Source organism: Pygocentrus nattereri, chromosome 10 (genome assembly GCF_015220715.1).
Source record: "Pygocentrus nattereri isolate fPygNat1 chromosome 10, fPygNat1.pri, whole genome shotgun sequence".
NCBI classification, from domain to species: Eukaryota; Metazoa; Chordata; class Actinopteri; order Characiformes; family Serrasalmidae; genus Pygocentrus; species Pygocentrus nattereri.
Genome location: NC_051220.1, coordinates 22,764,058 through 22,890,427, shown reverse-complemented (window position 1 = coordinate 22,890,427; position 126,370 = coordinate 22,764,058). Strand labels below are relative to the sequence as shown.

The 126,370-nt window shown below is 41.3% G+C and overlaps 6 protein-coding genes across 9 annotated transcripts; 3 read left to right on the top strand and 3 right to left on the bottom strand.

Annotated features, from left to right (window-relative positions):
* The first annotated feature begins 20,556 nt into the window (after positions 1 to 20,556).
* On the top strand, positions 20,557 to 25,876 carry crip1 (cysteine-rich protein 1). Its single transcript, XM_017694498.2, has 5 exons — positions 20,557 to 20,709; positions 24,356 to 24,450; positions 24,651 to 24,708; positions 25,257 to 25,309; positions 25,514 to 25,876. Exons 1-4 carry the CDS (start codon positions 20,670 to 20,672, stop codon positions 25,295 to 25,297), a joined length of 234 nt encoding a protein of 77 aa, XP_017549987.1. The 5' UTR covers positions 20,557 to 20,669; the 3' UTR covers positions 25,298 to 25,309; positions 25,514 to 25,876.
* Positions 25,877 to 41,645: 15,769 nt separating this feature from the next.
* On the bottom strand, positions 41,646 to 71,600 carry mideasb (mitotic deacetylase associated SANT domain protein b). Of its 4 annotated transcripts, none has more exons than XM_017694491.1 (13): positions 71,521 to 71,600; positions 61,241 to 63,202; positions 54,857 to 55,135; positions 53,227 to 53,578; positions 52,678 to 52,744; positions 51,712 to 51,854; positions 49,970 to 50,073; positions 48,286 to 48,361; positions 47,722 to 47,810; positions 46,129 to 46,272; positions 45,893 to 46,030; positions 45,310 to 45,494; positions 41,646 to 42,102 (listed from the first exon to the last, which is right to left on the bottom strand). In XM_017694491.1, the coding sequence occupies exons 2-13, from the start codon at positions 62,837 to 62,839 to the stop codon at positions 41,874 to 41,876; spliced, it is 3,405 nt and encodes a 1,134-aa protein (XP_017549980.1). In that variant the 5' UTR covers positions 62,840 to 63,202; positions 71,521 to 71,600; the 3' UTR covers positions 41,646 to 41,873. The 4 variants fall into 4 exon arrangements, with proteins under 4 accessions (XP_017549980.1, XP_017549979.1, XP_017549984.1 ...); XM_017694490.2 differs by lacking the exon at positions 71,521 to 71,600 and adding an exon at positions 66,246 to 66,642; XM_017694495.2 differs by lacking the exon at positions 71,521 to 71,600 and adding an exon at positions 66,246 to 66,642 and having other exon boundaries at positions 45,893 to 46,027.
* Positions 71,601 to 72,316: 716 nt separating this feature from the next.
* On the top strand, positions 72,317 to 76,436 carry ptgr2 (prostaglandin reductase 2). Its single transcript, XM_017694368.2, has 9 exons — positions 72,317 to 72,480; positions 72,611 to 72,729; positions 73,541 to 73,732; positions 73,818 to 73,988; positions 74,745 to 74,954; positions 75,127 to 75,248; positions 75,481 to 75,568; positions 75,666 to 75,705; positions 75,801 to 76,436. The coding sequence occupies exons 1-9, from the start codon at positions 72,441 to 72,443 to the stop codon at positions 75,863 to 75,865; spliced, it is 1,047 nt and encodes a 348-aa protein (XP_017549857.1). The 5' UTR covers positions 72,317 to 72,440; the 3' UTR covers positions 75,866 to 76,436.
* Positions 76,437 to 77,534: 1,098 nt separating this feature from the next.
* tmem62 (transmembrane protein 62) lies at positions 77,535 to 101,662 on the bottom strand. Its single transcript, XM_017694367.2, has 14 exons — positions 101,468 to 101,662; positions 86,915 to 87,029; positions 84,495 to 84,632; positions 83,514 to 83,559; positions 83,029 to 83,170; positions 82,806 to 82,930; positions 81,300 to 81,422; positions 81,031 to 81,186; positions 80,665 to 80,824; positions 80,283 to 80,396; positions 80,090 to 80,195; positions 79,904 to 79,999; positions 79,434 to 79,552; positions 77,535 to 79,067 (listed from the first exon to the last, which is right to left on the bottom strand). Exons 1-14 carry the CDS (start codon positions 101,660 to 101,662, stop codon positions 78,750 to 78,752), a joined length of 1,953 nt encoding a protein of 650 aa, XP_017549856.1. The 3' UTR covers positions 77,535 to 78,749.
* A 1,403-nt stretch (positions 101,663 to 103,065) lies between these two features.
* Positions 103,066 to 108,834, top strand: LOC108425651 (ras-related protein Rab-10-like). Its single transcript, XM_017694489.2, has 6 exons — positions 103,066 to 103,589; positions 104,287 to 104,347; positions 104,494 to 104,632; positions 105,031 to 105,120; positions 105,278 to 105,379; positions 107,003 to 108,834. The coding sequence occupies exons 1-6, from the start codon at positions 103,463 to 103,465 to the stop codon at positions 107,084 to 107,086; spliced, it is 603 nt and encodes a 200-aa protein (XP_017549978.1). The 5' UTR covers positions 103,066 to 103,462; the 3' UTR covers positions 107,087 to 108,834.
* Positions 108,835 to 112,861: 4,027 nt separating this feature from the next.
* Positions 112,862 to 123,049, bottom strand: hadhab (hydroxyacyl-CoA dehydrogenase trifunctional multienzyme complex subunit alpha b). Its single transcript, XM_017694487.2, has 20 exons — positions 122,944 to 123,049; positions 121,790 to 121,831; positions 121,566 to 121,636; positions 121,344 to 121,477; positions 121,028 to 121,166; positions 118,894 to 119,013; positions 118,604 to 118,706; positions 118,389 to 118,511; positions 118,176 to 118,294; positions 117,919 to 117,975; positions 117,700 to 117,809; positions 117,420 to 117,554; positions 117,156 to 117,327; positions 116,455 to 116,541; positions 116,206 to 116,346; positions 115,979 to 116,047; positions 115,665 to 115,860; positions 115,459 to 115,573; positions 114,474 to 114,619; positions 112,862 to 113,508 (listed from the first exon to the last, which is right to left on the bottom strand). The coding sequence occupies exons 1-20, from the start codon at positions 123,011 to 123,013 to the stop codon at positions 113,363 to 113,365; spliced, it is 2,295 nt and encodes a 764-aa protein (XP_017549976.1). The 5' UTR covers positions 123,014 to 123,049; the 3' UTR covers positions 112,862 to 113,362.
* Between the last annotated feature and the right edge of the window lie 3,321 nt (positions 123,050 to 126,370).

Below are 126,370 nucleotides of genomic sequence, written 5' to 3'. Positions count from 1 at the left end.
TCCCTTCACTTTTTTGCTGTCATGAGGCCATGTTCCAACTTTTGGCCTCTACTTCTTTTCTCTTCTGATCTTGTTTCCCTCTTTCCTCTTTCGTAACGATCTGCAGATGGTAATCCAAAGCCACAGATGTTCCTCAGCCTGAAAACTCTTTGCATTTCTTATTTATTTGTCCGATCCATCTTCCCTCCTATCTATCGTGAGTCCTACAAGTTCAGACGCACTGCCAGATGTTACTCAGATTCAAAAGTTTGACAGCACATAGGCAAGCCCCTCTTTTCAACTCTCCTTGCTCCTGCCTAGGGTCATTATGTAACACAGGCCCAATTTCCATAATGTCCCAATGATGAGAGCCTGCAAAAGGAGACATAAAAGCTCCATATTTCCCAAGGATCTAGGCAGCATTAGCTGAATGCCACCCGCATTCATGCCCAAAATAACCTCATGTGATCCCAACAACTCTGGTTTTCTCCAAAATCACACCACAGGTGGGCTGTTACATTTCAAATTGATTAGTGTCGCATATCTCAGAAGATGGTGTCCAGCCATTTGCAGAACTTGAGACTATGAGCTCTTTCCTGTAAGCTTTAAAGCAGTAGTCCAAGCTTACAGTTTTCTTCTTAGCCCTAAATGTAGTAGATCATCCTAAACAACGTAGTGTCAGAAGTTTGCTATTTATCTTTTGTACGGCAACTACAAGAGTATTGCACCTAGTAACTGCAACTTGTAGCTACCATATTAATACTGTGCAAACTGCTTAAATTATCAAACTAAATCATCATAAATTTGCCTAAATCCCTGTTGAAAAATTTCAAATAGACTTGCTTAAGTGGTTCGACATACTGTTATCAATAACACTGAACAAGAGTCAGGCATCAAGATGGCTGCTGCTACTGGTTTTAGGTATGGTATGTACTTCAGTCCATTTTTAAAGATACCGCAGTGTCAGAACTCACATAGGTAAGTCTGTTTGAGATTACTTAACAATTTGATGTGATTTAATGCAAGTATGTGATTCATTTGGCAAACAGTACCCTGGTGGTTTTAGGCATCCATTATTTTTAGCTACATTAACCTCGTAGCAATAATTCAAAACTAAAGCAAACTCTGTACACTGAATAAATGTTGGCAGATTGTCTACATTTGGGGAAAGGGAAGAAAAGATTGTGTAGATCTGCTTTTTGGCTGAACCACAGCTTTAATCATTAATTTGATTCAGCAAGTCCCTGCTTCTTCTCTTCCCTCCTGGGCTCAGCTTCCATTAAACTCCTCTCACCATCACGCATGCCTCAAGAACCTAGATATAGAAAACAGACAAGGGGCTCTCCACGATGACTGTATCTAACAGGAACCAGGTGTTTCATCATCTTATCATCTGGCATCTGTGTGTCAGTGACTGGACTGGATCAACTAGGCTGGGATAGGTAAACAAAGATAAACACAGACCTGGGCTCTGCTTCCTTCAGTCCAGGGACTCGCATCATAGATCAGACAAGTCTGAGATGTGCCTGCAACACGGCTCCACTGAATGCCCCTGCCAAGCCAAACAGGAGAGCTATTCATCTGCTGTTCTGTTCTTCTGATTATCTGTCTGCTTGGGATTCTAATGTAGTTAATACTCATGATCTGGGGAAATGAAACAGTTTCCACTGTTCACGTTGGCTGGGGTGATGGAGGGGTGTGTTGGATAGCTCCCCTCAACCCACCAGCAAGACAGTAAGTGATTAGAAATGCAATGTCTGGAGTGTATACACCATAGTAACTCCAGTGAGGAAGTAATGAATAGTTGAATCAGCACTTAACAACATTGGGTTATTGGTTCTAAAGTCTCTGGTTATTTCCAGTTTTACATTTTACTAGGCCATTACGATTTGCAACAAAGCCTGCTTATGTGACATTACCAGCTCTTCCTCATGTCTCTGTGGTCTTTTCCTTACTTTTTTCACTGCACTTCCTGCGTGCATGTGTATATTTCCAGCCACCCCATTGTGGCATTTAATCTGGGCTGCCTTCCCATAATTAATCTAACCCAGACCCCATTTTCCTCTGTATTTTCCCCTCTTCATCTGTTCCATTCCTCAGGGACCACAGTCATTTTGTTTTTAGAGCACATGTGTTAAGCATACACTGGATTAAGATATATGACAGAGTGAATATGCGGTTTGTTTTAATGGCTTCTGTATTTGTTGCTGTGCTCTTAACTTAGATGAATATTCGGTGTTCACCAGAAGGACCAAACTAGCAGAAATGCAGAAGCCAAAGAGGCAACACCCAGTGACGTCAGCATCTCTCCATGCTTCACCCACTGGTCCATTCAAGAGAGACAGAGATGAGGACAAAAAAGATGAATGCAGAGAAAATGTTGTCTGAGGAGCAGTAATACCTGAAGCAACAGTAAATTAGAACCAAGACAAATAAATATAGCAAAATATAAACAATGAAGACCATGATTTTCCACTGTTGCTTTACACTAGTGTCTTTAAATATCCATGCCTTATCTGTCCTGGCTACCACTGTCCTGCATATAAAGGTGTTTTTCTTGATCATGAGGAAACAGTGGAAATGACCATGAGGGCTAGCACTTGTCACATTTCATTCTAGGTGCCATTCTAGGAAAGCATTTGAGCTAGCGTACTCGTTTGATAATTACAGCATGTGCAGTGCATCACCCTATTTCCAAGGAAACTGGGAAACTGCAAAATGCAAATAAAAACATCATTTAAATCTTATATTTAACTGAAAATAGTACAAAGGCAGCACATCAAATGTAACTGAGAAATGTTATCGCTTTTAGAAAAAGACATGCCCATTTTAAATTTGATGCCAGCAACGTTGGGACAGGGGCAACAAAAGACTGTTGAAGTAGTGTAATGCTAAAAAAACAAACACCTGGATGAACATCTCAGAACTAATTAGGTTAATTGACAACAGGTCAGTAACATGATTGAGAGAGTCTTTCCGATGCAAAGGTGGGGAGTAGTTCACCACTCTGTGAAAGAATGCAGACAAAAAGTCAAATAGCAAAGTTTTCACCGTTTATGGTACAAAGTATGACAAAGTTTCAGAGGATCCTGAGAAATCTATGTATGCAATGGACAAGGCCAAAGGCCAATATTTTCTGGCTGTGATCTTTGGGCCCTTCAGTGGCACTACATTAAAACAGACATGATTCTGTAGAGGAAATCACTGCGTGGGCTCAGGAACACCATCGCCTGTGAACACAGTTTGTTGCTATGGCCACAAATGCAAATAAAGTTCTAAAGTTCTACCACACCAAGCTGAAACCATCTATACAAATAGGATTCAGAAATGCTGCCACCTTCTCTGGGCCTGAGCTCATTGATATGTTGTCTTTGTACTTTTTAAATTAAATATAGGGTTTAAATGATTTGCATCATTACATTCTGGTTTTATTTACATTTTGTATAGTGTGTCAACTTTTTTGGGTTGTAAAGTGTATACATACAACAGCGTGTGTTTCCCATTAAAGAATTTATTCAGGTCATCCATTTACAAAAAGCTGGCAGACTTACTGCATGTTAGAATTCACCTGTGTTTTTCATTCTATGGCTTCTATCCTGGTAAAGACAGCATGGGTCAATATGACGTATAAACAGTAAATCCTTTGCAAAGCAGTGAACAAAAAACAAGGGTTAATTCACATCTTTCACATCCACACTTTTGTTCATGTCTTCCATTTAGGACATTTGAACTTTGGTTTAGAATAAAAATTTTGCTTCTGTCTCCAAACTCTTGGGATTCTAGTTGTCTGATTTATGAGATCCTCACACAAAGCAGCGACATGAACACTTGCCAGGCCCAGGCATGCCTGGTCAATCAGTAGGTGGAGGGGGCCCTCAGGTGCCTGAACTAGAAAGTTTGCTTTGGTGTACTAGGCCAGGTGCCCGACCCATGAGCACCGATGACAGCCACAAGAGGTGGTGGAAAACTGGTGCCCAGGGGTCAGGTACATGTATAATTTAAAATTTTCTAATCAGCCCAACAAAGGCTGTATTTATAGAGGGCACAGAAAATACTGTAGCACTCCTGATTTCAACAGGCTAAAAAAAATTAAAACATGCAAGGAAAGGTTGCTCTAGGACCAGGGAACCCCTGCTTTATCTTAGTACTCTGTGCAAGTGAAAGAGGAACATCAGAGAAAAAAAATACATAAAATAGGTGATGACTAAATGGGCTTTGTGTGCAATATCCTCAAGTTCCTACAGCTGCAGATCCGCTACTATTTCACAGAGCTACATTCTTCAGTGGTCTGAAAGCGTTCCCATATAAACCTACCACAGGAGCCCTCCGATCCAACTCTGTCGCTTGGGAAAATTTTCCCTGAGCTTTCCTTTTCTTGTCTGGAGAGCAAATCAACGTTTATTTGTTTTTGAGAGAGATGGTTTCCATGGAGACGAGTGAATTCTCAGACGTCCAGCATACCAGAGTATTTTAATACCTTCAGTATCATTTCATATCATACTGCAGGCATTTTAAATCTCTAATTTCCTGTTCATAATGGCCAAAATGCAGAAGAATGACCACTTCAATACAGAGACATTACAAATGGTGGTAAATGTGGTCTCCCTTAAAAATTGAAAGGCTGGATACTGTGAACTCCTGCTAGGCTGAAATGTGATTAGCACCTCCTTACTGAATCCTGAAGACGCAACTGAAACACATGATAAATGCTAGATTGCACTAAAACTGTGGACAGCAAACTGCTTCAGATCTACTCATTAGAAAATGTCTATCCCTGTCTTGTATCGTTCCTCGTGTATCCTCAAATTTGTGAATCTTGTTTATAATTAAAAAGTCTATTCATTGTAACCACTGCAAAGACATTGGTTACTTGAAAAATGTCAAGATTACAAGTCTTAAAAATAGGTAAATTGGCTTTAAATTGGTTAAAATGGCTTCAAAACCGTGGAAAACTAACAGCATTTTTGTATTTGCAGGAAGCCTGATGTCTAAGAAGCATATTGAATGTTACACATAACAACTTTTGTAATAAACACCAAAAGAAGTTTGGGCCCTTTTCTCCATCAATTTAGCCCAAAACCTCCTGCTATACTCCAGAGTTTTAGCAGGTCCACTGCTTTGTCTGTGTCCAAGTTCTTTTGAGCCTAAAAACTCATGACCACTGCACAACCTCCATCTTCAGCCAAGGCCACATCAAACAGATGCATTAAAAAAAAACTCTTGAAATAAAATGATTTCCATGTGCAAAGGAAACCAAAGTACCAGAAATATGGTTACGTACAGCACTACCGCAGAGGAAAATGAACACATACAACTGAACGTGAACCCAAGTGGTCTGTGGAGTGTCAACTTGAAGGCTTAATAAGAACTGCCAAGGAGCTTTAATGACACATACAGAAAATAGATCTTGAGATCAGCTGCTCTGATTTGAGAGACCATAGTGAATTCTAATTACTGTACCATAAATACATTCAGCACTCCACTGCACCATGGGCAAAAATGCCATGGGCAGTTTTATAGGAACAACAGCATTAACAACAGACCACTAGCATTATATTTGATGACTGGCTGATGAAGACTGATTATGTAACATGCACATGTTATGCTTAGCATTAGTCAATATCAGTCTGAACTTCAACAATGTGCTTAAATAGTCTTAAACATGGGCTTTAATTTCTCCTTGCTATTTGATAGCTTGCTTTCCCAGGCTGAGCTTGCAAGCGCAGTGAATTTATTCATATATCAAATTTCAACACATACTGCTGCTGTCATAATTGCTGCTTTTTTATTTTCAAAACATTATATGAGAAAAAATGTACATTGTAAACTCCAAATTATCCAGACTCCTCTGCTGTTTTGACAATTTAGCTATTTCAATTAGCTAACAGTGGAGGCCACTGTGCTCTTTGGAACTTTCAGTGCAGCAGATTTTTTTGTAACCTTCTCAAGATCTGTGCTTCCACACAATCCTGTCTCTGAGCTCTACAGGCCGTACTTTCCTCCTCATGGCTTGGTTTTTACTCTGATATGCAAATGCAGCTGTAACACCTTGTACAGAAAGGTGTGTCTTTCCAAATCATGTCCAATCAACTGAATTTACCACATGCGGACTGCAGTCAAATATGTATTTATTTGTTTGTTTATAAGGATATGTTAATTTGATGGAAGTGAATTGTTAAAATGCTAAAAATCTACACCTGAAAAATTTGCCTGTGCTTAGAACTGTGCTGGCAGGATCTGTTGATGCTGCACAATGCTAGACCTGGGCCAAAGAGAAGAGAATGATTGCTTCTCCAGCCTTCGTCTAGAAACACTGATACGCAGCCTCCTTTCCTGCTGTCTCACATATTTCCCTAACAGCATATTTTCCACATAAAAGAAGCTTGGTAAAGCATACAAATCAGGCAAAGTAGAACGAAAAAGGGTTACAGGGCCTGGGATTAAGCTATTTGGAGCACAGCAAGTGCTCTCACTCTTATATACAAGGCTCCACTATAATTCACAACATTTAACCCTAAATCTTACACTGTAAGGATCTTGTACAACAATAATCGGGGTACACCATAGTCAGTGTAATGCAATATAATGGGCTCCCATCTGTTGCAGTCTTTTCCTGTCCATTCTGCTCCTGACCAGCTTGTTCCTCCATTGTGACATAACTCAGCGTCAGAGCCCTTTCACTGCAGCGATGGACCTACTTCAGACTGCCTCTAATTCACTTAAATACTGTCTCTCCATTCAAATGCAGCCACATTGGAAGCTCAATTTAAGCACAGTGCAAAAAAAAAGCCAAACCAAAGTCCAAATCCCTATAATACACCAGAAAACCTACATTTATGTTGATTACGTGTTGATCTATACCATGTGTGGGTTATGAATGAGCTAAAGAGAACTACGCATATGTGTAATATCTTATGGTGTGCACTAATCCTGAGTCTGATTTGTAATGCTGCTGGTTTATGGTGGTTTAGCAAGAGTGGATGATTGCAGTACTTAAGCGGCTTAAGTGCAATATTAAACAAGACAAGGCTTATTAAAATTTCAGAGCAAGTCTGCTAAATATAATATTAAAGATTCAAAGATTGCAGTCACTCCATGACCTCTGTTCCTGCAGAAAAAAATGCCAGGCTACACACTCAATGCCTGGATGCCCTGTTGAAGTTATTTTTATATATGTTAGAATAACCTTGAGCTATAATGTAGGAGTAAACCAACTCCCATCTGAATCACAGCATGTGAACTGAAGTGGAGGCAGTGAGACTGGTAGAGAAGGGCTGGAAAGTTGGCACTGAAAAATAGTTGGAAAATTGAGTATGTCCAGTAGGCAAGAAATCAGTGCCTCCACATATTTAAGAACAAAGAGCAAAAGGCCCTATCCAAGCTTACATCACATTAAGTCTGATCTCATCTTTTACCACCCTTTAGTGGCCGCAGCCCTTTTGACCAATTTCCACCCTGAGGCTCAACATATGGCGTCATTCCATCAAAATACAGAAATTCAGCACTGTAGAATCGGCCCAGGACAACAGCCTGAGGCTTCACCATTAACCTTTTGTTAATCATGATAAATACACTGTATAAAATGTATTTGTTGTTATAAAGTAAGCATTATGCTTGTCTTAAGTTGATTTAAACTCAAATAGAAAGTTTGTATTAACAAAAAATGCAGGATCAATTCTATGTGGACTGGATTTCACAAGATGTTGTAAACTATGTGATTCTGGTCCAGGTTGACAAGATTGCATCATGCAATTCATGCAGACTTTTCAGGCACTCTTTAATGCTGTGAATCTCCCATTCTATCACTTCCCAAAGGTCTCCAGGATTCACCTCTGATGACTGTGAAGGCCCCTGAAGAACACTGAACTAATTGCCATATTCATGAAACCAGTTTGAGATGACTTTTGCTTTGTGACAGGGCATTATCATGTTGGTAGTAGCCTTTAGAAGATAGGTAAATTATGGCCATGAAGGAATGCACATGGTCAACAATACACAAATTTGGTAAACATTACAATTTGTTAAAATCAATAAAGTCAATGTTGGCAAAAAATGTAAGTATAGTATGTACAGAGGAGTCCAAAAATCTGAGAGCACTAGTAAAAATTCTCCTATTTTGTAGACCTCTCTACTTTAATGAATTTTTTTTCATTGCAAATTATGTTATCATCCATACAATTTAAATGAAAAGCAGAATCTTTTAAATATGTATAAGAATTTCATTATTTCTTCTTCTTAGTATTTGGTTTGTCACCCTTGAGCAGTGCATGCAGAAAAAAAGAACTTTTTGTACAAAGGCGTTATAAAGGTTAATATCACAAATGTAAATAATGACATAGAAACAGTGAAAAATCTACAACTTTATGTTGTTTAATTTTAGCTTTGATTTTAAAAATTGTGGATTTTCAATGTGGTCACAGACTTTTGCTCCCAACTGTATATACAGACCATTCTTTTGAATTAGTTCAAACTGCAATCCCACGGGGTAAGACTTTTTTTAAACTTCCATCCATCCATCCATCCATTTTATAAGCCGCTTCTCCATCAGGGTTTCCTTAACAGATTAGGAAACTCTTTATGTTTACAACCAAAATAGAAGTATGTCTTGTGTTGATGTTTTTCTCCCTAACAAATCATTAAATAGTAAACACTGTAGCCCCACGACCCCTCTCCAAACATTAAGAGCATTAAGAAACACACTCTCTGCAATCAAGTAATCAATCGGTTTTAGTTCAATGTAAAGAGATTTCATCCCAAGTGACTTTGGACCATTTCTATTGGTCTGTTCAGTGTTCACACAACATAAAGGGCAGCTTTAGATGGAAATATGATGCTTGTCCAAACAGCAATGATCCATGAAACATGAACCTGTCTTTTATTACCTTACACACCAACATTAGGAAAAGATTAACACAGTTAATGTAATGGATACATTACATGTTTTGATGATTATGTCTTATTGTGGTAGAAAACATCCTTCAGTATTCACAGCTAAACCTGTGACAGTGTGTTGTGTGTTTTGGAGTTAGTGAATGAAAGGATGAAAATATGTGAGCGATTTGTACTGTCAGCACTGAAAGAATTACTTTTTGTTCACAGACAGCAATGATGTCATTGTGGTTGAGTAAAGCTGACAAAAGGTGACCGCTCCTTAAACTGTTCTTAAAGGAAGCTCCACCACTTATCTCTCTGGTTATGCAACCTCACTAGCACCAGAATAAATCTAGCATTACATCAGGAATTATAAATGGGTGGTGCCTTTATACCACTGAACCTTACAGCTAACAGAGCACTCTCCCTGTATGGAGTCCATCCAGGAGCTGCCATCACTATGTCATTTCTGTGGGGTGTTTCTTCAGACTCAGATGACATGTTCTTTCAACATGTGGAATTTTCATGTAGGAGGATGAGCCTGGCTGCAGCTGAAACTATACTGAAATGACAATCAAGGAGCCAGGTGAAATATGTGCGAAACTAGCCACAAATTATAAGTGTCTCTTTCCAGTGTAGTATGATTTATTCAGGAAAAATACGAAGATACCGCATCGGGGCAGGAGCTAATAGTACTGAGGTACTCTCTGTTTGCAACTGAAACTAAATAATAAATTATTTTATTCCTTAAAATGTTTTATGTTTTAACATTCAATCTTAAAACTGTTCAACCTTCAGAAGGTTCAGTGAGCACCGTTTCCATGCAAAGTCTGCAATTAAGTGTACTTTAGTTAAATACAGTGCTATTCTGCCAATTAGGCCCATCACTCCAGGAAATGTCCTTAGATACATTTAATATGTATATGACTATATAATGATAAGTAACTTTAAATGTAAATATAAGATTCAAGCATACTCCTACAACATCTACATGATTAGCACACTTATTTTTTTTGTTGGTGGTATAAATCAATTTCCTTTGGTGTCTGTCTTTCTGTCGTTCTTTATTTCTATCTATGCAAACGTTCGGGCACCCTGCCCAGATTACATTTTGTTGATTTTCCCAGTGAAAATGAGTTAACACAGCCTCACACACAGTTTTTTTTACCTTTACCTTCACTCTTTAGAATTAGGAGTTTTAGGACTTTTCTAGCTACCCCCAATTATCCTGTCAGCAATTGTGCCAAAGTTTATTGAAATCAATCAATCAATCAATCTCTGTCCATCCATCCATCCATCAAAAGGTTAAAAGGTTGAATTGGTTATACTAAGGTGTAAAGTGATAGCACAAATTGTTAAAGCAAATACATACCCACACACACACACACACACACTTACTTTCTGAAACCGCTTATCCTTCTGGGGCACAGGAGTGTGACGGAGCCAATCCCGGCTGTCAGTTAGCTGTTCTATACGTCTGGATAATCAGTGAAGACATTTCATTGCTACTCTAAGCAGTTATTTACAGCAATACTGTGAAGAAAGTCTCACTAAATACTTAAATTCCACTATTTATTCTGATTTCTTCAAACCTTTTGTAGCGCATCAACCAAGTATGCTTTATGACACAACATAAACTTGCTCATGTGTAAAAACTACCACTAGAGCTTGTGAGGATATTTATGAAACTGAAACTGTCTTAAGCTGGCTTTCTTGCACAGCAAGTACCGGAAAATACACATAAAATCATGACAGCTTTTCACTTCCTGTTTTCTTTTATTTTTTTAATGTTCACTTCTTGTTACCATGGCACAGGAAGCAACCCCAAACAAATAATTATGGGTTGCTAAGGAAACGTTCTTACTAATCTGCGTTTGCTTGTTTTATTTTTGGGGAGAATAGTTGTTTGCCAGTCAGTAGAGTGCTCACAAGAAACCATCCTTAATGATGATCGTTTGCATATGGTGGAGACAGATTATTATGTTTTGAAAGTCTTTTCTGAACTGATTTCATAAACTGATATAAATGATCCTGTATGAAACATGCCTGCGCAAGTTCCTTCCCACAATTTCCTAAAATACACAGATTACCCTTATTTAGAGGAAAGAATGAAAATAAACATGCTCTACTAAAGTGTAACAGAACACATCAGAGAAGCATACGTTACAGTGTTTCAGACCACTTATTTACTTACACAAGACATAAAAGAATTTTGAATTCCTATTGCTGTGGGACATTTCCACTGACAGCTGTATTACTGTAGTTAAATGACATTACATCTTAGCCTTTTTTATCATAATAGTAATAATAATAATAATAATAATAATATAATCAAATTAATAATAAAACAAAACTAAAAGTTTGCCCTTTTCAAAAAACATTAAAAAATAAACTATTTTCATGGAGATCCACTAAATGTCCCTACAATGTCATAAAATGTGCTGACTCCAACATGGAGACAATTTGGTCCCCACAAAGCACTAAATACATGTTCACACTCAGATGTACACATAAATGGGTATAAAATCACTTCAAACAAATCTGAAATCATGTGAACTGTGTTCTCACATTGAGAACAATCACAAGTCAAATAACATGCACCAGGGTGTGATAGGGGAGCCATTTCCTAATAACAGGGTGTTAAGCAATATCTCAGACTTGTAATGACTTGTAGTTTAGAGTAATTGCAGTGAGCACAACTGGTCCAGTGACAGTGACAGCTAAAGTAAATCCTTCTTAAAGCCTGGCTTCTAGAACTGCTGGAGAATAATCTGCATCTTAACACATTTTCACCTGTGTGTAAATGGAAGCAAAGCATACTGAAATACTAGCGGTTGCTAGAGGCCCAGGTAGGAGTAAAGGCAGTAGGTAACAGGACCAAAAATACTATGGCAATAATACAGTACATAATGAACCTTACACGTTATCTCTTCTTAAAAAGGCTCCTAATGGGTTGCTACAAACAAAAATGAGTATCATTAACACTAACTTTTGTAGTCGTTTCTAAACAGGCTAATAATATAACATCTCTGCTCTCCTGTGAATTTCAGCAATGACCATGGTTGTGTTCTCTGTCACTTGTCATAGCTTAATCTAACAGTAAATTCTCGGTCCAATCTTTAAAGACCTCCAGTCGGTCCACATGTTTGTTACCAGTACTTTTCCGGCTCAATTGTGTTCAGACCTGGAACATATCAGAATTCGGATATTGCTTTGGGGCCTCATGGACAGATCGGAAGACTTTCTGTAGTAACCAAGTATTGGAACTTTTCCATGCAGAATGTGTTGTTTCTTTTGACAGTCCTACAGTCAACACACCAGTGATGCATCAACAGCAGAGAGGCAAAAATGGAAATGTGAAGGAACACTGCAATGTCACCACATGCAAAAATGAACATGTGCATGCAAAAAGCAAAACAAGTACACATACATAAACACACATGCATGCAAACGTGTGTAAATGCAGGCACACCCACACACAAATCTACCTTTATGTTATAAAAAAAAAAAGAATACTTTAAGTAATGGCAACCGTTTTGCCAGGAAATCACTGTAAATATACAGCATTATACTGTCAGATGTTTACTCTAAATTACAACATTAAAGTAATTATTGTAAACACACTGTTATGCTTCTGTATCTGATCTAATACATCTAATACGTGTGTTTTTGCAGCTAAAGATTACAGATGACACACTAGTAGTAGGTGGTATGGCCAAAAATGTACATCACAGTACAGTTTGTGTGTATCATGGTAAATTGGATTCATACATGTATATTTTTTTCAAATAAAACTGTGTTAGATGCTTAAGAAAGCCTATGTTTAAAGGTTGATAGTGCCTTATTTTAATGGGCTGTCCCTTCACTATTAGAAAAGGGACATGGCAGACAGTCCAGTGCACATGCAAAGCTAAGGGCTAAGCCCAAGGCAAAGTTTGTTCCTTCCATATTACTGTCTTATGTACTCTGCCTTGCAAACAAAGTGGACTGCAAATGCCTTCTCATCAGGAGATGACGAACCACTGCATTTTCATTTTCAATGAAACAATCCTGACTCAGCCATTCAGCTAAAAGAGAAAATGTTGGTATGTTTTCCAATGTATGTACGCTTCATTATCTCCACTTTTTTGTGGCATACCAGTATAAAGGTTATAGCAAAGCGCACATCTTAGGAAGAATTTAAATTGATATAAGCTGGAATAGAGCCCACTTCTCATCCAAGCTACAGTACAACATGTAAATAGTACAGCATATAAACTAGCACACTAAGTCATATACTACATAGTACAATATATCAATAGATGTCATTAAAATGATAATAAATTATAGAAATTACTTTTTACAGGTTTCAAGTACTTAAAAAATTACCAATGCTTTTACAGTACAGGTTCCCCAACCCAGAGAGCCCAAGCATCATTAGACTGACTTGTGAAGGCATTGATGATCACACTCTACAGATAACTACAGCACTACCCAGTCGTCCACCTCATATATTTGGGCCAACAAATCTACTTCATGGTCAGTTATTTTTCTATCATGGCTTATGCATTTAAACTTTACATAACCATTAAATCTTCTGTTCATGAAACTGTGTTTGTGTGTTAATACAGTAAACTGTTCAAAACTGACAGACTTTAAGGCAAAATACAATAATGTACTGTAAGTTGTTACTGTGAATATTTGCTGTGCGATTACAGCAGTTGCTCACGGTATATGGAATACTTATTTTATTCACATGGCAAAAGTAGGAAACTATTTTAGAAATACACATGCAATAGTCTCCCTTTTAATGGTTTCACTGTACCTCGCCGGTGCTGCAGTGCTCTGACATAGTAATCCAAAACAAACATCTACACCATGGCGTGTTACCCTGAAGCCTCGTCCTTAAGCAGACTTAACATTTGCGTCCAAGACATGTAGTCTGTATCATTGCCAATAATAACAGAGTCTGAGAGGAAAAGCCCCATTATCCTGTCTAACACATATAGCCCCTTTACATGCTTTTGGCTCTGTTGTTATGGTCACACCATGCAGCAACTCTGAACAGACTAGGGCAGAGAACAGGAGGGAGCCGGAGCAGCATAATCTCCCCATTTCTCAATTACTAACCCACTGCCAACATCAGCAATAAGCATACATATTGTCTGTGTGTCACCAAAGGACAGAAGAAACAGACAAGAACTACTCCTTTGTAAGAGATACTAGCAAATATGGTTGAACTTATGAAGGAAGTCGTAATGCTAGCAAGATGTAATTGAAGGCTCTGACTGACAGCCCAGGTCTTAAAGAATGTAACTTTTAACACCAGAAATGCCACAGCTGTAACATCATACTACACTCTGTCCTTTTCATATGATGTAACAGCACTGCTGTCTTTGTGATAAAATAGCTGGAAGCACTGAAGCACCGAAGATATCTCCCTGTCGTTGTGTGGCTGTATGTGCAAGACCTTCCTCATCTTTAACTCAATGGCTTGTCATTCTCTAACATCTGTTTTTGTAACATCCAGTCCACAAGACCTGGCTCCATTCAGCTCACCTGAGCCACCCTTATTCCCAGCAAATCCACCCCACAGCTAACCACACAGAAGTGATGACTTCAGCTCTCTCACTGTCTGTTGTTCCAGATTACCTAATCAAAGGCATCTGTGTTTGTTTACATTGTTCTCTTCATTCTACACCCATATCCATCATCCACACCCACAAATATCCTGCTCATAAAAAAACATCCAATAAGTCTGCCTTCATGTGATCACTGGATGGTCCTACTTCCACTTTTATAGTGGTAATAACAGTCTCTGTGAATTCCTGAAGTCATGAATTTACTCACTTTACCACAAGGAAACTGTACTTGAATGGCTAACAAAGTCCCTTGTTACTTAAATGAAGTCCCAAAGACAGAAATTTCTGACTTTACCACTAGGAAACTATACTCGAATGGCTTACAAAGCAATAAATACAAGTCCCTTGTTACTCAAGTTTATGATTTAAAATGTCTCACAAGCTTCCAAATGAACACTGCAAAACAACGAAAAAGTGCACTGTACTCAAAAACATGGCTAGCTACTTAAGTAACCTCATCTACGTTAGTAACATTCAGGCTAGATAACCTTTTCTCCCTAATGTAAAAATGTTCATAACGCAACCAACAGTTTGAGGTATAAGCAAATGTTTAAGACTAAAAGTAAGTTTTTAAAAAAAGGGCCTATTATTGACCACTAAAATGTTTCTTCAGCCATGATAAAACAAAAAAGGGTCTGTAAAAAGTTGGAAACTCTGGAATCAAAAAGGTTTCCTACTTGTTCTTATGTCAAGGGATTTTCATGCACATCTTTCAGACTGTAAACTTGCGTTTATTTGTGATATTTGCAATAGCGTGTGGCAGCTTAAGATTCTGAACATTAAGGCAGATAAATTGCAGTAAATGACATTTAAAAGCACATATGTTTTGTTGATTGAAAATATGTAAATATGAAAAATAAATACAAATGCACAAACATAAATACATACAGCATTTTCTGCTAATTTGACAACACCATTTTTATTTAGCTGCTGAGTTTAACATAAAATTATAACATAATAAAATATAAATGTGCCATATCTTTTGTACGGGTCACATGTTTTGTTTGTGCTTGTGCATTAAAATGTCCAGAAGTATATACATTTTTTGTCTGTGTATAAATATTTTGACTAAAAGCCCCCAAACATTTGTGTACAACTATAGATGAATATAATACTGTAAAAAGAATGGGTCCCTTATAGTCGCCCTGCTCAGAGTTTGACTGTACTAAGGATTTAGATATCAGTACTGTATGGCACTACATATCTATCCTGCAATTTTGGCTTGCCCTGGCTATATCTTGTCTCACTTTGTCTTGTCTTGTCCACAAAATACAATTACCCGACACCATTCACACCTGCACCATGTCTGCAGTAGCAGGAGGTTGGCACCTAATCAAAAATGAGAAGGGCCTGCGGGTGCTGAGATCAGATAATCCTGCTGGTGTTAAGGGGGCTATGCAGCCATGATAACAGTGAAGGAGGAGACAGGGAGGCAAAGAAAAACATTATGAAGCCAGATGGTCTCCTGGACCTGCCGTCAACAGCAGGAGGAAATGAAGCTTAGTGGAGAATCTTTGATGGTAAACCTCACAGCGTCTAAAGCATGGAGGTGCACACAGGATCCAGTAACGTAATTAGAAGGTACAAAAGGTGACCTATGCTTGAGGTGGAGATGAAACAAAGGCTGTGTGTTTTATGGAGACACACCCATGAGGATGAGATGGAGATGGAAATCAGGCGCATGACAGAGATGCTGTGGGAAACATGATTTAGACTGATCCATCTCACCTGCACTCAAATGTGCCAGTGTTAAAGCCACACACAGACATCTGAAACTAATTTTTGTAGTGGATATAAGTTTTAGTGCCAATGACTCATTTAGATAATTAAACTATAAACAAAGAACATGACCTAGCCCAGGGGTTCTCAAGCTTTTGCAACTCACAGCCCAAATGAATGGCCACAAAAATGTCCGTTGCCCACAAGAAGATTTAACTGATCTGGTCATTTGTTCGGTCTCTAATGACCTAATGAGAGCTGACTTGTTTAGTAGCTACTGAGGGCAGGATATCAGGCTGAAGAGAGGAAAGCTGCAAACAGAGTTCAGGCTCAATTGAGTTGGATACATAGTCACTGTGTTTAGTTTCCATGTGACGATGTAAACTGTTGGGTTTCAAAGCTTCACTTGAGAAGATCTCTGAGGAAACAACACAGAGCAGTTAAGTGTCATGTATGTGAAGCACAGCACACACAGTACTCACTGCTGTGGTATCTTCACTCCAGTTTATGCTTCGTTTTCACAGGGTTCTCAATATAAGAGTACCATTCATCCATGATGGAGGAGTTCCACATGACTGAAAAAAAACGTTTTACACGTTGCACTTGCACTAAAAATATTAACATAACTAGCTAGCATTTTGCCAGCACAATCAACAAGCACAATATACAAATTATGTTATTTTTGCAAATAATAAACAACTTGACTGATATTTGGTATTACATTTGGTTAAATGTCTTATTTTACAATGTCATGACGACTTTAAATCAAAACAAAACAAAAAAACTGGTCAAGGCCTCCTAGAACAGTTTTTAACACAGTTTTGCTGTGTTATGTAAGACATTAGGCCTCATTCACCAATATCATTCTAAGCTCTCTCTTCAATTTGTTCTTGAGAAAGTACCTAAGAAAGAGTCAGAATCATGACATGTTCTTAAACCGCAGAATTGTTTGGACCTTTGTGCTCTTGTGTGTGCATAGATTCTGTTCTTACATAAGAATAAGTTCCAAATAAGAAAACACTGGTGAACATCAGAGTCTTCTCAAAAACGATGTAAGTGGGTTTAAAGAATTTCTTCTTAAGAACATTTGGCGATTGAGGCCCATTGTTCTTTTCCAACGTTGGCTTGATTATACTATAAAGAAAAAGCCAAGGTCTGTGTGCCTGTGTCTGGGGTGACATTACTATGATTATTGAGTGTTATTAGACATAAGGTTTAAAAAAATAGATCAATACATTATTTATTATGAATTAATATTATAACAAACAAACAAACAAACAATCTCTTATTAAAAAGAACTCTTACAATTAACAGCCAATTTGGAGAATTACTGCAACACACTATAAAATACTACAAAAGTACTATAAATTGCTATAACTCAGTACTAGAACAACATAACATAATTTGTTATATAAGTTGTACTTATAGACTATTACAAAATCTACTACTACTTCTATTACGAAAACTACTACTACAGTTATTTTCTATAATGAATGCTTCCATCAAGCAGTCTAATTTGTTACGGGTAGGCTAAGGTTATCAAGCAGTTTAATGATCAAAGATTATTCAGCAGAACTTTCCCACACAGCACATAGAACAGAAGGTCAAAAAAGTGAGAAAGAAATGAATTTCCAAAACTCAAAAAAGCTCAAAAAACACTAAAGGTACAGAGAAAAAGGGGCTTCTGAAAATGGGCTCAACACTATGATTCTGAAAGATGTGTAGCTGTCAAAAAGCTCTTACTGAGCAGCAAAGGACATTTGCGAATCAAACGAAGTTGCCAGACTTCAAAATCACTTGGACTGTGGGAAGACGAAAATTCAGACTGTGAGAAGATGAAAATGCAACCATTCGGAAAAAAAAAAAAAAAAAAAAACGGGTCTTCCAAAAATAATGGAAGCTGTAATAAAGGAAAAAAATTGGATACATGAGATGTAATTTTCTATTAAACACTAACAATGAAGAAGTTCAAGCCAATTTTGACTGGAAATGATGAAGGGTCATCTTTGACTTCCGCACAGCGCTGTATGGAGCTGAACTGAATTGATATAGATGTCATGTGTGTGAGTATATCAAGTGTGTTACAACTGTTTCAGCCAAACGCGTTTTAGAAGTGGAACTATCAATTTCATAACAATGCTTTTACCAGACCAGGGCGAAAGAAATTGCACATCAGCTGGACTACATTAAGCAGCAGCATAAGCAAAGAATATGCATAATACAATTAAATAAACACAAAAGAACAAGCAAGACCAGACCAGCAACATGCCACAACAGTTACATCAGGGTGTGCTGTCACTTATAAAGTGAGTTCATTATTCATCACAGTCTGTGTGTTATTTGTGTATGTACTTTGCTATGCATGAAAAACAAGTGGTTGCCATGGTGTGTTTGATTAACACAGGTTGGTCTGAAGCTCTGGTATCTTTTCTGGGATGAGTCAACATTGAAGAGACCAATGGAACTTCACAGCAATATTTGCTTAATGCAAAGTGAGCACATGCACACAAAACAGGACATCCGTATACACAAAATCAAGATTTTTTCATAGAAGTGCCACACAGAAAAGTCAGGAACACGGGAACACAATTGTTCTTTTTGCGCACCAAAATATCACTTAAACATTACAGACTGTGTCAGGTATTACACTTGCTTACTACTGTTATGACTCCTTTATATCATGTTCTCTAGGATCTAATGAATATCATGCCTTATGAGTCATCCCTTCTTCCAGTGACTTACAATGGGCACAGAGTTCACTCATCTCTAACAAAACACTATTCTATCCGTGAACAAAGTTGAATCTCTGTACACTCAATGAGTGAATAAAGTCCTCATCGTTAATCAATTCTCTCTTTCACCTCTTCTAAGCAAGTGTGCTGCAGAGCACAGATGTGCTATCAAAAGAGAAGTAGTGGGCCTTTGAACAAGCTGAATGATTCAGTTCTCCAAGGTAAGCTTAGACAAGCACTCTTGTGGTAATTTGGGCCTGCATTTAAGACCTGAATATCTGTTTTTGAACACAGTGTTTTCTACAATTTTTGCGGTCGTTTTAAAATGTTTTTATCATAGCAAAAACTGAAGGAGCAGGTTGCAACAATCTGAGAATGGGTGTTATATTTTGTTATGTGTTTATATTTTAAGCTCAAGGACCCCTGCTGTTTACAACAAGCATCACTGGACAAAACAGGCTTAAAAGGATCGAAAAGTTATAATGACAAAAAAGGTAAGGTAGAGTTGCCTCATATAAACACAATAGGAAAGCAGTTAATGCTGGGCATGAGTCAACAGGCTGTAAATGCCCACAAATAAATTCCAAAACAAACAGATTACAGGCTACAAGATGCTTAATTATCCTCTGGTGAAGTTCGCGTAAGCAATATTTACCTTTTTGGAGTCTTTCATTGCAACACCTGCAACATCAACAAGCTCAATGATAATAAAATGAACTTAGGCTGTGGTAAAACTGGAATGAGTTGGCTATAATTATCATTGTAAACTTTTATGTCTCCTCTCAGCTCAGATACTGAAGCAGCTCCTAATGAGCAGCTCCTACCATCCTTTACCCACTGTGATGGTAAACAGTCCAAATTTACAGCCTCATATTCAAGAGGCTTTTTGAAGTCAAGCAGTAAGTTATAACTGGTTGTACAGAACATTACAAAAGGTTTAGAAAATATAAAGCACAACTGCATACTTAGAGAAGACTCTAACACATGCATAAGTTTGAATTCCTGTTCTTATATTTCTCCTTTTAAAGATTATATTAGGAATCAAGTGAGGTACTGATTATTTTGATGAATATAGCAGCACCATAAAAGATTTATTTTGTGTTTATCTGTAAGTCAGAAGAAAAGGACTTGGGAGTTTTAAAGCAAAGTATGATCTATAATGAATTTACTTCCAATATCTTTTATTAATAAATCAATGAGGGAAGCAAATCAGTGAGGGAAGCCAACCGGACGATTTAAAACTGTCCTACAAAAATTAATTAAATTCATTCAATTCATTGTGAGGGTCTATTTTATTATAATTGAATCAAGCAATCAAGTTTAATAAAGTAATTGAGTTTAACTGAGCAATCATGAGAGCCCTAGTCCTTTCCCCTGTCTTCTGAATGATTGTATTTAAATGCTGCTGTACTGCATCTATCCCAACTCTAACCTTAATATCAGGGGCCAAAGGAACTTTTCTGGCTCTTTTGAAAAAATAAAGGATCCAAATGTCGCCACAACATCTACACTTTCATGGTCTGCCATCATTAGAATTTGAACATGTGTCCCCACAAGGAGCTAAATACATGTCTGTCCATACACACATGAATGCGCATGCACACACAGTGCACACCCAGCCTGTGCCTCCTCCTCTTCCTCGGCGGTATAAAACAGGTGGCCAGTGGAGTTCCTACTGCTCTCTGCTCCTCTGTGTGTCGACCACAGGATTTCCATTGACCAGGAACTTTACTGCAGCTCTGCCACCATGCCCAAGTGCCCCAAGTGCAGCAAGGAAGTGTACTTTGGTAAGAAACCATGCTTTAAATTAAACATTTTAGTGAAAAGAATTTATGAAGAAAATAAAGAGTAAATTCAGAGTGAGTGGTGACTGTGATGCCACATAGAAGTGTAAACTGCCTCAAAATAACGGTTAAAGTGATCAAGTGCCTTCCAGCAGTCTTTGCACTGCACTACAAGGGAGTGTCAAGGAAGTATGCAGAGATGAGACATGTGCACTATGCATTTGAACTCATTTCCTGCTTTCAGTGAACGCAAACCTGGAACTGAAAGAAATGACTTCATCGCCAACCTTTTCTTTAAAAAATGATCACACTGTAATTTTAGAAAAGAAAGATACTGTAGTGTAATTCAGTGAGTTAAACCAAAAGCCATTGTGCCGGAAAGTTAAAGGTGGCTGGAGGGCGCTTCTGAAGAAACGTTTTGAGCTTGCCCATGTGCATGTTACACTGAAAGCACAGTGCTTAGAAACAATTCAAATGTGTACACTGTTTTCATATGAATAAAACACAATTAGAGGCAATTTGCATACTCTTGGTAAAAACAGTGCTGGGACATTTTATTATTGTGGCAACCGTGTGCATAGAGGATAAGTGGAAAAAGTAATCCCAGCAGTAAGTAAATGAAAGGTAATCGTGCATATGTCATATTTTATGTGCAAATGTACATGTTAATCAAATAAATGGATTAAGCAAACTCTATAAGGTTAACAGCATGAGAAAACTGTAAACAATATGAAAACATAAAATTGCATGTGAGGGTGCTTTGTAACATGTTTAGATGTTCTCCACCAAGAACTAGAGGATAGGAAGTTTTATGAATAAACAAATAGACATTTTATACAGAGGAAATTCAGTTTCTAGGACTGAATGCTCATTGCAATTACAAACGCTTGTCAAAAAGAAGGATCAAATAAAGACAAAAATAAAAGATTACAGAAAAAAAAAATATGTCTGGAAACTCCCTCGAGTCCCAGTAGAGCATGCAGACCTTTGCCAAACCCAGCCTGAATGGATCAGAAGAACATCAGCTAGTAGGTGACCTGTTCAATTTGATCTTAGTCAGCCTTGAGCAGTTTCTTACTTTAGTTATAGAGCAGGGGGTATTCCTTAGAGGCGTAAACCTCCAGAGAGGCCAGAGTACAAAGCCCTCCCTCTCCCCCTCTGTCTGTCTGTCTCTCTCTCTGTCTGTCTCTCTCTGTCTGTCTGTCTCTCTCTCTCTCTCTCTCTCTCTGTCTGTCTCTCTCTGTCTGTCTCTGTATATCTGGGCTCCATATCACTGTTCTGTCAGCAGGATGAATTGATCCTCTTTTCTCTCTTTTGCTTTTCTCTCCCTGCAGATTTACTGTGCAGCTTCTGCCAAAGTAAACACTCTTGGTTGTTTCATTACTGATTCCCTGTTAACATATAAAAGAATGGGTCTTTCTTTTTAGTATAAAAGTAGAATTTTTCCTGTCTTATCATTTGTGTCAGCTTTTTCTCCACATTTTATAGCTCATATCCGTCATTTGTGCAGGTTTGAATGAATTAAAGTTCTTCTGCTTCCCTCTGTCTGGGAGGTCACAAAAAAACACACCTGTATTCCTAATGGTGCTATTATACTCTCATCAGTTCTTGAAGCCAAAATAGCTCCAAAGCCAGCTCAGGAACAATAAAGTACTGGAAGCCTGTACGGGTTGTACAAACATTATTCTACATTCATTTTTAATCCACTACTTTCTGTGCATGAATAACCCCCTTTTTTATTGGTTAAACACGGTGCTAATATCTGCTCTTTTCGCACTCACTAAGGCTCTAATGTTCAGATGGAAGCAATTACGCTACCACTGGTTTCCTGATGGAAGCTGAGCATTATGTCCTTCCAGTGGGAGAAAAACAATAAAAATCCACCCTTAGAGGAATTCAACATCCCTCCCACAGCTAAAGCAAAAAGGGTGGTCCGAGGGAAAGGAAAGTAATCTCAATCCACAGCAAAATCCAAACTGATGATTACAATGTTCCTTTAGATCCAGCTGGATTTAACTGAACACCGCAGGTGTTCATTCCAAATGTTGGGTATTAATTCAGTAGCACAGGTGTTAATTCAACACAGTGGCCGTGTAGCATCAGAGTAACCGAATGAACGGTTGAATAGGCAGCTCCTCAACGCCCATTTTTGATGGAGGTTTTTCATCACAAAAAAGTAAACATAAGAATACCAAGGGAGAAAGCCAGAGCATTTGGGTATAATCAAAGCACAATCAAGGAACTGTATATTGTTTACCTCAATGCTTGCAGATTCAACACGTGAAACTGCTCTCCAACTGAGCACAAAAAAAATGAGAAATGAAACTTTAGAGAAAGTCAGAAACCATTTCAGGGAAATGTTTACCCTCCAACTCGGGTCACCAATTCACCTCATGGAAATCTACCTTAATAGAAAGTTTAGTTCCAAATCTAATCAGCCAACTAATCAGGAACTGGATGGTATGGTTTTATTGGATTTTGGAGTTTTTATTTGAAGCTGAACTTGGCAGGAAGGTCTGCAGGAGAAAGGCTGGTGACCACTGCACCAAATTATTCTATTTTCAGGAAAGGAGATGTAAGAACAATTTCCATCCAGTGCTGTCATTTTCCTTTGTGTGTGTCTCTTTCTCAACAGAGAGTTTTTCCATGGTATTGTGTATGTGTGCTTTGGACAAGTTCTTCTGCTCCTTGATTTGCGTCACTGGCAGTAAATGGGACACTCATGCTCAGGACAACATCTATACAAGCCATCACACCCATCATACTGATGAGGAAATTTTCCCAAACACCAATAAAACACACACACACACACACACACACACACACACACACACACACACACACACACACACACACACACATATATATACAAACCATAACTTGGCAAGACTACATTGCAGACAGCAGACACTCTTGTCACAGGTTGTGGCTTTAACTTTGATGTGAATGTGACCTAATTTCTCACAAAAAATGTACAGATGGTGAGAGTATTTCAGCTCAGTGCACATGCTACACTTATGGCAAAGCCTTTAACAAGCTTTAGTTATCTCAAATGTAAAGCTTTGACATCTATTCTTTTTTACTGGAGCTATAACTCTCTAGTATCTTCTCAGCATGGTCCCAATCACAGACAGCACTTGGCATCCAGCTGATGCAGACTGCCCAAAAAACTCCCTTGAAACATCTCTGCTGGAGAAAAGAACGATGTATGAGCATCTATAATAATAAAAATGGCCTCATGACGCAAAGCGTTCAGTCCTCTGTTGGTTGTTTATGAGAATCCCTTAGAATCTGTCATGCGTGGCCCTGCAGATAAAGACTTTCTTTTAGCTGTGTTTACGAGAAGGGGGCGAGGTTGAAAATTCCTGAGGGAATGTCTCTGGCTGTACAAACACGCCCACCTAATGTTCTCCTGACCGTGACTTATCCAAGGGAGGAAAGAAAACATTGCACTGATCTGCACTGATTTGACTTGACTTTCATGCCACGAATACAAATATAGGCAGTCTCACTGCTATAACTGTAGGGAGACAGTCTCACAAACTTCTTCTTTAGTTGATGTCAATCTAGAGGATGTTTTAAGGAGTTTTAAGGACTCTTTATATTGTACATCTGTGGACAATAACAGTGTTCTCTTTCTTTGTTTCAGCGGAGAGAGTGACATCTCTAGGTAAGGACTGGCACAGACCCTGCCTGAAGTGTGAGAAATGCAACAAGACACTGTCCGCTGGCTCCCACGCAGAGGTAAAACTATACCACTATTTAATGATTACATGAAAGAAGTAACTTGATACTTGGACTCAAAGACTGATGTTGACTTTTGGCATTAAGGCCGCAGTCAAGACAATGTCTGTAGTAGCAGTATGTTTCTTTTTGGGACAGACATATTGGCCCCACTCCATTATTAATTTATGCTCTATAAATGGAATGATGTGTTTTCACAGCACGATGGAAAGCCATACTGTAACAACCCCTGCTACTCTGCACTCTTTGGACCCAAAGGTGAGGCAACCTTTACCATTCCTGCATCATAGTTTTGCAGTACAGCACTGTGTCATTCAGTCAAAGTTGTTTATAAACTATAAACAAAGAGCTGTTTAGAAGTTATGGCCTAATTAACCCCTTAAACCCACTTTGAATGCTGTGAAACACTTTCCACCCAATACCACTAAATCTTTACCATATGCATTTTATTGCACACAGATAGAGATAATCTTGATTTACAAAGTCTATTATCAAATTTTATCTTATGATACCTTTTGCCACTCTCCAAACACGCTGCTCCTTACATAATGGTAACCAGTTATGGTTGTCCTGCCACACTTTGAAAGGTCTATCGCAACAAGAATCATAGGAATTTCATTCATGTCAGCTGACAGAGGTTGTCAAAGCAACGTTAATGTTCCTACCAAATGGTCTCTGTTTCAAACTTCCGTAGTCAGAAAATGGAACACCAGAGTTTCCACTGTTGTGGGTCAGCCACCACTGAGCTGAAAACTATTTGTTAACATAGTGTGACTTCATTATCTCCCTTTCTTTCTCTTCTTTAGGGTTTGGACGTGGAGGCACTGAAAGCCACACATTCAAGTAGTTCCTGACATAGGTGAGGCCATTTCACATAGTTTTCCCTAGTTTTTGCTTGTTCTGTGCTAAAAGACTTGCAATGGAGAACTTCTACTGATGATGTACTTCAAGACTAACATCCAGAAAAAACTGGCCTTAGTGTTTATCAGTTTTTCTAACCAGTGCAAACCCTGTCAATCCCTATGGATAATGTGCTGTCTATGTTGGCTGTGCTTTCTTACAGATTCGTTCCATGTAGAAACCAGTGTTTGTCGGGGAGCGTAAGCTGTAGGACACAGTTCAACTGCATTTTTATCTATATATTGCTAAAACAAAGGACACATTAAACCATGGCCTTTGAGTTTTGATCATACCAGTTTGTATTATGACCACTGAGGGCTGGTTTCCTAGAACCAGATTAAGCCTAAGCTTAGTCTCAAAATGAGTCTAGGACTAGCCTTGATCCATGCCCAGGAAGCCAGCCTTGTAGGTTTTATTTGGAAGAATGTACTGTAGTTTGCTAAAGCACCAAGGAATGATGGTCTGACCAGTAATTTTTAAGCACTATTCATTTTTTTGTAATTAAACATTCTGTTGTACGTTTGAAGCATTGTGTCACTTTCTGTTTCTCAAACTGTTTTACAATTTTATGCTCACACATACACACACCCTTCTATTCTCCACCAGTCTCGTTCAATGAGCATCTTGTTCTCTTAAACAGATACAAGTACTGGAACATATCAGGCAAATTGGGTCCTACAAATTGCATTATAGTCAACAAGTTTTAGCAAAGCACATGCTCCCATGTGCCTAGAGCAGGCGGTGTTAATTCAGAATAAATGTCACATTTCTGTCATTCCAAAGACTTAAGTCAATAATTCTTTCTGTACTGAGTAATTCAGTTGCACCAAATGGATCCAAATGACTCAATGGCTTTTAAGCTTTTAATACAATTAAGAGTCAAAATTACTCCAAGAACTTATAAAGACTCTTAAAAAATAGATAAGGACAATACATTCTGTGTTACCATTAACTTAAGCAGTGAGCGATTTTTATTATATGTATTTATCTATTTTATATATACACACAAGCAGTGTGTTCAGTTTTTAAACACAAATATCTGTTTTAATTACACAGTTTGTGCTGGGGATGCTGTGGCCTTGTGCACGGACATAAAATGTGTTAAAATAATGACAAAAATGATATTGTTAATGACCACGTGTATCCTTACATGGTAGCATTCTTTCACATAGGCTACATATGGAACATTCAAATCAAGAATGTTCCCATGTTCATTTTGAGAAAACTGACTCAACAGTGGAGATTTGGAGGCAACTCAGTAGTTACTGCATTCTCCGGTGTGGCTCTTGAACTACTGGGCCACGCCCCTCCGCTATCAGCTTCCCTTCCCACCACAGACATACTGGCAACGGCTTCCTCCTGCTGTCACAGGACAGTTATCGCCATGGTAACAGACATAAATAAGGCCTAACAGAGTACAAGCCAACATTCACCCGTCCTCGCTCTCTCTCACCTTTGCCCTCTGAACAAAGACTCTTTATCTCTCCCTAATCTGTCCAGAGAGACAGATAGGGAAAGAGAGAATGATATATTTCCTTGCAAATGTCTATGTAAAGCTTAGTGATATTTCTATTTTTTCATAATGCTGGTGAATTAGATGTTGACCATTTGGATGATGCAGAAATCAGTAATAAACCAAGGTCATGCAGCTGTTAATGTTCCCCACCCTCGCGGTCTTATCAGGGTCACACAGGAAGGACATACTTGCCACATTTCTTGCCTCAGTGATGAAACCTCTCCTTTTCACCAATGTACCGGATGTGAAAATACCACAGTCGTTTTTAGAGTAACTCAGTGCTTGTCCTTGCACAGAACAGCAGAGAGATGAACACAGCAGAACAGTGCGGCACTCCCTAAGTTTCTAACATTGGCACCGAGCAGTGATGCTCAGTCCTCTCCAAACCGCAACATGGAAAAACATGGCCTTTCAGACAGTCTCTGAGATAAGTTCTATTTAAATTATTGTCACACTTCTTTAGCCAGTGAATTGTCTCAGGGTCAGTTATGCGGCATATAAAACCGCCTGAGCTGTTAAACTCTTGCACTTTTCACTCAGCAGGGTTATAACAGCAGGATGCTTTCCCTTCACTGGTTTTATTGCAGGATATTTCACAAGCTACATTTGCTAAAAGGCATTAAATGGGCAAGAGCACGATTCAAAACTGGAACGAAAAGGGGGTTTATTACATTCCCCTAAAAATAACACTAAATAGTTTTATGGGTTTATCAGTTTCTCAGTCACTGAGTCATGGAATTATTATAAAAATATCTGCCAACTACGTAACAATCTGCACATTTTAGCTCATTACTGTATTTTCCAAATGCCATTTTTACTTGTCAGCTACTTGATACCACCCTGACACGTGTCATGGAAATGTTAAAAGCTTTTCACTGATTTATGCAGTAATACAAGTGCTATGTGCTCTCAGAGACTCAATGACCACTGATCATACACGCCAAAGGCGTTTTTAAAAGCTGTAAACTTTGAATCCCCACCACAAAATATATACTCAGGAAACATAAATTTCATCTTTCAGCAGGTATTTGGTTTTATGAGGTTGCATTTTTTCTGAGTTGTGTAACAATGTCACTTTGTACACTCAGACATAGATGCACTACATGTCCAAAGATATTCAGACACCCTTTCTAATTAGGAGCACAGATGTTCAGTTGCACACACAACTTGGCACTGGCAATAGAAGGAGACGCTCTGGAGCAGCTGCACATAAACTTAAGGTTATCATGCCAAGCATCAGGCAGAGGAGTGCAAAGATTTTTTAATCACAACTTGGTACTGTTGACTAAATCATGAGGTGCCTATGTGTAGAGATTCCTAGCCCAACTAATTATGTCTAACAACTATCTAGTGTTTATTGTTAGATGATGGTGCAGTACTACAACCCCAATTCCAATGAAGTTGGGACGTTGTGTAAAACATAAATAAAAACAGAATACGATGATCTGCAAATCCTTTTCAACCTATATTCAACTGAATACACTACAAAAATAAGTTATTTACTGTTCAAATGGATAAACTTTGTTTTTTGCAAATATTCACTCATTTTGAATTTGATGCCTGCAACACGTTCCAAAGAAGTTGGGACAGGGGCATGTTTACCACTGTGTTACATCACCTTTCCTTTTAACAACACTCAATAAGCGTTTGGGAACTGAGGACACTAATTGTTGAAGCTTTGTAGGTGGAATTCTTTCCCATTCTTGCTTGATGTACAACTTCAGTTGTTCAACAGTCCGGGGTCTCCGTTGTCGTATTTTGTGCTTCATAATGCGTCACACATTTTCAATGGGAGACAGGTCTGGACTGCAGGCAGGCCAGTCTAGTACCCACACTCTTTTCCTATGAAGCCACGCTGTTGTAACACGTGCAGAATGTGGCTTGGCATTGTCTTGCTGAAATAAGCAGGGACATCCCTGAAAAAGACGTTGCTTGGATTGCAGCATATGTTGCTCCAAAACCTGTATGTACCTTTCAGCATTAATGGTGCCTTCACAGATGTGCAAGTTACCCATGCCATGGGCACTAACACACCCCCACACCATCAGAGATGCTGGCTTTTGAACGGATGCTGAGGAGCATAGTGCACAGAGGTTGCCAACTTTCTTTTCAATCACTACAGACCTCCAAACTTCATGTGGCCTTCAGATTAGCTCAAGAACAGTGAGTAGAACACAGCAGTTTCCATGGCCAAGCAGCTGCATACAAACCTTACATCAACAAGCGCAATGCAAAGCGTCAAATGCAGTGGTGTTAAGCTGCCGCCACTGGACTGTAGAGCAGTGGGGAGACATGTTCTCTAGAGTGATGAATCACACTTCTCCATCTGGCAATCCAACAAACAAGTCTGGGTTTGGTGGTTGCCAGGAGAACGGCACTTGTCTGACTGCATTGTGCCAAGTGTAAAGTTTGGTGGAGGGGGCATTATGGTGTACGGTTGTTTTTCAGCAGTTGGGCTCGACCCCTTAATTCCAATGAAAGGAACTCAATGCTTCAGCAGACCAAGAGATTTTAGACAATTTCATGCTCCCAACTTTGTGGGAACAGTTTGGGGATGGGCCCTTCCTGTTCCAACAGGACTGCGCACCAGTGCACAAAGCAAGGTCCATAAAGACCTGGATGAGCCAACCTGAGAGAATACTTTTGGGATGAATTAGAGTGGAGACTGTGAGCCAGGCCTTCTCATCTAAAATCAGTGTCTGACCTCACAAATGTGCTTCTGGCAGAATGGTCAAAATTCCCATAAACACACTCCTCAGCCTTGTGGAAAGCCTTCCCAGAAGAGTTGAAGCTGTTACAACTGCAAAGGGTGGGCCGACATCATATTAAACCACATGGATTAAGAATGGGATGACACTCAAGTTCATATGCGTGTGAAGGCAGACGATCGAATACCTTTGGAAATATAGTGCATCATGGACTTGTGTATGTGAAAATCAATAAAACTGAACTAAATTATAATACCTATCACACATATTCTATATAACCCCCCCAAGAAAAATAACCATGTGACTGTAAGGAACACAAAACTGCAACAGCTAACCTTGTGAGGTGGCCAATTTTTAAAAGTAGATGGGACTAGACAAACAGTCAATGTTTGTTATTTTTGACCTCAGAAAAAATCCATCTATGTTTATTATCGTTTTTTTTTATTTATTGCTGAAGAATTTAACTGTTAAGATGTCGTGAGTTGACAAAGTCATGAGGTTGTGTTGGTGTGAAATGGTGCATTGTGGAGAAACCCACCAACTCTGATTTCTTTAGAGTGAAATCTGAGTTGGTCTTCATTTCTGTAATTGACTGATAGGAACCATGGTAACAATGTCTACAGAGCAAATATAGTCAGTTCATTTACTATCCCAAACCACCAGTGAACCTACACATATCTTCTGATTGAAATATGTAATGGTGATATTGCTTTCACAGAAAACCAACTGAACTTAGAAACTCTTCAAACTCTAATCTCTCTAATTTTCATCCAAACCTACAGGTCTAGGTTCACAGTATGATCTGTGAAATCTAGTAACATGCTCAGCAGGATGTTGTGCACTGAAAACCAGGGGAATAGCTGTACCGTGAAACACTGTCCACTCTCCAAATAAATCATCTGAATGTGTTAATTCAACAGAGCAACTGAGACAGAGTTCTATTCATAGTGGAAAAGCGGGGCAGTTACTGCTGAATCTGGTCTTCGTTTCCTTAATTGACTGGATATGGAACTCAGACATATTCCCAACTCAACTTTCTCTCTCTCCCACTTTCCGTCTTCCTCTCCTCTGCTCTGCAAGAATGAAAGAAGGGAACTGGAAGGGATTATGCTTGTTGGAAGTATCTGGCTCCAGTGCAGCACGTCTCTCCAGATGTGCTGTAATGAGCAAGCTAATGTTTGCTAATGAGGGCCGAGAGCGGAGAGGGAAAGGCCTGATTTTCATTTGAAGTACAACTACACAAAATGGCATCCTTCAAAACAGAGTTTTGTGGTCTAATACTAAATTTAGCTGTTAGTCATGAATGGGCTCTCGCTAACGGATTTACATATGAAATGAAATAGAAACACTCCTGACCTGAACAGTGGTCAGCTCTCTCACTCCTCCTAGCTCTCCTGCTGATGTGTCTCCTCACTTCTGCTCCCTGCTCATTCTCCATTGCTCTCTCCTTGTTGTCACGAGGAAAAGCTGTCTTTATTGTCTCAGTCATTTCACACAAATACATATGAAGTTCATGTCAGACAAAATACTGTACAACAAATGTGGTTTTGTTTTTGCATCAGTTCATGCTAGTTAGCAAGCTAACCTGGCTAAAAACAAAAATAGCAGTTCTGAAACGTACAGCGACCCAAATAAAACACAAATGTGAATTAAAACAAATAGCGAGCATATCTTGATAAGGTACACACTGTTTGCCACTGCTGGTCCACCCTCGGTCCACCCAGATTACTCTCCTGCATACAAGTCTAACTAAGCTATAGTTTTTAATCTCTTTTAAACAGATCTTAAATGCATATAGCTTTTATTTCAGAAACTAAAACAAATATTACAATCAACTGAGAGAAAATAAACTAATATAAAAACGATTTTATAGAAAATGTTGCTGCTGACACTGTGCTAATGCTAGATTATTTTCATTAATTCACAAAGGATAACTAAAGAAAGGAAAGAATGGAAAGTGAATAAATCAGACTGCGAGTGGAAAAGGTGATGATGCGTGGCATTTTTTCTAATACTGTTTAACCACTGGTGGGTCGCCCAGAAAACACTGAGCAAAACGCCAGAGGACCAACAGCTTTGCCAACAGTGGCCCATTATCCCCTTGCTATCAGGGATCTTACAGGACTTATCAGTTGCTGTCTTATCAGTTGTTTGTTAATGTAAAGGGCGAATCATCTGTCCTTGCAAAAGTAATGTATGGTGTTCCAGTGTTCCACAAGGCTCTGTTTTAGGGCCTATATTATTCACAATATATATGCTACCATTAGGCACCATTATCAGTAAACGCGGCATAAATTTCCACTGCTATGCCGATGACACTCAGTTATATATATCAAGCAAACCGGATGATAAAATTAAACTTAGCAAGATTGAGGAATGTGTCAAAGACATAAAAGATTGGATGTCAAGTAATTTTCTGCTACTTAACTCAGATAAAACAGAGGTCCTGCTTCTTGGTCCAAAATCAGCTAGAAACAAACTGTCTAACTTAACACTTAACAATTTCTCAGTTGCATCAAGCTTATCTGTTAAAAATCTTGGTGTCGTGATAGACGCTGATCTGTCCTTCGATGCACATATAACTAATACCACTAGAACAGCCTTCCTGCATCTCCGCAATATCGCTAAATTCAGAAATGCATTATCTCTACAAGACGCAGAAAACTTAGTTCATGCATTCATCACTTCAAGGCTAGATTACTGTAATGCCCTGCTGTCTGGATGTCCCAGCATTAGCCTCAACAAGCTTCAGCTAGTCCAGAACGCTGCAGCCGGAGATCTCACAAGAACCAGAAAGTTCGACCATATTAGTCCAGTTTTATCAGCCCTGCACTGGTTACCAGTTAAATTTCGCATTGATTATAAAATCCTATTACTGACCTATAAAGCTCTAAACGGACTCGTCCCTCAGTACCTGAGTGACCTTCTCTCCTACTATGAACCATCACACCTACTTAGATCACAAGGCGCTGGCTTACCACTGGTACCTAGAATTAATAAAGTTATGTCGGGGGGAGAGCTTTCTCATACAAAGCCCCCCAGCTCTGGAATAATCTTCCTGTTAATGTTCGGGAATCAGACACAGCCTCAGTTTTTAAGTCTAGGCTAAAAACTTACTTGTACAGTCAAGCCTTTGGTGATTAGTCTTCCCTGTCAGGTCTAGACCTGCTGGACTCTCTGCTGCTCTGTTTTACTGTAATCTGTGGTCAGCCACTCTTTACAGAACTGACTGTGTTTTTCTTTCCTTTCTCTGCCGAGCTGATCAGCCTCTTCTGCCTTAATTGGTGCCACTGCTTACCAGCCTCCTGGACCGGTTTGACCACCACTGAGCTTCTTGCTTTACCACGCTGTGCAGTCCTCACCCTCAGATCTTTTCTTTGTTCTAAAATACTTCATACTAATAATGTTTGCTGTCCGGTGTCGACCATAGGAGGATGGGTTCCCCTTCTGAGTCTTGGTTCCTCTCAAGGTTTCTTCCTCTTTTAGGGAGCTTTTCCTTGCCATCGTCACCGCTGGCTTGCTCATGGGGGCTCTGTAATACTGATTGTTCTGTAAAGCTGCTTTGTGACAACACCTGTTGTAAAAAGCGCTATATAAATAAATCTTGCTTGCTTGCTGTTTTAAGTGATAGATGTGAGGGGTGGGGATAATACGCGCTTTGGGTGGTGCGATTGTTAACGCTCGCTTATAGGTGCATTAACCAATGTTTCCGTTAGCGTTACCTGTATCTTGGAGGGACGCTGCTGCACGTTGGGAAATACAGTGTCTTTGCGATAGTGAATCCACATGGCCCTAGTTTGTGTACAGCAGCCCAACGAATGTGACTGAAAAAAGTCTTAATTTTTCACTATGGCGGCCGGCTCGATGTTTTCCCACGACAACATGAGCTATAGCGACATTTTACTAGAGCACGTGACCCTGTCGTTCGTTGTGGGTGTGCTCGTCCCGGATTCTCGTCCGAAAATCGGGGCTGAAGTAGCTTGTTAGCGCAGCTAACAATGGACAACAATGGATATGTTTTAGTTTGCTCTGTAACTTACAGAGCGCTAAACACCCAGCAGTAGAATAAATACATTATATTAAAAAAAAGAAAAGAAGTTTATGAAATACAGTCCCTTGCCAGCCACATGAGGACAACACTGCTTGCTGGACAGTTGGGATGATGGCATGAGCTCCAGTTCTCCAGGCCATCTCCTGCAGTCCATAATTTAGGTCCCCTATGGAGAGAGAGGTAAATTATAAATGTAAACATAAGACATCAGACAGCCTTGTTCTACAATTACTGTAACAACAACCGGTGCTGTAGATTTAAGTGGGAGCTGTGTGGGGGCTCATCTCTGCTCCAGCTGATCCAGATGTTGTTCATTGTCTAGTTCCCATCAAATGTAACAGGCATACAAACACAATTGTCTGCTGTGTTGTAAAATCAGTATGTGTGGTCTTCTAATCTTTACCACCAAGGTCTATAAGCTTTTTTACTGATGTTTAGACATCATCACTGTCCAGTGAAAAACAGTTCAGTTGTCCACAAAGCTTGCATAATCTCCATGTAAAAGCACTGGCAGTAGAATAGGACGCTCATGTTTTGGCTAAAGGGGTATCAAGCTTCTCCAGTGCTGGGCTGTGAAGCAAGAGTGGTGGAGCTCCAACCAGTACATTTGGTATCAGTTGGAGTAGAATGCCATACATATCAGTACCTGACTACTAATGCTGAAACTACTAAACACATTAATTCATTAATATTCAGTAGAAACTGTGGTGCATTGAACAAAGTTTGATGTCCAGCAAGTGTGTATGTATTCACATGGCACTCATTTATCTTCGCCTGACTGCCAGTTACTTATTCTAGACCCTGTTTGAGCCTGAAGACGTTGACGACCCAGACGGATCTGTATACTACACCGCAGCAACGTTCTCCACACCCTCCCCACATTCCATATGGCTTCTTCAGGACACAGTATTGCTGGAAGACTGAGAGATAGCAGCAAGACCCTAAGAGGCTTACAAGGCTAACAACTGCTTTATTTTTAAAAAGGCCAGAACACATTGCTTCTTATTTGACTGTGCAGCAAAGTGCTCATCAGTTGAGAAACAGGTAAAATGAAGAGCCAGCCGACTTCTTCTGGCTACTCAAACAAAGTTGTGTGACTTTAGAGTATCACTTGAACTGAATACTATTTCAGTGAAACCTTTTTTGATTTAATCTGTAGTGATCCAAATTCTTGTTCTAAGACAGGCATGTTAAGCTCGGGACCTTCAAAATCAAAGATTATCATTTATCCTCATCTAACACTCCCAGTTAATGAAGGCCTTGCTAATAAGCTGATGACATGATCAGGTGTGTTTAATGGGGCAGAATGCTAAAGGCTGCAGTGTTATGGCCCACGAGGACTGGGTCCTGACACGTGCTCTAAGAGATAGGACAAACTCAAGCAAGCACTTCAACACCACACCACTGCATACCACACTTAGTTTGCAGCAGCCAACTGGCTCCATCTAGTGGTTACTAAAGACAACATGAGAACATTAAAGTAAGCTTCTTACACTGCTTCAACATCACCCTAGCCTCCTCAGTGCAAAAATGTCTTTGTAATACACTGCTCAAAAAAATAAAGGGAACACTTAAACAACACAATATAACTCCAAGTAAATCAAACTTCTGTGAAATCAAACTGTCCACTTAGGAAGCAACACTGACTGACAATCAATTTCACAGCTGTTGTGCAAATGGAATAGACAACAGGTGGAAATTATTGGCAATTAGCAAGACACACTCAATAAAGGAGTGGTTCTGCAGGTGGGGACCACAGACCACTTCTCAGTACCTTTCTGCTTTCTGGCTGATGTTTTGGTCACTTTTGAATGTTGGTGGTGCTTTTACACTTGGGGTAGCATGAGATGGACTCTACAACCCACACAAGTGGCTCAGGTAGTGCAGCTCATCCAGGATGGCACATCAATGCGAGCTGTGGCAAGAAGGTTTGCTCTGTCTGTCAGCGTAGTGTCCAGAGGCTGGAGGCGCTATCAGGAGACAGGCCAGGACACCAGGAGACGTTGAGGAGGCCGTAGAAGGGCTACCTCCGCCTTTGTGCAAGGAGGAACAGGAGGAGCACTGCCAGAGCCCTGCAAAATGACCTCCAGCAGGCCACAAATTAGCATGTCTGCACAAAGGGTTAGAAACTCCATGAGGATGATATGAGGGCCCGACGTCCACAGATGGGGGTTGTGCTCACGGCCCAACACTGTGCAGGACGCTTAGCATTTGCCAGAGAACACCAGGATTGGCAAATTCGCCACTGGCGCCCTGTGCTCTTCACAGATGAAAGCAGGTTCACCCTGAGCACATGTTACAGACGTGAAAGAGTCTGGAGACGTCATGGAGAGCGATCTGCTGCCTGCAACATCCTTCAGCATGACCGGTTTGCAGTGGGTCAGTAATGGTGTGGGGTGGCCCTCCATGTGCTCGCCAGAGGTAGCCTGACTGCCATTAGGTACCGAGATGAGATCCTCAGACCCCTTGTGAGACCATATGCTGGTGCGGTTGGCCCTGGGTTCCTCCTAATGCAGGACAATGCTAGACCTCATGTGGCTGGAGTGTCAGCAGTTCCTGTAAGATGAAAGCATTGGAGCTATGGACCGGCCCGCCCGTTCCCCAGACCTGAATCCGATTGAGCACATCTGGGACATCATGTCTCGCTCCATCCACTAACGCCACGTTGCACCACAGACTGTCCAGGAGTTGGCGGATGCTTTAGTCCAGGTCTCGGAGGAGATCCCTCAGGAGACCATCCACCACCTCATCAGGAGCATGCCTAGGCGTTGTAGGGAGGTCATACAGGCACGTGGAGGCCACACACAATACTGAGCCTCATTTTGACTTTATTTAGGGCATTACATCAAAGTTGGATCAATCTGTAGTGTTTTTCCACTTTAATTTTGTGTGTGACTCCAAATCCAGGCCTCCATTGGTTAATAAATTTGACTTCCATTGATGATTTTTGTGTGATCTAGGATGTTATTTGAGTGTTCCCTTTATTTATTTGAGCAGTGTATTTTACATAGCTTGTTTCATTTGGCCTTTAAATAATGTATCCTTTATAAACAGATATAGTAGCTAGTTACATTTACATATACTAAAGGACCAATTTGATGATTTCATACTCCTCTGAGTATGTTCAAATCATAATACATTTACTACCATTTAGATGGAATAAGTTAATATAATAATATAAGTTAATAAGGAATAAGGTTTTTTTTTTTTTGTGAGAAAAGTAATCTTTTTCCTCAGTCACTAACATTGTTACTAATTTCTATTATGTGTTTAATTTCATTAAGTTATGGTGGTGACCGCATCTGTATTCCTTTGCATTGGTCAAACCTCTGCATTTTGAGGTTTTAGACAGAGAGCATCAAAAAATCTCCAGTCTCCCACCCTGATATGTTCTAAGACGTTAACTCTGTACTTTCACAAATTTTGACCTGACACTTTTGCTGTTACTTGTATCATTGTTTCACCAATTTAGCTGACTAGGGGTTGGCTTTGAAATTGTGAAGTTGTGAGAAAAAGAAATCTGATAGCAGTACTCTCTTGCAAATAACTGTTTTTGGCGGTCTTGGTGACCTCAAAAAAAAAGTTCCTACTGAAACCAGTTGCAGTCATACTGAAACCCCTTACTGATATCAGTAAAACCTCTGACCCCTTAAACTGATGTGACCGAGGAAGCAGAGATGAATTTCACACAAAAGTGTGTTTTAATAATTGCTTCGGACAAGACTAATAGGAATAATAGAAATAGAAATTATGAGAAATAATAGTAGCTACAGCAGTGTACTGCTGCATTTTGGCTGTATGGAAAACTACAGTATTTGCATCTTGCATACTAGTTTGAATTGAGTAAGGTGAGAGACTAGGACTTGAAAAAAATTTGCAAAAAAAAAAAATCAGGATATGAGTGCTGGTCTGGCCCTACCATGTCATGGCCATCACTTAACTGTCAAAACAGTATAATCTTGCCTTACATGGCAACACCTGTTTCTACAACTTTGTAAGATGTAGCTATGCTATGGGCTCTTTAAGAAACAGATTCAAATTATACATACTTTGGGCCATATAATACACACACATATTATATGGCCCAAAGTATGTGAACATATATGCCCAATAACTGAACTCTTGTGCCTGTGCTTCAGACAAACATTGGGAGTAAGATGGATTGTGCTGAAGAGCTCAGTGACTTTAAACATGGCACTGGCAAAAGAATGCCACCTTTGCCACAAGTCCGTGAAACTGCTAGATCTGCCCCAGTCAACTGTAAGTGCTATAATTGTGAAATGGTAGCATCTCAGAAAAACAGCTCAGCCACAAAGCAGTAGACCACTTAATCTCATAAAGGTGGGCTGCTATGTGCTTAAGCACACAGTGCCTGTTCTCTGTTGCCTCACTCACTACAGGGTCCAAACTGTCTCTGGGAGCAACATCAGCACAAGAACTGTGGCAGGAGCTTCATGAAATGGGTTTCCATGGCCAGGCAGATGCACGCATGCCTAAGATCACCATGTTTTTTGCCAAGTGTGGCTGGAGTGTTGTTAACCCAGTTTGGGCCATTTCCTGTTTCAACATGGCTGAACATCTTTGGAACTAATAAGAATGTCGACTGTGAGTCCGTCCTTCTCCTGCCTGACCTCACAAATGCTTTTGACTCATTGAGGACAAACTTTCAGAGACACTGTGCAAAATCTTATAGAAAGTCTTTCCAGAAGAGTGGAAGCTATTATGGCTGTGGGGTAGGCAACTCCATATCACACTACCCATAGTTTTGTAATGGGATGTCTACCAAGCTCATCTAGGTGTATTTTCTCCTTATTTAGTATGTAATGTAAATATACAGCCACTGTATCCAAATATGACATTATAGAGATTTTTTATATCATATTTATTATTCCAAAACAACAAGTGATAATCAAATGTAACACAAATAAGTTATACTGTAGTAAAAAGCACTTGAGATTTCTGTCCATGGTCACCATTAGTGTACGAGCCCCTATGAAAATAGCATAGAAAGTATACAATTTGTTTTTTTACCTTTTGTCATATATATATATATATATATATATAATTTTTTTTCAATATCTATACAAGCATTTCCCTTGGCTGAATGAAAGCAAGAAAAGTGGCTCCGTGCCAACAAATCCTGCAATTAATTCATTTAACTTCTCTGATGTTTAAAAAGCAAAATCTTGGCTAGACAATTAACACAATATCCCCTGCCCTTATGAAAGAACAAGTCAGTTTCTTCACAATTTTAACAAATACAGAATTAAAAAACACAAAAAACAAACAAAAAAAAAATTCTAAATGGATCAGAAAGCTTCTTTTTCTCACTTGGCTCTGAGTTTGATTATTGGTGCAACACCTAAACGTATCCACACATACAAGCGCATGTACACATATGTGTACAAACTCACATACACAACCACAGTGTAACACATGCACACACACATACACTCCAATAAGCACACAAACACGGAGTGCATAGCTAACTCACGTGTGATAAGCAGTAATTGGAGTCATTATTCTAGGCTGAGAGCTCCCCATCGTGGCCATTCTTAACCGGGGGGTGGGGGGGCTCAGCAGCCTCTTTGTTGCCATGGATATACAGCCAAGTGCTAGACCAGCGGACAGTTGGAGAGAGGCAGTGCAGAGGCAGGCTCTTCACCACCGTCTAGAAGTTCAAACACCCTCTGCTTACAGCCACGGACACAGATTTGTTCAGAATTTATTCAGCTACAGTATTAAAGTAGATGTTTTCAAATGCTCTTGTTCAAGTCAGGCTATATTAGGGCTTAGGTTCAAGTTCAAGTTAGGCTGGAATTGTGGAGGAAAGGGAGGACATTTGCATGAAGTTTTTAAATTGTTCTATTGCACTTTCACCTTCAGTTCACATCTTTTCTTGACTGACTCCTCCTCAAAGAAGCTCTACACACAGCACGCACAGGTAGCGAATATTTTAAATAAACTAATAGTCAAATGAGAAAAAGAAATTCACCTCAAAATGTTACCCCAAAAAAGAAAAACAATATAATAAACGATAAAACAGTACAATAACAGTAATAAGGATAATAATTATAACAACAACAACAACAATAATAATAATTAATGAATACATCAATAACAATGAGATTTTGCTGAATATAAAAAGGAACCTTTGTAAAATTGATTGTCATGTAAAGATAAAAAGTGTCAAAAACATCCAAGGCATCAGCAAGGTGGCCATAAGAAAAAGTAATGTAAAAAAAAAAAAAAAAAAGCAACAAACAAACAAAAAAACTAAAACAAAGTCCAAAACTAAACAAAAACAAAGCCCAAAGTTACGGCACTACAAAATCAGTGAGTTATCAGGAGTACGGCTGTGCAAGCTTTTGGCAGTCAACTGGAGGAGGGAAAAAAAAGAAAAAACAGTAAATACCGACTTTCATCTAGAAAATAAAGAAAGAAGGACGTAACCGAAAAGCACGGGTGACTGGGTCCTTCTTAATTTCCTTCTCTTTTTGCTAGGCTGTGTGTCCTGCAGTGTCCACAGCAGCGACTGAGCTATTGCTGCATGTTAGTCATGGTCGAGAATAAAGGGAAGAAGCGAGCCTGTAATTGGTGGAGGAGCAGGATGGACTTCTTGAGCTGTACACCCAGGTAAGTATGTGCTGCGAGAGGACTCAAAGTGCTGAGGGACAGTGCTCCGTACCACTAGTCTTTCTATTCACACACACACACACACACACACACACAGGCTTGTACTCCCTGTAGCCCTATGCCTGGGAAATAAACCCTGAATGCCTTGAGGATGTGCACACACACACACACACACCCACCCACACGCACACGTACGTACACACACACACGAAGGGAGTAAGCCAGTCCCTGAAGGTGTATGTCTACTGCATGTCCTGAGAGTAGGGCTGCACAATACATCAGTTTGCTCATCATTATTGTGATATTGATATTGGCCTTTGCGATATTTAAATAAGCCTTTTAACTAATAACAGTGGCTGTGATCCAAAATGGATCTCTATTTGCACTTCAAGGTACTACTGAACACCGTGGTCCGAGTGTCCTGATCGTAAAACGGAATACTAAAGTGATTTTGATTTTGTGGCCTGTGCAAGTTATAGCAGACTTGATATGTTTTGTTGAATGATATATATGCACACACACACACACACACACACACACACACACGAACGATGGCTCACATTGGGTGTTTTGAGGAGGCTTCTGATGTCAATTAAGTGTGCAAGCTGCCACCGCTGCATGTAACAATAGTAGTATTTTGACTCCTTAAACACCTCATAATTCATTTTAGTTTACCACAGGGCATGATGGCAATAATTTCTTCGAAAATGACATTCATTTTTCCCCATAGAGAGAACAGCGTAGACTTACAGTTCCTTATACGTGTATGATGCTGACTACAAAATGTAGATCTATTCTGAGTCTCTTGGTGCTAAGCAATAGACAGAGAAATCTTTGCTAACAGTAATGACTGCCAAGCCATTGAAAATTTGATTTATCAGACTATCTTAACTCTATGTATAATTAAAAACGACAATCAAAATGCTATTCATTGTACAGCAAAACTACTGACTGGTAAACTGCATGTTTCTGCACTCACAGACCAAGAATTTTTTTTTTTACTTTGTCCTCGCCCCCCTGCACTTTTTAAAAGTGTTATGCTCATGTGTACTAATATAAATAAAAAGCCAACTTCAGCCTTGTAATCAATTCATGTTGGTTTGTTTTTAGTGACCGCTGAGAAGTGATTCAAGCTGATCAGGAGAAAAGGACCAAATTAATTCTTTTGTGTTATTACTGCTATTTAGTAAACTAAATAGTTCCCACCTATATAGCACAATACTAAAGAGAGGCTAGAGATTCATTTCAGTCACAGCCAGTGATGTACATGCATGAGCACAGTCTCCAATGTTCCAGATGAGTTTCTGTGTCTGTTTTGATAAATAAAGGCATTCAAACAACCAAAAAAATAAAAATTTTGGGCAAAATAATACAGGCCAACTTATAACTGTGTCATGTAAACCATCAATGTTTTAATGCATTGCAAGTGCAATATGTAGCAATAAATTCAAAATACGCTATTTCGTCCACATCATACGTATTGTGCAGCCCTACCTGAGAGGGCAGCAAAAGAGCGTGAACCTTCCAACTGTACAGCGCTTTACACATTCTGGTGTATCAGCTCAGACTGTAAAAGTGCCTGCTGATTCTCCACGGTGAAGGTAAATGTTCGTTAGTGCCAGTCTTCATCGTCTGCATCCTCATCTTCGTCTGAAGAGTCCTCACTACTGGCCCGCCGCAGTCCCACTTGCTCCCCTCGTGCTCCGTTCTGCTGGCTGGCTGCCAAGGCTGCCGCTGCTGCCTTCTCCTCAGCCTCCCTCTGCCTCAGAGCTGCTGCCTTCTTTTCCTGCTCCGCGTGGCTCTTCATGTGAGCGCTGCGGCTCTTCACCTTATAGAATATCCTGCAGGGAGCATAAGAAACACAGGTTACTCAAGGACAGCCTCCCAGCTCTAACCGCACTGCGTACACTACTCAAAATATTGCTTGAAATTTGTGCGCACCTTATTTAAAAGCTTCAAATCAAGGAGAGTCAAATTTTTAGTAGTATGTAAACAATATTAAAAGTGTCAACATTCCAAAACATACCATTTAATCCCCAATCCATAGAGTCTGTATATAGAAACTAAGCTGTAAAAACAGCCTGTTTTAAAATTACAGTTTTTGGTCACGAAATCCAATATAAATTAGCCTATTCAGTTGTGAGTGTTTCAGCCTGGGCTACTTTTTAAATGAGTAACCAGACATGCTGTTTAATACTAAGGGACAGAAATTGGAAAATGGTCATGCAAAAGTGAAACTGTTTTGGTACATCAAACCACACAAAAGTGAACCAAAAATGCACAGCCAAAACAATACAATCCAATTTTCTTTATGTCCTTGAATCGAGATTACTCAATTAACTGTCAAAATAATGAGCAGACAAACATTAATATTTTTAAGAATTAATGGGTAGTAATACGTTTGACTAAATGTTTGCAGCTATAGTTTATATTCTGATGAGCAACAGAACATTATTGCTGGTTTAATCAGATCCAACTGATTCTGACATTCAGATGCTCTTGTTTAACTAAATCAGGTGTGTTGCATTAGAAGTTTATTAATTGTTTAAAAACTGCTCAGTAGGGATGAGTATCAGCAAAGACAGTGAAGGTTTTTCTCCAGAAAATATGCTAGAGCAAAAGCACATCACCGCAAACCATAAGAAAATCATGGAAAATCTTCAATAAACTAGTCAGTTATTATTGTGTTGCCTTGGTTGTCAGCTAACTGTCCAAAACAGACTAACACTTCAAAAACTGTGTCAGTAATGGAAGACCTACCATCCTGCACAAATCAAACATCTTAAACAGAATGCACGTCATCAAGAACATCAGAATACTACAGCAAATAATAACAGATGCTGGAGCAAAAACTCTGCAGGAGCAGCAATGGAGATGCATGTCAGTACATCTGCTGATATGCATACATTTTGAGGATGAGGTTTTATTTTGATATCACAGATAATGAGATTCAGACGCCACAGTCATACCATTTTAACACATTTGCAGATTATGACCACAGAGTACGATGGCCGAAAAGAATGAGTGATAGATTCATTTTTTGACAAGAAGAGAGCAGATGCACTAGCAAAACACAGATGGGCAGCAGTGGCCAATGGTGAGTGGGCAGAAGGACAGCATGTACGAGGTGTTTTCATATTCTAAGTGCACAGATGCACACAGACACAGTAGCACATACATAAACGCACAGTCACTGGGCAGACATGCGTAGACCAGAGTGCACGGCATTCAACATCGCATAAGACTTTCAGTTGCTAAGAGACTGTTGATAATAACAAAGCCAGTCGTTGCCATGGCTGAGATGAAATCTCCTATTGGAATCAGATGCTGCCGTTTCATTGCTTCCTATTCTGACAATTTCAGATGCGGATTACCCAGAGGAAGTGCCAGGCTTTATCGATTTCCTCATAAAACGGCTCATAGCTCCTGTGCTTGCTCTACTTAGTGCAATCTGAGCCAGTTAGTACATACAGCTAGCACTTCCACCACTGAAAATGTCTGCTATGGCAAGGTGCATTCTATTCGCTTAGCAAACAAATAGCAGCTCGGCTAAGACAGACAAGAAGATAAAAAAAAAAACAAAAACAAATATCAAACATATACAGTATGATAGAACTGTTGTTTCAGTTAAACCTGTATGTATGGGTTATATAGAGAGATTCACTCGAAAGAGGCTCTGAATATTCTGTTGTAACTCCAATTAGGATGAAGCAATCTAAACCAAAAAAAAATAAAAATACGCTACACACCTTGACGTATGTGATTGCACTGCATGCAATGCTGGAAGTGATCTCCGTTTTCTGCCACACAAATGAAGGGGTACTGGGGTATGCACTCGAAAGTTGCAAACTGAGGTTAACGTTGCAACGGATGTCCGGCGCCTACCTCATTACTCTGATGCCGGGGCATCCCAGCTTGTTCAAAGCTCCATATATGGAGGAGCACATTGCATGCTGCTGCGTTCAGATTGCTTCGCCCTAGCAAGAGTTACAGAATATTCGAGGCCTCTTTCAAGTGAATCTCCCTGTATATATACACAAGTTGCAATATATACTAATGTAAGATATATACTATTGCTGTAACATACACATTGAGTTGTAATGCCTAGGTGAATTAGGCAAATATTGAAGTGTTAAATGTGAAATGTCAGTCACAATAACTGCCACATGACTGTCAAATGTGTCAACTAATCACAACCTCTCTTACTGATCTTCTGTTAAAAGCATTGCTGCTTTTATTGAGTGTTTTTTAAGTGGCCAAAGTTTGCTTCTTGAGTTTTAGACTGGTACTCACTACTACACTAATGCTAACAAACAGACTAATAACTGTTTTCATCCATTAGCATTAGGGATGCATTGCTCATGTGTTTTTATGGCTGATTAAAATTTCTTTAGAGCTAAATTGACCATATTTATTAACCCTTATTTTTTTTACTTGAAGCTCACACTGTGTGGGCTAAGTGAACATATGATGACACCAGTACATTGCTAGTATACAAAGTACTTTCTATTAGCCAAAGTTACATCATAAATAACATTATTTGCTTTTTAAATGGCTTGCCATTTCAAATTCTTACATGAAAAATCAGTAAATAAGACAAATCAAATAAAGCACTATATTGAAAGAAAGTAGCAAGTGAGTATTTAGTGTGATGGATCACAGATAATTATGCTACAAGTATAGCAGAATGAGTGCATCTACCTGGCTCATACCTGGCTGGAAAATAATATGCCAATTGAGAATTTGGAGCAAATATCTGCCAATTCTGATCCCCAGTTACCATCATACAATTGCTTACATTTGCCTCAAAGTGCACAGAATTCTTAAATAATCTCAAACAAACTTGCTTATGAAGTTTCAGACACTGTATAACATTTTTCTGTCATCTATAATAAAATCACGCTTTAGTCTACTGCTCCTTTTTTCAGCTATTTGATGAACGCTGAGTGACTATCTAGCGTATGGGGAAAAAATATTCCTTAAGCATCAACACTGATTTCTTTACTCTGTCTGGGCCTTCCAATAATGAACTTTAGCTTATCTTTTACCTGCCACACTTCTTGCAGGGGAACTCTCCCTCCTGTCCCACGGTGCTTTTGGCTCCACCCCCGCTTTTCCGTGCTGTGCTCTCTGGGCGAGGTTTAGGAGGTGCAGCCATGGTGTGGCTGACCCCGAACACAGGCTGATCCCTCCTGCCATCCTCCTGATTCCTCAAGACCAGGACCGCACCAGTCTGTAGAGGGGGATTATAGTCAGTCATTCACAGTCTTCAGCATTGCACAGCTGAGCACTCAATCTATAGGCCTGCAGACTGCGACTAAAGAAGTATGCTGTTACTCATGCTGTTCTTGTAGGAGGCCACAAGTGGGCACTGTGTACAACTTGCAATTCAGCCAGATATAGCCTCCTTCCAATGCAAGCAGTTGTTGCAAGTCATACTAAAAATCAGTGAACCTTTCAAGATGCAAGGACTTATGCAATCTTATTATTCATTAATAATCTTAAAACTTAAGATTTTTTTGAACTTATTGTTCAATTATGTAATTTCTGTTAAAATACTTTGTTTAAATTATTGACCAATAAGCATCTAACTCTTAAAATTCAGTGTTCCAAATCTATCCATGCCTTCACCTTGTAATTCACATTTTCAGTGGCCTGTACAGATTCCGTCAAACGGCCAGGGCTGCTCCCTTTCTTCTTGTCACCTGACCCGTCCCACTTCCTGACTTCTTCCTCCTCCTTTCGCAATTCAAATCTCTGTGAACTCTGCTGATTGGAAGAAGTGAGGTTATAAACACTACCTGTTGCACTCGTCCCTGTGAGATTAAGACACCCACGCAAACCCACAGACCCAAAGAATAGCTTACTTTATAGTCCACCTCCTCCTCTGTGGGCCGCATTTCAGGAAGCTGTGCTTCACCGTACATGAGCGTGCCGTTCTTGCCGATTTTCACTTGCTTCTTATAGGTGTAGTAGAACTCCACACACTGAGCCACTGTTTTGGAGCTCACCTTTAAGTCAAACAATCATGATTTGGCAATTGAACACAATCAGACAGACATGTGACACATTGTATTGTATTGTTTTGCTTTGGAAGCTGCAATGTGTAGAAACTAAAATTTAGGTAAAAAAAATCTGGGATGTATTTGGGGTTTACTGGTTTCTTTTCAAATAAATTCTCATATTCATGAAGTGAATTCTACTGTTAGATTAAAAAATACATTGCAAACTCTCAAACATACAACATGTTTATTCTTCTGAATTCCAACATATGAATATGGGATTCCCCTTTGGTGCAGTAATAGTCTCTACTCTTCTAAGAGGGCTTTACACTAGATGCTGTGAACACTGCTGTGAGAATTTGATTGCACTCAGCCATGAGAGCATTAGTGGATCAAGTTCTCATGTTACATGCTTAGTTATGCATTCCCACTGCTCCAGTCAAACGCTCGGCGGGGCTTTAGACCCATCTTTAGGGGTTGCAGAATTGAATGTCTGTGTCAACATAGAGTGCTGAATTCACATATTTGGACATTTTTGGACACAATGCAGGATGACGTGTTTTCTACTTTTAGTTTAGACTTGAATTGAAGAATATAGAGAAAAATCAGTCACAGTCAAACAAAACAAATAAAATACCAAAAACTCAATTTGTTCCTTACCCCTTCCACCCCATCCACAGACAAATAAGGCTACATGCCATTTACTTTACAGTGTGTAAACAAAATAGTCAGGAATAAAAAGGGGAGGGGAATGAAAACAGAAGATGTTTAAGAATGTATTACAATTATCTTTCATTGAATATTTAATCTTTTTCAAGTTAAGAAGAGGCACTGTGTCCTTAAGCCACTGAAAGACACCTGGTGATCTGGTATATTTCCAATTAAGTAAAAGACAGCTTCTGGCTAGGGTTTGCTGCTTGTGACAGAAAGCTGTGTTTAGTGGAGGAAGAAAGTGAGCTGTGCAAAAGCCTTAACAGAACAAAACCGGGAATGCTAAAAAGTTCAGTGTATTCAGCTGATAAGCATCATCTCATTTCACCAGATACCACCGTCAGATTTGCTTGTGCCTGTGTTATCACTTATATTATTACTGTATATTAACATATTAACCTAAGTTGGCTAATGTCTAAATAAATGTTTTAATTTTGTCTAAAGATTTTAGGCTGTTTCTGAATAAACATCAGGACCTTTTTCCTCAACAGGAAACGTTTGAGAACATCTGATCCAAAATCTGATATAGTTAAATATAAATAAAGTACAAAAAATAAATCAATAAATGATGCAAAAACTGGTGTCAGTAGAAAGCTCAGACTTTCCTCTGTTAGCACTGTATAAAACTAAAAATGTGGCTCTATGTTAAAGTGACTGAATATGATGGAGCACATCAATTTGTTTTTTCTTCTTTTTTTTTTAATTCAGACATCTTTCTGATGGCAGGATCATCTTGTAAGGTCATACCATTTTCTGCACCTTGAAGAAGTCTTTCTTGTACTCAGCGATGCCTTTGTTGAAGCAGCGTCTCTCCTCAGGCGTCCAGCTATCTGAGCCTGGAGGACAGAGACAGAGAGAGACTTATGGTAAGGGTATATGCTTAAAGAGTGACGCAGACAAGTGTGACACACACACACGGCAGACAGCCAGGACACACACAGACAAAAAAACAATGGTGCTCCTGTCCTCTTACAGGGATTAACTGCATGCTGCAAACATGCTCCCCCTTTCCACCTCTCTCTCTCTCTCTCTCTCCTCACCCATTCCCAAGTCTGTAACCAACAACGCTGACCCACCCCCACCCTTTCACCCAATAATCTCCCCGACTCCCTAGCCCACCCCTCCCCCAGAACTCAGCTGGTATTGTTTATGACAGAGACAGTGAGCACTGAGCAGAATTCCAGCACAGAAAAAGTCCCACCAAGCAGGACATAAACACAGTTAGAGAGGTTTCGCCTAGAGGGGAGAGAGGAGACAGAAACAGAAACAAGGAGTGCAAAATAATTAAAGGGGGTAAACTGAGGTACTTACCAGAGTAGTGGTAGTTTGCCAGGGGGTGAGATTTGGGAAAGATGGGGGTTTTCAGCAAAAGAAGGGCAAGGGCTCCCTGGGAAAGAAAAAGGTGGACAGTGATTATTAAATTTGGTGCTTTAACTAAAAATAACAGTGCTTTAGTTTAACATATATCAATCGTTCACCATATTATTTAAAAAAAAATCCTGTGGGGGGGAAAACTGACAGGGCAAAGTGATGACCAGCTCCACAGCCTAAACTGTTATGAAGAGATTAATAAGAACCAAAAAGAACGCTATCTTACACAGTGAGAGAGACAGAGAGAGTGGGGGAGTGGGGGATAAGAAACAGAGAACGAGAAATGGCAAGAGAGAGAAAAACAGAAGGAAACAGACAGTGGGAAACAGACAGTAAGAGAGAACAAGAAATAAAATAGTAGGCAAAATAACAATGAGAAAAAGAGAGACAGACAGAGAGACAAACAGAGAGAAAAAAGACGGGACATAAAGAGAAAGGAAAACAGAGCAAGAGAGCGAGACCAAGAAAAAAGTTAGAGTGTAAATAGTAGTAAAAAAATAAAGAAATGAGTATTGAAAAGGGAAGTAAGAGAATGAGAAAGTGAGAGAGAGAGAGAGACAGAGAGAGAGATAAAGAGAACAAAGGAACCTAAAGAGCGAGAGAAAGAAAGAGGGGAAAAAGTGAGAGTAAAAAATAGGAAAAGATGGGGTGAAAAGGGAGAGACAGAGAGAGAGAGAGAGAGAGAGAGACAGAGAGAGAGAGAGACAGAGAGAGAGAGAGACAGAGAGAGAGAGAGAGAGACAGAGAGAGAGAGACAGAGAGAGACAGAGAGAGACAGAGAGAGAGAGAGAGAGAGAGAGAGAGAGAGAGAGAGAGCTGCCAGACACCCTCCATCTCCTTGGCAACATAGGCAAGAGCATTTCGCTGGAGGCGTTTAACCAAGCAGCACCAGTCACTGGCTAATATTCCTCTCCTACTCTCCCTCCCTGCATCTCCAATGCGATCTGTCACTTTATTTTTCAGCACTGAGCTGTAAAACTGAGGACGGCCCAAAGCAAAAGACTAATCCTTCTGGGTCTGTTCCTGAGCACACAGCAGCGCTATATTAAACACAAATGCAAAAAATAAGTCGGTACAGGCACTGAATTTTCATGCCATTGTAAGTATTCTAATGTAACCAGAAGCCATCATCAATGCCAGATAATCCTATACAGTACAAGGACAGCGGTCATGCAGGCAAACAGTTTGCAGCTCCAACACAGAGGCACGTGGTCCAGTTGCCTTTAGTGTATCTCTGTGATTGACAGATGGTTGCTATGGCGCCAGAGTGAAAGCTCAGCATTAACAGGCTGGCCTCTGTGCTGCTGCTGGTTCAGCTGAGTGCACGCAGAAAGCAAAGCAATGCACATAATACTACTTGCAGACACATGGACACACAGGCTTAGAAACACTTTCATCATTTAGTCACTTAAACTTTGCAGAGTGTCATGACCAAATTTGATTGAGTCAATTTCAGGGATTTTACCCAACTATGTCTTACATGAGTGCAGAAATAAAACGATTTCAAGGGGAAATTTGCTGCCAGCATGAGTCATAATGATTAATCTGCCATATTGGCTCTCCTTTTAGGCAGTGCAGTCCATTTGCGCAGCATCAGTATAGCCTTACATCATCTTCCACTCACCATGATGTCACCCTTGCACTCATAGAGGCAGTGCATGGCCAGCTCCTGATTGGTCCCTCCTCCAAAGAATGCACTGGAGCAGGCCAGGTGCATGAGGTCATCCACTGCAGACAGAAAGACAAAGAGAAACAACATGACAAGGTTACTCAAATAAAAGTATGAATGGAGTGGCTGCATGTTGCTGCTCTCAATAAGAAAACACAAATGTTCTTTTTTTTTCTTTAAACACTACTTGAAAACACTCAGCATTGCCTGAAATTTTGAAAAAGCAAACTTTTCAAGCAGTTTCGGGTAGGAATAAGTGGCACTGATAAAATTCTACACTACTCTGCAAATAGCCACCAAGTACAAGCTAGTAAATTTTCAGGGGATAGTCCAGAGGAGGTTGGTCATAAGATAAGGATTAGGATAAGGAATAAGGAAGGACAAATACAGTACTAAACATCACAGTACTCCTTCCACTGTGAGAAGATAACACTATGGGCCTGAAAGAAGGTGGAGCTATCAAGAAGCCGTTACTGAAAAAGAACGAAAAAAAAAAAGAAAATTGGAAAAGCTAACAAAGAAGCTGCTGGTGTTCTGACATCTTCGAATGTTTTGTATTGCTTGGTTCACGAGAACCAGAAACTGCAACCAACTTCTACAGCCCTATTTGGATGGGACTAAATTTACATGAGTTCCTGTGGTAATTTCCTCTTTTACAGGTGCTCCTCTGTGATTTTATTTCCATCCAGGATGCCCACACTGGTGCTACATATATATATATATATATATATATATATATATATATATATATATATATATATATATATATATATATATATGAGAGAGAGAGAGAGAGACATGCAGTCAGGCCAACTGGACAGTCATGCTAAATTGCTCCTAAATTGTGAGTGTGTGAGTGAATGTCTTGTGTGTGTCTGTCTGCCTTGCAATGGACTGGCCAGGATGTACCCTGCTTTCTGCCCGATGACAGCTGGGATAGGCTCCAGCAACCCCATACCCCAGAAGGTGAAGCGGCGTGTGTGTGTGTGTGTGTGGCTTTCTCACTGTTTTGGACAGTAAATAAATTAATGATACATGGTCCATAACATCTGCACAGTACAGTGCTGTGATATTTTCCAAAAAGTATGTGGAGAAACCTGACCATCACTCCTGTATGACCTAATTGGTACATCCCATTCCATAAATTGGAATTATTATGGCCATGCATTGTAAACATTTTGTAAATAGCTGGTCAGGCTTAGAACACTAAACTTTGATCATATCATAAACCTTGACAAACACTTGAACTAGGAGGGGTACCCACATACTTTTGGCCAAGCTTGCACTATTAACTTTGGTGATGGTACTCTATGTCAGATGATTGTTTTGTTTTGTTCTGCTTCTCTTAAAATTCCAGCAATAGGAACATTACACAATACTGTAAACATTAACCAGACACAAACCACATTTTGAGAAACATTGACACACTGAACCTGATCACAGAATACAGTCACAGAAGACAAACTGCCAAGCTATAACTTTAAGTTTCATTATCAGAAGTTAAAATAATTTTTTGCTTGTCCTATAAAGTTACTGTTTATGGACAGGAGGTTTTGTCAGAACCACATGCTATTTCCTCTGTCTGCAATAAACTCCATTTATCTCTGCAATATCTATGAATCTACAAAGAGTTAGTTACACAACTGCAGAAGTGCAGTAGCAGATGAGTGCAGTGCGCTGTGTGTGAGTGGGGTTACCTCTCCCCTGCTGCTGGCCTTTGGACTCCAGCTCTGGCAGAGGCGCCCACACCAGCTCTGCCTTGTGTGGGTCGAGTTTTGCGGCCGAGCGTTCCCTTAGCTCAGGAACCTCCGCTTGGTACCGCTGCCCAATATTTATCCGCCTGAGGGGGGAGGAAGAGAGAGAGTAGGAGAGAGAAAATGGAGGACCTTTTACTGGGCCATCATAATAACATGACAAAAATCTACCAAGAATGATGCAACCTAGTTTGCAACACAGTGACTGACCATATTGACTAGTATTGACCACAGTCACTTCTGCTGTTGATGTCAGTGCTTAAAATTACGAAAAACACCTTGATTTTCAAAATTTGGTAGGCATTCTGCTTTTAAACCACAATATAGAGCCTATGCTTTGAAGTCCTTAGTATTTTAGAACGAACAGACTCTGGCCATGGGTAATTTGCACAACATTCAAGTTGGTCAGAGCCACCTGTTCCAAGTCTATGACTGCCAAGGTAGAGGATAAGGGAAAAAATTGCTTTATTGTTTCGTTCCAGGATTTGCCTTTATCACACTTCTGGCAAGCCCAATGGGAAGAGATGGCAATTCATTAAACTGCATGTATTCCAACTTCACCATGGTTCTTAGACACAGATGAACCAGCTTGACCAGCACAGGCTGCTTTGCTGAGCATGCAATTCCCACCCCAACGCTTGCACAGAAACACTACTACTGAAGCCAAGACCAGTGGAGTCACACTGTCACCCAAAACTACAAACAAGGATTCAGGCTGAGAGCTGTCTGAATAAGGAAATAACGAAAGCACTGTGTGCCATTTAGAAAAAAAAATATATATATTAACAGTAGAATTAAGTTGGCTTCTACAACAAATAAATGATCAAGATTACTACTTATATGGGGTATGTGGAGGGTAATTAGATGTTTAGGCAAAACTGTGGGTGCACACGATTGATCAGTACTTACGGCTCAATGCTGACAGGAGTGGCCTCACTCATAGCAGACAGCACCGGAGGAGTAATTTCAGTACTGTCTAAACCCACAACAAAAACAAAATACTCCATTACTTTAAGATAATCATTTGCACACATAATTAGCTTCATATGCAAGCTGTATTTAGGAGTGCCTTACCAATATACATTCATTTGCAGTCACTTGTCATATTAATAAACGTACAAACTTTACATTGAAATACTACAGAAGGTATGCTTAGGATGCTTAATATTTCAAGTTTTTGAACAACAAGAAGTTATTAAATGATTAATAAAACAGTGATTATTCACTTACAGTAATTTCATGATAATTTCCATTTGAGATTTAATCAGCACTTAGATGAAATATATGTGAAGCAGTAGTATCTTAACAGAATTATTAATAGTAATCATTTTAGTAGTTTAAAAACCAGCAGTCTTATCAGTGAAAAATGTTCATATCCTTCTTATCTACACTTGGATGGTCATCAGTGCTTCCTCAGAAGACATACAGTAAGAGGGACACAAGTTACAGGACACTTACTGGAGCGTAGGAGGCTGCGGGTGGCTGATTTGGGTGTGGCGGGCGGGGGTAAGCCCTGGGTGCTTGCAGCAGCCGCAGCAGCAGAGAGAAAGGTGGAGAAGTAGAGGCCTGAGCCCTCTCGCACAGGGCTGAGGATGGGGGGAGGGGTGTAGGGCGGCATGGTGAGAGGGTTGTCGGCCAGCCGCACAGGCGAGCGCAAGTGGCTCTGGTAGGGCGTGATACTAGAGTAAACGGATGGGGCAATGAAGGTTCCCTGTTTGGGTGGCGGGATGAAGAGGGGCTCAGGACGAGGCCGGCGCTTCGACTTGCCCGATTTGCCTTCAGCATCGCCAGCACTATCTGGTCCGCCATTCTGGAGTTTGGGACAGATGCAAAAATTAGGTCAGAACAAAACAAAACATTCAAACAACAACAAAAACAGATGACAGTATTTATGGCAGCACTTCCTCTGGATAGCAAAAATAAACTGTGTAATCTGCCTAATCTGTGAAACACTAGAGTCAAGATCCTCCTATCCCTGAGAAAGTAGAGGGGCAGGAAAGGAGAGAAGAAAGAGGAAAAAAACAAACAAAAAACAAAAGATAGAGAAAAAGAAATTCCACTGGATTAGGATACAGAGGATTAGAGTACAGAGGAAGAGGACTAAAAAGCAAAAAGCAATGATTACTAGGAGACTTCATTCAGGTTTTAACAGCAGAGTGGAGTTTGGATAAGAAAGAGATCATGATCAGAGGATTGACACTGTGACCTGGCGCACTCCCAACCCTGGTCCTAGAGTCCTGCTGTGCCACCCCTGGAGTACATCAAGGTTTCTCTGCTCTAAAATATGTGACCGAGTAATTAAGGTTCAGTTTCCTAAAGCCATCTTAGTAAAAAGATGATTCTTAAACTGTAGAGCGAGCATCACAATGAACTCTCTCTCTACTAGTCAAGATGATATTAACACTAAGATGTTTTAACAATTCCTAATTGAGCAGGTCTTGAAATGTTTGTCCAAACTCAAAGGGCACCAAATGACTATTCCCTTTCAGTCTGGTTAAGTTCAGACATCATTTCTCAAATGTTTGTCAGGCTCAGGTTGGGTTAAAATTTTACATTTGCCATAGTCGCCCTCCCACCTTTAATGGATTTTGGCCCTCAAAGCATTCTGTTAAAATTTGTTTCACTGCTTCATTCTTCTGTCCTACTTTTATCACCAGAAACACTTCATTTGGAACATGGGAGTCACTTGTGCTGTTGTCAGCAAGGTCCAATGAATGAGGTCAGCAAGAAAGCAATGCATTAAGTTTATCCAAGCAAAAACTGACGATAATTTTTTACGAATGCTTTGGTGACGGGTAGGTAACTGTTGTTAAGCTAACTCAACAGGCACCATCATTAAGAAAGTCAGGTTTTGTTCAGTCTCTAGTTGGTTATTTAATGGGTTCAGACCTGGTCTGACAAGTGTATTGTAAGCCTGCCTTTCAGATTCATACCTTCGTGCTCTGGGTTGGGTCAACATATTGGGTTTAAATCATAATTTCAGGGCTGATTAAAAGTGGGTAAATTAGAGCAGAGAAAGCACAAAATGCGCAGGGCTGGGTATTAGGATTGGGCAATACTGGTATAGTGGCATAAGAGCCAAACTCACCTGGCCGGAGCTCTCGGACAAAGAGTTGCGAAGTGAGCGGCGGCGTGTGACGATGACAGAAGGGTTGTGGTCAGGGCGGTTGGGGTCATTGGGCCTAAGAGGCCAGCTGGCTGAGAGAGAGGCCTGCTCCTTGTCTGGGGAAGTATCAGTCCGCCGCACTGGCACAGACACGGGAATAACTAGTGGCACAAGACTCTCATCTCGGGCACGTTTGGCACTCACGCCCTCTATTCCTCGACAAGGAGCTGACGCAGAGGGACTCCAGGGCCTGTGTGGCTCCTAGAGGGATGCAACACATCAAATGAAATCTAGAGATAAAGACAGGCAAATAATACCTATAAACAATAGTAGGTATGGTTAAAGAAATAGTTTTCCCAAAAAATATAAATTACCTTACAGTCATCGCAAATGTTTAGGCACCCCTGGTTCTAAATCAAAATAAGTTACTGTACAGAGAACAAATTGCACATTTTAAATTCATAAATACAGCTTGTTTGCTGAATTACCATATTTAAAAAATGTGAGAAAAATGTGGAAAGGCTGATTTAATATTGTTTTATTCTCAGCAAATAATAGCTGCTAAACTCAGTAAACAAATATAAGTTGAGTACCAAAACCTGCAGACAAATGCAATGTTTAAGTTTGTTCTGTTAGAAAAGAAGTTAATTCATTTTCACATAAAAAAATAAATAAATCAAATCAACAAAAGACATCATTTGACGATTAACACTGTGCCAACTGCATGCCTAAATTTTCATTGACATGATATCGGTGTAACAAGGAAAGAAAATGTATGCTCTATTGCTAAAAGCAGTAATAGCGTTCACCTTGAGGCCTGAAATGTGTCTGTACTTCTGTCCATTTTTATAGATAAAGTAGGTCACGATCAAGTCGACTTGAGACTACTTAGTAACTCGACACAATTGAGACAAGTGTGTGAATATTTAGGTCTGCAGTTTGTATAATGGACTGTAAAATTCCATTACTTGTCAGCCACCGTACCTTGTAGCTAAACCCATCACTTCAAGAGTGGACCATTAAAAAAAAAAACAAAAAAAAAAACAACCCAACAACAAAAAAAAAAAAACCACAAAACCAAAACCAAAAAACAAACACACACACACACACACACTTGTAAATTACACTAAAGTGGTTATTCCCTAAATACCTTCTCAAACAGTAGGAGCTTTTCAATAGCTAAATTAACAATCATAAATGACTAAGCAGCATGCCAGCACATTGTGATTCAGCCTGTTCCTCTTCAGGCAGCATATTAAAAGAGATTCCATTTTTCTTTTTGTTATAATTAAAAACATTGGGTTAATGCTGAGTAGCTAACTCTACTCTCTGACCAGAGACCTTGTACTCAGCAAGTTTACGTCGTTCAGCCATAAAATTATAACCACCTCCTTGTATCTACATAACAGCCCATTTTTAATCACCTCCATCGGGTGCACTTTCTCCCTGTTCTTCAGTGGTCAGGACCCTCACAGGTCCACCACAGAGCAGGTTTTATTTGAGTAGTGGATCGTTCTCAGCACTGCAGTGACACTGACTTTGAAAATACTTTTGAAAGACTGAAGTATGACACCTCCTCACATCTAAAGACAATGTCGGTTTTTAGTTACAGATTATGATTTTGCAGACTGGGGATCTTCCAGGATCACTATTTTGTACTACTACAACTAGTTTGAGATTATTTTCCATCACGATGGAAATTTACAAGTAGAGGAATACTTGTCCTTCCTCTCTCCATAGTGGTATAAATGGGAAGATACGTTGGCTGGCCATGTAAAGATCTGGGGCTCAGTTTACTGTAGAACTGTGTATTCTGGCAAATCATCACACAATGTTTTTAACTAACCTGTAAAATGTGCAGTTACTTTTTTCACATCAACAAAACACGCATTATTCGCCATAAAGTATATGACAAAATATGACAAAATCAGTCTAAAAGAAAGCAAATTATATATTATATATATATATATATATTCATACTGAGTGCATATACATATATTCAATAATCCAATCAAAACTGGATTTCTACAGTTATCCGTAAATTCAAATAGTCAAATGTAAACACCATACTTTGATCTAGAAATTAAATTAAGAAATCTGATAGAGAGCTGGATTTTAGCTTTCATCAGATTTCTCAGTGAATGTATACTTGTACTCTGATTTCTGTTGGATTTCTTAGTCTGCGCATGTGCGAGAACAGACAGTGTATGTCATGAGAAGACAGCAAAACACTTTTGAAACCAAACATGAAATAAAGGATTTAAATATTCATTATCTTCTAAATCATGTATGTTCATATTTTCAGGTAAAGTTGTGCGATATTATAAAAAAAAAAGCTTCTCCCTTTTTTTTTTTTTGTTTTTTCCTACTTTGTTGTTTATGTCACTTGTTTACATTGTGTCTTCTTCTGTGAGTTTATTGGCTTGTTGCAAAGCAGAAATCGGATTACTGCCTGACTCACGGAGACCCGGAGTTTCACGTTATCTGATTACTCAAGAAGTAAACGTGTGGATCAGATTACTGACAAAATCAGATTTTCATTGAGGAGGACTTTGAGAGGACTTTAAGAATGGGATTATTGATGCTTCTTTAATAAAGCTATTGTTAAAGTCCTCTGCACTTTTCCTTACTTTACTGTTACATCCTCAGCGAACTTGAAATATTAAAACAACTAGTTTACACTTTTGGGTTAATATGATTATTTTGTTTAAAGTGGGGCAGATTTGCCTTTTTTTTAACAAAAATTTCAGCCACTCACACATGCATTGTCTCCCTTGCATCCCCCCCCCCCCTCTCTCCACATGCACATGCTTGCTATCATGCATGCACCTGGCATGTCACTATTTGCATTAGCCAAGACTTAAAACTTGTGATAATAGTTTAGTTGATTTAATCATAGTCTCTAGACAAGAAGAAAAACTTAAGACAGCCATCCTGACCACCTTTCACTGAAGATGAGACGATTGAGATGAACTCGAGCAAGACTCATGATTTTATGCTGACATTGGAAAATTCTCTGCGACAGTGAAATTGCTAGAAAAGTAATTTGGATTAAGGTCACATTAGTGTGTCTTGTGCTGGTCCGAGTGGATTAAACACAGCAGTGCTGCTGTACTTTTTAAACACTTGAGTGTCACTGTTGGACCGAGAATAGTCCACCAACCAAAAATATCCAGCCTACAAAATCCTGTGGGTAACATCCTGTGGACAGCATCCTGTGACCACTGATAAATAAGTAGAAGATGACTGTACCATCGTTTCTGATTTTGCATCTGCAAGGTGGACCAACAGTGTAGGATGGTCAACTACAGAGGAAAGTGAGTGGAGACTCCAGTAGCACTGCTGTGTCTGATCCACTTGTACCAGCACAACACAAACTAACACACCAGCAGCACATCAGTGTCACTGCAGTACATCATTGAAGGACTGGGTAAAAGGGGGTTAACAACGTATGCAGAGAAACAGATGGACTACAGTCTATAATTATAGAACTACAAAGTCAACCTATGTTGTAAATAAGTCTATAAACAAAAAGGTGGAGTAATTGTTATGGTTGATTAGTGTAGATCAGGTCAGAAGTAAGAAAAGCAGTTAAAGACCAAACAGACATAGCTGAACGGTTTGCACTCACTCTTCAAGGAGAACTATTTCGCTCAAAAACCAAAGGCAGGAACTACGCATGCACAGACATGCTTTTGTAATTTGTGTAAACAAAATGTTGGACCAAAGGCATGTAACCACAGGATAAGATCTCAGGCTAATAAACTCAAGTTTTATTGTGGTTATGTTTGTGGACAAAAATATCATTTCCTTCTCTGCTTGTTACACAACGTACAAACTTTTTCCCTTAGCTAAGAGTATCAGCACAACTGAACTTACTCTGCACTGATTTCTCAATGTCCACCAATGTCTAAATCTTCTTCTTTTCAATATGGGTCCAACAAACAGAGCAATCACTTCTATGAAAGCCCCATTTCCCATCTGGTACAGACATTTCCTTTTTCTCCTGTGTAACCTAGACCAGGCGTGAGAACATTTAGCACACAGAGTGTATAAGCCACATGGATAGGCTCCTGTCTAGTTTCGTTTTACTGCAGAAACCAAGCCCTCAAAAAATTCCATTAGGTTACCACGTGTCCATGAGTTATAAAAAATAGACACATAGATGAAGAAATTAGAGTTCATAGATAAATCTGAATGGCTTTGCTGCCTCAGTAGTACCGTCCGCAGTAGCATTTGACCCACCCGGTGGCCTTGGCAACGACTTAGTCCACATGCACACAGTGAGGAAGGATATGCAAAAGCCTGCTGTCTACACTTAAGTAATTTTTACCTACTAAAACATAAGTGTGGGCAGCTACTGTTGCTACAAAGGTTAGCATAGCTTGAGTTTTTTAGACTGTGCTCTGAGAGCCACTCACGCAGTGCCTCAAATCAACAGCACATGTACCCACACATCCACCTCATCTTTTGTTATTACTATGTTTTTTGTGTTAAGCTATTGACCCCCTACAACAACAGAGGCTTATGTATTACAAAAGGAATAGAGTACAGGTGGCAGAAAATATAAACACAAATTCAAGAATTACTGATAACAGCGGCAGGAATATGATTTTCTCTTTAGTCATAAAAAGAATAAACATACCTAAGCATCAGGAACATTTTAGCTCTAGGAACCAACTACATTTATACATCATACTCTAAAAAAATAAAGCAGAAATTTATATGCTACATCTCAATATAGAAAAAAATTATGTTCTGGGATATTCATTTGTGCACATCTTATTTGTTGCTGTAACTATTCATCACTTTTTTTTTTAATTCAGTGAAAATTTTTACCAGTTTAATCAGTACATTCTACACACAGATAAGCTATAAAGAACTAAAGCACTTCTATGCGAAAAGAAGCTAGTTCTTCAGACGCAGGACAGACTCACCACTTAAAGTGCCATTTTTTGCATAATTAAATGGTTAAAATGTAAACAGTCATTCAAAGTGGTTTGATGTGAAATGCTCCACTTTATAGATATTTACTGAGACTGAAATGTTCAGACCAGTGGTAATAGGATCCAGACATCCAAAGAATTTCATCCCTCTCAAAGCTACCTCACGACAAAGAAACTGAAAGATATTACATGAAATGATTAATAAGTTTCTTGATGCCATAGCCATTTAATTGTTTTTTCATGATTTTGTCCTAAAATGTATTTTTTAATACCTTCATGTCAGAGATGTATATGCAGGGTATTGTATGGCCAAAACGCCCCCCAAAAACCTTATTTTCAGATTTACTATTATTTATAAAACACAGAAGACACATAAATAAAACTTATATATTTGCAGTGACATCACCTGCACTGTATAGAAATGAGAAAATGCTCTCTACATTTAACCACTTCACATCAAACTCTGAATGACATTGTTTACATCTGAGTTATAGAATTTTTAAACATTGGTGGAATTCCCCTTTAAGAGCTAAACACACTTTCCTAGTTTACTGAATTTAAATATATAAAACAATTAGACTGCACTTGTTTAAGCAGTAATTCTTTCTGTAACCATTCTCAAATGAACCACACATTTCGCAGTGATTTGGGGCAATTTATAGCCCATTTTTTAAGTAGATATAGCATAAAAGTTCTGAATCAACCTACCCACAACCAAACACAGCGCCAACCTCACCCTGAACTTAAAGAGTGACCGACCTCAAAGCCTACGCAGGCATGTCTTACAAAAATGTGCACTCCAATTTAAACAAGCCTAGTGTATCCCTATAAAGTTTGTCACCTCTTCAGAAGGACCTAGTTGGTAGTACACACAGTTAATGAAACACTAAATAAAATAAGGGGTCATGAATTAAAAAGCAGCTATGTAATGCAAAATACTGTATCTTTAAATTACAATTTATCTCTACGTTATGCCAAGTGCTCATATGTCAACAACGTGTGAGTGAGAACAGCTGAGTGCAGGCCTAATGCAGACTGGTGGACTGAAGATGGAGCACAGTAACTAGCATTTGCAGATGAGGTGTCAGCCACCGTGGCAGTGGTTTAGATTGACAGCTCGTGTGAGCTGTGACGGCAGCAGGCGGTATCTGCCCTTTTAACATTTCTTTTACAGCAGCCAGCTAGAGAGTAGTGAAACCTGTAGAACCAGTAGGCCTTTCAGAATGGTTTCAACACACGCTCTTGAGCACTAAAGTGATTGTGCAGTTCCCTCACAAATAATTCAGGTCTTACTCAAGGCTGTCAAATCACACAATTAATGAAGAGTACCATCCATCACAAATTGATTACGCCTCACTACACTGTAGCATAAGAACCAGAGTAAAGTTAATCTAAAGTGTCAAGTGTCTCATGAACTTACCTTCACAGTGTGTGAGGGAAGGGATTCCATCTCAGAGGCCTTCTGAGCCAGGGTCTCAAGGTTGACCTCTTGGGACACCCTCCTCTTTCGCCGTGTGCTCTGGATGACCCCTGTAGGAGCAGCTCGAATGCTTTCCTTTGCTGCAGCCTCCCCTGCCTCAGGGGCTCCATTGTGAGAGCCTTGCATCTGGTGGTCAACAGGCATGAGGAAGGGGTTCTCTGAAGGTCCACCTCCCTCTTTGGAGAGGCGTCGTGATCTCCGGGGCCTGGGTTGAGGCTGTGTCTCAGTGGATAACTGAGAAACTGCAGACTGGGGGTCGAGGTCCTGTACCCGAGTTGATAGAGGTTCAGGTGTATCCTGGGATTGCTCTGTCATTTGAGGCTGCTCAGTCTGCATGGGTGCATGTGGCTGTTGACTACTGGAGTAATTTTCCACTACTTGCTGATTCTGTTTCAGCTTCTGCATTTCAGCTTGCTGCAGGTGCTGCTGCACTTGCTGTAGTGGCTGTACTTGCTGTTGCATTTGAATTTGTTGTTGCATTTGTTGAGACTGCTGCACTTGCTGTTGTGACTGCTGCACTTGCTGTTGCGACTGCTGCACTTGCTGTTGCGACTGCTGCACTTGCTGTTGCGACTGCTGCACTTGCTGTTGCGACTGCTGCTGATGTTGCAGTATTTGTTGCGGTGGGTGTGCTTGCTGCAGCTGCAGTTGTTGTTGAAGCTGAAGATGCTGCTGAATCTGATGCTGCTGTTGCATCAGTCTCTGGATCTGCTGCTGTTGCTGAAGATGTTGCTGTTGCTCCTTTTGCTGCAACTGTTGAATCTGATGCTGGGCATTCGTCTGGGTACTATAGTTCAAATTTGGCAAGGTTCTATTCCCCTGGAATACTTGATAGTAACCCAAGTTTTGCTTGGGCTGACCAAAAGCTAGCTGAAAGGGCTGAAGCACTGACGTGTTCCCAGGGTTGGATGTCACATGTTGCTGGGGATTTAAGACTCCAGGCTTGTGGCTCTGCTGAAAAACCTGCTGCTGTTGCTGCTGCTGCTGCTCCCAGTCCAGACCCCTGTTGGTTTTAGGAGCATCTCTAAAGGATTCACCACCTGCATTGGTTGCCTGCTGTTGCTTTTCTGGTATCCTAATGGAGGACTGCTGCTGCTGCGGCATCGCCACACCTTCATGAATCTGCTTCGCAAAACCAGCCTGAGTTCCCAGGTATGTGTGAAAATTTGGAGGCCAATTTGTCATGGTGACACCCTGGGACCAAGCCCCAGGCCTCTCTTGAGGCTGCTGGGCAGGGTCCTGGTGAGGCCATTTCATGGGCATAGTCTGCTGGTAATGTCCACGGTTCTGATTTCCCTTTTCTGGGCTGAAAATGACAGAATTGAGGTACATGTGTGGTGCCTCTGCATTTGAGCTTTCCACAGTCCCAGCCTCGCTGTGGCTTTGCTCTGAGGGAGGGGCCCCCAGGCCATAGTAGGAACCCTCTGTGTGCTGAGAGGCCTCTTTCATGGCAACGGCCTGGTCATTAAAGAAAGTGATGCGCTTGCCTGTCCTCTTTGTGTTAGGTTTCTGTTGAGGTGGCAAACTCATGGCTATCATGAATAAGAATGCTGAAAGAGGGCTGGAGTGTGCTTGTGACGGGGCAAGAAGAGTTCAGATCCCCAAACCACACAGAGCTCTCTCCAGCGGGAAGAAATGTCTGTGTCCCTCTTTACTCACAAATGTATCAACGAGTTTTAAAGAGTCTCTGGTCATCCAAATCTGCTTAGCATAGTTGGAATGGAAGTTAGCTTTAAACCATAAAACTGCACCATCCCATTCGCTGAAATCACAGTATCACAGTACGACAGACACACAAACATGTCTATTAGCTTTGTACCAAGTCTTCTCCCACTCCCAGGATATCAACAGAAACTGAGGCGCCTGGAGCTTGCCTTGCGTCGCACATTCATGGGTGACAACCTGAGAAGAGAGTGGTCAAAAACATTATGGTCAGCTTTGAGTGGAAGTACTTAGGACACAGCGGGAGTCCAATTGAAATGACTGTCTCAGCTTTTTCATGAATATAGAAACCTTGTGAAAGGGTTTGAGTGCATTTAAGGCATGGTGCATCCGTGCTGTCATTAGTAGCTTGGCTTACATGCTAAAGGTGTTCAGGTTCAGGTTATGTTGTTTATAAATGTCCATTGCAGTGCACGCAGACAGAAAGACACTCTCACATCTCACACTCATTTCAGAAAACCACCAATAATACCACATTGTGAGTCACAGCAGGAAATGTGAGAAAGCTATCAACTGTGAGTTTGGAAAAGTGTGCATTTACAAATGAACAATTCTTTATGAAGTGATGAGAGGGTGAGAGAGAAAACTTTCAATTTTCAGTCAATAAGGAAACTCGGCTAGAGATTTTAATATAATAATGCTTTTGCATAAATACTCAATCACCCAAATATAATATAACCCAATTTATATTTTCACATGTTAATATGGGTTGCAACTGCTTATTGTGAATGCCTAGCACTAAACAATTTCATTTTAAATATTTCTTACATGTACGCGGCCTCAGACCCCAAAGACAATTTACACTTTAATAGGTTAACATTTGTCGGCAGTAAAACACTTCTCCATGGAAACTATTCTGTGGTTAGATCACCTCTGCTCTCTGCTAAGCACTGACAAAATAAAGCTATAGGCTCGCATATTGTGTCAGGCCTTAAGGAGAGACAGGTTTGAGATGTTATGAATCTAAATCATTCAGGTGCTGGAGTTAAGGCCCCAGAACAGGGACACCATGTTCCATTTCAATTATTTATATTGAGACTTGTGATGGCCTGAAAAAAAATGCTTTAATTGCCTGCCTTTACCAGCCAGCTTTCAGATCGCAGACAGATGGTTCCTCTTTCTCAACAGCAATAAGTGACTTTAAAAATCGACGCCATAAGTAACTTAAGAACAAATGCTCCTGCAATCAGCTGTCTATGCAATCAAATCAGTACTGAAAAAAGTACTCAGGATTATTCACAAGTGCACTACTTGGCCACAGATTGAAGCCACACTAAGAATCCTGTCTTCTAGTGAACAGAACAGGGTGAAAAATGGCATGTTACATGTTATCCCCAAGTGCACTGGTTTGAAGCTTGCACCTCAGAAAATTCATTGCTGCCCATGACTGATCTGCAGCAACAGCAGTTAGAGCTTGTATGCATGTCTTGCAAGTGTAATAATATGACCAGTGAACGTCCAAAGGACAAGAGTCACATAGTGCATATACACTACATGGCCAATATAGTGCCTATATGTCCAAAAGTTTGTACACATCTCCTCATTTAACATTTCTTCTCAAGTCAAGTATATTAATCATGACTTTGGCCCTTTTTACTGCAGTAAAAGAGTGCCTTCTCTTCTGAAAAGGCTACACTAGATGTTGGAATATTGCTATGATGGTTTGACTGCATTGAGCCACAAGAGCATTGGTGAGGTCAGGTACTGATGTTGGATGATTAGTTCTGAATCACAAAATGCACTCAAACTCATCCCAAAGGTACTGGATGGTGCTCCATCACTGCTTCAGAGGCCAATGCTGGAGGGCTATACCTCTCTAGCCAACACTTGGCACTGGGCATGGTGACCTTGGGATCATGTGTGGCTGCTCCAGAGCGACCAGCAATGCTTTTCTATTGAGATTATACAAGGCCTTTGTCAGCAATGGCTGCACATTAAAGTAGCTGAATTTACTTACTAGAAAAGGCGTGTGGACACTGTTTCTGGCCATTTAATGTAGCTGAGGTGGTAATTAGCAGTCTATAACAGGACAACGAGGAGACGTGCGTAGGAAATTACATGCACGTCTATGCAAACTGTTTTCTAGGCAAGTGGTATTGACAATCTGAGGGCTGCAGAAGTAGCGACCATCATGTCATGACAGCATAGGAGGCTACTTTGTCTGTACTCGAAATAGCCAGCTGCAGCTGCTCTCTCATGGTCCTCACGGGGCGGCGCAGTGTAATCTGACTACACACGTTGACGGGAAATGCACCTAGAAGTCAAGAGGACCAGTGTGCGTGTTGGGCTTATACATGTAAACAAGCTCACTCGAAAACAGCCGAGGATCAGAAATGTGAACAACAATCAGCACAAATGTGCATTTCGCTCCTTCGAACGAGTAAGAAGCCTGTAGCGTGCGTTAAAAACACAGCAACAGATCAGCTGCTCCATGTTACTAAGATTACCAAGACCCAAACAGCAGCGACGACGCGCGGTTACACAATAAGCCCACACTTTCAGCAGAAGGCGAGGTACAGCAGCGCGTTTAATAGGCTTGCAACGTCACTTAATCCAGCTTGACTTTTCATGTAAACTGCGAGCCAAAGGCAAAAAACAAGCTCGGGAACAGGACACAGAAACGACCTGTCCTAAACAGAAGAGCACACAGGTCACCAGTGCCTTTCCTGGACTGGACCCCCTCCCCACTTTCCAGTCCAGCCAGCTCAGCGCTATTTACGAGAAGTCCTTTGTTGCAGAAAAGGGATTATCCAGTCACTAATTCCACGGCACGTTGCAACAAAGTGATCCAACAATGCGCCGTATAAAGGCAAGCACGACTCCCAGAGGGGGTAAAAAGTGGTGGCACGGCACGGTGGCGAAACGCTGCAGCCTTTTCAGTCTTAGGCGAGTTGTCAACTCCGTAAAACGTTAAGTGAACTGGAGAAGGAGAGTCCGCAGCTTTCGCTATGCCGACGATGTAACTATGACTCTATACTACGTAAACCACGTACTGCGAGCGGCCAGCCGCCACCTACAAACACTGTAACTACTATAGATCATCTGCGCTGGCTACATTTCAAGTTGAAGTTCAAACTCGGGACGAAGCGCAGCAGCTAAGCTGTTTACAAATCCCCTCGCTACTGCACTCGATTACTGGAAGTGTCTTAAATGTCCACCATTTTGGTAAACATACCCGTGACCCAGTTTAGTTTAGAGATACTAGCTAACAGAGAAAGCCTACCGTACTCGCTTCTTCTCTGCTTTCCCTGCCTCGTCTCGTCCAGGAGGTCGCAGCACCAGCGGCTGCTAGGTCCATGCGCCCGGTGGGTAATGCAATAGTACAGAAATGACTGCATGCATATCCGAGGTTGAGTCATGCTGCGCTGACCTCACTCCTGTATTACTCAAGAGGTAGATTTTTCGCGCATACGAGCGGCGTGAATGAAAAAGTGGGTCGCTTTTCCTTTCTTTTCTCTTTCTCCGTGCAGAAAGCGAGCCAGGAGTCATGGAGGGGAGGGGAAACTGGGGAAACTGCACGCGTTTTCGCTTTCCAGCCTGCACGGCGCGCGGCCTTTTAAACGCGCAGCGAGAAAAGGCAGCAGCGGCGAAACAACACGTTCTGTTTCAGCTCGAGTCTCGTGATCCCCCGCCTGCTGCCTGGCCACACCCACTTCCAGCACCATATAAGGCTTTCCCTTCCACGCGGGGCGCTGCGGGGTCATGCGGGAAATTCCGTCAGTGGGGAAACTGCGTCCTTGCCCGCAAACTACTACTCTATACATTAACTAGAGGAAAACAACACGCATTGTTTTAGGTTCCATAAGTTTACCCAAAACAGCGTTACTGATTTGAAATGACACTACTAGATGCGTTGGCTTTTCTCTGTGCATAACTAAACGTCCATCATTTCCACATACATCAAATATTACATCAATACAATTACTGACAAATGTACTGATGTGACAGGTTAATCACTCAGGAGGAATTGATGCATCTGAATAGAGTAAATGAAGTGCACCCCTTTGTTCAGCGTTAACTTGCATGTTAAAACGATTTCATATAGACAGGCCATAGAAGTTATTCATTTACGTTGCATCCACTACATGTTAGACATCAGGAATTGGGCCCCCTGGATGCACATTTTAAAATTTGTTGGTGTCTGGAGGGCTTAAGTGCTGCAACCATTTACACTGCAAAAAATGACATCTTGGCAAGCAAAATCATCTTAAATCTAGTCGATGTGTGTATTTCTTCCTCATTTTGAAATTGTTTTAAGTATAATATAATATACTTATTTTCTAGATTGTTTATGTTTTTAAGTTAAATGAAATCACTGGCAGATCATTTGTTTAGTTAATTAGACTATAATGTTTTATAGTCCATTTTAACCATGACCATTGAAGCTACACTGAAATGACTGAAAATGAACAGCTATTTTTAAATGACATGTACTTTTTGAGAATATGTTATTTAACATCACCACAGACAGTATACTAATTTATATTTTCATGTGGCCCTAGGCTCATGGGGTCCCTAGGCTGACTACCTTTGTCAAGTGCAAAGACCGCCTATGCTATTGATGGTAGAAGATATGCTGTTTTGGTTGCAGCCCCATTGGTAGTAGCACATTCATTTGTATAGTACGTATAGCACAGTATAGTTTGTGGTTTTGGCTGCAGCAGTTGTAGTTTTATAAAAGCTCCTTCCACCTTCAAGTGCAGCACAGCTGTAGGACATGACTAAGCATGTTCATAACATTTGTAGCAGGGGTTACATTTTTCATGTTTCCCTGTAAGTACAATACCGAAATACAAACACGTATTGTCCACCCCTGCACGTCTGTTTACAGGACCGTTGTTGGTGCCAGTCACACTATCTGAGTTTCACTATCTGAGTTTATACTGAGGAAGTTACTGCAAGCATGTGTCACTTCATGGAGGATACAGTGGAAGCAATGCTCCCTGCGGCCGTTTCAAGTCTAAGGTCACCAGGCTTAATGTCAAAACCATAAATTTAGGTTGTCTCAACATTCATTTCAACCATTCATTTTTTAAAATACTGCACAGAAATGGTTACACGCTATACATACTATACTAACGTATAACACTTAGTCATATACTACTTTGGTGGTAGCACTGTGGTAGTATGCTGCAGCCCCCATGTAGTACATTCACTAGTGCATGGCTACGTATAATACAGTGGGGTTTGGAATGCAGCCCGTTTCATTCTATATCTCATAAAAAAACGCATCAACATGAGAGAAGGCTGCTCTCTGAGACTTTGTTCATGATTAACATGTCTGTATGCTTCACACACATGCTACTTGGGGGGAAAAACACAGAGGTCTACTATGAATATGTACTAACTGTGGCATATGTTATGACTATGTACTAAAAATCTCTTGGTTGAAACATCACAGAAGAAAACTAATCATACAACAGACCCTATTTAGTTAGAATACATCCTTCAGATGAGTGTAGCTTGGTTTATCTGGACTGCTGTTCTATCAATAGCAATAAGATAAACATTTCCAGGGGTGGGAAACAGGAAAACTGTACTCAAAAGTGGAATTCTACTGAAATTGAAAAATTTCTGCATAACTGAATTGTTCAGTACTCATTCAGCATCAGTTCAGAGTAAGATGTGGTAGTCATAGGAACCAGTCTTCAGAAACATTTAATGCCTAAAGGCTCCTTCACAAAAAGACATTGCACATGGTTACAAATATATTGTGTGAGGCCTGAGAGTGTTTTACAGTAGTTTACAGCCTAAAATGTATTCATTTTTATTGTATTAATGGCAGAGAGGAAAAGGGCACTATAAGGTAACCTACTGGTTTAATTGTTTTATTTTTCTAATAATTTGAGCACAGCACCTCCCCTTTTCATAAGGTTAAAATTCACGGTGAATGGACCACTACTAATAGTCTGAACTTAGAAAAAAAAAATCACATTATGTTGACTTACTCTAAATGCAAAGAACATTTTTGCTTTGTCCTATAAAGTTACCATTTTGGAGACTGGAAATAAAATTCAAAGACCATTAAACATAAAGATAAACCTGGCATGCATGCATACTTGTATGATGTGGAAACTAATGGGTTGTGCTGGTCCTTGCACAAAGGCAATTTTGCATAGATGTGGGCAGTTTCATTTTACGTTAGTATTTTAACAATGTTTAAAAGCAATAATAATAAAACACATGGAGAAAACAATGGCCCCATTCACCAACCGCTCTCAAGAAGAAATCTCTTCTTAAAACCCACTTACCTAGTTTTTAACGAAGATTCTGACATTCACCAGTGTTCTCTTATTTGGGATTTGTTCATGGCTAAGAATAGATGCACACTCAAGAGCACAAAAGGTGCAAATAATTATGTGGTTTAAGACCACGTCATGAATCTGACACAGACTTTTTCTCAACGACATTTCGCAAGAATAAATTTAGAAAAAAAATCAGAAGATATTAGTGAATGAGGCCCAAAATCATGGTCTTTCATATTTTTACCAATTACTTTAAAGGACATTAGGGCTCATTTACCAACTGTTCTTAAGAGGAATTGTTTCCAAAGTCTCTGGTATTCAACAATGTTTTCTTATTTAGGATTTGTCTTTGAGGTTTTATAAAAGTACATCAAAGTAAATCAGTTGTAGTTTTATAAAGTTCCTCCCACATTCAAAGCGCAGCATGGTTGTAGGACATGACTAAGCATGTTTATAACATTTGTAGCAGGGGTTCCATTTTTCATGTTTCCTTGTAAGTACAGTAATGAGTACAATCACATAAGTATTTTTCACCCCTGCACATTTGCACTACTTGCTAAAAGAAGTGCTGAGAGTTTTCAGACAGAATGGTGTCAATGCCAGTCACACTATCTGAGTTTCATTTGAGTCTATGCTGAGGAAGTAATTGTGAGCATTAGTCACATAAAGGAGGATACAGTGGAAGCAGAACTCCCTGCAGTCATTTTAAGTCAAAAGTCACCAGGCTTACTCTATGTTAAACATTAAGATTGTCCATACATGAGGAAAAAGGCTCAAACACTTTCAGAATGTTAAATATTAGTACACACTTATAATATATTGCTGCACAAGCTTTACTGTATGTAGTGTAGATCAAAGCCTTATGTAAACTGTATTCTAGATCACAATAACATTGTAAACACTTTAGAAAGGCCTTTTTCCCCTTTCCTTTTTTTGTTGTTGTTTTAATCTGGGATTCTCTTAAGATATGTATGGATAAACTGAGAGCTTGGCCATTTCAGAATGGGCAGATTTAATGGCGTTGAGGGCCCTGAACCTGTAATGTTATTTGGTAGGATTCCCTCATTCAAACCGAAAACCACAGACAGGCTTTAGAGCCACTTGTCTCTAATGCACCTAGTGCTGCATGTGCAGGCCGCTGAGCAGCTCAGAACAACAGCTACAGTTATGACCAAGCATGCTTGCCAAAGGAAAGCAGATACTGGGCCCTAGCCATGTGTCAGAGTGTGTGCGTGTGTGTGTGTGCATGTGTGTGTGTGTGTGTGTTGTCTCTGCCTCGGCTTAAAATAAAGTGCAAAGCCAACAAACATTCAGGCCAGCGATTCTTGATACAAGCTATGTGCTGCACATGAGAGTAAGAATATTTCTGAATGTAAGCAATCCAACCAATGAGACAGTTCACACTACTTTAGGTATCAATGACACAAAATTAGCAATTGTTCACAATTTTATCATGCAAAATTTTGTGATACGTAAAGCCATGCCCATATCAATCCAATCTGCAGATTCTTGACTGAACTGCTTGATAGACACATGCCAAAATGTAAAGCTCCAGTCTTCAAAGTATGCTTACAGCATCCAAATACCACCCAAAGCCATTCAAATAGTCTTCTACTTCAGTCACACATTAAAGTCAAAGTGGGTACTGTACTTTAACAACCATTCAGAAATCACAGCAAATAATTAACAAATAAATAAAAATACTTGCACAAAACTAAAGAAAAGCTGGGAGGTGAGGGCAGAAGAGCCCATTAAATAGTTGCAGTTGTTACAACATCAAGTTGCACAAGCAAAAGGAGCCTGAACTTCTCCCTCATTAAAGCAACACCACCTGAGTTTTCCAATGCAGTTAAGATACAACTGTCATAGATTTATTTTACTTACCTCAACTTCTAAACCCCCACTGATGAGAGAAACGCAAAATCTTAATGTAAAGTCATATCTGCAACACATTTCCCTCAGATAGCATCTACTGTCACCTCATGCACTTAATAATCCCTCCAACATGTTGCCTTAAAGCAGAGCCTTCGTGGGAGGGGGAAACCCCCCTAAATCGAACAGTTACAGTTTAGGAAGCATCTACAGTGGCCTGAATTTGACATGCACTTCTGTCATTTCACAGAGGAACCACCCAGCACGTTAGGTGAAGCTCTAATTTCGACGCTTTGCACCAAACAGCCTAAACCCACCTCGCTAATTCGTGCAACACTGACTAGAAAATCTACACCCAAACAGAACAGTACGTTACAGTACCTCGGGATTTCGCCTCGCAGTTTGAAGACACACCACTCCGCTTTATGCGTGCTGCTTTCAAGAGAGGCAAAAAAAACTTTCAATCGTCACTTCCTAGTTAGTAACATGAGAACATCGCTACTGAAAAAAAAAAACGGATATTCCCAAATTTGGCACACTGATTCCGTAAGGAATAAAATGTCAGGTTTTTTTTGCAGAGGAGGTGCACATTTACGCTAAACAACGAACATTTTAAGGTTATTGTACTGGTGAGTGTTTGGGGCTCATTCTAATAAAAGGATAAAAGTTGCACAAACGCTGTAACTCACTTTAAAAAGGTACACCTGAGAGTATTTCACAAAGCAGGATGTGTCAATAAGTACAAACATTACGAGGCTGAAGTCAGCTCCCTCTTCTCCAGCTTCTTGTCCGAATTCTTCCGTTCCACCTTAAATGCTGCAGCAGTTGCATTCTGCGGTCTGAGCCTGAGGCTCCAGAATTATAACTGATCAAATATTTAAGGTGGAACGGGAGAATTGGCAAAAGAAACTGGAGAATAGGAAGCTGACTACAGCCTAGTAGAAAAAAGGCAAAATTAAAAATTGCTCAAGAGCAGTGTTCCGTACCGATATTGATCAGACTTGACTTTTACTCAAAAAGTTGTCTGTGTAACTGAGCTGTAACTGTTTTGTGAAATACCCCTGGGGCGATCACACGTCCTAAACTTTAAAAAAGGTGGATAACCTAGAGCTCTTACTGTAATCACACAGGGTCCAATCGGGGTCCGAGTTGACGGTCACATGAGTGTGAAGGAGGCTAACAGCCATGAAGGAGTTTGCTAGCGAGTTTGCCAGGCGCTGTGTAGAAGAGCTTTCCCACGTTAGCCGTGTAGTTTCGTTTGTCAGAGCTGCTGAGTAACGCATTTGTCCGTTTTAATAAAGATGTTAACAGTGCAAAGAGTTGTGCTTTCCTCTCGCCCAGGTACTTTAGCGCAGTGCTTATTCATGAGTGTTTTGTGTGTTTTTTTAACTGCTGCTTATGTAAGCTAAATTAGCTAACCCAGTCTGTAAATCTTGAGGTAAATATAATGTCTGTTTCTGTTTGTGTAAAGGAAAAAATGGCAGTCCAGTTCCAGAGAATTTCCGAGTAGAGGAGACTAGCTTGGCTACGGACCTGAAGCAGGGCGAAGTGTTGGTCCGGACCCTGTATCTGTCTGTGGACCCCTACATGGTGAGCAGCGAGTCTTAACACTCATGACAGTGGCTTCACAGTTAGTCACCTCAAATGCAAGTATATTAAACAGGAACTCTGGCCAGGTTGAAAAATATAAGCATCACTACATCTGCGGTAAACCTGCCTAGTCCCGTCCTTCACTCATGCCACTATTGTTCCGAGAGTGAGATATTTCGGTTTAAAGAGTCCCCTTTTGATGAAGATGTAGCTTGAAGATGGGAGGAACTTTGGAAACACTACAACTGCGGATATTTGGGGGCAGTTTTGTAAAAGTTTTTTACCCCGCTATCTGGTTAATGTAAAAGAAGCCAGATAGCTAACATTACTGATAGGAAGCCAAATATCACATCTGTATTTCTGAACCAATACATTAGTGGAGGGATTTGAATAATGCATGCTGGCTACTGGAGTTGCCCTGTGATGGACTGGCGACCTGTCCAGGGTGTATCGTGCCTTTCGCCCGAAGACTGCTGGGATAGGCTCCTGCACCCCCCCGCGACCCTGACGGAGAAGCGGCTTGGAAAATGGATGGATGGATGGGCTACGGGAGTAAAACAACAGCGATCAAGGGAAAACAAAATCTTGAATTCTTGAACTCATAAGGCTGAGAAGCTCAGTGCTGTGCTACAGAATGTTGCTCAACATGACAGATAACAAATGCTACTTTTAGTTGCCTTCTGTCAGAGATTGACTGGTATTAAAATGAAGAATTAAGCAAAAAGGAACAAATCACTCATTATCGACTGTAGCTCTGCCTTAATGGCTTTAAAAAACTTTGCTGAAAATGAACTGAAACTCTTCTGTACAGCGTTGTCGCATGAATGATGATACGGGTGCTGACTATCTGTTGCCATGGAGGCTGGAGGAGTGTGTCGATGGAGGTGGGGTTGGTGTGGTGGAGGCCAGTAAGAATGAAGCCATGGCTGTCGGTGACATCGTCACCTCCTTCAACTGGCACTGGAAAACTCACAGTGTGATTGATGGTAACCTTTTACAGAAGGTATTCATGATTTTGTTAGCTGCAGTCCTGTGCATCAGTTAGATTGTTCTGTGGAATTGTATGACCAACTTGTGTTTTCTCGTAGGTTGACCCCAGGATGGTTGATGGGCATCTGTCATATGTTCTGGGTGGAGTAGGCATGCCTGGGCTCACTGCGCTTCTAGGTGTAAGAGAGAAGGGTCATGTCACCCCCGGAGCTGGCCAAACCATGGTCGTCAGTGGAGCAGCGGGAGCTTGTGGTTCCCTTGCTGGACAGGTATTTTTTATGTGCGCAGAATTATGTGGGTCTGGAGCCCTGAAAGTTATGTTTTAAAAGAAATCAACACAATCAGTTAAAGTAGAACTTCTCTTAAGTCTCGTTATTGCTGTAATTATAGGGGGAAAAATAATGCAAAAAAACATGGATCTTTAGGGTGTTTATAGTAACGTCAGAATTACTTCAGTACCACTGTGTAATGGAAAATGAATTAATTTAAGATCAAATTTCTAATTCCCCCAAATTAGTTGTTATCAGAGTCAGTGAACCAATCAGCATGCTTGTTTTAACATCTAGACTTGTGATTGGCTTATTAGTATGTTACTAACAATCTGTTGTACAAATATAAATAGCAGCAGTATTGCTGAACATCTCCTATACAGTCTTCAAAATCGGAGACTGCTTGGTCCAAGCTATGACTGAACTTTTTATAATAGATTTTTTTGCAGTTTATGTGTTGTGGGGAGACCTAGCTAGTGGGTGGAATTGGACATGACTAAATTGGGAGGGGATTTTTAGAGGGATTTAGTGGTTTTATAGTTTTTTGTATTTAAAAGTAGGTATAGGTAAAACATGTTCTTCTGATATCAGGAAGTCAAAACATTTACATGTATGAAAGTTGATATGAAAAACAAATGTTAAAATTGCTCTCTATGCTATATTCTCTGTCTACAACCTACATGACATGTTCATTTTAAAAATCTTTTGATATTTCTGTATGTTATTTTACTGTATTCTTGTGTGTTATGCTTTAAGATTGCCAGGCTGGATGGCTGTGAAAGAGTGGTCGGGATCTGTGGATCAGATGAGAAGTGCCAATCCCTGGTGTCAGAGCTGGGTTTCACAGCAGCTGTGAATTATAAAAAGGGAGATATATCAACAGCGCTGAGGGAGGTTTGTCCCAGCGGAGTGGATATCTACTTTGACAATGTGGGAGGTGCTATCAGTGACACAGTCATATCACAGGTACGGCTGTAGGCTACCTTCAACATGTGACCTCTATTATTACAACGTACCTATAGCTTACTGTTATTAACGTTTGGAGAGTTTGTATATTTAATAAACTTACTGCTGAGTCTATTTTCTCAGCACATTGTTGTTTATGGTGGGTTTTGTTTATCTCCAATCTACAATGCAGATGAACAGTGGGGGTCACGTGATCCTGTGTGGTCAGATCTCTCAGTACAATAAAGACCTACCCTACCCACCTCCACTGAGTGATGAAACTCAAGAGGCTCTATGCAGCAAAAACATCACTAGGTACTAACAAGTTTATAGAGTTTCTTAGTGTTGTCTAGTTAATAACATAGTATTGAAAGTAGATCTAATTTGTTACATTCTATGTGTGGACAGTATTTTCTTTGATTTATTAAAATGATCAGATAGTCAGCAGTAGCATTTTCTTGTAAGATGTCGTTGCTGTGGTTCAGTCAGCTTATTGCTTGTCACACTGTTTGGAGTCAGTGAAACCATTTTCTCTGTTTGTATTTAGGGAAAGGTTTATGGTACTGAACTACATGGAGAAGCATGAAGAAGGCCTTCTGCAGCTGAGTCATTGGGTGAAGATAGGTCAAATTAAGGTAGGAACGAAACTGTGGTGAGAGGATTTTTAGCAGATACACACACACAGTTTTATTGTTCTGCAGAGATTTGATTCTACTGTTTCATTTCCTTCAGTTGTTGGAAACTATAGTGAACGGAATTGAAAACATGGGTGGTAAGATTTAAATCACTGTCAAATATCTATACACATTTATATTATATTTACTGCACATTTTAAATTCTGATCCCAGTGAATGCTTTTTATTGCAGTTGCCTTTTGCTCCATGATGACTGGAGGCAACATTGGGAAGCAAATTGTAAAAATTTCGGACTGAGTCACATCTCTCCAGCAGAGGGTACTGTTTTTTTCCCCTCAAGGGGCCTGTGAATTTTTCAGTGGTAATTACTACATATAGTGTTTTTATAATTATCTCATAATTTAATTATACTGTTATATGCAATATTAGATTGTCAATAGGCCTTTCAGTGAAAGTCATGTGCCTAACAAAAACACATTGTTTTTCATTTTAAACATTTCAGTTTCATTATATGCGGTTTGTGGAAAGTGTCTTAACTATAGGCTTACAAGAAAATCTACTTAATGGGCAGCTTTGACATTTTGATATGTTTGATATGTAGGCTAAATATTTAGATACATTGATTTTTCCTTGTGAATCTAATGCTGATTTTAGTAGTATGATAGAATCATTTCAGTTGGAGCGGCTGTATCAGATTAATAGGCACTATTAATTCTAGCTGAAGGTTAGCTGTCATTTGAAATAAAGAGTAGTTGTAGTGCCATGACATTTCAGTACAAATTCCTCTATGTTTACCATGTCAAACAAGTGAATTGCTATTATTTTACATCAATTAATGGAACTAAAATAAAAAAAATATAAATTAAAACTACCTTTGTGTCAATTTTTTTAAACAGTGACTTTAACTCAAAAAGACTTGCATAACTTGGCCTTGAAATACAGGGGTTTGTTGTACCTCAATTACATATTGCATATTTTAAATGCTAAGTATGAACAATCAGTAGCAACTTGTGGACGACAACTAAGAGCTCATACTGGCTTGTGAAACAGTGGTATGGGTGCCATTGTTATCAGCTGATTTTTATTTTGTAAGAAGGTTTTTTGTTTTTTTTTTAGATTTCTGAAGCAAATCTCCTTTGCTTTGTCATTTGTATTCTGAATGATCCACAAGCACTACTATGCCTGGATAACTGGTTTTCCATAACGAGTAGAGAAGTACTATAAAGCACTGTTCAGCAATAATGGAACTACAAAGCAGCATGACTACTAAAAACAAGGGAATACCCACAGGAATACAGAACACATAACTACATCAATGTGGATAAATAAATTATAAAAGCATACCACGTCAAAATCAAAGTAATTTCAAGTAACATTCAGATTATCACAGGATTAACATGTAATGAGTTAAACACCAGATTACATAAACCCATAATTATTGTGCCACAAATTAAAAACAAATGACCAAAAAAAAAAAACAATAACCCTTCCAAAACCATTCACATTGTTGATAGATAATCCAGAGCAGCCCATTGTTCAAGTCTTTACATTCCTGAGAGACAGCAGAGACCTTGAGCGACCTGACACAGAAAGGCAACAAAAGCCAACAAATACACCAGGAACTTTGTCACAGCAAATTTGTTGTTGGACTGGTGAAGCAGACAAAAAAAAAAAAAAATCAAAAGGGAAAGAAAAACAACATGAAACAACAACTGCAGGACACAGTGAAACTGATATCTTTTTTAACTTGGCTGTGTATTGTGTGCATGTAAAATTGCCATCATCTTCTAATTTGCTGTATCTCTTGTAATTATGCTAAACTAAACAGAAAAATACTGCTAAATGATGAGTGAATTATATTTTGACAGTTTCTTGATATATATATATATATATATATATATATATATATATATATATATATATATATATATATATATATATATATATATATATATATATTTCTTCATTTCTTCAGTATATTTCTTCAGTTTGCATCCTCATTTGTGTGCTTCATCAGCATGTGTTCACAGCCACTGATAAAGTGAAGAAAAAGTATTCTTGGGGTATTTAACAACTTAGATAACATCATCTCAAGGTTGGTAATATCCAATGGGAATATCCCTCAACTCTGTTAGCTCAGTTGTAGTGTATTTACACACAAGTGACTGCATTTTCCTGTAACTTGGAGTCTACCAAGCCATCAAGAGTGCTTGAAAAAACAATCGTACATTCATACATAATTACAAAAACAGTGGCTTTCTTGACAGTGTAATGTGAACAAATAGAACAAGTTTTACGTCAAAACTCTGGATTGTATGCAGGGACCAGCTTGGAACCCTTCATGTGTTTTACGATAGTCTATCAACTATTGACAGCTTGTTTCACATAGGGAGGTTGAACTTTCTGTCTTAATGGTTAAAGCAGCACTAGAGTGCAGGTAAAAAACCTATCAGCTTTGAGGGAGAAGATTGTTTTTGCTCTTCTATTGACTAGGATTAACAGGAACCTTATTCACCAAGTTCAATCTCAACCTCAATTAGTGACACCCATCTGATTGCTGTCCACAGAACGAAACTGAAAGCTCATAAGATTCAGGATTCCCACCCCTGCCCAAAGCTAACTACAGATAACGAAATAACAATGACTATACCTATTGAGCAATGCCAGCAGGTTAAAGAGGTTTTTCAAGCAGAGATACTGGTTTTCCAACCACTTGACCAGATCACATTTCATTTGATTCTCAGATCAAACATCCATAACACAAAACCATGAACCCCCCCCTTCTGTTAAGTGTAGGCGATCAGATTTGGTCCAAAAACATTCACATGCATTTTAAGTGGAGTATTTGACCATATAAAATAAAGTCTGGCAGCAGAACAAGTTGGGATTAGTGAACTATTGTTCACTAGTGTCTGTGTTAAAATGCTGGAACATCTCCAGCTTCATCTGCTGAGAAAAGATAGATATGAAAAAAGACATGTTAAAATAAAAGGACCTGTGCACCTTTGCAACAGAAATGCTGACTCCAACAAAAGTGGCATCCTCACTTTTGTGACAAAAAATAACCCAATATACTGATTGTTGAGGAACAGGGTGAGACTTGGCACAAAACAAGGAACTGGTCAAATGTTTAAAAATATGGCAAAGTGGACATGAAGGGTCTTTGCACAGTGTCTTGCTGTCATAACTTCGTGTTGCTCTTATTGTCAGCGAAGTCTGGAGCTGATCCTCTCCAGGCCTTGTAGACCAGAAACAGACCCATCACCAGTGCCCAGGTACGCACTGGCGACAGGAAGAAAGCCAATGACCCATAGGTCTCTAGGAGGAAGTAGCAGGAATAGGCCTGCCAGATGAGGAGGAGCAGCATGGCCAGATGAACGACCAGAGTCCGCCAGCGGCATCCCGGCCGGCAGAAGTGTGAGCGGAAGGAGCAGCCATGGCATCGCTGATGAAGACTCCAGCAGAGGTAACAAGTCAGAGGCATGTTAAAGAAGACCAACTGTAGAGGAAAAAGAGAGAATCTCAGGATAGAATATTCACTTTTAGCAAGCGAGTGACAGCTGGACAGTGGAACACACTCATGGGTTCCAGGTGGAGAGAGCCCTCAACAAACCTGGATTAAAGTCTTCTGTGGTTCAAAACTGGTCAAATAAATTTGCATTCATCAAACATATATACACACATATATTATTAGGCAGTGCAGTAATGCTACATTTTTGTTTCATATACAGTTGACATTTATATATTATTTGTAAACATTTTCAAGAGCTAATAACTCTATTAGTCTATCTGTATGAACTTGGAGTATGAACTGAAGGTTCAAACAGACGGATGTTTTAATCTTCTCATTTGTCACCATTCTTACCTGTATAATGCCCACTACATAGGTCAGACTACCCTCTAGAAAATGCCCATCCACAAACACACCAAAAGCAAAGCAGGCTCCAGTGTGGCCATCAATCACCTCCCCAATGAACCAAGGACCTGCAATCAACCAGATAAAACAAGTTCACTCTATACACTAATAGCAAGACAGTATTCACAATAACGTTGATGTAATAAAATCTTGTATCTCCAAATGTTACTTTAAAAATTACAAAAGTTAAACTTTGTACTAACCATGGATATGCAAAATTTTCAAATAGCATGACAACAACAATAATAATAATATGAATAAGTAAATAAAGATTTTGATAGCAATGAGTATGCTGCAGGTTGTACATACTGTATATTGTACTGTATAGATCTGTTACATGCAGTGTGTGCTCACTATACAGCACAGCTTTTTAAGCTTCAGAGATGGTGACATTTGCAATACTTTCTTCAAAAACTTACCTAATGCTGTACATATATTAAACAGCAGCAGGGTGTAGTAGAAGATATTAATCTTGCTGATGAGTTGTAGGGAAATGCAAGCTTGAGAAAACAGCCCTAAGAGTACAAAGAATATGTGGTTGGTCAGAATGTTAGGACCCATTCAGTTGAGGTTATGATGATCATTTGGCAACCTATCATTTTTACCATGTCTCCTTTGAGTTGCCCCTCGGGCAGATGGCACTCGCTTGAATCTGAAGGCCACAAGGGCACCCACGTTCAGCAACACAGCAGCCACAAAAGCAATGCGTGCCTATGAACACACAGACATGCACAGAAGTCAGACAGCCATCTATGGTCTTCATTCTAAATCTGTGTTCACTCAATTGCCCTTCCTTACCAGGATGTAGTGGTCAGTGAGCAGGATGAAAGACTGCAGGAAGCCGAAGCTGGGTGTCAGATCTTCCTGCAGTGTGAAATGCTGCTCTCGCACTTTGGAGCGACCTGCTGAGTCCTTGCGCACATACACACAGGAGGGAGAGATGTATTCATAAAGAACAGAGATATGATACAATTGCTGTGCAAATGCTGCTTTTTTCCAATCTGTATTTTAGTTCTTCACACTGTACTGCTTTCTGGCATAAAACATACAGTATGTATAGCAAGATCAGTAAGCATGTCATTACCATAAGAGTATGTTCCACTAACATGTTTCAACTGAAACCTCTGTATTTCCTCTATAGACAATCAGATGGCATATTCTTGGTGCAGCCTTCCTTTACCTCCACTTTGACCCTGATGGTATGCAGTCCTGTGGTGTAGAGAGATGGATCCCAGGGCAGCACATACAGAGGCCCGCCCACAGACACTGCTTTCCCCAGGGTCTGTCCATCCACGCTCACATACACTGCTGTGATCGGTGATGCTGAGAAGACCAGCATCCTGTAGAAGACATACACACACACACACAAAAAAAAAATCAGCACTTAGCACCCAACCCTTCAATTAGAGAAACAGTTCCTTGCCATAGGTAAATAAGACAACATGCAGGGAAGAATAATGAAAATAAACAATATGTATGGACAGGGCAGATGGGGGAAAATCATGAGGGGCTTAAAGGCTCAAGAAGACACACACAGAGGAGACACCTGATGTGTGTAGAGCTGTGGATGCGGCCCAGTGGCTCCACTCCCGGGTGCAAGTATTGTGCATCTTTGGGGTTGGTGATGACCACCACTGGCCAGTCCTCAAACGTCAGGTCCGAAAAGCTCAAGAGATCATGGTCAAAGGCCAGCACCCTGTACCTGATCACAGGAACAACACAAAAATGTGACTTCAGTCAAAACTGTTTCCCTAAATAATAAAATATAATATCATCCAATTATTTCCTTTTTCCACTCAGCTCTGTTGCTTTTACCTGCGGTTGTCCATCCAGTCTCCCAGCTCCAGCTCCAGCATGCCTCCTGGGTGTCTGCTGTGGAGGACAGGCATCATGCCACCCAGTGTGTGTAGGTGTCCACACAGGTACACCACTGCTGAGCTGCAAAGACCAACCAACACAACAGGACATGAAATGAAGCCAAACCAACACAAAAGGACATTAATTCAAGCCCAACCAACTGTACAATTAATGTGACCTAATGAATTATTTCTTCATCTCATTGTGTATTTCCGTTTTGATCTCTGTACTCCCAGAGTGAAAGCCGTGTTTGTATATCCAGCATTAAGTTGGACACTTTCAGTATTAGCGTTGGGCTCCGGCAGGGTTGTGCCCTGTCTCCACTCCTGTTCGTGATATTCATACAGGGTGTCAAGGCGCAACAAGGTCAGGAGGGCATTATGTGTGGAGGCCGGAGGGTGGCGTCTCTGCTATTTGCAGATGATGTTGTTCTTTTGGCGGAATCACATGGTTGCCTCCAGCGCTAACTGGAGCGGTTTGCAGCTGAGTGTGAAGCGGTTGCTAAGCGTATTAGCACCTCCAAATCTGAGTCCATGGTCTAGGAAAAGGGTGGCATGCCCACTCCAGATAAGGGCAAAGGACTTTCCCCAGGTGGAGGAGTTTAAGTATCTCAGGGTCTTGTTCACGAGTGATGGGAAGAGGGATTGTGAGATCGGCCGCACGCTGGGACAGGCAGCAACAGTTATGTGGTCACTGTACTGGACTGCAGTGGTGAAGACAGAGCTGAGCCATAAGGCAAAGCTCTCTGTTTACCGGTCGGTCTACATCCTGACCCTCACCTATGGTCATGAGCTGTGGGTAATGACCGAAAGAATGAGATCATGAATACAAGTGGCGGAAATGATCTTTCTTCGCAGGGTGGCGGGCTACACTCTATTTGATAGGGTGAGGAGCTCGGCCAACTGGGAGGAGCTTGGAGTAGAGTCGCTACTCCTTCGCATTGAGAGGAGCCAGCTGAGGTGGTTCGGGCATCTGATTCGGATGCCCTCTGGACACCTCCCGGTGGGGGTGTACCAGGCACGGCCTACCGGATTAAGGCCCTGAGGTCATCCTAGGACCCGCTGGAGGGATTACATCTCCAAGTTGGCCTGGGAGCGGCTTGGGGTCCCTGGGAATGACCTGGAGGAAGTTGCAGGGGAGAGTGTCATCTGGGATTCTCTGCTCTCCCAGCGGCTATAGCGACCCTATCTGGATTAAGCAGTCGATGATGATGATGATGATGATTCTGTATTTCCTCTTAGTATTTCTAAAACTATGCTCACAGTACCAGCCTGAAGTGGCACAAATCCAATTATGTGTGAACCCACAAATCTGATCTTTTTCAATTAAATCTGAGCCACTATCATGTCATATTAGATCAGATACATATATAATTTGTGGCCATGCACTTTAATGATGAAGATGTGTTTTTTCCCCACTAAGCCTGCAAAATCATTCAGTGTTAATGTGGCAGCAGCATCTAACCTCATCAAGGCCCTGACTCCAGGGAAAGGGGAGATGATGGTGGAGGTTGTGTAGTGTCCAAACCAGACAGTCTGGTTGCTGTTGTAGCTCTCCTCCCTGAAGGTGGCCAATGTGTCCATTTGACTCTGTGGGCAACAATAATAAATTAGACAGTGATAAATAAACTTTAAAGTGATGTACAGACATAACTATTTGGACTGTAATTCACTGTAAATACACATACCTGATTAAGTATTCCAAAGAAGTTGTAAGGACGCTTAGGTCCAGGGCTGAGAGTGGCATCTGCACAGATAAACGAATAGTTCCCAAAGGGAGTACTGTGTACATAGTGGAAGGAGCCAACCTTCTGGGTAGCAGAATACTTCCTAAACACCCGAAAACAAAACAAACAAACGAAAAAAAATACATACACATAACAGCTATGTTTATTTTAATACCTGATAGACTATTTAGCACTCCTAAAAATGGATTTTTGTATTGTTTTCGAGTACTCTGGATCCTCTTCAGTGTCTACTTGTGCACTTACAGTTGGCATACTGTAGCTGGTAAATAACTCAGCTAATTTCCATTCTATTACAGACTACATAATCATTTACATTAGAACTTAAATATCCAATTTAATGTAAGCAAATTAATGTATCCATTTAGGTTTCTGGAAATGACAGATTAGTAAGGTTTACATTATAAAAGCACCAAACCTGCACAAACCTGTAGTAGTTGTTCATACTGTCCAGAGATATGATATTGAATGCATCTAAGGAGATATGAAAAGAGAATATAGGTGGTGATTGCGTTTTTCACAAAACAGAGGACAACTGTGATTAAATAAAAAGAGAGCTTTTGCCTGGAAGCTAATGCAGCACCAATTACAAGGTCCAAGAGAATTAGTACAAATACAGTAGACAAGTTGAGGTATCACAGCTGCACTCATGAGAGCTGTCTACGAATTTTTAGTTCTTATCTACATATCATGCATCACAAAAATGTCTTAAAATATTGTGATTTTATATTTTTGCGATACTGCCAATCTGTACAATCCACTTGTACACAAAATGCTCACATGTAGCACATAATCAGATACAGACAGGAATTTTACTTGAACATTCTAGACTGGAGAGGTTGTACATTTGTAACCAATTCACTTATCACAGTTGCAAACAAGAAACATACAGCTCTAATCAGTGCTGGGCTCCATTTCAAGTCATTAACATGCCTGGTAAATAGAGAATATCAAGATGTGTCCTTAAATTGTTTTGATACTGACAGATGGTTGATAGGGATGACTCACTATACTAGACCTAAATAAACAGCAGAGACTACAAAAGAAGGTGATGCAGCTCCAAGGCTTCCTTTAAACATTCAACACATTGTTGTTTTTTTTTATCTACATATAAATAATATTTTTCTTGTCTAAACAACCGACTATCACATCTAACCAGGTTGGATCAGACACAACATAGTTCAACATACTCATTATCATTTGTTGGTGGCACCATCAATAGTAAGGTTACATCATACACGAAGAAGAACTTAAACCAAGAAAATGATCTCATCTAAACAAATCAGTCTGATCTTCTAACAAAGGGTTTAAGCACCCTGCCGTCATAATACAAAACAATCTACCATGTCCGGGGACGACCTTTGTGGTAATGTCACTGATAGTACTGTGAAAAAGAGAGAGGTACTCACCATGGTTTCCACGAATGTCAATCCATTTAGTGTGTTCCAGGACTCGTGATCTTTTCAGGATGTTGTGATAGGCCTGCCACTCCACCTCATGTTGAAGTGAGCCGACTTTATTCTCAGTCTTTGCATCTGTTAGGTCCCCTGGTAAATAATATGAAACAAACAGGTTCAAAAACTCTTACAATTGCGCTGATCACATACAAGCTGATGTGCAAGGAAGTAGCATGGATGCTCTGTAAAAAACTCAGCCTGTCACAATCACGAAATTTTACTTGCCATATGAATAATAGAAATTAAAAATTCAAATTAGATTTGTTCATTGTTTAAAACTATTTAAGTACAAGCCTAAACTGCCCATATAGGATGCTTTGCTATCTTGCTACCTGGCTGTTGATACTTAACAGACACAGCTCCAGCTCAAATAAACAAACAGTACTAACCGCCACCCTGTAAAAGAGTTCTAATAGCTGTCATAAGTTAGAGCATTTGTTGGTCCCTATTGTGTCTTAATAAATGTGTTTATTTACATATAATGTATGAATACAGCCTGTTAACATTAACAGCAATGATAGCATGTGTAAACAGTATATTAAGTACCACAACGGAAAAAGGTTAAATTTCTCCTTGACATCCAAACTAAAATGCAATATTTGCTTTTGCAAAAAATGCATCTGCCTCAACTCAACTGATGGAAATGCATCCAACTCATCTTCCATATATTGTGACATTAATATATGATTGTGAAAGCAAACGAGTGAAAACTAATCAGTCTGTTATTGGCAATTCACTCAAATAACTGCAATCAAGTGATTATGTAAGAATTGTGACAGACCTACTAATCACTCTGTCCATGTCTACTACTGATACAAATGTTGACCTAAATTATAAATTAGCAATGATCTGCCATTTTATAATAAATATCATTATTGTCAACTATGGTACAAATGCCAACTAACTAATACACAAATTGACAATTACACAACAATGATTTCAGAGTGTATCCATAAAAGAAAGAACCCAAATTTTGCAGATTCCTAATGCAAAACTTTCAGGGCAGATTTCCTGACCTAAACCTAAGCCTAGACAATTGTGAATCGCCAGTGAAAGGAAAACGTTCTAGAAACAAAGGTTTTGATACAGTGGGTAAACCATGTTAAAATTTTGCCAAAACATTTTGTTCTCTTCTCAGCCCATATTCCCTCTTTCAAATTCGCTGTTTTTGTAAAATAAAATAAATAACACATTGAAAATATCTTCCAAAACAGCCTTTAGCCTGCCCATTAATGTTTAACTTACAAGGAGCGTTCCATACTGCCTTTTAAATGAGACAACACAGGACAGCCAATTAGATCAGATGTCTTTCACATACATCAGTCTTAGGCCTAATCATATTCCACCCCTTGCCCCTACCACTTAGCCCGTAGCTAAGGGTTTTGCACATTCACATCTAGGGTTAGGGTGTCCCAATTCTTGTCGAGATAGGGGGTGGGGCAAAGTGTTAGGGCTACAAGACCCTCCAAATGGAGGTTTTTCAGAAACTCACTCCAAACGGAGAGTTATGAGAAAAAAAGGAAAACTGGCAAGACGGCTGTGAGAGAAACCAAAGAAACTCACAAATGTGTTTTCTCAGTTAAAAATACCATAACCACTGTATTATCTTAATGTCGTTTCAATGTATTATGGTCATTTTCTTCATAACAAACATAAAAATCGCTAACAGCATGCTAATGTCTCGGTAGCTAGCGAGTTAACTTTCCCGCTCCACCTTACATAGTCCAGCAGTTCTGATGCCTGAAGAGCCAGAATGTAACTGCTGCACTGTTTAAGCTGGAACAGGGAAATTCAAACAAGAAGCCGGTGAATAGCTGGTTTCAGCTTCCTATCACTGAAGAATTATCGGTGGGCGGGAATAAATAACTGTCTTACATCCTCTCTTTGAAAACATACAATGCCCTAAATGTAAATAAAGCCCAGCAGTGAGGTTGCTGACCTTTTCCCATCTCTGCAATCACTGAAGACATGCTGGTTCGCCTGCAGACCTGCAGACCAGCACTAGCACCTGTTAATGAAGTCTTTTTTTTTTTTTTTTTTTTAATTTGAGGGTGGTTCCATTTGTAGGGCAAGATTTCAACCACTACCCCTCGTAACTCAGCTCCAAAGGGTTAGGGTGACGCTTAAAGCCAGGGGTAGGGGCAAAAAGAAGAAATGGACAAACAACTTGCTTCAGCCTAAATGATGAAGTGAGGTTGAGAAATAGTTATGTAAAAATATATTTCGACTGTTTTTGTACATAAAGACAGGGAACTGAGGGGAAAAGACTAAAATATAGTAAAAATATGTTGCATAAGCCCTCTAACACCACAGTTTAGTCCAGGCCTTGGCTTAAACCAAGTCCACTAAACTGTCCCCTCTAGCTTACTCACCTGTAACCAGCACAAGGGCCGGTTTGATCACCTCAATAATAGTGTGAGTGCAGAATCTTTCGAAGTCCGGCACACGTTTTGGATCATGGAAGCGACTGATATGAATATCTGAGACCTGCACAAAACAGCAACACATACACAGTCAAAAGCGTGATCAGTCTTTATATTCGCTCTCTACGCAGACGGGCGCATTCTACTCGCTCTCTACGCAGACGGGCGCATTGTACTCGCTCTCTACGCAGACGGGCGCATTCTATTCGCTCTCTACGCAGACGCAGACACAGACGGGCGCATTCTATTCGCTCTCTACGCAGATGCAGACGCACGCATTCTATTCGCTCTCTACGCAGACGGGCGCATTCTACTCGCTCTCTACGCAGACGGGCACATTCTACTCTCTCTCTACGCAGACGGGCACATTCTACTCGCTCTCTACGCAGACGGGCGCATTCAATTCGCTCTCTACGCAGACGGGCGCATTCTATTCGCTCTCTACGCAGACGCAGACGGGCGCATTCTATTCGCTCTCTACGCAGACGAGTGCATTCTACTCGCTCTCTACGCAGACGTGCGCATTCTATTCGCTCTCTACGCAGACGTGCGCATTCTATTCGCTCTCTACGCAGACGGGCGCATTCTATTCGCTCTCTATGCAGGCGGGCGAATTCTATTCGCTCTCTACGCAGACGCAGACGGGCGCATTCTATTCACTCTCTACGCAGACGGGCGCATTCTATTCGCTCTCTACGCAGACGGGCGCATTCTATTCGCTCTCTACGCAGACGGGCGAATTCTATTCGCTCTCTACGCAGACGCAGACGGGCGCATTCTATTCGCTCTCTACGCAGACGGGCGCATTCTATTCGCTCTCTACGCAGACGGGCGCATTCTATTCGATCTCTATACAGACGTGCACATTCTATTCGCTCTCTATACAGACGGGCACATTCTATTCGCTCTCTACACAGATTCTATTCGCTCTCTACGCAGATGCAGATGGTCGCATTCTATTCGCTCTCTACGCAGACGCAGATGGGCGCATTCTATTCGCGCTCTACGCAGACGCAGATGGGCGCATTCTATTCGCGCTCTACGCAGACGCAGATGGGCGCATTCTATTCGCTCTCTACGCAGACGCAGGCGGGCGCATTCTATTCGCTCTCTACGCAGACGGGCGCATTCTATTCGCTCTCTACGCAGACGGGCGCATTTTATTCGATCTCTACGCAGACGCAGACGGGCGCATTCTATTCGCTCTCTACGCAGACGGGCGCATTCTATTCGCTCTCTACGCAGACGGGCGCATTCTATTCGCTCTCTAAGCAGACGGGCGCATTCTATTCGCTCTCTACGCAGACGGGCGCATTCTATTCGCTCTCTACGCAGACGGGCGCATTCTATTCGCTCTCTACGCAGACGCAGATGGGCGCATTCTATTCGCTCTCTACGCAGACGCAGATGGGCGCATTCTATTCGCTCTCTACGCAGACGCAGACGGGCGCATTCTATTCGCTCTCTACGCAGACGCAGACGGGCGCATTCTATTCACTCTCTACGCAGATGGGCACATTCTATTCGCTCTCTACGCAGACGCAGATGGGCGCATTCTGGTCGCTCTCTACGCAGACGCAGACAGGCGCATTCTATTCGCTCTCTACGCAGACGCAGGCGGGCGCATTCTATTCGCTCTCTACGCAGACGCAGGCGGGCGCATTCTATTCGCTCTCTATGCAGACGGGCGCATTCTATTCGCTCTCTACGCAGACGGGCGCATTCTATTCGCTCTCTACGCAGACGCAGACGGGCGCATTCTATTCGCTCTCTACGCAGACAGGCGCATTCTATTCGCTCTCTACACAGACGGGCGCATTCTATTCGCGCTCTACGCAGACGGGCGCATTCTATTCGATCTCTACGCAGACGGGCGCATTCTATTCGATCTCTACGCAGACGTGCACATTCTATTCCATCTCTACGCAGACGTGCACATTCTATTCGCTCTCTATGCAGACGGGCACATTCTATTCGCTCTCTACGCAGACGGGCACATTCTATTCGCTCTCTATACAGACGTGCACATTCTATTCGCTCTCTATACAGACGGGCACATTCTATTCGCTCTACACAGATTCTATTCGCTCTCTACGCAGACGGGCGCATTCTGTTCGCTCTCTACGCAGACGCAGACGGGCGCATTCTATTCGCGCTCTACGCAGACGCAGATGGGCGCATTCTATTCGCGCTCTACGCAGACGCAGATGGGCGCATTCTATTCGCTCTCTACGCAGACGGGCGCATTCTATTCGCTCTCTACGCAGACGCAGACGGGCGCATTCTATTCGCTCTCTACGCAGATGCAGACGGGCGCATTCTATTCGCTCTCTACGCAGACGGGCGCATTCTATTCGCTCTCTACGCAGACGGGCGCATTCTATTCGCTCTCTACGCAGACGGGCGCATTCTATTCGCTCTCTACGCAGACGGGCACATTCTATTCGCTCTACACAGATTCTATTCGCTCTCTACGCAGACGGGCGCATTCTGTTCGCTCTCTACGCAGACGCAGATGGGCGCATTCTATTCGCGCTCTACGCAGACGGGCGCATTCTATTCGCTCTCTACGCAGACGGGCGCATTCTATTCGCTCTCTACGCAGACGCAGACGGGCGCATTCTATTCGCTCTCTACGCAGACGCAGACGGGCGCATTCTATTCGCTCTCTACGCAGACGGGCGCATTCTATTCGCTCTCTACGCAGACGGGCGCATTCTATTCGCTCTCTACGCAGACGGGCGCATTCTATTCGCTCTCTACGCAGACGGGCGCATTCTATTCGCTCTCTACGTAGACGGGCGCATTCTATTCGCTCTCTACGCAGACGGGCGCATTCTATTCGCTCTCTACGCAGACGGGCGCATTCTATTCGCTCTCTACGCAGACGGGCGAATTCTATTCGCTCTCTACGCAGACGCAGACGGGCGCATTCTATTCGCTCTCTACGCAGACAGGCGCATTCTATTCGCTCTCTACGCAGACGGGCGCATTCTATTCGCTCTCTACGCAGACGGGCGCATTCTATTCGCTCTCTACGCAGACGGGCGCATTCTATTCGATCTCTATACAGACGTGCACATTCTATTCGCTCTCTATACAGACGGGCACATTCTATTCGCTCTCTACACAGATTCTATTCGCTCTCTACGCAGACGCAGATGGGCGCATTCTATTCGCTCTCTACGCAGACGCAGATGGGCGCATTCTATTCGCGCTCTACGCAGACGCAGATGGGCGCATTCTATTCGCGCTCTACGCAGACGCAGATGGGCGCATTCTATTCGCTCTCTACGCAGACGCAGGCGGGCGCATTCTATTCGCTCTCTACGCAGACGGGCGCATTCTATTCGCTCTCTACGCAGACGGGCGCATTCTATTCGCTCTCTACGCAGACGGGCACATTCTATTCGCTCTACACAGATTCTATTCGCTCTCTACGCAGACGGGCGCATTCTGTTCGCTCTCTACGCAGACGCAGATGGGCGCATTCTATTCGCGCTCTACGCAGACGCAGATGGGCGCATTCTATTCGCGCTCTACGCAGACGGGCGCATTCTATTCGCTCTCTACGCAGACGGGCGCATTCTATTCGCTCTCTACGCAGACGCAGACGGGCGCATTCTATTCGCTCTCTACGCAGATGCAGACGGGCGCATTCTATTCGCTCTCTACGCAGATGCAGACGGGCGCATTCTATTCGCTCTCTACGCAGACGGGCGCATTCTATTCGCTCTCTACGCAGACGGGCGCATTCTATTCGCTCTCTACGCAGACGGGCGCATTCTATTCGCTCTCTACGCAGACGGGCGCATTCTATTCGCTCTCTACGCAGACGGGCGCATTCTATTCGCTCTCTACGTAGACGGGCGCATTCTATTCGCTCTCTACGCAGACGGGCGCATTCTATTCGCTCTCTACGCAGACGGGCGCATTCTATTCGCTCTCTACGCAGACGGGCGAATTCTATTCGCTCTCTACGCAGACGCAGACGGGCGCATTCTATTCGCTCTCTACGCAGACAGGCGCATTCTATTCGCTCTCTACGCAGACGGGCGCATTCTATTCGCTCTCTACGCAGACGGGCGCATTCTATTCGATCTCTATACAGACGTGCACATTCTATTCGCTCTCTATACAGACGGGCACATTCTATTCGCTCTCTACACAGATTCTATTCGCTCTCTACGCAGACGCAGATGGGCGCATTCTATTCGCTCTCTACGCAGACGCAGATGGGCGCATTCTATTCGCGCTCTACGCAGACGCAGATGGGCGCATTCTATTCGCGCTCTACGCAGACGCAGATGGGCGCATTCTATTCGCTCTCTACGCAGACGCAGGCGGGCGCATTCTATTCGCTCTCTACGCAGACGGGCGCATTCTATTCGCTCTCTACGCAGACGGGCGCATTCTATTCGATCTCTACGCAGACGCAGACGGGCGCATTCTATTCGCTCTCTACGCAGACGGGCGCATTCTATTCGCTCTCTACGCAGACGGGCGCATTCTATTCGCTCTCTACGCAGACGGGCGCATTCTATTCGCTCTCTAAGCAGACGGGCGCATTCTATTCGCTCTCTACGCAGACGGGCGCATTCTATTCGCTCTCTACGCAGACGGGCGCATTCTATTCGCTCTCTACGCAGACGCAGATGGGCGCATTCTATTCGCTCTCTACGCAGACGCAGATGGGCGCATTCTATTCGCTCTCTACGCAGACGCAGACGGGCGCATTCTATTCGCTCTCTATGCAGACGCAGACGGGCGCATTCTATTCACTCTCTACGCAGATGGGCGCATTCTATTCGCTCTCTACGCAGACGCAGATGGGCGCATTCTGGTCGCTCTCTACGCAGACGCAGACAGGCGCATTCTATTCGCTCTCTACGCAGACGCAGGCGGGCGCATTCTATTCGCTCTCTACGCAGACGCAGGCGGGCGCATTCTATTCGCTCTCTATGCAGACGGGCGCATTCTATTCGCTCTCTACGCAGACGGGCGCATTCTGTTCGCTCTCTACGCAGACGCAGATGGGCGCATTCTATTCGCGCTCTACGCAGACGCAGATGGGCGCATTCTATTCGCGCTCTACGCAGACGGGCGCATTCTATTCGCTCTCTACGCAGACGCAGATGGGCGCATTCTATTCGCTGTCTACGCAGATGCAGACGGGCGCATTCTATTCGCTCTCTACGTAGACGGGCGCATTCTATTCGCTCTCTACGCAGACGGGCGCATTCTATTCGCTCTCTACGCAGACGGGCGCATTCTATTCGCTCTCTAAGCAGACGGGCGCATTCTATTCGCTCTCTACGCAGACGCAGGCGGGCGCATTCTATTCGCTCTCTACGCAGACGGGCACATTCTATTCGCTCTCTACGCAGACGCAGACGGGCGCATTCTATTCGCTCTCTACGCAGACGCAGACGCGCGCATTCTATTCGCTCTCTACGCAGACGAGTGCATTCTACTCGCTCTCTACGCAGACGTGCGCATTCTATTCGCTCTCTACGCAGACGTGCGCATTCTATTCGCTCTCTACGCAGACGTGCGCATTCTATTCGCTCTCTACGCAGACGTGCGCATTCTATTCGCTCTCTACGCAGACGGGCGCATTCTATTCGCTCTCTACGCAGACGGGCGAATTCTATTCGCTCTCTACGCAGACGCAGACGGGCGCATTCTATTCGCTCTCTACGCAGACGGGCGCATTCTATTCGCTCTCTACGCAGAAGGGCGCATTCTATTCGATCTCTATACAGACGTGCACATTCTATTCGCTCTCTATACAGACGGGCACATTCTATTCGCTCTCTACACAGATTCTATTCGCTCTCTACGCAGACGCAGATGGGCGCATTCTATTCGCTCTCTACGCAGACGCAGATGGGTGCATTCTATTCGCGCTCTACGCAGACTCAGATGGGCGCATTCTATTCGCGCTCTACGCAGACGCAGATGGGCGCATTCTATTCGCTCTCTACGCAGATGCAGGCGGGCGCATTCTATTCGCTCTCTACGCAGACGGGCGCATTCTATTCGCTCTCTACGCAGACGGGCGCATTCTATTCGATCTCTACGCAGACGCAGACGGGCGCATTCTATTCGCTCTCTACGCAGACGGGCGCATTCTATTCGCTCTCTACGCAGACGGGCGCATTCTATTCGCTCTCTACGCAGACGGGCGCATTCTATTCGATCTCTACGCAGACGGGCGCATTCTATTCGCTCTCTACGCAGACGGGCGCATTCTATTCGCTCTCTAAGCAGACGGGCGCATTCTATTCGCTCTCTACGCAGACGGGCGCATTCTATTCGCTCTCTACGCAGACGGGCGCATTCTATTCGCTCTCTACGCAGACGCAGATGGGCGCATTCTATTCGCTCTCTACGCAGACGCAGATGGGCGCATTCTATTCGCTCTCTACGCAGACGCAGACGGGCGCATTCTATTCACTCTCTACGCAGATGGGCGCATTCTATTCGCTCTCTACGCAGACGCAGACGGGCGCATTCTGGTCGCTCTCTACGCAGACGCAGACAGGCGCATTCTATTCGCTCTCTACGCAGATGCAGGCGGGCGCATTCTATTCGCTCTCTACGCAGACGCAGGCGGGCGCATTCTATTCGCTCTCTATGCAGACGGGCGCATTCTATTCGCTCTCTACGCAGACGGGCGCATTCTATTCGCTCTCTACGCAGACGCAGACGGGCGCATTCTATTCGCTCTCTACGCAGACGTGCGCATTCTATTCGCTCTCTACGCAGACGGGCGCATTCTATTCGCTCTCTACGCAGACGGGCGCATTCTATTCGCTCTCTACGCAGACGGGCGCATTCTATTCGCTCTCTACGCAGACGGGCGCATTCTATTCGCTCTCTACGCAGACGGGCGCATTCTATTCGCTCTCTACGCAGACGCAGATGGGCGCATTCTATTCGCGCTCTACGCAGACGCAGATGGGCGCATTCTATTCGCGCTCTACGCAGACGCAGATGGGCGCATTCTATTCGCTCTCTACGCAGACGGGCGCATTCTATTCGCTCTCTACGCAGACGCAGATGGGCGCATTCTATTCGCGCTCTACGCAGACGCAGATGGGCGCATTCTATTCGCTCTCTACGCAGACGCAGACGGGCGCATTCTATTCGCTCTCTAGGCAGACGCAGACGGGCGCATTCTATTCGCTCTCTACGCAGACGGGCGCATTCTATTCGCTCTCTACGCAGGCGGGCGCATTCTATTCGCTCTCTACGCAGACGGGCGCATTCTATTCGCTCTCTACGCAGACGCAGACGGGCGCATTCTATTCGCTCTCTACGCAGACGCAGGCGGGCGCATTCTATTCGCTCTCTACGCAGACGGGCGCATTCTATTCGCTCTCTACGCAGACGGGCGCATTCTATTCGCTCTCTACGCAGACGGGCGCATTCTATTCGCTCTCTACGCAGACGGGCGCATTCTATTCGCTCTCTAAGCAGACGGGCGCATTCTATTCGCTCTCTACGCAGACGCAGATGGGCGCATTCTATACGCTCTCTACGCAGACGCAGATGGGCGCATTCTATTCGCTCTCTACGCAGACGGGCGCATTCTATTCGCTCTCTACGCAGACGCAGACGGGCGCATTCTATTCGCTCTCTACGCAGACGGGCGCATTCTATTCGCTCTCTACGCAGACGGGCGCATTCTATTCGCTTTCTACGCAGACGGGCGCATTCTATTCGCTCTCTACGCAGACGGGCGCATTCTATACGCTCTCTACGCAGACGCAGATGGGCGCATTCTATTCGCTCTCTACGCAGACGGGCGCATTCTATTCGCTCTCTACGCAGACGCAGACGGGCGCATTCTATTCGCTCTCTACGCAGACAGGCGCATTCTATTCGCTCTCTACGCAGACGCAGACGGGCGCATTCTATTCGATCTCTACGCAGACGCAGGCGGGCGCATTCTATTTGCTCGATACGCAGACGCAGGCGGGCGCATTCTATTCGCTCTCCACGCAGACGGGCGCATTCTATTCGCTCTCTAAGCAGACGGGCGCATTCTATTCGCTCTCTACGCAGACGGGCGCATTCTATTCGCTCTCTACGCAGACGGGCGCATTCTATTCGCTCTCTACGCAGACGCAGATGGGCCCATTCTATTCGCTCTCTACGCAGACGCAGACGGGCGCATTCTATTCGCTCTCTACGCAGACGCAGACGGGCGCATTCTATTCGCTCTCTACGCAGACGCAGACGGGCGCATTCTATTCGCTCTCTACGCAGATGGGCGCATTCTATTCGCTCTCTACGCAGACGCAGACGGGCGCATTCTATTCGCTCTCTACGCAGACGCAGACGGGCGCATTCTATTCGCTCTCTACGCAGACGCAGGCGGGCGCATTCTATTCGCTCTCTACGCAGACGGGCGCATTCTATTCGCTCTCTACGCAGACGCAGACGGGCGCATTCTATTCGCTCTCTACGCAGACGCAGACGGGCGCATTCTATTCGCTCTCTACGCAGACAGGCGCATTCTATTCGCTCTCTACGCAGACGGGCGCATTCTATTCGATCTCTACGCAGACGGGCGCATTCTATTCGATCTCTACGCAGACGTGCACATTCTATTCCATCTCTACGCAGACGTGCACATTCTATTCGCTCTCTATACAGACGGGCACATTCTATTCGCTCTCTACGCAGACGGGCACATTCTATTCGCTCTCTATACAGACGTGCACATTCTATTCGCTCTCTATACAGACGGGCACATTCTATTCGCTCTACACAGATTCTATTCGCTCTCTACGCAGACGGGCGCATTCTATTCGCTCTCTACGCAGACGCAGATGGGCGCATTCTATTCGCTCTCTACGCAGACGGGCGCATTCTATTCGCTCTCTACGCAGACGCAGATGGGCGCATTCTATTCGCGCTCTACGCAGACGCAGATGGGCGCATTCTATTCGCGCTCTACGCAGACGCAGACGGGCGCATTCTATTCGCTCTCTACGCAGACGCAGACGGGCGCATTCTATTCGCTCTCTACGCAGACAGGCGCATTCTATTCGCTCTCTACGCAGACGGGCGCATTCTATTCGCTCTCTACCCAGACGGGCGCATTCTATTCGATCTCTACGCAGACGGGCGCATTCTATTCGATCTCTACGCAGACGTGCACATTCTATTCCATCTCTACGCAGACGTGCACATTCTATTCGCTCTCTATACAGACGGGCACATTCTATTCGCTCTCTACGCAGACGGGCACATTCTATTCGTTCTCTATACAGACGTGCACATTCTATTCGCTCTCTATACAGACGGGCACATTCTATTCGCTCTACACAGATTCTATTCGCTCTCTACGCAGACGGGCGCATTCTATTCGCTCTCTACACAGACGCAGATGGGCGCATTCTATTCGCTCTCTACGCAGACGGGCGCATTCTATTAGCTCTCTACGCAGACGCAGATGGGCGCATTCTATTCGCGCTCTACGCAGACGCAGATGGGCGCATTCTATTCGCGCTCTACGCAGACGCAGACGGGCGCATTCTATTCGCTCTCTACGCAGACGCAGGCGGGCGCATTCTATTCGCTCTCTACGCAGACGGGCGCATTCTATTCGCTCTCTACGCAGATGGGCGCATTCTATTCGCTCTCTAAGCAGACGGGCGCATTCTATTCGCTCTCTACGCAGATGCAGACGGGCGCATTCTATTCGCTCTCTACGCAGACGGGCGCATTCTATTCGCTCTCTACGCAGACGGGCGCATTCTATTCGCTCTCTAAGCAGACGGGCGCATTCTATTCGCTCTCTACGCAGATGCAGACGGGCGCATTCTATTCGCTCTCTACGCAGACGGGCGCATTCTATTCGCTCTCTACGCAGACGGGCGCATTCTATTCGCTCTCTAAGCAGACGGGCGCATTCTATTCGCTCTCTACGCAGACGGGCGCATTCTATTCGCTCTCTAAGCAGACGGGCGCATTCTATTCGCTCTCTACGCAGACGGGCGCATTCTATTCGCTCTCTACGCAGATGCAGACGGGCGCATTCTATTCGCTCTCTACGCAGACGGGCGCATTCTATTCGCTCTCTACGCAGACGGGCGCATTCTATTCGCTCTCTAAGCAGACGGGCGCATTCTATTCGCTCTCTACGCAGACGGGCGCATTCTATTCGCTCTCTACGCAGACGGGCGCATTCTATTCGCTCTCTAAGCAGACGGGCGCATTCTATTCGCTCTCTACGCAGACGGGCGCATTCTATTCGCTCTCTACGCAGACGGGCGCATTCTATTCGCTCTCTACGCAGACGGGCGCATTCTATTCGCTCTCTAAGCAGACGGGCGCATTCTATTCGCTCTCTACGCAGACGGGCGCATTCTATTCGCTCTCTAAGCAGACGGGCGCATTCTATTCGCTCTCTACGCAGACGGGCGCATTCTATTCGCTCTCTACGCAGACGGGCGCATTCTATTCGCTCTCTAAGCAGACGGGCGCATTCTATTCGCTCTCTACGCAGACGGGCGCATTCTATTCGCTCTCTACGCAGACGCAGACGGGCGCATTCTATTCGCTCTCTAAGCAGACGGGCGCATTCTATTCGCTTTCTACGCAGACGCAGATGGGCGCATTCTATTCGCTCTCTACGCAGACGCAGACGGGCGCATTCTATTCGCTCTCTACGCAGACGGGCGCATTCTATTCGCTCTCTATACAGACGGGCACATTCTATTCGCTCTCTACGCAGACGGGCACATTCTATTCGCTCTCTATACAGACGTGCACATTCTATTCGCTCTCTATACAGACGGGCACATTCTATTCGCTCTACACAGATTCTATTCGCTCTCTACGCAGACGGGCGCATTCTATTCGCTCTCTACGCAGACGCAGATGGGCGCATTCTATTCGCTCTCTACGCAGACGGGCGCATTCTATTCGCTCTCTACGCAGACGCAGATGGGCGCATTCTATTCGCGCTCTACGCAGACGCAGATGGGCGCATTCTATTCGCGCTCTACGCAGACGCAGACGGGCGCATTCTATTCGCGCTCTACGCAGACGCAGACGGGCGCATTCTATTCGCTCTCTACGCAGACGCAGACGGGCGCATTCTATTCGCTCTCTACGCAGACGGGCGCATGCTATTCGCTCTCTACGCAGATGGGCGCATTCTATTCGCTCTCTAAGCAGACGGGCGCATTCTATTCGCTCTCTACGCAGATGCAGACGGGCGCATTCTATTCGCTCTCTACGCAGACGGGCGCATTCTATTCGCTCTCTACGCAGACGGGCGCATTCTATTCGCTCTCTAAGCAGACGGGCGCATTCTATTCGCTCTCTACGCAGATGCAGACGGGCGCATTCTATTCGCTCTCTACGCAGACGGGCGCATTCTATTCGCTCTCTACGCAGACGGGCGCATTCTATTCGCTCTCTAAGCAGACGGGCGCATTCTATTCGCTCTCTACGCAGACGGGCGCATTCTATTCGCTCTCTAAGCAGACGGGCGCATTCTATTCGCTTTCTACGCAGACGCAGATGGGCGCATTCTATTCGCTCTCTACGCAGACGCAGATGGGCGCATTCTATTCGCTCTCTACGCAGACGGGCGCATTCTATTCGCTCTCTACGCAGACGGGCGCATTCTATTCGCTCTCTAAGCAGACGGGCGCATTCTATTCGCTCTCTACGCAGACGGGCGCATTCTATTCGCTCTCTACGCAGACGGGCGCATTCTATTCGCTCTCTACGCAGACGGGCGCATTCTATTCGCTCTCTACGCAGACGGGCGCATTCTATTCGCTCTCTAAGCAGACGGGCGCATTCTATTCGCTCTCTAAGCAGACGGGCGCATTCTATTCGCTCTCTACGCAGATGCAGACGGGCGCATTCTATTCGCTCTCTACGCAGACGGGCGCATTCTATTCGCTCTCTACGCAGACGGGCGCATTCTATTCGCTCTCTAAGCAGACGGGCGCATTCTATTCGCTCTCTACGCAGACGGGCGCATTCTATTCGCTCTCTAAGCAGACGGGCGCATTCTATTCGCTTTCTACGCAGACGCAGATGGGCGCATTCTATTCGCTCTCTACGCAGACGCAGATGGGCGCATTCTATTCGCTCTCTACGCAGACGCAGACGGGCGCATTCTATTCGCTCTCTACGCAGACGGGCGCATTCTATTCGCTCTCTACGCAGACGGGCGCATTCTATTCGCTCTCTACGCAGACGGGCGCATTCTATTCGCTCTCTAAGCAGACGGGCGCATTCTATTCGCTCTCTACGCAGACGGGCGCATTCTATTCGCTCTCTACGCAGACGGGCGCATTCTATTCGCTCTCTAAGCAGACGGGCGCATTCTATTCGCTCTCTACGCAGACGGGCGCATTCTATTCGCTCTCTACGCAGACGGGCGCATTCTATTCGCTCTCTAAGCAGACGGGCGCATTCTATTCGCTCTCTACGCAGACGCAGATGGGCGCATTCTATTCGCACTCTACGCAGACGGGCGCATTCTATTCGCTCTCTACGCAGACGGGCGCATTCTATTCGCTCTCTACGCAGACGCAGACGGGCGCATTCTATTCGCTCTCTACGCAGACGCAGACGGGCGCATTCTATTCGCTCTCTACGCAGACGGGCGCATTCTATTCGCTCTCTACGCAGACGGGCGCATTCTATTCGCTCTCTACGCAGACGGGCGCATTCTATTCGCTCTCTACGCAGACGGGCGCATTCTATTCGCTCTCTACGCAGACGGGCGAATTCTATTCGCTCTCTAAGCAGACGGGCGCATTCTATTCGCTCTCTACGCAGACGGGCGCATTCTATTCGCTCTCTACGCAGACGGGCGCATTCTATTCGCTCTCTAAGCAGACGGGCGCATTCTATTCGCTCTCTACGCAGACGCAGATGGGCGCATTCTATTCGCTCTCTACGCAGACGGGCGCATTCTATTCGCTCTCTACGCAGACGGGCGCATTCTATTCGCTCTCTACGCAGACGCAGACGGGCGCATTCTATTCGCTCTCTACGCAGACGCAGACGGGCGCATTCTATTCGCTCTCTACGCAGACGGGCGCATTCTATTCGCTCTCTACGCAGACGGGCGCATTCTATTCGCTCTCTACGCAGACGGGCGCATTCTATTCGCTCTCTAAGCAGACGGGCGCATTCTATTCGCTCTCTACGCAGACGCAGATGGGCGCATTCTATTCGCTCTCTACGCAGACGGGCGCATTCTATTCGCTCTCTACGCAGACGGGCGCATTCTATTCGCTCTCTACGCAGACGGGCGCATTCTATTCGCTCTCTAAGCAGACGGGCGCATTCTATTCGCTCTCTAAGCAGACGGGCGCATTCTATTCGCTCTCTACGCAGACGCAGATGGGCGCATTCTATTCGCTCTCTACGCAGACGGGCGCATTCTATTCGCTCTCTATGCAGACGGGCGCATTCTATTCGCTCTCTACGCAGACGGGCGCATTCTATTCGCTCTCTACGCAGACGGGCGCATTCTATTCGCTCTCTAAGCAGACGGGCGCATTCTATTCGCTTTCTACGCAGACGCAGATGGGCGCATTCTATTCGCTCTCTACGCAGACGCAGACGGGCGCATTCTATTCGCTCTCTACGCAGACGCAGACGGGCGCATTCTATTCGCTCTCTACGCAGACGGGCGCATTCTATTCGCTCTCTACGCAGACGGGCGCATTCTATTCGCTCTCTACGCAGACGGGCGCATTCTATTCGCTCTCTACGCAGACGCAGACGGGCGCATTCTATTCGCTCTCTACGCAGACGGGCGCATTCTATTCGCTCTCTACGCAGACGGGCGCATTCTATTCGCTCTCTACGCAGACGGGCGCATTCTATTCGCTCTCTACGCAGACGCAGATGGGCGCATTCTATTCGCTCTCTACGCAGACGCAGATGGGCGCATTCTATTCGCTCTCTACGCAGACGGGCGCATTCTATTCGCTCTCTACGCAGACGGGCGCATTCTATTCGCTCTCTACGCAGACGGGCGCATTCTATTCGCTCTCTAAGCAGACGGGCGCATTCTATTCGCTCTCTACGCAGACGCAGATGGGCGCATTCTATTCGCTCTCTACGCAGACGGGCGCATTCTATTCGCTCTCTACGCAGACGCAGACGGGCGCATTCTATTCGCTCTCTACGCAGACGGGCGCATTCTATTCGCTCTCTACGCAGACGGGCGCATTCTATTCGCTCTCTAAGCAGACGGGCGCATTCTATTCGCTCTCTACGCAGACGGGCGCATTCTATTCGCTCTCTACGCAGACGCTAATGTTAGAGTAAGGTACGTTAAAGCGCTAAATGTTTACAGTGCATTATGTCTAGCTTTAACAACACATTGACGTTGTGGCCTTTGGCACTCTCACTTCCTCGCTCATCACCACATTCCCTGATCTGACAGTCTCAGACGTGTCTGGTCAACGAGCTGGTCTGTCAGTACGGAGGTCCGCTCACCTGCACAAACCAGAAGATGTTCTCCAGCTCGCCACCGGGAAGAGGAGGCTCGCTCTTCCTCTGACTCTGCTCGCCTTCAGGTGCCTCTAAACTCCGTTTGGGGTGCCAGGTGGTGTCATAGCTGTCCAACAGCCATGAAGTAAGGCACGCTAGCACTAAGCCGGCCGCCACCAGCAGAGTGAACAGCCTAAGCATCCTGACAGGAACAGAGTTACGGCTAACGAGGCGGAAATGTCAGATCTCTACAAAGAAAATCACTGACATGTACCGTTCATGGCACCGCTGGCCGGGGCCTTTGTACTCCGGTACTGACGGAGCGTCATGGGAAATCCTGACCACCTAACCCTCCACCGAGAGGAAAGCAGAGTGAGGGGGGAGTGAAGAGGGAGTGAGGCGGGCTGTAATAGGGCGAACCGGCGCGCTGTCATCACTGCCTGCGACACACACTTCCGCCTCGTTGTAGTTTTAGAGCGAGGCCAGAGATCCTCCACAGACGAGAGGCTCCACTCTCACCCATCCAGCAAACCACGTACAGGTTTTAATCCTCTTTTTAAATCAGCGCCTTCAGTTTGAACAAGTAATAATGTCATTTGGCCTCAGTGTAAAATGACGTCTAAATCCTAAATCTAAAAAGTCGTGACTTTTCCCGACTCTTTCCGACTTTAAAAAGAGTATTTTTAATAGCATGAATTCAATTTTAGCAGCGCTAATTCTATTTTCACAATAAATAAATAAATAAATAAATTCTGACGTGTGAAAGTTATAATTATTCTAATTGTTCTTAGTATTAAAAATGATTATTATACAATAATAAATGTATTTTTACATGTAAAGTTGTAGTTCTTACATGTAAAAATATTCATTTATTTTTTTACATGAAATAATGGAATTTACACAGGAAGCATATTTTACCAGCACATTTCGTATTTGTTAAAAAATTACCTCACAATACGAAACTTTAAATTAGAAGCTTTTTACTTCTAATGCCAGGACTTGCTAATTAATTTGATCATTTTTTAAATTTTATTAATCAATCATCAAAAAGACTTGAGCCATAAATTCAAAACAGGTCACTGGAAGATCGACATGTTAGACACTAAAACTAGATAGACAGATAGATAGATAGATAGATAGATAGATAGATAGATAGATAGATAGATAGATAGATAGATAGATGGATGGATGGATGGATGGATGGATGGATGGATGGATGGATGGATGGATAAGGGTCTTCTTTAATCAACGTCAGAAACTAAAATGGATGGCCGTAGACGCAGCAGCTGCGCAAATGTTGCCCAACTACATTCACACCAGATTAGCCCTGTACAGTTAACTAGGGTTTAGTAGACGACTAGGACTTGAGTATTAAAGTATAACAACAGCAAATATAGCCAAAGGAATGGGATGTTTGAAACTGTATACACTATGTGATGCTGTTTGAAACGGTACATATAGCATAAGAACAGTGTATAGTGTATGGTATAGTTTGAAATTCGTGGTAATGTTTGAAAAAGTCCGCAGTTTGTATTTACACGCTTTATTGATCATCGCTGACCGGACATCCTACCCTTATACCGACATAAGCAGTCTACGCATGCGCAGATCGCTGCTTGTTCCGCGACGGATGTCGGGTGCGAGTCGTAACTTGGCAAGGCGTAAACTTACTTTAGTTTATTATCTGCGGTAGAATCGGTTTAGCAATTCTTTCCCAGTGAATACTGTTACCGCCCTTGATTTACAAGCTAGTGCTAAGCTAATTAGTAGGTTACTTTTGTTGTGCCGTGAAAGTGGCCCTGCTGTAGCTAATAGCTAAGTTAGGTAGCTTAGCTAGCGCTAACAAAGTTTGACAGCAGATGCATCGAGCTGGCTTTTAGTGTCACATTTCGGTAGTATGGTCTACGGTCGGTAACCCTTTCAGATTCAGACATCACAAAGCTTTTCTTTCTACTTGGACACGCTGACCGAAGAGGTGTCCGTGCCGAATCTCTGTGCTAAATGGCTAAGAAGACTTATGATCTGTTGTTCAAGCTCCTGCTCATTGGAGATTCAGGAGTTGGAAAAACCTGTGTGTTGTTTCGCTTTTCTGACGACGCCTTTAATACGACGTTTATCTCAACGATCGGTAAGTGAAGTACGACTGCGTGTTTATCTAGCTACCGAGTTAGGTAGGTTAATATTGTCCGAAAGTATTCAGACACCTCTTCTGAAAAGTGAGTTCAGCTGCTTCAGGTTGCACCCATTGTTTGAGGGGTTCCTCAGGGAGTTCCGTTGCACACACTGCTTGACTTATATCCGTGCAAAGGCATTGCTAACAGAATCGAGTGCTCTGGAGAAGCTGTCACCGTGCCCAGTGCCAAGCGTCAGCTAGAGGGGTGTAAAGCCCCCCGACAGTTTCTCTGTGGAGCAGTGAAACTACTGTCTGGAATGATGAAGTGCCTTTGGGATGAGTTTGAGTGGCGTTTATGATCCAGAACTAATCGTCTAACATCTCTACCTGACCTCACTAATGCTCTTGTGGCTGAATGCAGTCAAATCCTCACAACAATGCTCCCATACCTAGTATAAGCCCTGGATGACCAGGTGTTTACAGAATTTTAGACTTATAGTATGTCTGACCCTAAGAAATGCTTATTAGCCCCTATCCCCAGACCATCCTAGTACCCTGCCTGCTCCGTATTATGGTTGTTTGAGTATCCGTAATCTAAATTTGTTCAGAGTATTTAGTTAAGCCACCATTTATACCATAAATCTCATTTAGTGATGATATTATATAACTATTGAAAAAAAGGTGTTTTATTGTTTGCCCTATGATTTTTCAGGAATAGACTTCAAAATCAAGACAGTTGAGCTTCAAGGCAAGAGGATCAAACTTCAGATATGGTAGGTGGTTAGTACTGGAAATGTATTAATGTGTCTTCTACATTAACATAAATAATCTTGTGTTTTAGCTGACTTTGAAAATATCTTCATTAGAAATGGGTTGATTAATTGTAGCATTGCAAGTGATTTTGCTGTTTTCTCATCAGGGATACGGCTGGACAGGAGCGTTTTCACACAATCACAACTTCTTACTACAGAGGAGCCATGGGGATCTTGTTGGTTTACGACATCACAAATGCCAAAAGCTTCGAGAACATCAGCAAATGGTTGAGAAACATTGAGGAGGTGGGCCACCAACCACAACAGACGGGCTAATATGACTTCCTGCAACTGATCTGCTTAATTGCCGAAGTTATTTTAGCCCTTTTGATTATAGATTAATCTTACAATCACTGTAGGTTAACATGAATTTCAGTGTGTCTGATGGATTTGGATGCCTTTTGATGTTTTGCACATGTGTGCTTTTGCTTTGTTATGCAGTATCTGCAATTTGATCTGTGTGTATTATTTAATACTTCTTCCTCAGAAGTAGTAAAATGTCTCTACATAAAATGCTTGGCTTTTTTTTTCCAGGAAACTAAAGCAAAACTAAACAAGTAGTTTTTAGTGTGTTCTGTCATGTGGATTGTATGCTTGATAACATAGATCTTGATTTTTTTTTTTTTTTTTTTTTTTTTTTAAAGCATGCAAATGAGGATGTGGAAAGAATGCTGCTTGGTAACAAGTGTGACATGGAAGACATGCGTGTGGTGCTAAAAGCAAAGGGAGAACAGGTAAATTCCTTTTATAAGGTACACAAGATTTTGCTACACAGCAAATATGTGAAATGCCTAATGGAGAGAGATACAATGTACGCTTAAAGTTTGAGTTTTTAACATATTGGATGATTGTGTCTAATTTTGTCCAAATATTTGACTCTTTTGTTCTCAGATTGCTTCAGAACACAATATTCGGTTCTTTGAAACGAGTGCAAAAGCAAACATCAACATTGAAAAAGCTTTCCTGACACTTGCTGAGGACATATTGCGAAAGGTTAGTCATGTGTATGGCAAATACAGTATACTTGTATACTGTATTTCTAGTACAGTATACAAAACTGCCTTTTACTTCTGCTGCTATTTGTTGTGTTGTTTAGTATCGGTTTACATGATCAGTTTGATGCTTAAGTTATATTTAGGGGTGCAGCTTTGCAGAGATTAGCTTTTTCAATCTTCAGACTATGTGATTCAGACTGTAATATTTAAACTACTTTTTGAGCTGGAGTGGAATTGCCTTACTGTAGATGATTTGGGGGGTAAGAACTGTATTCATGGACACCAATATCTCCATCACAAACTGTACATCACCCCCATCCACAGCCGTTGCATGAGCAGCAACAGGCTTAATTTTGAGTATGTATTGTGGCTGCATCACTGCACATTTCATATATAGATGTATGCACAAGTTTGGGCACCCTGGACAGATGACTCATTTTGTTGACTTTGGAAGTAAACACATCATCTACAAACCAAAAAAATAAAGATAGAAATTGTGGCATGTGAAACCGTTTCCAGCTTTTTAAGACACATTTTCAGCTGTAATGTCTCAGAACATAATGAACTTGTTAAAATCCAATTAACTTTTTAGGAATGGGTAGGGTGGTCAAGATTTTTCACTAGTCAGCCGATGACATTTCCACAGCGTAATAAACTGCCTCTTCACACCTTGTGTTAACACTCAACAGCCATGGCCTTCTCTGAGCATGTGGCTTTGATGGCCCTGAAAATCAATGTAACCTATGCCTACAAAGCAGGTGAAGGCTGTAAAAGATCTCAAAGCTCCTCCTCACACATTTCACTGCCTGAAATGTCATTAAGAAATGGCAGTTAAGGTTACATATGAAAGTCAAATGAGGCTCTGGCCAAGTAAACTCTGATAGAGCACCTTGTATGCTCGTCAAAATGGCAAAGCAAAGATCACACCAAAGGACCCCGTTCTACTTTGATCAGCATAGAAGAGTTGTCAGAAGGAAACCCTCTGAAGCAAAACAACATCTAGATCATCCAGAGGCATTTTGGAAACAAGTGCTGTGGACTGATGAAGTGAAAAAGGAACTGCTTGGCCACAATCACCAAAGGTTAGTTTGGAGGAAAAATGGAGCAGCATTTGATGATTAAAAAAACAAAACAAAAAAAAACATCTTGCAGCTGTTAAGCATGGGGATCAAACTCTTAGTCTTTGGGTCTGCGTGACAGCCAGTGGTAGAGGAAACATTGTATGGGTAGATGGAAAAATAGATTCCCCTAGATCTAAGCAAATTGTGGAAGAAAAAATGGCAGTCCAGAATTGAAGCTGAGAAGAGACTGGCTTCTACAACAGAACAAAACAAACCTCAAAATGTACCATTAACTGTCTCAAGAAACACAAGCTGAGGCTTTTGGAAAAGCCCTCACAGTCCCCTGACTTGAACATCACTAAAAATCTGTGGGTAGTTTTATGCATGAAAGCTGACCCAAAAATATTTCAGAATATTGCTTTTCATTTAAAAAAATGAACAAAATATGTATTTTGTTACATATGGGCTGACCAAACCTTTGCGTCTTCTAGACTGAAATGCTAGAATTGTTTCAGTGTATACAATCTGTCTTTTGAATTTTGCTATTCTACTCGTTTCAGACACCTGGAAAGGAGGCCACCAATGAAAATGTTGATATGAATAACAGAAGTGGCTCAGCGGGAGGCGTCAGGTGTTGCAGTTGAACAGAAAACTCTTCACATGATTTACACCACACTTGATTGTTCTCTTACAACTTAAATATAAATGTTAACCTAAATGCCCATTATGCTGGATAAGACTTTTACCTTTCACTCTACTTGACAAGCTTTTCTACAAATGAAAAAAAGAGAGCCTGATTTCCTGTTAATTAAAAGAACAAAAAGGGCATTTGGTACATTTAGTGATGATCTGTCAACAGCACTGTGCAAGTGAGAAAATACATATAATCACAGACTAGTAGATAAATGAGAACTAAGTATGAAAGGGACGTATAACGCTTAGTATTCATGTTATGGTGAACACTAATTGTGCCTTAAATGCCACTTGGAGATGTGGGGGCTTGGTTCATGGTGAGGTTCTTGGATAGTTTTAATTTTACTGTCAGTGAATGTTTTTATACCATGTCCCCCTTATCCAATTCAAAAGCTGTGCCTTACCATCAGCAACAGCAAGGTTTCTGTTGTTCCAGAGCCTTTTTGTGAAACGAGGAATGCTGAGTGCACATACAGTATCTGTAAGACCACTGTCCGACCTTGTTTTGGTCTTCATTATTCATGAATTCATTACTTTTTAAGAAATTTCATCCACCTACAGGTTCGACTAGACTTTTTATCTCATGTTTGGTTCGAAAAATGATTAAACTGAGTGAATCCCTTCATATGTAGACTAAAAGTCATGATACACACTTTGAACTTTCCAGTATGAATGTTATGTGAACAAGTGCTGCTCTAGCCCACTGACCGTGTATTACACCTGCCTGAGATTGTGCACTTTAAGGATTTCTCTGAAGTCCCAGTTGCAAAGGTCCATTGTGGAAATATAAAGGAGGCTCCTGAAAAGATACTTGCCCTTTTACTATCACATTCAGTTAAATAGCTGCTCTCTGTTTGCTCTAAATTGCATATTTTTCTTTTAAGCAGTATCAGCATTTGTCATTTCCATAAAAGTTTCTCTTCTTTCCAGCAATTCTTTGAATATCAGTTTCAGTTGCATTCTTTTCTCTAGAAGACATTCTGAGTAATGGCAAGGATAAAGGTTAAAGCTATACTAATGTTTCTACGCCGCATTTATAATATACTAACCAGAGGTATTTCAGCATGGGAAGTTGCTTGGCTATAAGTGATTATTTTTGTGACCTTTACAGTGGTTTGGGTGCATTTTATACATATTCTCTTAATACTATCCCAAATGGGACTTATTAGTATTTTCTGTGTTGAGTGGATTAATTGAGCCACATTATTTGTGTTGGCTTTACATTTAAATCTAAAATAACAGCTTTATGGTAACTTCTTACTGATGCATTTTGCACTTTTTTTTTTTTTTACTGATGGTTTAATTATCCTGGTTCATGTCAGGGTCAGTTCTAGGCATCTTTGCCAGGGTGGCCACTGGCAATTCCAAATCAAACACTTGAGATTGAACACTTGACTAGTCGGGTAGTAAATGTTTTAGATTCTAATTATTTTACGGTTTTAAAGGGATACATTGTGGATGGTCAGTGTTTACCTTAGCTTGGTCTAAGAAGCAATCCTGGTTTACATTTTTAATAACTCTAAAATGAGAAATATACTGATGAATGGGATGTGTCTTGATGAACTAGCCTGGTGACTTAATAGCAAAATAAGTAATAAAGTAAGTTTCTGCCTTCAGAATTCTCTATAGTTAAAATATAAAGGGAGTGATGGGTTTTGATGATAGTTTTGTAGTGCAATAAACTCACTTTTCACAAACATTCAGCCTGTTGTGTTTAATTATACTATCGGTGTCAAGGATTCTAATAGTTGTCTAAGCACATACATTGATATGGAGACACTTTATCCCTGAAACCCACAACACAGTCATTTAACACAGAGCTGAGGAAGCTGAGGACCTGGAATGGGTTTGTTGATTTTCCAGCTCACTGTTGACTGGAATACATTGCCGTGGCAACTTACACTGTATGCCTAACCTGCCCTAGGGCAGGCTAAAGAGGGCTGGTCTGAGGAGAGCCTGGCCACTTCCTATTTCTCCCATTGTATTAAAACTTGACCTCAAAACTAGAGGGTGTCTGCGTGCAATGGTGGACAGTAACTAAGTAAATGTAATTTGTTACTGAAGTAGTTTTTTCTGTATCTGTACTTAAGTATATCAATTTTGGGTGACTTTTTACTTTCACTCCACTACATTTCAAAGTCAAATATCTGACTTTTTACTCCACCACATTTTGAGAAATCTGTCGTTGCTTTTGGTTTTTGTGTGTATAAAAACGTAACATTTCAAAACAAAAAAAGTGCAAAGCATGAACACCAAACGGCACAGCGGTCACTTTGTTCTGAGCTTGTTTTGATCTGTTGGTCATACCAACCCAGTACAAGCACACGGTTAAACTTCAGTGCAGCAGCATTAAAATTTGGGAGCACATACTAAATGATGAACTAACCTAACTTTGTGTAAATAGAGCACAATATAGAAATATGTACACACATGCAGTCGTGACTGGCATGTTTCTTTTTTTCTGAATTCATACAAACACTTTCATTTTATAGAAAATTAGTTTTGGTTAGTTTATGTTTATGAACAGAGGCCTACAGATCAATACAGTAAAGGAAAACAAATTTGTGATCCTGAGTTTAAAGCCAGTTTTTATTCAACTTGTAACTAAGTTACAAAGTAATCTTAAACTGAAACTTTGCTTGTTTGTTAAAGTGATTTCAGAGCCACTCGGTTCTCCCTGATGGAAACTGTTTGCCTTCAGTGTTTTGTGCTTATGATCATGTTAATAGACGTCAGCGTCACTAATTAATGACGTTCTATTAAAAGACTGGTTTACCAAGAGAGACACTGGAGGATTTTCACCTAAAATGAGTTCATGAAGTGAGTCTGGTTATAAAAATGATAACAGGACATTAGAGTCATAATTAATCTTTTAGTGCTTTTACTTTCGATACTTAAGTACATTTGAAGGCAAGTACTTTTGTACTTTTATTCAAGTTGAGGTCTAGAGTAAGGACTTCTACTTTTACTTAAGTAATATTTTACGTATCTCTATTTTAACTCAAGTACATGATTTGTGTATTTCGTCCACCTCTGCCCGCGAGTAAGTCCTTGGGGATAAATTGAGCTAAACAGATAAATCTGAGAAGTTAAGCTTGCTCATAACCATTTGTGCAGGATCATACTTTAATTTTGAAAAGTAGAAGGATGTAAAGTTATTCCACTGAAAAAATCTAAGTTACCTGTATGTTTAAGTTTTTCTAAAGTTAACAGGTTTTGAGCAGTAGGACATTTGCGTTACTGCTACTGAGTGCCGATTGATTAGCATTACGGCCACTGAGTGTCAATTAACTGGAGTTACTGCTACTCAATGCCGATTGAGTAGTTAATGCTATTGAGTGCTAATTGAGTAGAGTTACTGCTACTGAGTGCCGATTGAGTAGTTACTGCTACTGAGTGCCAATTGATTAGCGTTACTGCTACTGAGTGCCGATTGAGTAGTTACCGCTACTGAGTGCCGATTGAGTAGTTACTGCTACTGAGTGCCGATTGATTGGCGTTACTGCTACTGAGCGCCGATTCAGTAGTTACGGCTACTGAGTGCCGATTGATTAGCGTTACGGCTACTGAGTGCCGATTGATTAGCATTACTGCTCCTGAGTGCCGATTGAGTAGTTACCGCTACTGAGTGCCAATTGAGTAGAGTTACCACTACTGAGCGCCGATTGAGTAGTTACTGCTACTGAGTGCCGATTGACTGGCATTACTGCTACTGAGTGCCGATTGAGTAGTTACCGCTACTGAGTGCCGATTGATTAGCGTTACGGCTACTGAGTGCCGATTGATTGGCGTTACTGCTACTGAGTGCCGACTGAGTAGTTACTGCTACTGAGTGCCGATTGAGTAGTTACTGCTACTGAGTGCCGACTGAGTAGTTACTGCTACTGAGTGCCGATTGAGTAGTTACTGCTACTGAGTGCCGATTGAGTAGTTACTGCTACTGAGTGCCGATTGATTAGCGTTACCACTACTGAGTCCCGACTGAGTAGTTACTGCTACTGAGTGCCGATTGAGTAGTTACTGCTACTGAGTGCTAATTGAGTAGTTAGTGCTACTGAGTGCTAATTGAGTAGAGTTACTGCTACTGAGTGCCGATTGAGTAGTTACTGCTACTGAGTGCCGATTGATTAGCGTTACCACTACTGAGTGCCGATTGAGTAGCGTTACCGCTACTAGGCGCCAATGGATTAGCATTACTGCTACTAAGCGCTGATTGGTTGGCGAGCTGCTGAGTGACGTGATTTGTGCTTATGAAGGTCATGAATGTAGATGCGGCACCTTGAGAAAGTCCTACATTGGGAGTTCAGAAGCGCTCAAATATATGACTGCATATATATATATATATATATATATATATATATATATATATATATATATAGACACACACACACATGCCACTTTATTAGGTACAACTTGCTAGTAAAAGGTTGGGCCCCCTTTTGCCTTCAGAACTGCCTTAATTTTTTGTGGCATACTTTCAACAAGGTGTTGGAAACATTCCTCAGAGATTTTGGTTGGTTATTTGAGTTACTGTTGCCTTTCTATCCTCTCGAATTAGTCTGCCCATTCTCCTCTGACCTCTCACAGCAACAAGGCATTTTCGTCCACACATGTGCTGCTCACTGGATATTTTCTCTTTTTCAGACCATTCTCTGTAAACCCTAGAGATGGTTATGTGTGAAAATCCCAGTAGATCAGCAGTTTCTGAAATACTCAGACCAGCCCGTCTGGCACCAACAACCACGCCACGTTCAAAGTCACTTAAATCACCTTTCTTCGCTGTTCTGATGCTCGGCCTGCACTTGACCAAGTTGTCTTGACCACCTCTACATGCCAAAATGCATTGAGTTCCGGCCATGTGATTGGCTGATTAGCTATTTGTGTTAACAAACAACTGAACAGTACCTAATAAAGTGGCTGGTGAGTGTATATCAGTTGTCAGAAGAAAATCTTGTACCTAAATTGACATAATTTAAAATTGCCTGTTGTCCTTTACATTGTATATAATTTTCATGAAGAATGGACCAAAAGAAAGCCCAAAATGAATTCTGGTTCCATTGACTTATATTAAAAGATAAAGTAGGTTTTTTCCTTCTCCTGTAAAGTTCTCATTTTTGGAGAAATTAGGTTTTCTTCTGACAAAAGTGATATACGGAGTGTTTTTTCCTTCAAGACATTTGTGGCATTAATCACATGAAGGCTGGGAATGGGAAGTAAATCATACTAGATATTAAGTATGCAAAACAATTATTACTCCTGTAAGCTCTAACAGCACTGCTTCACTTTTACAAATGCTTCATTTTCTACATTTAGTTTTTCTTCTTCCTCCTTTGAACAAATATGCAGCAACTGGCTGTTTATCATAAATGTCTAAACGCAATTGTTTTTTTTACATCTATAGGGTGTTTTCTTAAAGTATTCTTTTAAAAAACACTGCCTTTACAAAATGTAAATTAGACTGAATAAGGATACTACATTTCTGTATTCTGAATACTTGCATGCCCTTTTAGGAGTATAATCTATATTATTCAGGGTGAAACAGAATTCAAAACATGCAACAAAGCACAACGAAGATTAAAAACTGATTATGTTGATGTTTTCTACACTGTACTACAACACAAACTAACAGACACCATAACTATGGCCAGATCATATGTGGCAAGTGTGCAAGCCAAAGTTTGTAGGAAATGTTCAGCATTTTAACATTTCAAGAATGTATGATTTGGTCACAACAGAAACATTTGTTTATTGTCTCATGATTGTTTTTTCTCTCTAACCAGAGAAAGTGAGATCTCAGCAAGTGCCAATATTCACCAAAAATCCAAACAGTTTCACAGATAAATGAATTCTCTTGAACTAAATCAAGCTCAAGAGAAAAGACAATATTGACAGATTTTGCTTGTTAGGATCTGGTCTGACACTGTACAGAAATGTCCTTAACCCATTGAGTTCTCATGGTCATTTACACTGGAAATACAAATCTATCAAATGTTAAACTTACAAAAGCAACTCAAACCCAAAATTATAATTCAGTAAAAAGGCTGCTTTAATATTAGAGAAGCACATAGTAATTCTCTGCTTTCACTTTGTTAAACATGTAGAGGCAATTCACATGATAACACATTCTGACCACTCTCTCACTCTCTAAGTGCACCAAGTCGGTCATGTTCTGCTTACATTAAAAACAGAATTCATTCTATAAATGTTATTAATGGCACATGATTAGGTCACTTATGGAATTTTTTGCTTGGATCCTTAGCATGATCAAGCAAGAGCGAGCATGGAGTGAACTGGTTCCCATACACCTCTTCAAACCTCCTCATCTTCTCCACTAATTTGTCAGCACCAAATGTGTCCACAAAGCGGAAAGGACCTGTGGAAATAGAATAAATTAAAATAAAAAAAATAGAATGAAATAATTTACCAGGCATCACAGTTAAAAACGACATTTTGTGGGAATAAGTGAGGAATTGGCTCTTTGCTGCTTTTGTTTCCACTTGATCATGTTTTACATTCTACATACAGTACATGTTTGGCTTTTGACAATATATACAAATAGTCATTCATAAATTTACTATGTGCCAGAACCAGATTAGCCAAACATCTGTACTGATTTTTTTTTCTACGAACACCAACAGAAATTGTTAGTGAAATGTTATTGACACCATTTTATTTTACTAACTGTTTTATGCTGATTTTAAATTAAGTATAAATAGAAAATTCCACCATGCTGATCTACAATGGTGAAAAATGTTACTATGTAACACAACATAAAACCTTAAAGGAATAATTAAGGAAAACAATTCCACACACTTTTTTTTTTTTTTTTTTTAAAAACACAATTTTCTCTTTATGGCAAACATGGCCAATCGGCCAAGACATACTTGGTGTCCAGATTTTGCTTATTTAGTTTGGCACTGGAGCTACAACGCTAATGTAGCTACCATGTCATGGACATCTGCCACTTAATATCTTTTTTGACAACAAACATCTATTTTAGCCTCAAAACTCCACTGTCATGAGGCTTGGCTATACACGCTGATCCATTACGTTTGTGGTAGGAGGAAATTGAAGAAGAAGAAGAAGAAGAAGACGAAGACACAAATTCTGTCAATGTGGATTTTAAACTTGTAAGTAAAACAAAATTCTAGACTTTTTAAAAAAAATCATTTTTTTGACACCTATTTATTATAAAGTTAAGTAGTTTTTCAAAAAAAAAAGACATGCAGTCAATACAAAATGTAAATAAATAAATAAATAAAGTAAAATTAATATGTCACAAGATGATAATTCTGAAGCTTAAACATAGTTGTAACTTCCAAATTTTGTGATTCTCACCTCCAAGGCACGGGGGGAAACCCAGACCAAACACAGCTCCGATGTCTCCCTCTACTGGGTTGGCCAGGATGCCCTCTTGTAGGCACAACACAGCTTCATTCACAAAGCGAGACACCAGTCTGTACTGCACATCTGAGTCTGATGACCTGCTCAGTGGAAGCAAACATCATCAGAAAAGCAGAAACAGGAAGGAAACCGTTCTAAAATACTGAGCTGGAAGAGTCTCACAGCATTAACACTACTGCACTGCACAGCCTGGTAAGTAATGTGTCTGATTTTTTAAATGAAACCTTTCATTTGCAGTACAAGTTATTGCAACAGGACCTGACATTATGCAGTCAGTCTAATCAGGTAAACACTTTAAGAGAAGTTTAAACTGCAGTCCGTTATGCGGCAACCAATTCCCAATTATTTATCTGTTCAGCACCCCACCAGTTTTACTGTTGTTGTCCTTAGTTTTTCTATACCGAACGAACTTAGTAGAATGACCACATATAATTATACAGAAGCAGCTATGGCCTGCCACCTGTGATTACCCTATTAATGAATTCTACAGTTGCCTAATAACTAATCAACAAAGAAACGATTATCCTATATTTTTCACATTATTTTTAATTATAACATTAGTTAAGTAATATAAGTCCCAATGTAACTGGAAAAAACTGACATTGTGTGTACTGTATCGTGCAGGAAACATTCCCAGCATTCCTTTCAAACAGAGTTTTATAAAGGAAAGATTCCAGTGCAAGTCAATCCAGAATGTTCATACAATGCCTCTGCCTCTGACCATGCAGCACGTAGCCCAATTTAAATTAGTAATGATATTTACTCTAAACAGTGAACTATCATTTCATTTGAGTTTGTTTCTATGTTGTTTGAGGTATACTTTATTCTGATAACTGAAGAACTTGCAATCTTCTACATTCTTTAATCTGAAACCTCAGTTAGTGAGAACACAGCTTACAGTGAAGAAGAAAAAACTTACACTGCAGGGTTTGGTGTCATCTTGTAAAGCTCAAGAATCTCCTCAAGTTCTGGGTTGACATCTTTGTGTTTGAGTCCAGGCTGGTACAAATAGCATCCCTTACCAGACTTGCGGCCTATCAAAATATCAGTGTGGGTCCAATATGTACACAATGACTGACATCTTTCAAACAAATTTCAAATGCTATACATCTTGATTTCTACTACCTTTGAAACCTTTTTCCACCATTGTCTTCAGAAGTTCGGGATCTCCTCCACCAAATCTTGAGCCAAAAGCTTTGCCCAGGTCCTCAGCCACATGAGCGGCCACATCAATGCCTACTTCATCAGCTAGGGTGGCTGCACCCACTGGAAACCCAAATCCTGTAGTCAATGAGTCCAGTTTCTTGGGGTCCACTCCTTCCTGCATCCACAGAGGTACAGTACATTACTTTACAGTTTTAGAAAGATAAGTTTTAGAACAAAATAAAATCTTAGCATTTACAGAGTGTACACACATGAATGTATGACATTCAACATACCTGGAGTACTCTGACAGCTTCAGCTAACATGGGAGCTAAGCATCTTGTGGTATAGAACCCAGGTCCATCCTGTAAATGAAAGGATTTTGTTTAATCAGGACCTCAAGTTGTAACAGTATTTGGTAGTTCTAATTTGATAATACAATTGAGATTCAATTTCAAAAACACACAAAAAAAGGTTCTGTCAAGCCAGCTTAGTGTAATCCATGAAAAACACAGTAACTCACGCCAACAACAATTATGATTTTGCCTTGTTTCAGGCCAACTGCAACTGCAGAGGCTGTGGTATCCTTAGATGTTTTGTCAGTAGTAATTATCTCCAGAAGTTGCATTTTGTCCACTGGAGAAAAGTAGTGCATTCCAACTACCTAAGAAAAGAAAAGAAAGAAAGGGGAAAAAAAAACAACAGATTATGTTTGAAAGCATACCTAAAAAATATTTCAAAATCCTCAAAAAGGCCTTGAAAGAGCACTTACCTTCTCTGGTCGTGTACTGGCAGCTGCAATGTCTTTGATTGGGAGAGCTGATGTGTTGGAGGCAAATATACATTCGGGAGAAGTGACCTGTCAGAATAAAATAATTAATGTATGATACAAATGTGAAACGCACCCTACACAAAGATGGACGTTGAACTCAATGCAGTGATAGTATGTGATTTGGTCACCGTTTTCTTAGGAAACATGCCTCAAAATGATAATGTAAAAGGAACTGTTTCGGTTGTTTAAGTCTCTGCAGATGACTGCATGTAAAATGTGATACAGATTTTAGTTAGTTTTAGATTCAGTTTCAGAGCTTCTGACTTGAAAATTCAATCCATATTGGAGTCATCCAATCAAATCCAATTCAATTCAATGCATTAACCAGTTAACATACACATTTAACATTTAAAAAAAAAAAAAAAAAAAAAAAAAAGTATTAGTATTTTTTTCTTTCCCCACTCCCCCCAGCTGCTTCCCCTAGGTTTACAACACTGTGCAGCTGTCCTCTAGCAAATGAAGATTATTAAAATATACACAAGTCTATGGTTCTATGCTATACCACACTTTGATTGTTGTTGTCCACTTTAAACATCAAATAATTTAAATGCAGAGTAAGAAGACTTGCCAAGCCTCAGGCTATAAATTACACAGAATCTGAAAAACAAACTGAATATACCACATATTAAAGATCTACTTACAGCTTCAACTTCTCTTAAGACCTTATGTTTGATAGCAATGTCCTCAAATACAGCCTCAATAACCATGTCAGCCTTTTGAAAGCCACTGTAGTCCAGCTGTCCTGTAAGACTCGACAGTGTGCTGTCTCTTTCGAATGAGGTAATGCTCTTCTTCTTGGTCTTGTCATTTAGTCTAGGAACAACAATAATGAATGCAACACTCTGTTCTTTCAAACAGATGCATGAATCACTTATGATGTGATATATAGTTAAATTCTTACACACCCTTTGTAAACCTGTTGCTGTCCCCGGTTGAGTCCCTCCAGTGTGGTGTCCTTCAGAATGGTATTAATGCCTTTATCCACAGACACCTGAGCGATGCCTGCCCCCATCAGCCCTGCTCCCAAGATGGCCAATGTTCTATAAAGAAAGGATTGGTTAAGACATCAATTACTGTCTACAAAAACATGAAAACACTAATCAAAACAGGCTGTTCAGTAAACCAATTTCAAAAGCAGTCTATTCTCAGACAGAGCTGACCCCAATCCTGAGAGTAGGCACTTACTTAACGTCCTTTTTAGGGACTCCAAAACGGTTCTTCTTGCAAGCAACTTGGCCATGGTACAGTCCAATAAGTGCTCTGGATTCAGACGTCATTGCTAATTTGCCAAAATTCTGCAAAGTGGAACGTACAAGTGAAATATTTGATTTTACATTATTGTTAAAGTAATTGTAATCTATAGATACAGAAGAAAAACACATCTTACAAGTGAATTAATTTTACCTGTGACTCTGCTAGGTATCCTGCATCTAATCCTTGCTCCATGCCAGCCTTCACACACTATGGAACAAAGTAAGGTCACATTAGTAGACCTTTAAATGACTCTGAATGTGCCCTGAAAAATCACCCATATAAGTTTAAAACCACATTTTATAATGACAAGAAAACAGTCACCTATGATCTTTCTTTCCTCACTTACAATAACACGGTTCACTGGGAAAGTAACGTTAAATGTATATTTTTAGTTTAGAAGAACTTACCTCAATGATTTTCAGAGGGGCAGGGTATAATCCTTTTGTCTGTTTCATAACTTTTTTCTGCACAGTACTGTAGATCTGATTTCGCACAAATGGGTAGCTCATAATATAGTCTTGTATTTCTGAAAAGATGCACATTATTTGCAAAGATAAATCGGTTATATGAAGGACAGAGAACAGAATAGAATAACAAAAATAAACAAAAGACAAACATACTTTGCATCATACTCTTTTCTTTAGCGAGTGGGATTTTCTTATTGACAATTCCTCGTGCACAGTCAACAGCTATTTCCTCCAAGTATTCAATAGTTCTCTCCTCTGGGCTCTTCAATCCAGGACCTGGTTTACATTTCAGATTTGAAAAGTTGATGAACCTTCACTATTTTTTAGAGAAAACTGCAAGAGAGAAAACTGAAAGGAAATATTATTACCTAGGGTGTCAACCAACTGGTGCACCAGGCCCATTTTCTTGGCTTTATCTGAACGGATGTTTCTTCCTGTTAACATCATATCAAAGGCACCAGGAAGACCAATCTAAAAGGAAACAAACATTTAACACCTGTTAACATAGAGTAATAATATATTACAATTCAAATTCATAGTCCATATAAGTATAATCTATCAGAGACATTACAGAAAGCATACAACTTTGAAGTGAACATTAAAAGTTATACATTAATTAGTGCGCTAATATTACTAATTACTATTTGTTACTAAAGACCATTTTTGGCAGTCTCTGTGTTCCTCCAGCTCCAGGCAGAAGACCCAGCAAGACCTCAGGGGTGCCCAGAACTGTCTTCTTATTCTTTGTAGCCACTCTGTACTGGCAAGCGATGGCCAACTATAAAGCAGAATGTGCAGAGTGATGTCTCAGAATCACGCTGTATGGTAAATATCATCTTTAGCTTCAGCACAAAAAAATTCTAGAAGATCAAAGTACAGGCATACACATCGCTAACCAAAAGTTTGGAATCACTTGTAATCACGTATTAATAATTTGGGTAGTTTACATACAACAATACGTTTTGAATATAGATTTCAATCCAACAAACTAAACACCAAAAGCTATATTTAGATGTTTTATTCAACATTTATTTGTTACTATATACTGTAATTACCTATTACAACAATTTGTCATTTTCAAAATATGAGGCATTTCCACATAGATTATCATATATTAATTCTCAACATTATAAAATGACTAAGAAAGCTGTATAATCAGCTCGACTCATCATTCTAGACATATTTAAGATTCATTAATTATTTTAAAGTCTTCTAGCTTCTTACTAAAATCACTTGAAAACTATGAAATTGCAAATTCATATTATACATTTCTCTGAAACCAAACGGATCAAAAACTTTCCAAACTTTGAATCCAAACCTTTAAACAGTTGTATTTTTTGTACATCAAATGTAAAAAACAGAATATAACAGAATACTCCAGAGCTAATTTTCACTATGTCCACTAGCTGTCCTACCGTGATCTGTAAACTCTGAATATCACTGAAAATGATTTCTGAAAAATGATCACTAAAAATGACTGATTTTCAACAAATGTCATAAAATGAAAATACACTATATGGACAAAGTTATTGGGACACACTTCTTAATCATTGAATTCAGATGTTTCATTCAGTCCAATTGCCACAGGTGTATAAAATCAACACCCAGCCATGCAGTCTGACTTTACAAACATTTGTGAAGGAACGGGTTGTTCTAAAGAGCTCACTGAACTTTGGTTCAAAGTTTGGTACTGTAATGCAACTATTGCAACAAGTTAGTTTGCAAAACTTCTTCCCTCCTAGATATTCCACAAACAACTGTGAGTAGGATTATTGGAAAGTGAAAGTGTTTAGGCAGCACAGCAACTCAGCCAAGAAGTGGCAGACCACAGACAGTTACAGAGCAGGTGGCAAGTGCTGAGGTGCATAGCGCATAAAAGTCAGCAACGCTCTGCTGACTCAGTAACTGCAGAGTTCCAAACCTCCTCTGTCATTAACATCAGCACAAAAACCATGCACCAGCAGCTTCATGGCATGGGTTACCATGGCCGAGCAGCTGCATGCAAGCCTAACATCTCCAAGCACAATATGCCAAGTGTCGGATGGTATAAACCATGCTGCCACTGGACTCTGCAGTAGGGGAAGCATATTCCGTGGAGTGACATATTATGCTTCTCTATCTGGCAGTCTGATGGACGAGTCTGGATTTGGCAAATGCCAGGAGAACGTTACCTGCCTGACTGGCCTGGTGGAGGAGGGATAATACTATGGGGTTGTTTTTCAGGGGCTGTCTTATTCCTCTTGGTTATAGTGAAGGGAAATCTTAATGCTTCTGCACACCAAGACATTTTGGACAACTGTATGCTTCCAACCATGTTGGAACAGTTTGGGAAAGGCCCTTTTCTGTTCCAGCATGACTGTTCCACAAAGCAGGGTCCATAAAGACACAGCTGGCTATGTTTTGTGTGGAACAACTTGACAGGCCTTCACAGAGCCCTGTATATTTAGAATGGGATGTCTAAAAGCTCTTGTAGGTGTCCCAATACTTTTGTCCACATAGTGTATTCCATCAAACTAAAATCCTATCGACTAATTTTAATGTTGTATGTTGCTGTTGTATCTGGACTGGGCATTTTCTCGCAGGAAGACAAACTATAATATATTATTGGCAAACTATGATCTAATAATGATGAAGTATTAATAATCAGCCAGAAATTAATTTAAGAAACCACTTCCTAAAAATCTGACATAAAATTGCAAATGGTCATCTTGATCTTTTTATTTAACACAGGCCTGATCATTAAAGTATCATTTTAACATAAAAATATTATGACATTTCTGAATGTGACTTACCTCTAACCCCCCACCAAGACATGAACCATTGATGGCAGCAATAACAGGTTTTGGGGACTTTTCAATTTTTTCAAACATTTTCTGCCCCTCCTGAGAGAGATTAGTTACTTCTTCTGTACTTTTACAGGCCTGGATCATGCTAAAACAAAGAAGACAAGTTAAGGAAATTAAATGTCAACAATTACACTTGGACCTGTTGATACACAGCAGCACAGGACTATAATACCAGAGGATTAACATTTCAATTTCCATATTTCAAAAAGGCTGATGGGCTTATAATCAAAACCAAAACTTATGTACAGAACACATTACTAACTTTATATCAGCCCCTGCAATGAAGCAGCCAGGCTTGGAGGAGATCAGTACAGCACTTGTGATTGCATTATTGGCCCAAATCTCATCCATAATTTCAGTCATCTCCTTTTGCATATGAACTGATAGGGTGTTCACCTGGAAAAACACAGAAATAGATAAAATTGATTAAAATTGATCTGTTAAACTCAAAACAAGAATGTAAACACATTGAAACAAAATTTACCTTTGAGGTCGGGTCATTGATGCGAATAACGGCCACATCTCCCTTGATCTCATAGTTTACGTGTGTACGAGCTGAATAAACATTGAAGTTCCAAGTTATTTCAGACATATTCAGGAGAACAGAATACAAGGACACAGTGTAACAACATGTGTCACCAGTAATGGCAAACTGCATTCAAGTTAGTCAGACAGATAGAAATATAATGTAAATCAATAGACATTTACCCATTAAGGAGGATGTGACACTGAAGTTCCTTCTAGAAGCATCTTTGTTAAAAAAAAACAAAACAAAAAAAACAGAAAACAGATCTACATTTTAACAGACGTTCAACCAAGTACCTACAATGTTAATTACATTCAACGGTGTTTATTTAGCCCTGCGATGGACAGGTGGCCTGTCCAGGGTGTTTCCTGCCTTCCGCACAATGACTGCTGGGTTAGCACGACCCTGATGGAGAAGCGGCTTAGAAAGTGTGTGTGTGTGTTTATCACAAAGAACATTTAGTTTATAAAACTTACCAAATAACAAATATTCCTAATCCATTAATAAATGAAAACAAAAGTGTTAGGTCAGGTAAGGCCAGGCCAGCCTAAGACAGGGCATTCAGTCAGTGGCGGAATGAAGTGGGGGTGGGAGCGGGAGTGTCAGAAACACTGACTGACAGCAGACATCCGAGTGAACTTTAACCCACATTCCCCACAAGCTCAATATTCCGAGTAATGACTTAGCCAGAAACGTCCTTTTCACTTTCAGAACTCAACTCGGAGACACAGGCAGTAGAAGATATCATCCATCTCATTTTTACAGCACATATCAGCAAAATGGCAAAATGAGAAGGCCAGACAATAACCGCTAACCGGATTAACAGTCTGAAGTCACCCGACTACAGGACAGCAGGGATACCATCATTAATAAACCACTGACGGAGCAACAACCGCGCAGCTACATGCCAAATACAAGCAAAGAGGTTACAGACAACTGACCCGTTCATTCATTCATTCATTCATTCATTCATTCACTCGTCTGCGCCCCTTCATTGATCTCTATCCGGCTAACGCCTGAATTACAACCATGACACCACTTAAGCTAAGATAGCGAATTAGGTCAATTAAGACCCCTAATTAACTCGAGCACTTAACTGCTTTGTTAAATGCGCACTTAACACCGAGGACCGGTGAACGATGCAGCGCTGTACTGCACCGTAATTTTAAGTGATGTTAAGCCGCTGAGGGTCAGCAGTAAGGTTAGCCTGCAGCTACCAACGGTGAAGCCAATAAATTAGCCTAACAGCTTCCCAACTGAGCCGAAGAACTACAGGGGGAAACAAAGGCCGTGCAGTGCGCTGAACTTCATATATAGGCCTGTGGAGACTGGATACCTGTAAAAAGACTGTATCTTTGCCGTACTGTAAGTCTGGACAGAAGACCCAAACCTCGCACTCCTGCCATCTTGGGAGGTCAATGCTGACGAGCGGAAGAGAGAATAAAAGTCTGCCGAAGCTCGCTCGACCAATCAGAGCCGCTATAGCGGAGCTGACTCCTCCCTCTCCACCGAAAGGGGGCGGTCCGCCCAGGACGAGGGCGTCTTAAAGAGAAACTCCTGATTAAACTCGGCGAGTGTGAAACTTAGCAGACCTGGGAACGTTTTTCTGGCCATCTTCACCAAACCACTGGTGACGGACAGAGGTGGACGAAGTACACAAATCATGTCCTTGAGTTAAAGTAGAGATACCCAAGGTAAAATATTATTCCAGTAAAAGTAGAAGTCCTTACTCTAGACCTCAACTTGAGTAAAAGTACAAAAGTACTTGCCTTCAAATGTACTTAAGCATCGAAAGTAAAAGCACTAAAAGAGTAATTATGGCTCTGATCATCGTCATTAATTAGTGACGCTGATGTCTATTAAAATGATCATAAGCACAAAACACTGAAGATAAACAGTTTCCAGCAGGGAGAACCGAGTGGCTCTGAAATCACTTTTACACACAAGCAAAGTTTCAGTTTAAGATTACTTTGTAAATTAGTTACAAGTTGAATAAAAACTGGCTTTAAACTCAGGATCACAAATGAGCTTCCTTTACTGTATTGATCTGTAGGCCTCTGTTCATAAACATAAACTAACCAAAACTAATTTACTACAAAAAAAATTGTTTGTATGAATTCAGAAAAAAAGAAACATGCCAGTCACGACTGAATGTGTGTACATATTTCTATATTGTGGTCTATTTACACAAAGTTAGGTTAGTTCATCATTTAGGCAGATGTATGTGCTCCCAAATTTTAATGCTGCTGCACTGACGTTGAACCGTGTGCTTGTACTGGGTCAGTATGACCAACAGGTCAAAACAAGCTCAGAACAAAGTGACCACTGTGCCCTGATTGGTGTTCTTGCTTTGCACTTCTTTTGTTTTGACATGTTAAGTTTTTATACACACAGAAACCAAAAGGAATGACATATTTCTCAAAATGTGGTGGAGTAAAAAGTCAGATATTTGACTTTGAAATGTAGTGGAGTGAAAGTAAAACGTCACCCAAAATGGAAATACTTAAGTACAGATACAGAAAAAACTACTTCAGTAACAAATTACATTTACTTAGCTACTGTCCAACACTGGTGACAGATGGGTCATTCGTCTACAACACCACTACGTCCTCCTGTCAGCTATAGTTTCGTGCAGTTCAACAAGCCTTAAATAGGGGATTTACACTGCCAAATAACTTTGACTCTTTTCTAGCCTCTCAGGATGCTTGACATTGAACAGCATCCCATCTTTGTTATAGGCCACTGTTTACAGGTCTTTTAGAGGCACCCTATATACAGTGTCATGTAAACTCTGCTATAAAAATGAGATATTAATGTGTGATGTCCTGCTCTGTCTACGCTGTAACAGTTTCTTACAGATTTGAACATTTTTGTGCAATATTTAAATTGTGATTTTTTTTTTTAAGTTTTTCTTTCAATCCAAACTGTGTCATGGGGTAAATGGTTACCTGACCAACACACTGTTGGGTCATTTACCACAGCAAAGTTTAGAAATGTATGAAGAAACTGTTTATTATTTCTGTGATGCAATATACACCTAAACTGAAAGGAGAAGACCACACCGTGAATTTAAACACAAAAAAGATGATACAATTTAATAAGAGTTTTTCAGGATAACAGGAACATGCAAAAGGAAAAATAATTAATAGAGTGGATAAAAACATATTTCAAAACACTTAAAACACTTAAAGGCACACCTAGGGCATACAAGTAAAGGGTCTAAAATAGAGAGAGATAGACAGAGAGAGAGAGAGAGAGAGAGCAAGTGGTGGGGCACCTGCAGGTGTCTTCCTCATCTAACACAGATGTGGTCGAAGCAGTTATATCTTTATGCAAATTATATGTAAAATACACAAACTGCATACACAATTGCTGATTCATCTTTACAAATTAAAACTGCTGTAATGCAGACTTAGAGGGGCTCAGAGAGAAATCTGAACACTGGTGAGAGTCAGTCAACAAAGACGGTGTCCTTCTTAACAACATCAGCAAGAGTCGCTCTCAGTCAGGCTAAAGTCCTTGAAGGGTCACCTTTCACCCAGTTATACAAAGAAGGAAAAACCCAGTTCCAAGTTTTGTAGCACACAACCTTAAAACAGAATAACATAATGACTAACTTATACTTTACTACTTTAGTAATTCATATCTAGCAACATGTGTTATTTCCCCATAATCCCTAGTTATACACCTTTGGTAAATTTAGTTAAGATCAGTTTATTTGTATTAATTGGCATTAATCGGTACTGTCTCCACAGTCGGGGCTCAGAGTTGTTGTACTACTTGTATTTTGTTGTACTATCAATGCCAAAAAAAAGTTTCCGAGGTGCAGTGATCCAGATTAAATTTCAGAATGAATTGGACAGCTGTTCATTAAATATATTGAAATTAGATTTGACCCCATCTTTTAATAAGAATTAAAAAATAAAGACCCTGTAGTCCTTTTCCCCTACGTTACCCTATAAACACCTCTTCAAGGCTTACATTATAAGACACAAGATGGTTATGTGATTATTATTATTATCATTATCATTATTATTATTATTATTATTATTATTGTGGGAAACAACAGCAGTAAACTAAATGAAAAAACACTTTGCTGACTGAAAATGGATGTCATATCTGGGTAAAATAATAAAATAGAGTTGTACGCAACAGTGAAATGATATTTTTTTGATTTTTGAAATGAAAATAACACATACACAATTACTGTTTATTTGATTAATTTAACAAACAAACAAAAAAAAACTACAAAAGCTCTGGCACATTTGTATTTTTCATGTTTGTTTTTCTTACAATATGGTAAACTCAGCAATAAATGGAAATAGTGCAATGAGAAATGAAAGAAATCAATCAAGCCTTTCAGTCAATCAATCACAGTCAATCAAACCTACTGTCTAACCCTTATCAGCATCATCGACCTAGTCTGTTGACATTTCACACTTTTCTTCAAATCATCCAACTCTTCACCAACCATTCTACACCTACTGGAGTTACGCTACACTCCTATTTCACAAAAGACCTAAAGGCTCTGTTTTGCTACCTTTTGAGAAGGCATACAAGTTAAACTGTACAAACAGTCCTGAGCTCCACGTTGTGATTATATCAGAATAAAACATGAGATTCACTATTGACTAAATGCTCAGCTGAAGAGTAGGTCAACGTTAACGCAGGGTTGTGCCCTTAACATGGACAATGCATCATTATTTTTGTTTTTCTGTGGAACACAGTAACTCCATTGTGACTGATGTATGAAATTCTCCTGG

Coding starts and splice junctions, on each gene's coding strand:
- crip1 (XM_017694498.2), top strand. CDS start 20,670: ATGCCCAAGTGCCCCAAGTGCAGCAAGGAAGTGTACTTTG. Junction 24,451..24,650: donor CCGCTGGCTCCCACGCAGAG/GTAAAACTATAC, acceptor GTGTTTTCACAG/CACGATGGAAAGCCATACTG. Junction 24,709..25,256: donor TGCACTCTTTGGACCCAAAG/GTGAGGCAACCT, acceptor TCTCTTCTTTAG/GGTTTGGACGTGGAGGCACT.
- tmem62 (XM_017694367.2), bottom strand. CDS start 101,662: ATGCTTAGGCTGTTCACTCTGCTGGTGGCGGCCGGCTTAGTGCTAGCG. Junction 80,196..80,282: donor TCACTGACCACTACATCCTG/GTAAGGAAGGGC, acceptor GTGTGTTCATAG/GCACGCATTGCTTTTGTGGC. Junction 79,068..79,433: donor ATGTAGTGGGCATTATACAG/GTAAGAATGGTG, acceptor TTTCCTCTACAG/TTGGTCTTCTTTAACATGCC.
- hadhab (XM_017694487.2), bottom strand. CDS start 123,013: ATGGCAGGAGTGCGAGGTTTGGGTCTTCTGTCCAGACTTACAGTACGG. Junction 118,295..118,388: donor AGAAAAGAGTATGATGCAAA/GTATGTTTGTCT, acceptor GCATCTTTTCAG/AAATACAAGACTATATTATG. Junction 117,555..117,699: donor GTCCCTAAAAAGGACGTTAA/GTAAGTGCCTAC, acceptor CTTTCTTTATAG/AACATTGGCCATCTTGGGAG.
- LOC108425651 (XM_017694489.2), top strand. CDS start 103,463: ATGGCTAAGAAGACTTATGATCTGTTGTTCAAGCTCCTGCTCATTGGA. Junction 104,348..104,493: donor AGGATCAAACTTCAGATATG/GTAGGTGGTTAG, acceptor TTTTCTCATCAG/GGATACGGCTGGACAGGAGC. Junction 104,633..105,030: donor GGTTGAGAAACATTGAGGAG/GTGGGCCACCAA, acceptor TTTTTTTTAAAG/CATGCAAATGAGGATGTGGA.
- ptgr2 (XM_017694368.2), top strand. CDS start 72,441: ATGTTAACAGTGCAAAGAGTTGTGCTTTCCTCTCGCCCAG. Junction 75,249..75,480: donor TGCAGCAAAAACATCACTAG/GTACTAACAAGT, acceptor GTTTGTATTTAG/GGAAAGGTTTATGGTACTGA. Junction 75,706..75,800: donor CGGAATTGAAAACATGGGTG/GTAAGATTTAAA, acceptor TTTTTATTGCAG/TTGCCTTTTGCTCCATGATG.
- mideasb (XM_017694491.1), bottom strand. CDS start 62,839: ATGATAGCCATGAGTTTGCCACCTCAACAGAAACCTAACACAAAGAGG. Junction 52,745..53,226: donor CCGCAGCCTCCTACGCTCCA/GTAAGTGTCCTG, acceptor TTGTGGGTTTAG/ACAGTACTGAAATTACTCCT. Junction 46,031..46,128: donor AGGAGGAGGTGGACTATAAA/GTAAGCTATTCT, acceptor TCTTCCAATCAG/CAGAGTTCACAGAGATTTGA.